This window comes from Aquarana catesbeiana, linkage group LG09, assembly GCF_042186555.1.
Source record: "Aquarana catesbeiana isolate 2022-GZ linkage group LG09, ASM4218655v1, whole genome shotgun sequence".
NCBI lineage: Eukaryota > Metazoa > Chordata > Amphibia > Anura > Ranidae > Aquarana > Aquarana catesbeiana.
Genome location: NC_133332.1, coordinates 292,854,473 through 292,998,651, shown reverse-complemented (window position 1 = coordinate 292,998,651; position 144,179 = coordinate 292,854,473). Strand labels below are relative to the sequence as shown.

At 44.6% G+C, this 144,179-nt stretch overlaps 1 protein-coding gene across 2 annotated transcripts; it reads right to left on the bottom strand.

The window, feature by feature from the left end:
* Nucleotides 1–23,866: 23,866 nt before the first annotated feature.
* Nucleotides 23,867–136,490, bottom strand: CERCAM (cerebral endothelial cell adhesion molecule). Of its 2 annotated transcripts, none has more exons than XM_073600444.1 (12): nt 136,311–136,490; nt 50,729–50,839; nt 50,499–50,616; nt 49,178–49,312; nt 46,740–46,944; nt 45,988–46,107; nt 45,031–45,107; nt 42,381–42,487; nt 40,102–40,234; nt 35,438–35,565; nt 33,406–33,609; nt 23,867–25,428 (listed from the first exon to the last, which is right to left on the bottom strand). In XM_073600444.1, exons 2-12 carry the CDS (start codon nt 50,734–50,736, stop codon nt 25,191–25,193), a joined length of 1,473 nt encoding a protein of 490 aa, XP_073456545.1. In that variant the 5' UTR covers nt 50,737–50,839; nt 136,311–136,490; the 3' UTR covers nt 23,867–25,190. The 2 variants fall into 2 exon arrangements, with proteins under 2 accessions (XP_073456545.1, XP_073456544.1); XM_073600443.1 differs by lacking the exon at nt 136,311–136,490 and adding an exon at nt 58,646–59,080.
* Between the last annotated feature and the right edge of the window lie 7,689 nt (nt 136,491–144,179).

Below are 144,179 nucleotides of genomic sequence, written 5' to 3'. Positions count from 1 at the left end.
GCTTCTAACTTTCCGCTTGTTCAATAAAGCTTTGACAAAAAAAAAGGTCAGCTGATTGGTTACCATGCAGAGCTGCACCAGGTTTTGCACTCTCCAGTTTTAGTAAATAAACCCCAATGGTGCACAGCTGGGAGTGATAGTTGAAGTGAGAAGGTGCAATGGTTCATAATACAACGTCTGGGGTGTCTATGACATTTGGCTTCGACCATCATGATGTGGTGGAAGGCATGGGACCAGACATGTTGTTTGCTTCTAGATTTGTATCCTATCTGCTCCTCCACTGCATGGAAAGAGGAAGAAGGTTCAAGGTTGTATTCAAGAAGTTGTTTGATGTTAAAGCCCAACTCAAAAAATAAATAAATTGCGCAGTAGGCAACCACCACCCCCACCCCACCCTGCACTCTAATGCTTTATTGCTTGTAAACTCTAGGGGCAGAGAAAGAGGGACCTAGCCCTAACCCCTCTGCGTCATCACGTACATAACAGGCCTATCAGTCCTACGTTGTATGTGAGGGGGTAAAAATGTGACCGTGGCTGGGAAAGCTTTAGAGAGGTAGAGAGGGTCTGTGAGGGATCGGTTGCATAGATGAAGGCCGTCCAAAGCAAGGAATAAATTATTAAGCCTTATTCCTCTACTCCTAGGCAACCCCCCCCCACACACACACACACAAATACTGCAAGGGTAATTTATACTTGTTTCTGGAATTAGGCTTTAAGCAATATTCTGATATTTACTCAGGTCAGAGATTTATGAATACAGAATCTCATATTTGTTTTTTCATTTTGCAGCCCTTGGACATGGAAACAAACTGTCGACTTCCTCAATCAGAGATAGATGTAAAGGCATTGGAGATTCCAGGAAAGAAAATATACATTCCTGGATTCTTAAACATCGACTGGTCCTGAGGACGCCTGTCAACATATAATGTGTAGTGTGTGTGGTGTGTAGTGTGTTGTGTGTAGTGTGTGTTTTGTGTGTATTCTTTAGTGTTTAGTGTTTAGTTGACAGTGTGTGCCAGCAGGGTGCCAGCTACCAAGCCACCCACATCAGTGTACCAGCCAGCAAGCCACCCATATCAGGGTGTCAGCCAGCAAGCCCACCCACAGCAGGGTGCCAGCCAAAAAGCCCACCCACATCATGGTCCCAACCAGCAAGCCACCCACAGCACGATGCCAACCAGCAAGCCCACCAACAGCAGGGTGCTATCAGCCTATGTTACGCTATGGGGACGGAGCAGCCAGGCAGCCGGGGAACACAGGTCCTAATTTGTGTGCATTGAGGGTCACTCACCCACTCCTGCACACCTGTCAAATTAGGGCTGTGTTTGTCCAGCCGCTGCGTCCCCTTAAAGGGGTGGATGGACATGATGATGACGATTCCTCATATTTGGACAATAGTTCTTGATGCGACAAAATACCTGGATTTGACCTATATACCGATATATTCATGAGAAATTTGGAGAGGACAGTTCATCTGTAAAGACATTGATATCATCTTCAGAAGATCCAGATGAACAAAGATTCAAAATCAAACAAAAAAAACTGCCCTGTACAGAGGAGCCACCCACAGCAGAGTGCCAACCAGCAAGCCCACCAACAGCATGGTGCTGTCAGCCTATGTTACGCTATGGGAACGGAGCAGCCGGGCAGCCGGGGAACACAGGTCCTAATTTGTGTGCATTCAGGGCCACTCACCCACTCCTGCACACCTGTCAAATTAGGGCTGTGTTTGTCCAGCCGCTGCGTCCCCTTAAAGGGGTAGATGGACATGATGATGAAGATTCCTCATATTTGGACAATAGCTCTTGATGTGACATACTACCTGTATTGGACGTATATACCGATATATTCATGAGAAATTTGGAGAGGACAGTTCATCTGTAAAGACATTGATATCATCTTCAGAAGATCCAGATGAAGAAAGATTCCTCATTTTTGGACTTTACTTCTTGATATTCATCAAACAAGCAGTTTTAAACTGAAAACCGTGATGTCCGCCCACAGATGTATTATCCAGGGAGCAATCCGATCGCCTTCGGGGGTCAGGAAGGAATTTTTTCCCTGTTGGAGCAAATTACACCATGCTTCATGAGGGTTTTTTTCGCCTTCCTCTACATCAACTGTGGGGTCTGGATAATCATACAAAAAAAACCCCCAAAAAAACAAAAAAAAACTGCACTGTACAGAGGAGCCTTGACGAGGCAGTGCAGCTTCCACATACATTTGCAAATGTGTGCAATGTCACTGCCTGTATGGGGGATGCACGGAGCGCCTGTACCCACCGCCTTCACCGGCTTCCCCATATGCAAATGTATGCAACTAAGACCTCTGTTTTTAATGCCAAGTGTTAGATTGTGCCTTTTTGATTTATTTGCAGGTTAGCTGGTAAGTGTGCTGGGAAATCTTTTGTTTTTTTGCTGTGCAAAGCCCTTCCATGTGCACCTTACTTCAAAAGCTAGTTAAAAACTGCTGTAGCTGCCCTGCTTTGTACACTGTTTTTAGATACAACTTTAATAAAAACTACATTTGTAAAACAAAAACTGGGTTAGTTGTCCGGTTTTGTATACTGTTTTTAAATAAAGCTTTAATAAAAACTACAATTTATAAAAAAAACTCTGGTAGTTGTCCTGTTTTGTATACTGTTTTTACACAAAACTTTAATAAAAACTGCAATTATAAAAAAAAAATCGTGGGGTAGTTGTCTTGTATTGTATACTGTTTTTGGATGAAACTTTAATACAAACTACAATTATATATATATAAAAAAAAAAGGGGGAGCGTGGTCTGGACATGGCATGAGTAGAGACACGTTTGAGCGAAGCTCCCGACCTTCTCCTATCTCACCCAGCTAGTATAGCTCCTTTGGCTGCATAATGCTCTCTTCTAAGAAACATACATCAAAGATATATATATATAATATTTTTATATATATATTTAGTAGCTGAGCTGCCCAACCTGAGCTGGTCTTCTAAATGGTGGGGGGGGGGTGGGGGTGCAGCTGGACATATCTATTTTAGATATAATATACACATAGTAACTGAGCTAGTCTGATAACGGGGGTGCTGCTGGACACAGCTATAATATATATATATGTACAGTAGCTGAACCGCCAACCCTGAGCTGGTCTGATAAGGGGGGGGGTGACACCATGATTTTACGCACCAGGTGACACCAAACCTAGTGATGCCACTGGGCTTGTCTCAGCTCAGTGAATGCAAACAAGAAGAAGGATCATTTTAGTTGCCGCACATTCAACAAAATCTATAGGTAGCGATGGTCAGAGCAGCCTCAGACCAGACTCCATCCAGGCCATGCCCCCCCAACTCTATTCGCCTGCCCGCGGGGCTGTGTCATAGAAGTCCTCCAAGGCTGAGTCCAGTGGACAGGGTGAAACATGTCAGGGTGGGCAAGGCCTGGATGGAGTCTGAGCTGAGGCGGTTGTTACCATCACTACCTATGGGTTTTGTTGGATGTGTAGGAATGATCCTTCTCCTTGTTTGCATATTTCAGAGGAAATTCAGATATTCACGCATTTATTTCCTTGGTGAGTCAGTCTATTTCTTGGCCTATTCCTCTTTGTTTCGGCCTCCCATCTTTTTTCTTTCGCAGTTAGCACTTCATGAGCACTTCATTGAGGGTCACAGATCATCCCCATCTAATCTATTCTGATTTTCATGGCAGTTTCCGTTGGCTTTCGTTCTTTATTTTTCGACCTTAGTATCCTCCTTTTATCTTTATAATCCTCTTGGTACTACCAGCTCCTCCTGAGCCCTCAGGAGTGGAACGGACCACAGAGTAAAGAGTAATGACCTTCTTCTATTTGCTTGGTGTCCATCCTCTGAGGAAAAGGCTTCTACAACAGCGGCCTGCTATGCAGTGTATTGAAACATCTCCTTTTAGCAGGCCTACATTTACAGCCATGTCTCCTCCTTCTTTCTACGGCTCCCCTCTAGAGGATTCAGTCACACAAATCTTCCCAAATTTAGGCTTTGTCTGCTGTGCTGCCTGCCTCTTTAGAGCTATGCTAGTGCTCTGGGAATTTATTTTCTTGTCATCTGTTTGATGTCTATTGACAACAGAAAAATTGTATATGTATAATATCGATACAATGCATTAAGACTGTCTTTACAAGAATGACAACTACCCAAGTTTTTTTTTTTTTTTTTTTCCAAATATGAGCTTTATTCAACTGCAACGGAGGGAGAGGTCCCAATATAACAGACATTTAGACAATACAGTATATTGTCACCGTCATCCCCAACTTCAGCCTGGACAAGGTCTAACTCATCGGGGTGAGCTTCACCGGATGGGATGGGATGGGACGGGACGGGGCAGGACAGGCGAACGGACAGTGTTGGTGCTATAGAAAGCAAAACTATTATAATGGAAGCCCCCCCATAGACCTGCATGTCCTCACTTTGTACAACGCTATGGACTGTGCAGGTGCTATAGGGGGCGTGCCTAATCATTAGAAAGAACACGACTGCCCAATTACTGTGTGACCTCCCCCCCCCCCCCTTTGTACAGCGCTGTGGTCTATGCAGGTGCTATAGAGGTCAGTAATAACCAGAAGCAATGATATTCTAATGAAATCTATTCACTGCTTCATTCTCCTGCATTCACAGAGGAGATCTTTCTCCTCTGTGTGCCAGTTTATGAAGCGGTGTAGATCGCTTCTCCTCTACAAATGCTTCGAACAGTGGAGAACGGCCCCTGATACTGGAATCTCGTGAGACTATATGAGATTACAGCACCACAAATTCACTGAAACACTGAGATGTCAGTTTATTAAGCAGTGATAAATTACACATTTGTATAGACATAAATATGACAGGGGGACATGGTTACAGTGTTGGGGGTCTGAACGAGGTATAAGGAAGTTAAAAATCTTCCTTTTTCCTCCTCAGATCCCCGGGATTCCCTCTTCACTCCCCGATTCTCCACCTCTGGGCTGGTGAATCGGGGAGTGTGAATTCTGACACAGATCTCCAGTGAAGCGCTGACATCGCAGCTTCATAAACTGGCCGTTACTGTGTCAGTCAATGAGGATTCTCAGTGTGCGGAGATCATCGGTGGGGGAACATGTTCAAACACTTTTCCCCCCGATTATCTCTGTTTCATAAACTGTTTATGGACTGTGTGATCACCGCTGATCACTGCTTCATAAACGGACACCTTTATATGAGAAGTAGAGGCGATAGACCAGCTATTGTCTTCAACAAAGATGGCGCCGGGAGAACAATGACATCACTTCCTTTGACTCTAAGTGTAAACAAGGAAGTGAAGGGAGAGGTATGGAGGCGGGGCTGTAAGCGGACATCCAATCATGACTCAGCAAGGAGGAGGGAACTCTTCATCCAGGACCAGAGGGAGTGTAGGGTGCGGGGCTAACACTTCTCACCTAATTGCTGAGGAACTACTAGTTCCAGCATTACCACATGTCCCATCCGGGGCCAGGAGGGGGAGGAGTCCCCGGATGTTGTGTCCTGGAGGGGATTTCTCTATTATATGACCTGAGAGAGTCCTCCAATAGCATGCTACAGAACCCCTCCCCCACCATCTCTACACAACCCCTCCCCCACCTCTCTACACAACCCCTCTACAGAACTATAGAACCCCTCCCCAACCTCTATACATTGCAGCTATAGGAGGGGGAGGGGTGTCGGTCAGGTGGAGATGTCACACAGGGGGGGTCAGATCACGTGACCAGAGCGGGGCGAAACGGGCTGACACAGGGGGTTAGATCATGTGACCGAAAGGGGCTGACAGGGGGGATCAGATCACATGATCAGGGCGGAACGGACTGACACAGGGAGGGTCAGATCACGTGACCGGAGCAGGCTGACACGGGGGGGTTAGATCACGTGACCGGAATGGGCTGACAGGCGGGGTCAGATCACATGACCAGAGCGGGGCAGAACGGGCTGACACAGGGAGTCAGATCACGTGACCGAAGCAGAGTAGGCTGACACAGGGGGGGTCAGATCATGTGACCGGAGCGGAGTGGGCTGACACGGGGGGGGGTCAGATCACATGACCAGAGCGGGGCAGAACGGGCTGACACAGGGAGTCAGATCATGTGACCGGAGCGGAGTGGGCTGACACAGGGGGGTCAGATCATGTGACCGGAGCGGAGTGGGCTCACACGGGGGGGGGGGGGGTCGGATCACATGACCAGAGCGGGGTGGAACAGGCTGACACAGGAGGAGGGGGGTCAGATCTCATGACCGGAGTGGGGCGGATCGGGCTGACACAGGGGGGTCAGATCATGTGACCGGAACGGGCTGACAGGGGGGGGTCAGATCACATGACCAGAGTGAGGTGCAACGGGCTGACACAGGGGGGTCAGATCACGTGACCGGAGCGGGCTGACACAGGGGGTATCGGATAACATGAAAAGAGCGGGCGGAACGGGCTGACACAGGAGGAGGGGGGTCAGATCACATGACCGGAGTGGGCTGACATGGGGGGGTCGGATCACATGACCAGAGCGGGGCGGAACGGGCTGACACAGGAGGGGGGGTCAGATCACATGACCCGATCGGTCTGACATGGAGGGGGGTAGGATTACATGACCAGAGCGGGGCAGGACGGGCTGATACGGGGGGGGGTCAGATCACGTGACTGGAACGAGCTGACAGGGGGAGTCAGATCACATGACTGGAGTGGAGCAGGCTGACAGAGGAGGGTCAGATCACATGACCAGAGCGGGGCAGAACGGGCTGACACGGGGGGGTCATATCACGTGACCAAAGTGGAGTGGGCTGACACGGGGGGGGGGTCAAATCACGTGACCAGAGCGGGGCGGTACGGGCTGACACAGCGGGGGTCAGATCACATGACCAGAGCGGGGGTGGGGCAGAACAGGCTGACACGGGGGGGGTCAGATCACGTGACCAGAATGGAGCGGGCTGACACAAGGGGGGGTCAGATCACGTGACCGGAGCAGAGCGGGTTGACACAGCCGCAGAGGGTCGCACAGTGTAGCACAGGGTCGCACATGGCTGCAAAGGGTTGCACAGTTGCACACAGGGCCGCAGAGGATCGCACATGGCTGCACAGGATCGCACAGTGTCGCACATGGCTGCACAGGGTTACACAGTGTCGCACAGGGTCGCACAGTGTCGCACATGGCTGCACAGGGTTACACAGTTTCGCACAGGACTACAGAGGGTCGCACAGGTTTGCACATGGTTGCACACAGTCGCACAGGACCACAGAGGGTCACACAGTGTAGCACAGAGTCGCCTCCCCACACTTGATATAAACCTCTAATTGCCGTACTGCTGTGCTCCAGTGGTGGGCATTGCACAGCAGTCATGGGTATAAATCACGTGGTGAGGAGGAAGATCGCATATGTCGCCTCCTTACCACCTGTCAGCACACACTGGGACCGCCATCTACCAATCACCTGACCATCATCTACCAATCACCTGTCCTCCATCTACCAATCACCTGACCATCTTCTACCAATCACCTGACCATCTTCTACCAATCACCTGACCATCGTCTACCAATCACCTGACCATCGTCTACAATCACCTGACTGCCATCTACACCAATCATCTGACTGCCATCTACCAATCGCCTGACTGCCATCTACCAATCGCCTGACTGCCATCTACCAATCGCCTGACTACCATCTACCAATCGCCTGACTGCCATCTACCAATCACCTGACTACCATCTACCAATCACCTGACCGCCATCTATCAATCACCTGACCGCCATCTACCAATCACCTGTCCGCCATCTACCAATCACCTGTCCACCACCTGTGACCCATCCCCCCCACAGCAGCAGGCAGGAGAGGGAGAACCCGGGAGCGTTGTGGGTGAGGAGGGGGGGCAGGAGACAGCACAGGGACCGAAGAAGAGTGGGGGGATCGGAGAGGAGTGGGTGGGGGTCGGAGAGGAGTGAGGGGGTCGGATAGAGGAACTCATGCCCTCCGTGTTCCTCCTGCAGCCCCTGAACAAGGGAATTGTTTCCTCTATATGCTGCCCCTCCTGTTCAGGTGTAGAGGGGGGCCACAGGGGACCCCTGGAGCATTGGGGCAGGGTCACAATTGCGCCCCCTGTAGTTACACTCCTGCTTCTTTGTATTCTGACACAGAGTCACTATGGCCTGTGAGTAGGAACTGCTGTGTCACACATTTTATAGAGCCCTGCCTTCTGATCTATAGAGGTGCTGAGAGGAGGCAGAGTCAGTGTAGGAATCACTGCTTGTGGGCTGCAAGGTACCATGGGATATGTAGTCCTTAGAAGTGAGGAGTAGCTGAGAAGCAAGCGAGTCCAGGAAGTTGTGGAAAGAAATTGTTAGCAGACAGGCAACACTCACACCATGACATTAGATACTTAATGTATGCCGGCCCATTACTCACCTTTATCTGGCCCTTGGGTAGGCTTGTGCAATTCGTTTCGTAACGAATCGAAATTCGGACGAATTTTGCATCTTTCGGACATTGGGATGCATCCAAATAAAAAAATAGCGAATTTCAACTAATACGAAAGAAATTATAGAGGATATAACAAATGAATTTGACATGATTCGGTAATTCGTTAAAGGTCTAATGAAACAAAAGGTCAACTCAAAGTAAATCTTACAGTCCAGTCAGCTGATTAATTTTGTGCTGGAGGTTGGATTACTGGCAAAGTGTATTCCTGAGAACTGAGTGAAAAGGGTGTTTTATTGTATTTGAGCAGAGGAGAAGAGATATTGTCATTGTGAGTGTTAATAGATTCAATAAACAAACGACTTCCCAAGCTACGAATCATTATCACAAATCAAAATACATACATAAATATCAAATTTCAAATAATACAAAAGAAATTATAGCGGATATGAATGAATTCGACATGATTCGTAATTTGTTAAAGATCTAATGAAACAAAAGGTCAACTCAAAGTAAATCTTATGCCCCGTACACACGGTCAGACATTGATCGGACATTCCGACAACAAAATCCATGGATTTTTTCCGACAGATGTTAGCTCAAACTTGTCTTGCATACACACGATCGCACGTTGTCAGAAAATCTGATCGTTCTGAACGCAGTGATGTAAAACACGTACGTCGGGACTATAAACGGGGCAGTAGCCAATAGCTTTCCTCTCTTAATTTATTCTGAGCATGCGTGGCACTTTGTGCGTTGGATTTGTGTATGGATTTTGTTGTCGGCAAATTTTATAGCCTGCTCTCCAACTTTGTGTGTAGGAAATTCCGATGGAAAGTGTGTGATGGAGCCTACACATGGTCGGAATTTCCGACTACAAGGTCCTATCACACATTTTCCGTCTGAAAATCCGACCGTGTGTACGGGGCATTACAGTTCAATCAGCTGATTAATTTTGTGCTGGAGGTTGGATTACTATCAAAGTGCATTCCTGAGAACTGAGCGAGAAGGGTGTTGTATTGTATTTGAGCAGAGGAGAAGAGATATTGTGTGTGTTAAAAGATTCAATAAACAAACAACTTTCCAAGCTACGAATCATTATCACGAATATATATACATACATAAATATCGAATTTCAATGAATACAAACAAAATTATAGCACATATAACGAATGGATTCGACATGATTCGAGATTCAGTATAACGACACTCTACAGAAATAACAAATTATCTGAAAACGTATTAACGTAACATAGCGAATATAACAGAACGATATTATGTATTTTACGAATGACAACGAACCGAAACAAAACAAAATTTTCTGTTGTACACAAGTCTACCAGATTCCCTTGAAGACAGTGCTGTGCTTAAAGTGATTGTAAAGGCAGAAGAATTCTATGCATTCAGATAAAAAGCCTTCTGTGTGCAGCAGCCCCCCTCAGCCCCCCTAATACTTACCTGAGCCCCATCTAGATCCAGCAATGTTGCATGAGAGACTCGGCCATCCGGGACTCACCCTCCTGATTGGCTGAGACACAGCAGAGGCGCCATTGGCTCCCGCTGCTGTCAATCAAAATCAGTTAGCCAATCAGGAGAGAGAGGGGGCAGGGCCGAACCACAGCTCTGTGTCTGAATGAACACACGGAGCTGCGGCTTGGCTCAGGTGCCCCCATAGCAAGCTGCTTACTGTGGGGGCACTTGGCAGGAGGGAGGGGCCAGGGGCTCCGAAGAGGGACCTGAGAAGAAGAGGATCTGGGCTGCTTTGTGCAGCCAGGTGGGCTGGCAGGACCTGAAGAGGTGGTGCTGGCATCAGCGACAACAAAGGAAGTAGAAGGAAAAAAGTTACTTGCTGTGTCACTCCACATGTGCTACTGTCAAGGGACTTTGAGTTCCTGCCTGTAAAGGGCTGCTGCTGAACTGACACAGAGACTGTCTACTTCCCCCAGGAGTGTACCAGCAGAGGAGGAGCCGAGAAAGGCCAAGGGTGTGCAGGAGGAAAGTGAAGAGGAGTCTGTATATAACTGTATATAGGAAGTTGTCCCTGAAAATTGCTGAAGTCAAGTGGGCATCCCATAACCTCCCATCCCTATCCAAGTTATTAACCCCCTAATAAATAACAAAAAAATAAAACAAAGCTACGGACTGTTTTCTGACTCGGTGTGTCTGGGAGGATTTGGTGTGCCTGGCTGTGAAGGAGTGGAGGATCCCTTTAATCTGCAGCTCCTATGTGGGGTGTGCTACACTTGTATTTGCATAATTGGGCTCTTGGATTTCGGGGGCCCATGGGGCATGATTAAAAACACTGCGGGTCGATTTACTGCATATAGGGGGCCTCAAATGTAGTCCCAACATGATCCCCCCCCAAATGTTATACTAAAGAAAGTTGCCTGAGACCGCAAACATGTTATAGGAATTTTTGGAGACATGCTTTAACAGATAGTCATAGACTGGAGACTGCTAAAGATCACTGCTATTACAGTCCCTTTACAGATCAATACTTCCCAAAGTGGAGTTCCACCCACTTTTACAACTCTTCAGCATCCCTCACTAAACTGTGCACTGTAAACAAATTGGATATTTTTAAATTTTTTTCTCAGCACTTACTGTATATCTGCTGTATTCATTTTTCACTTCCTCCTCCCTGGCCGCGGCCCATCGCATCATTTCCTGTTTGCAATGCCTTCTGGGAAGGGGCGGCAACTTCCTCTGACACTGCCGTTGCTATGGAAACCTGACCTGAAACCTATTACACTGCTTGTGCTGCACTGAGCATGTGCGAGATCTGCAAGGATGAGATCCAGGAAGAAATACAGTCTGGCTTCAGATGCCCACACTTAAGATGGCCACGGCCTGCTGTAAGATTATAAAATAACAAACTACTGCTATAAACTAACAAAACAGACCTTAGTTTACAGACTAACTTTACTAGAATAAATTAAGCTTGTGTATTATCGGGGTATTTTTATTTAAAAAGTATAATTTTGGCCGGAACACCACTTTAACTGCTTTACTTCTACAACCCCTAAAAGTATTTGGGCCATATTTGTTGCAGCAGGATCCATTTAACCACTTCAGCCCTGGAAGGTTTTACCCCCTTAATGACCAGGCCAATTTTTGCGATACTGCACTGCGTTATTTTAACTGACAATTGCACGGTCATGCGATGCTGTACCCAAATAAACTTGATGTCCTTTTTTCCCTACAAATTAAGCTTTCTTTTGGTGGCATTTGATCACCTCTGCTTTTTTTTTTTTTTTCGCTATAAACAAAAAAAAAGAGTGACAATTTAGAAAAAAAAAAAAGCAGTATTCTTTTACTTTCTGCTATAAAACATACCCAATAAATAATTGAAAAAAATCAAATGTCTTCATCAATTTAGGCCAAAATGGATTCTGCTACATATTTTTGGTAAAAAAAAATCCCAATAAGCGTATATTCATTGGTTTGTGCAAACAATGGGATATCTTTATGGATTTTTTTTTTTTTTTTTTTTTTTACTAGTAATGGAGGCGATCAGCAATTTTTAGCGGGACTGTGACATTGCAGCGAACACACCGGACACTTAACCGACCAGTGACACTAATGCAGTGATCAGTGCTAAAAATATGCACTGTCACTGTACTAATGACACTGGCTGGGAAGGGGTTAACATCAGGGGCAATCAAAGGGTTAAGTGTGTCCCTAGGGGGTGCTTGCTAACTGTTGGGGGGGTTGCTCTGACTGGGTGAAGACAGAGATCGGTGTTTCTGCTTAGCAGGAACACAAGATCTCCATCTTCTCCCGTGTCAAAATGGCGAGCTGCCTTGTTTACATCGCAGTTCTGCCTCTCCACGATCGCGAGTGGCCAGCAGATATCGGGTACCCATGGTAAGATCACTCGAGCGTTCACCCCCCCCCTCCTCCTTTCCCCGCTGCTGGGCATTTTAGAAAACGCAGCGCGCTCCGCATATGCGCAGTAGGAAAGGCTTCACTGCTGTTTTCCCTTACCACGAATGGAGGCGGCAGCACCCGAGAGCCGATGGAAACATCAGCTGCAGTGCCGACGTCGCTGGATTCCAGGACAGGTAAGTGTCCTAATATTAAAAGTATTTGTAGCTGATGACCTTTAATTTCTTGCTTTTCTTGCTGGGGGGGGGGGGCAGAACTCCACTTTCACCAAGAATAATTGTGACATCTAGTGGCAGAAAAGAAATGGAACATCTCTGGATTGAAGGCAATTATTGAAGCAAAAGCTTCACTTTCCTGATCTGTATGCTTGTTCTGAATCAGTGGCTCAGAAAGTACTGAAGTCACTGGATAAATATGACAGCCTGAGAACTCAACTAGCATCTAAAGCATGGATGCTCAACCTGTGGCCTTCCAGCTGTTGTGGAACTACAAGTCCCATGAGGCATTGCAGGGTTGATGGTTACAAGCATGACTTCCAAAGGCTGAGGCATGATGGGACTTGTAGTTCATTAACAGCTGGAGGGCCACAGGTTGAGCACCCATGATCTAAAGTGACACTAAAATGATATCCAAAAAACATCCATACACATCCACTACCATCTTCCTTGTAACGTCCTCCATGAGCTCCCAAACCTCCCCTTCCCCATTTCCATTTGTTTGGAGCAAGTAGTACACATTAGTTGCAGTCATGTGCACTGCTCTATGCACACTACAAATCCCATCATCCATAGTCCATCTTGGGAGTAAGCAAGAGAGGGTGGCCACATTCCTACAGTACACGCAGTGGGACCATGGAGAATAGACATGTGCGATTCGGATCGTAATGAATAGATTTTCGTACGAATTTGTTAGTATTCGTACATTCGGATCAATTCGAACATACGAATGGCTGAAAGAACCAAAAATACGAAAATTACGAATAAGCAAAATAACGAACACGAAAAATTAGAATTTACCAGCGGACAAACTTACGAAAATACAAAACTCCGAAACCGTAAGAAAAAAGGAAATGACATCTATAATGAATGATTTACATTTCGTATTTTCAATCCTTTGTCTGTTCGTAATTTCGTATGTTCGTATTTTCATTTGTGTGTTTGTAATTTCATTTCTTCGTGTTCTCGAATCGTTCTTTTGAATGGACAGTATATTCTTATGTATTCTTAAATTGTACGCTCTAAGGCCACGTACACACGAACGGACTTTTGGACAACCAAAGTCCGACGGCCATTCCGGCGGACTTTCGTCAGACTTTTGACGGACTTCAGACGGACTTGCCTACACACGATCACACCAAAGTCCGACGGATTTGTACGTGATGACATACGACCGGACTAAAATAAGGAAGTTGATAGCCAGTAGCCAATATTTGCCCTAGCGTGGGTTTTCGTCCGTCGGACTAGCATACAGACGAGCGGATTTTTCGACCGGACTCGAGTCCGTCGGAAAAATTTGAAGCATGTTTCAAATATAAAGTCCGTCAGATTTTGGACTGGAAAAGTGCGCTGAAGGTCCGATGAAGCCCACAAATGATCGGATTGTCTGCCGGACCAGTCCGGTCGAAAAATCTGCTCGTGTGTACGCTGCATAAGGAGCAGGGCCCTCTGATTCCTACTGTATTAATGTGTATTGTATTTGTACTGTCTACCCTCAAGTTTTAAAGCGCTAAGTAAACTGTTGGCGCTATATAAATCCTGTATTATAATAATAATATTAATTAGTGAGTGATGTATCTTACTTAATATCTTTAGCCAATCAGCTTATCCCTTTTGTGTGTGAGTCGCACTGCATTCCTGAATCTTTTTAGATTCAGTTGAGTAGGAGGAGACGGAGTCAGGTCTGGTGACTGAGGGAGTGGACTGAAATAAGTACAGGATTTATTAGAAAAGCAAGCATAGGATTATTATTCCCTACGAAAGTACAAATCAACGAAAAAGGCAATCTCACAAAAGTAACAATTACTAAATTACAAGTAGTGTACCGAATAAACGAAAATGATTAACAAAATTACGAATTTCGAATCAAAGAAAATTAGACGGAATTACGAATCATTTCGTATCAAATAAAGTATAACTGTTACGAAAATACGAACGAGTCCGAATATAAAAAACTCACGTCTTACGAAATTACGTATCATTACCAATCAATGGAAACGTAAAGAAACGAAACAAAACAAATTTTTGGGTTGTGCACAGGTCTAATGGAGAACAAACACAACCACCCACTAACAGGACATCAGATCACAGAAGCAAAAAAAAAAAAAATTGAATATGGAGATCTGGAGGCTGAGAACAACAGAAGGGACTTTTCTGAGTTAGGAATACATACTTATAGTAAAGTGTGAATATTACTGCGCTAAACCCAAGTAATAGAAGTGACAAGCAGCTACATAAAAAATGTGACAAACATAAATAGGATCTGGGTGGTGAATACTGCAGTGCTAACAAATGCACACAAATAAAACACAAATAAATGAATGAGAAGAATGATGAATAAAAATGATGAAAGAAATCAGATATACAACGTGTCCAATAAATGTAAAAAACTATACAGTTTATAAAAGTGATCACAAAAATAAAAAGCTGGGCAATGTGGAGAGTGATAAGCCAAAAAACCCTACGCGTTTCGACCAGTGGACAGTGTTTGATTCTTCATCACCCCGTGTTGGAATATCAGTTTTTGTTGGACTATATCTATATACTTTTTTGCACTGTTTTGATTCACATATCTTCCAGTGCTTATTGGTGTTGGGTTACTCGCCCATATAGTTTTTTACATTTATTGGACACATTGTATATCTGATTTGTTTCATAATTTTTATTCATCATTCTTCTCATTCATTTATTTGTGTTTATTTGTGTGCATTTGTTAGCGCTGCAGTATTCACCTCCCAGGAATACATACTTGAATAGAATTTTTATTTTTTAAACCATAGTTTAACATCACTTTATAGTTAGCAATGGCAATGATACACTTCTCACAGGCTTCCTTTAGATGGACACAGTGCTATTGAAGCATTATTACCATTCATCATTGTCAAGAATCGCGCTTCTCACACCCGGCGTGTCTGCCTCTCTGCATGGCCTCCCAATTAGTGAACCTCTCTCGTTTGCAGTTGCCATCTCTGTGGACAAATATTGCTCCATAGCCAAAATATTTGATCTCTTTTTAATTAACACATAATTAATGTAAAAGCCTAATTAACAGTTGTCACAGCAGGGCTCTTTATGGGCAGTGGAGTTCCCAAGGAGCCTGCCACTCCGTTCTTTCCTCTCCCATCATTATTGTTATAATTGAAGCCAGCAGATGGTACATTCAGGGCTGCTGGGTCACTATGTACATGGCTTTAAAATGTTTGGCTCTAGGTGCACAACTCTTAAAGTGTTTGTTACCCTAAAAAAAAAAAAAGCATGTTATATAGCACAGTGCTTGTGCTGTGTAATTTGGCCCCTTGTATCACCTGAAATACCTGGCTGATCCTGCCTGGTTCTACTCTCCCCCTGTAAACTGACCACGGTGTACCATGGCTGCTGAGCCCTGACACCGTGGTCAGTTTACGTGATTCCGTCCTGTCTCTCCTCTGTCCTCTCCCCCCCCCTCCCTGCCTGTCAGCTCCTCTGTCAGTGCCCTCCCCCTACCCTCCTGTTGCTGAAGTTACATTAAAAGTTTGATACCATCCTCTGTGTTTAATAATCCTGTGTACCCGTGTCTGTGTTTTATAAAAATAAGCTGTTCTTTACCTGTTTTCAGGGTGCCTCTCGGTGCTCCCATGACCGGCCACCTCTCTCCTCTCCTCCCGACTGACGTCAGCGGGGGATTCTCGGCCCCGCCCGCTGCAGCTGTCAGACAGGGAAAGCAGAAAGGCGGCGGGTCACGTGAGCGCCGAGAGGTGCTCTGAAAATGGGTAAAGCACAGCTCATTTTTATAAAACGCAGACACAGGGGCACACAGGATTATTAAACACAGAGGATGGTATAAATTGCATACAGTGGCTTAACAACCACTTTAAAGAATCACCTGTGTAATAATCCCTGAGCCCTGGTTCACACTGAATGCGACTTTTAAATCGAATTCGTGTGCAACTTGCCTGACATCTGTGCGACTTCATGCACAGATGTCTATGCAAGTCACTCCTGAAATAGCCAAAAATAGTGCAGGAAACCTTTTTATCAAATTAATGTGGCACCACAAAGTCAAAGTTGCACTGATTTGAACAGTTCCATTGCCGACAATAGAGTGCGACTTGTCATGCAATTTGCAACTGTCAAATCGCATGACAAGTCGCACCGGTGTGAATGGGGGCTAAGTCATGATGTATTAAAGAAGAATTCCAGGTATAGATATTTTATACATAGTTATATTGGCCCAGGTTGGATCACATGACTATGTATATACCATACCTGGCCGATGCGCCTGGAAGCCAGAAATCACTGAAGTTGACACCGCTACTTCAGTGATCTCCACTTGCTTCCGAGTCCCGAGCCCGAGTTCAGCATGGGCACCTTTCAGAGAATGCTTTGCATTTTCTCACTGAATGCAAAGCAGTCTCTGAATGGACGAAGTGGAGAGTGTGACATCACTGCCCGGCCTCTCCACCACATCCAATCAGAGAGGACTTTGCATTCATTCAGGAAGCAAGTGGAGATCATGGAAGTATTGGTGTCTACTTCAGTAATTCCCAGCTTCCAGAGGCATCAGCCAGGTATGGTGTATACTGGAGCTGCACAATTAATCGTTAAGAATCAAGATTGCGGTTCTTTCCCCCTCGCGATCTTAAAGCGGAGTTCCGCCGGCGTAAAAAAAAAATGAAAAAAGTCAGCAGCTACAGTATTATATATGGACACTTACCTGTCCAGTGAGTACACAATGTCGGCACTCCAGCCGATCTTCGGATCGGCTCACAGGTGCTGCCACCGCCATTCCTGGTAAGGCAACCAGGCAGTGAAGGCTTTCAGCTTCACTCCTGGTTCCTTACTGCGCATCCGCGAGTCACGCTGCGCGTTCTGATTGGTCCCTGCTGTCTTCTGGGACCTGTGTGTCTCCTAGAAGACAGCAGGGGAAAGGGGGGTTTGCCGGACATTGCACAATGTGTGGCAATTTTCCCCGGAAGTGGGAGCAAATACCTGGATCCGAACAGCGGAAGTTCCATTTCTGGATGGAACTCTGCTTTAACAAAGCATTTTCCTGATTCTATGCAGAGTTCTCTGCTTAAGCCGACAGCTGTCAAAAAAATAAATAAATAAAATAACAGGCAGTCTGCCAAGTTTCACAACATTGCTGAGCTAGCTATAAATATTTGTTCTTTAGATCAAAGGAATGAACTTCGGTCTGTAAATGGGGGCTTAACCACCTAAAAGAATGAACTTCGGTCTGTAAATGAGAGCCTAACCACCTAAAGTCTAAACCTTTTTCTGACACTTGTTGGTTTCAAGTTAAAATCATTATTTTTTGCTAGAAAACTACTTGGAACCCCCAAACATTATATATATTTTTTAGCAGAGACCCTAGAAAATAAAATGGTGGTTGTTGCAATATTTTATGTCACTCTGTATTTGCGCAGCAGTCTTTCAAATGCTATTTTTGGGGAAAAAAATACACTTTAATGAATTGAAAAAAAACAGTAAAGTTAGCCCGAATTTTTTGGATAATGTGAAAGATGATGTTTCGCCGCGAGAAATGTGATCTTTAACTGCTTCCGGACCAGCCGCCGCAGTTTTACTGCAGCAGGCTGGCTCCCCTGTACGAAATCACGGTACTGTACGTGATCTCGCGAGGCCTGGATAGCAGGCGCGCGCACCTGCTGCACAGAGGGGGTGCCGATGCTCGTGGCCGATGGTCGTGATGACCGCCGGCCACGAACGATCGTGACCAGGAGACACAGAACAGGGACGAGTGTGTGTAAACACTTCCCTGTTCTGTTCTGACAGGAGTGACAGATCGTATGTTCCTATTAGCTAGGAACCACGATCTGTCACTTCCTGTAGTTAGTCCCTCCCCCTTCAGTTAGAATCACCTCCCAGGGAACACAGTTAACCCCTTCACTGCTAGTGACATTTTTACAGTAATCAATGCATTTTTAATCGCACTGATCGATGTATTAATGCCAATGGTTCCAAAAATGTGTCAAAATTGTCCGATGTGTCCGCCACAATGTCACAGTCACGATAAAAATCGCAGATCGCCGCCATTACTAGTAAAAAAAAAAAATAATAATAAAAATGCTATAAATCTATCCCATATTTTGTAGACGCTATAACTTTTGCGCAAAACAATCAATATACGCTTATCGCGATTTTTTTTTACCAAAAATATGTAGAACAACACATATCGGCCTAAACTGAGGAAAAAAAGTTTTTTTTTATATATATTTTTGGGGGATATTTATTATAGCAAAACTTAAAAAAAATGCGTTTTTTTCAAAATTGTCGCTCTTTTTTTGTTTATAGCGCAAAAAATAAAAACTGCAGAGGCGATCAAATAAAAAAAAAAAAAAAGGACATCAATTTTGTTTGGGTACAACGTCGCACGACCGCGCAATTGTCAGTTAAAGCGACGCAGTGCCGAATCGCAAAAAGTGCTCTGGTCAGGAAGGGGGGAAATTCTTCCAGGGGCTGAAACGGTTAATCTAAGCAAAAAAAAATTGTGATTCTCATTTTTCCCAGAACCATGCAGCTCAAGTGTATAAATAGTTACGTGATCCAAGCCGGACCAATATGACCATGTATAAAAATATCCATACCAGGAATTACTATTACAACAGACAGATCCAACTGAACGCGTTGTCTGTTCAATGCGGCCAAATCACCATACTATGGCATTCTAATACAATCACATTCAGAGCCACACAAATGGCCATCAGAACAGATAACATTGAGAATGATCTAAAAGTATGATATTTCAAAAACTGACACAACCATAATTAAATGAAAAACTTAAAACCACAAAAAAAAAAATAGTTGAGTAAATAAATAATAATTATGCATACCGCTATCCCAACTATGGGTGAGCTCGCTCTCCGTTAATGGATTGCTATATCTATGATCCAAAGCTGGGGACCACACTTTACACAGTGGAAAGTGAACCCATGGCTACAGTTCTGTAATTCTGTAGACCTACCGGTATATACTCACCACTTCCCAGACTACAGAGGGATATGTGCTTTAAAGCATAGCTAAACCCATTCACCAAAATCTCCAAACCTTAAAGAGGAGTTCCACCCAGGGGGGCCGTCAAAAAAAAAAAAAATTAAAAGTCAGCAGCTACAAATACTGCAGCTGCTGACTTTTAATTGGATACTTACCCGTCCCTGGGTCCAGCGATGCGGGGGATCGAAGCCCCACTCGTCCCCCCCCTCCGCTCGTCGGCGCCGGCATTTCAACTGTGGGCGCCGGGCTGTGGCTTCACAGCCTGGCACCCACTGCGCATGCGCGAGCCGCGCCGCGCGCCGTGTTTGGCCGCTCAATCACCTGGGACCTGTAATGGGTCCCAGATGATTGACAGGAGGGAGGGAGCAGAGCGGAGCCCTTCCTGTGCCTGGGGGGAAGTGATGTCACCAGCCCAGGCAAAGGAAGAGGCAGACTATGAGGGACCACCTAGCAACAGGCATTTAGAGGTAAGTGAAAAAAAAAAAAATATCCAAATGTTTTTTTGTTTTTTTTTTTTAGAATTTTTACAGGTATTTTTGTTTTTTGGGTGGAACCCCACTTTAACAGGTTTCTGTAATTTCTTTATTTGCGGTCAGTGTTTTCAAATCTGGAGCTTTCGTTAAAATCAACCCTGATGGTCATGCCATGAAGGCCATTGTTCAGTGTGACAACTGTCTCCTGCATGGTGGCCCCATTATATGCCCCCCTGGTACAATCTACAAGCATCTGTGCCCAGCCACATTGTGTAGCCATAACCAACCATCGGGGCAATGCATATAGACAGGAAGTGGTTGAAAAAGTCTACAGGAGATCAGCAGCACGGAGATGCAAACAGGATGAAAAAAAATGGTGAAAAAACAGCATTTTAGGAAAAAAAAAAAAACACATGGCAATTGTTTATGATACACAGTACTTTTACAAACTAATATCATCCAGGCAGGGTTATTTCGACTTTAAGGGCCGGCTCACACTGGTGTGATGTCAGAGATCAGATGCGATTCCCACCGCACTGCAGTGAAAATCACATGCGATCTCTGTGCGATGCGATTTCAGCCATAAAAGATCGCATGGCTGAATTTGCATCAAACTCGCACAGTACCCCCTTTTTTTTTGTCCGCAGCAGAATCAGATCGCATGGGTGTTCTCCAATTCCTGTCCGAGTTTGCAGATCGCACTGCGATATGCAAACTGATTTGGGGGTGTCATTAACTTTTAGCAGTTCGCAGAGGTCAGTATGAACTGCCGCCGGTAAACATGCGATGCAGAAACCCGCAGTGGATTCGCAGGGTTCCCGCATCGCCACAGTGTGAACCGGCCCTAAAGAGTAACTCCACTTTTGTTGAGAAAAACATTCCCCTCCGGGTGATCTGTGTACAATACAAGGATTTTAACAAACTTTGTTGCAGATTCCTACCTTTTGTTATTCTGAAGAAATCCCTGTTAGTTCCTCTGTGCTGAGTCTAATTGGAGTGGTTTCAGCTGGTGCGGAATCAGGCCTCTAATGAGGAAAGCTGCAGGGCCTGCATCCCTTTAGACGTGATTTCGTATTGGTAGTATCTCACCAAAAATGACATTTTTGTTGCAAGAGATGCCAAAAATCTGACTTGTAGCTTAGTGCAGACTTCTGGGAAAATCAGTGAGCCAATCACACAAGCAGGAAATTGTTTCTTGGGGGCGTTCTGTCCACATTCTGTGGACAGAACGCCTCCAGGCAGCCATATTGCATTTACAGAAATTTACAGACTGAAAAGGAAAGATAATTGTTAATAACATTCAATTACAATATGACTTGTGTCGCGATTGTATATGCTAGATTTTTTTTTTTTTATTTGACATTTTTTTTCCATGAAGGTGGAGTTACCCTTTAACTCCCGCACATCTACAAAAAACTGAAATCTCATCTTTAGGTGGAGTGACCCTTTAGTCCAACCCTTTTCACAGCATAAAAAGCAAAAGTTCACAATGGGAGTTGATGTAAAATGTTCTTTATTAGTCTAATACAAAACCTGAGATGTTACAGTTATACCAGTGATATATATATATATACACACACTAATCCAGACTGCAATAATCTGCCTTGGGTCAGACACACACTAAATACAACAGAACATCCACCTTCACATCCCAAACGTCTTCCTCCAATGCCGCAAGTTGAGAGTGTTCCCTGGCCGTCCTCACACACACAATGTAGGGATATTGGTCCCGCATTGTATATGATGACGCCAAGTATCTGACTTTGACTTGGTATCAGGGTTGCCAACCGCCAGTAAATTTACTGACAGTTTATAAAAATCAGTGATTTTATTACAACTGCCAGTAAATATCAGGGGCTGATAATTTCACGTGGAGTTGACTTTTTAGGTGTAAATAGAGAAAATTACCTTGTTATATGTATTGTCAGTGTTTCTAAAATCATGTTTATACTGTTCAAATATTCACTGTGTTAGATTCCAATAGGAGTTCTGTAGTTTCTCAGGTTGCCAGTAAAAAAAAAAAAAAAAAAAAAAAGTGCTCCGTCAGTAAATTTTCCATGTTTTGTCAGTAAAAAAAATGCTGCGGGAGGTTGGCAACCCTGCTTGGTATCAGCTTATTGTACAGCAGAGCTCTGACTGGCAGAAGGAGGGGCTGGACTGGCAGCCAAAGCACAATATATAGAATTAACTTATAAGGTTTTACCCCTGTACATACATGTATAATTACAAACAAGTGTAAAAAAAAGACCCCAAGAATAAATCCATAAAGTTAACACCAATTACAAACATATTTGAAAAAAAATGAAAAAAGACTTTGAATATATAACGGCTGGGTTTTTGGTTGCCAAGAGTAGCAAAAGGCACTTTCCTTTCCTGGCTTTCTATAAGTCAAGCATGCCTCGGCTATGTTATTTAAAGCTGAACTCCAGACAGGTATACTGGGGCATCATTTAATAGAGAAATAAAAGATAATTACATTGATGTTCACATTCACATAGCAAATGTAACGGCGGAGACTAATCTTAACATAGGAGGCAGGGGGAATGAAGAGCCGGGCCATTCTCCTCTCCGTTCTCCTCGGGCTGAAAAGGAAGTATGTCCTGAGACACAATTGGGAGTTCTAAGACTCCCTGGCCAATTGGGTCTCAAGAGCTGCTTCCTGATTGGCCGGGAGGAGAATTCATTCACTATTGTCACACAAGTGGGTGGGCTCGGGGCACAGTGCTCTGCACCCCGAGCCCACCCTTTTTTGAAGCCAATGAGAGCCTCAGGCTCTAATCATGTGTTTCGAAAAAAAAACAAAACCCTAATTGAATACCATGCGTCCGGTGCCCTGCATGTATGGATGGGCCATCACTGGTCAGCACTAGTCATAAGCCCCATACACACTATCAGATTTTCTTCTGATTTTTTTCTTCAGATTAAGCCCCCTTTCACACGATCGGACCGTTCAGGTCCGCCTGTCAGTTTTGACGGCGGACCTGAACGGGCGATCCATGTTAGCCTATGGAGCGTCGGATGTCAGCGGAGACATGTCTGCTGACATCGGACCCCGTCCGATTCGCTAAAAGCAGACGGATGGCTCTACGTCCAGGTCCGTCGCTGGCGGATCGGATCGGGTGAGATCTGACGAAAACTGACATGCTGTCCGTTTTCGCCCGATCCCTCCATAGGCGGCAGCGGCGCCTGACAAGCCCCTCCCCGCTCAGTGAGCAGAGAGGGACCTGTCATCCGCCGGCTCAGCGGAGATCAACGGACTCATCTCTCGCTGAGCCGGCGGACCGAGGCGGGCTCCGTAGAAACGGAGTCCGCCTCGTGTGAAAGGGGCCTTACCAAAACCATGTAGTGCAAGGGCCTGCCTGATTGCATACAAATTGAAACTCCTAAGGTTTGACCTCATATTATATGGTTTTGGTAAATCTGAAGGAAAAAAATCAGCAGAAAATCTGATAGTGTGTATGGGGCTAAACAGGCACTGCCACACTGAACATGTTCCGCTCCTCTACCAACAGAAGCTGCTTAGAAAGCTGGGCAGAGCAGAGTGATGGCATCATGTAGCGGGCAGGACCTTGCTGTTCTGTCTGACAGGGGTGCCCACTTCACAAAATTAGCTAAACGGAAATTCAATTTTTTTGTCGGCGGGTAAGACCGTTTACATACATAAATTTGAATTGTGTATTCAGCTATCAGGCTAGACCAGTGGTTCTCAACTCCAGTCCTCGGGACCCACTAACAGGCCAGGTTTGCAAGATAACTGAAGTACATCACAGGTGATATCATTTTCCGCTCAGTGATTGCAGTATTCTAGTCTGCATCTCCCCAAGGTAATACTTAAATTCTGGCCTGGGCTAGAGTTCAGCTTTAAAACATGCCTACAAGGTATTGCATCTTCGGAACCCCCCCCCCCCCCCCCCCAACTACTAAGCTGAGTAAAGTCCAAAAATATTCTAACACAAAGCCCCAAAGATTCCCATAATCCACAGCAAGTCACCGACCCACTAAAGAGCTATATATTGCACTACATAGACAATAATGCTACAATAGGCATTGTAAACGCTTATCCATTGTTTTAAATATACCAAAATAGACTTTTTGTATCTTTGCATGTAATAAAAAAGGAGGTCTGTATCTCTAAAAAAATGTCTTAATTACAATATTATTATTATTATTACGACTTCTGTAAAAATATATAAAGATAGGTTTTCCGTTCTGTCCACAGCAATCAGTAAAGATCAGGCTGGAAGCTGGAAAGTGGGGGCAGCAACATTAAAGGATAAGTGTACTTGTCATACCAACCTTGCTATACAGGTTGGTAGTAGACTTTGACAGGGTACTGGGTAGAAGAGGCCATACCAACCTATTCAAGCATCCACAGATCAAGGGTGCACAGACACCCCTCCAACCCGTCCCAGCTGGGAGCAGCTTCCTCCTCTGCCCACGTGCCACAAAATACGATTCCTGTCTTTGAAAAGCCACCTGTCACTTGGTGGCACAATAGACTTCATGGCCTGATTGGAGACTATTCACCTATGCACAGAAGAAGAAACTACCCAGCTGGAAGACATGGGGGTTTGGCAGCAGTGTGGACATTTATAAAGCTAACAATTCCCCTATAAATGGACTTGTCACACCAGAGTTATGAAGTATGAAGTGAATGTTTCACTCAATACAGCTTAAACTCCTAAGAGTCAAGGTGGTGAGAAGATGCAATTCTTCCAGCCACCAATCCCCAAGACCCGTATGAACAAGGATCTGGACTCTAAACTGTAGTGTTTCAAATACATTCAATTCTCTCCTACACATTACTTGAAACAGCAACAATAATCTTTATATATATATATATATATATATATATATATATATATATATATATATAATTTTTTTAGGCTTAAGAATGACCATAATTTTTTGGTTGATCCTCAGTCTAAGGAGATGTTCTCCCATATTCAGAATAAGTTACCACATCTGCCTAAATCCTAAGTAAGTCGAACATTTTCTGGACAAAATCAAATAAGAGAAAAATGTAATGGCTCCTGATAAGTTCATATTTCTTTGTAATGTTTAATGTATCCAGTACTGTTGGACCGCAGCAAGGATGGACCAACAGGGCAAATCCCTCTGAGAGCAGAAAAGTCACATCAACAACAGTGAAAGTTTCTTTCCACTCTGCTGACTTCTTTTCCAATGGACCTACCAAGCACCAGTGAAAATTGTTCAGCCAGTATCCTAAGATCACAGCTCGTCTCGTGACGGGGACTGCATCCCGCTATGTACATTTCTCCTTATATCCTTCAAAGTCTTCTGTGATCCGCTCCAATCAGTCCGCACGCTGTCATCATCCCAGAGGGTGGAGGTCTCGGTGTCACTCTGCCAGTTGGGTTCTCCGGTGTAATGGATTGGAAAGACGAGGAGCGGCTGGACTGAGAACACTCTCAAGTTTCGGTTGGAAAAATAGCTTTTGTATTCCTCACTGGGGGGAAAAAGTCAGAAAAAAAAAGTCAGCGGTAAATACAATATTAATGGAGGTATTTAGCAGCTAAAATATTACCCAAAGTAACAATTTCTTTCTGCTGTATGGCTGACCACACACCTCGGTTACACCTCTTGGCCCCATTTCATGTCTGCCAGAAGGCACCAAAATAAGTGCACAATAGGATGAAAATCTCTACCTGTGCAATGAATGAGAATCATATATATGCAAAATAGTGTTACGCTTTTCCAACAAAATTATATATAAAAATATACAGCACAGTGAGGGAAGAAAGTATTTGATAACAACAAAAATATCCAGAAAAACGCATTTCAAAAAAGTTATAAATTGATTTGCATTTTCTTTTACAGAGTTTTATTGAGATTGTACAATTAAAAAAACAAACAAAAAAAAGAGGTAAAAGTGGTACATAAATGAAATGGATACATGAAGTATCAATACATCTTTTACGAATATTACTCCCCAAATGAAAAGTAAGAACGTCAAATGGTCTGATAGTGTGAAATGACAGGTAAAGCTATTTGTAAACACAAATTGAGCATCTGTAACAGAAGGTAGTTTGTTCACATAAGTTGCTTATAAGGACAACATCTAGGCAAATCGGATCAATATCGGGGAGCCCATATCCTAATGCTTCTAAAACTTGTATGAAAAAAAAAAAAAAATTTTAAAAAAGGGAAAAAAAGGGGGAATAATCAGCCACGGCCTGCGCTGTTCATCCAGGGCCTACGGGAGCTCAACAAAAAGGGAGAGACAAGCAACAAGAGACTAAAAAGAAAAGAAATAGAGAAATGGAGAAGGGAGGGAATCAGACACCCCAGGGGCTTTAAAGTGGTTGTAAACCCACGAACAAAACAAAAAAAAAAAAAACTAAACAAACCTGCAAGACAAAAGGCATAATGAGCTAGTATGCATTGCATACTAGCTCATTATGTATTATTTACCTTAGATCAAAGCCCCCGCAGCGGTCCTCGTTCACCGCTCCGGCCAACGACATCGCTCCCGGAGTTACTTCCGGGTATCGCAAGCACCGGCGCTGTGATTGGCCGGAGCCGTGATGACTTCACTCCCGCGCATACCACGGGAGCCATCGGTGACGGCACAGTCTAACTTCAGTGCACATGTGCCGATGACGTCGGCACATGCAGATACAGGAGCTATCTCCTAAACCGTGCAGGTTTAAGAGATATCCAGGGTAGCTACAGGAAAGCCTTATTATAGGCTTACCTGTAGCAAAAAGTGTGTTGTAAAGGGTTTACAACCACTTTAAGCTGTATCATATGGAACATTCACAGTTCTAGGAATCGGGAGGTAATTTCAGAAGGTGGGAAGTGGTCTATCCACGGTTGCCAAGTCAGTTGAAATCTGTCTTTAAGGATCGCTGTCAACCTTTCATTAATGAGCATGCCGCAAACCCGATTTTTAACCTCTTCGAAGCTCAGAAGTCCATGACCATACTATAGTTTGCTTGTTCACCATAAAAATGTAGGCAATTAGGGTTCGTTCCCGGCGGGTAACATCTGCTATAGGTTTATGTAAAAGTGCTTCCTACGGGTCTCTTCATATATTTACATGAAGGACCGTATCAACCAGTGTATATACACTAATCCATAACCTCTGGACTTTAGGACAGGTCCACCATATGTGTTTCATATAGCCCAAATCTGGGCAACCTCTGAAGCAGCTGAACGGGTATGATGGTAGACATTTTGCGATCCTAACTGGGGTAAGGTACCAAGGGGACATAACTGTGAAGGAATTTTCAAGAGCCAGGACATTGCGAGAAGATTTAAAAAGGGCCTCCCACATTTTACATCAGTCTCCAGGCTGTGAAGCAGGACCAAGGTCATTTTCCCATTTGTCACAGTACAGGGCGGTTTGTGATCCAGTATTATTCAGTGCAGAGGAATACAGCAGAGAGATTTTATTTGCATTTTAATGAGTTAAATAAGTATTTCATCCTCTATCAATTAGCAGGATTTCTGGCTCCCAGGTGTCTTCTATACAGGTAACGAGCTGAGATTAGAAGCACTCTCTTAAAGGAAGTTCACCTAATCTCAGCTTGTTACCTGTATAAATGACACCTGTCCAAAGAAGCAATCAATCAGATTCCATTATCTCCACCATGGCCAAGACCAAAGAGCTGTTCAAAGATGTAAGGGACAAGATTGTAGACCTACACAAGGCTAGAATGAGCTACAAGACCATCACCAAGCAGATTGGTGAGAGGGTGACAACAGTTGGTGCGATTATTCACAAATGCAACCAACACAAAATAACTGTCAATCTCCCTCGGTCTGGGGCTCCATGCAAGATCTCACCTCGTGGAGTTTCAATGATCATGAGAGAAATCATCCCACACGTACACGGGAGAATCTTGTCAATGATCTCAAGGCAGCTGGGATCATAGTCACCAAAAAAAAAATTGGTAACACACTACGCCGTGAAGGACTGAAATCCTGCATCATCCCCTGCTCAAGAAAACACATGTACAGGCCCGTCTGAAGTTTGCTAATGAACGTCTGAATGATTCAGAGGAGAACTGGGTGAAAGTGTTGTGGTCAGATGAGACCAAAATTGAGCTCTTTGACATCAACTCAACTCGCTGTGTTTGGAGGAGGAATGCTGCCTATGACTCCAAGAACACCATTCCCACCATCAAACATGGAGGTGGAAACATTATGCTTGGAGGGTGTTTTTCTTCTAAGGGGACTGGGCAACTTTACCACATCAAAGGGACGATGGACCGAGCCATGTACTGTCAAATCTTGGGTGAGGACCTCCTTCCCTCAGCCAAGGCATTGAAAATAGGTCGTGGATGGATATTCCAGCATGACAATGACCAAAAACACATGGCCAAGGCAACAAAGGAGTGGCTCAAGAAGAAGAACATTAAGGTCCTGGAGTGGCCTAGCCAGTCTCCAGACCTTAATCCCATAGAAAATATGTGGAGGGAGCTGAAGGTTCAAGTTACCAAACGTCAGCCTCGAAACCTTAATGATTTGGAGAGGATCTGCAAAGAGGAGTGGGATGTGTGCAAACCTGGTGGCCAACTACAATAAACATCTGACCTCTGTGATTGCCAATAAGGGTTTTGCCACAAAGTACTAAGTCATGTTTTGCGAAGGGGTCAAATACTTATTTCACTCATTAAAATGCAAATCAATTTATAACTTTTTTGAAATGCGTTTTTCTGGATATTTTTGTTATTCTGTCTCTCACTGTTAAAATAAACCTACCATTAAAATAATAGACTGATCATTTCTTTGTCGGTGGGCAAACACACAAAATCAGCAGGGGAGTATGAATCTTATTCCTTTAGCACAGCTTGACATTTATGTTTTATGCTTGGGTCCCCTTTATAGTTACTTGTAAATTCCCCCAGCTCTACCTGCTGTTAACAATTTTTTAAACTGTTAAATTTCATGTGCCCATCTGATCAGGGTATTGCTGGGGTGGTCGATTTGTACATTTGTTGATGCGACCCTTATCTTCCTGTTACTTCATCATATGTTTTATGTCATTTACTTGGGTTGTAAACCGTGCCCTCTTTGAAAAAAAGGAATTACAAAAAAAAAAAAAAATCAGCAGGGGATCAAAAACTTTTTCTCTCACTGTATATCATAAAGAACAATCAAATCCAATCTATATATATCTATATATATATATATATATATATATATATCTATCTCTATAGATAGATATATATATATATATATATATAGATAGATCTATATATATATATAGATATATATATAGATATATATATATCTATATATATATATATATATATATATATCATACATATATATACTGTAGAAAAATTCACCAACAATTATACAAAAGTGGCTTACATAAATGTATAAAAAGCAGTGTTCTTTAAAAAAAAACGAATTACATTTTTTTGCATCAACTAAATAAATGTATAGAAAAGTTCATTGTAAACATGAATTTTGCTCAAGTCCATCCACCAATGTAAATCTTAATAGGTGTGCTCGCACCTTAATCAGTGGATACATTAAAGTGTTACTAAATCCACAACAATGAAATCAGTTTGTATATGCAGTAAGGAAAGTTTGTTATACTCACTGTGGAACCTAAGGGGTTAATGCTCTGCATTGTGTAAAAAGGCTGTATGATCCTGGCTTCTCTGATCCACCCCTCTTTCCACTGTCCCCAAATAATTTCCTGACAATACAGAGCTAGGGGACAGGCTGCACATGCTCAGTTTGGTGTGTATTGCTAGAGAGTTTTTGTTTTCTCTTGGGAGAGTGCATGTGATCAGCACAAGGCCAATCAGCACTTTCCAAATAGAGAATGGGGGGGGCATGCATCCTGATAGGACAGTGAGTGCAGAATGAAAACTCCTCCTACAAGCTTTAACCAGGCACTTATAGAAGTCACGAGATTGCCATATACTGCTGATGAGAAAAGGTATTTAGCCGTTTATATTTACTAAAATAATTGCATTTCCATGTTCTGTGTACTGTGGGAGACCAGATATAGTGAATGCAGGGTCCTGGGTTTAGTAACACTTTAAAGAGGTCTAATATGGTTATAAAATAAGGTATCTGTATTTCCTTCTCAGGAAAGCTTTAAGGCAGAATGGCACTCTTTTCTCCAAACTCACACCATGGAATCATAGCTTATATTCCAGCAGTACACTACATTAATACATTTCTTAAAAAATCACATACGCCATCCTCCACCCGCCACCGCACCTTTCCATGCTACGCCCACTTTTCTTCTACTGCCCCACCCTGCTTGCTTCAGACCCTCTCCTATTGGCTAGGTGAACTATCAGCTCACTAAAAGTTTTTGAAAAGATTCACATTGGTGGTTGGACTTGGGCAAAATTCATGTTTACACGGAAATTTTCTATCACAATACAATTATTTAGTTGATGCAATATTTGTTTTATTTATAAATTTACGTGGATGTGCCTCTCTGTATTTAGTAATTGTTGGTGAATTTTCCTACACTATAGAGTCTACTGTATATGGATTAGATTTGATTGTTATTTATGAGAAAAAAAAAAAAAAAAAAAATATATATATATACATACATACATACACACACACACACACACACACTCTATCTCACAAAAGTGAGTACATCCCTCACATTTTTGTAAATAGTTCTTTGCCATGAGGTGCCATGTTGAACTTCCAGTGACCAGTATGAGAGAGTGAGAGCGATAACACCAAATTTAACACACCTGCTCCCCATTCACACCTGAGACCTTGTAACACTAATGAGTCACATGACACCGGGGAAGGAAATTGGCTAATTGGGCACAATTTGGACATTTTCACTTAGGGGTGTACTCACCTTTGTTGCCAGCGGTTTAGACATTAATGGCTGTGTGTTGAGTTATTTTGAGGGGACAGCAAATTTACACTGTTATACAAGCTGTACACTCACTACTTTACATTGTAGTAAAGTGTCATTTCTTCACCGTTGTCACATTTAAAGATAGAATAAAATATTTACAAAAATGTGAGGGGTGTACTCACTTTTGTGAGATACTGTATATATTTATATCTTTATTTTGTGTTTGTGATACAACAGGGATGAGAGCAGTTTTTCCTTAGGTAGGAAGTCCATTGAAAAGGGAGCAGCACTGGGATTTTTTATTGTATTGTAATAAATGTGATTCACCTTAACTTTTCAGTGCTGCCTCATACAGCCCCCACCACCTTGCATATCATAACTCCAAGCCAAGTGGAGGGGAGGGCTCAAATTCCGCAGAAGTATATGGTAGGCCCCGGAGGCTCCTGTATACATAAAGGAGGCTCATAAGGAGATTAAGGATAATTGCTTTCAGGTTCATTCACATGGACAGCAGGCTCTACCGCCCCTCTGAAAAGTGATCCAGGGTGGTGGATTAGAGTCAGTTTACAGGCTCTAAACTACATTTTTCTTTTTTCAATCCCAATGGGGACTTTACATTAAACAACAGCGCTGCAACCACCATAGCTGTCTTTGGCATGCAATTGCAGCATCACCCCAATTACTTCAATGGCCGAGTTTGACAGGCAGGGTCATCTGTCAAACTTGGCATGTCGAATTAAAATTACCGAACTGTAAGGCAAAGCATTGAGGCCGTAGCAATATAAACAGACCTGAGTGCCCACCATGTCCACTTCAATAAGTCCATACTATACTCCGGTTACTATCAACATACCAAGTTCTTCATTACTCTGGCTAATTAAACCCCTATAAAGGGAGGGAGATTTAATAAAACTGGAGAGTGCAAAATCTGGCGTACAGAAACCAATCAGCTTCCAGGTATTATTGTCAACGCTTAAAGGGGTTGTAAAGGCAGAAGCTTTTTTATCTTAATGCATTCTATGCATCAAGATAAAAAAAAAAACCTTCTGTGTGTAGCAGCCCCCCTAATACTTACGTGAGCTTCATCTCTGTCCAGCGATGTCCACGATTCCCTTGGCCATCCGGGACTCTACTCCTGATTGACTGAGACACAGCTACGGCGCCATTGGCTCCCATGGCTGTCAATCAACGTCAGTTAGCCAATCAGAGAATAGAGGGAGCAGGGCTGAATGGCAGCGCCATGTCTGAATGGACACACGGAGCTTCAGCTCGGCTCAGGTGCCCCCATAGCAAGCTGCTTTCTGTGGGGGCACTCGACAGGAGGGAGGGGCTAAGAGCAGTGAGGAGGGACTCAAGAAGAGGAGGATCCAGGCTGCTCTGTGCAAAACCAATTGCACAGAGCAGGTAACTATAACATGTTTGTTATTTAAAAAGAAAAACAAGACTTTAAATCACTTTAATGTGTTACTAAACCCAGGACCCAGTCTTGTAACTTCTATCAGTGTCCAGCCAATCACTGGTTAAAGCTTGTAGGAGAAGTTTTCTGATTGTCCTATGAGACTGCAAGACCCCCCACCTTCTGTCTGGACAGTGCTGATTGGCCCTGTGCTGATCACATGGACCCTCCCAAGAAAAAAAACCTCTTTAGCAATACACACAAAACTGAGCATGTGCAGCCTGACTCCATAAACTCATGTTATCAGTAATTATTAGGGGACAGTGAAAGGAGGGGTGGATCAGAGAAGGCAGGGATCAAACTGCCTTTTTACACAATAAATAAGATTAATAGATTCCTTAGGTTCCACAGTGAGTATAACAAGCATGCTTTACTGCATATACAGACTGTAGTGGGTTTAGTAACACTTTAATGGAACAAGCTTAAAATATAAGCTGATTGGCTACTGTGCACAGCTGCACCGGATTCTGAGTGCTCCAGTTTTAAGAAATCTCCTCCTAAAATTTCTTGCTAGTACTTGAGAAGGTGGGCTTTGTTGTTCTAATGCTGGCAACACACCTTCCAACTCTTGTCTTACAATGTAGTCCTCTAATGTTTTAGTTGTTAGATATTTTCAGCAATGTCACCACCAAATGTTTTTCTTACCCCGCACAACAAAAAAAGTGATTTTACAATACTGCTGACTACCGCACAATACATGCAATCACACGGCACATGTGTTATACATTTCACGGTTAATCCTTTCCAGCTCATCCATGTTCTTAATCAACTGCATCTTATGCAATCTGGTGCTTGCCAAGATTTCTGTACAGTTTAAAGGCAAACTTTGCTTCTGAGAATTCCAGATACCTGATTATCCTCAGCTTTAACCCTTTCGGAGTTCAGCATGCAGCAAGTAAAGTCAGAATTCTTCATACGAAAACTAATTTGAAGTCAATGACTCAAAAAAGTTGATGACAGAGGGGCAGGCATGACAGCCAGGGAATCTGCATTTTCAGAAGGAGGTCAGCAATGGCAGACCATGGAGTTCTTTATGTACAGGTTTCCTATAAACTTGATATCCTGTAAACTCTGAATGCAAAGCGTATAGCCAGCATCAGCTTGATGAAAAAAAAAATCTATAAGATCTATGAAGTTTGGTGACGTACAGCCACCAGGCTACCTACTTTGTGTGTGTGTCTGCCATGATAGGCAGGAATTCATCCACTGGGAGCATCTTAGATAACGGCTCAGCGTTCAGCAACTTCTGTGCCCCCTGCAGGGAGATCATATAACAGAGAGTCCAGTACGAGTAATCTGCCACTACCAAGTTCCGCACATTCTCCACCGCCTTCTCAGGATCTGTAGTGACTTGTTTTCTTCCAATGTATCTGTTAGGAGATGAATGGTTAGCTGGCGTCTTACCAGAAAGTAACACGAGCAAAAGGAATACTGACAGCCTTAGTAGTAGTATGGCAGGGAATATGAACTCATGGTATCCAATCAGCAGGCAGTGATCTGACAACAGTAAATACTGATTGGTTACTACAGGATGCTGCATATTGCATACCAAAAGTGAACAAAGCTGGCCATAGGTGGGTAGAATATTGAACAAAAATTCAATAATTGTTCTATTTTCTAATGGTTAGTGTGCTCAATTTGACTATTGATATCCAATTTTTTATGGAAAAAATGAAGAAAAAAAAAAAAAGGTCATGTTGGAAAATTTTGTTAGAATGAACGTTTTTCTAACCATAGAAAAATAGTTGTACGCAGCACTACAAAACATAGTATTTAAAAATAACAATAAAAGTCCATAGTGTTTAGAATAAAGTCCTTATTCAGGGAAAGAAAACTGGAATCACCCACAGTGTAGACAGAGACACAAATTAGGCGAGCACGGACTTATCCTCCACCAAACATCAACACACCAGGCCTCTTACCAAAAAGAATGGACCACTTAATTACAGGTGGTCAAGCAAGCATGATACCATTTCATGAAGATCATAGATGGTTGGGTCTTGTAGTCCCACCAGATAAATATTCAAAGGTGCATGCATAAGAAACAAAAGAAGGAACTCCTCATGGTGTAGTATTATAAACCAGAGTCACATTTATTTAAGAAATATCCAAGGTACTCACATTTGAGCGAATAAAAACAGGCATGTTCAAAAAGCAGCAGTCTGTGTAAGCAGCGTTTGTTTCCAACCACAAAGATGGCCGCGGCCGACATGTTGCAGCGTCGTGAGGTCAGAGCTCCACCCTACGTGGCGCTGTGTCCAATCTACGGTTGTCAGGGGCGCCCCTGACGACGTTCGATTGGACGAAACGCCACGTAGGACTTTATTCCAAACACTATGGGCTTTTATTGTTATTTTTAAATACTATGTTTTGTAGCGCTGCGTACAACTGTTTTTCTATGCTTTTTATTGTCACCATACAATTTATGCTAGCTGCTTCATTTCTATTATTGGCGCAGTGATTAATCTTGAATTTATTGTCTGTTTTTCTAACCATGAATAGTAAAGTTGATTAAAAAAAAAAAAATGTTCAAAGCATAAGCCTGTCAAAATTTTAACCCGGATCAAGCAAAAAAACGATACTTTAAAGAGGTTCTAAACCCTGGAAAAAAACTCCTAAAAAAAAAAAACCCTGCAAGACAAAGGCAAAATGAGCTAGTATGCATCGCATACTAGCTCATTATGAAATACTTACCTTAAAACAAAGCTGCTGCAGCAGTCCCCGCACACTGCTGTCACAGCCGACATCTTTCTTGGAGCTTCTTCCGGGTTCATGGGCTCAGGCGCTGTGATTGTCCAGAGGCATGATGTTGACACTCCCACGCATGCGTGCGGGAGCCGCCGTTCACGGCACAGGCTCGGAAGGAACGGCACCCGTGGGCCGTTCCTTCAGAGCGCATGCCCCAGTGATGTCACTGGCTGCATGCACTGGAAATATCTCCTAAACTGTACAGGTTTAGGAGATATTTTCACTGACTATAGGTAAGCCTTATTATAGGTAAAAGTTTGCAGAGGAAGTTTGCTTCCTCTTTAATGAAACACTGAAAACAAAAACATACAGATGATAGGTGGAAAATGTTTGATACAGTGATGGGTGATTAAATTGCACTACTAAATGATCATGTACATTTTAGGTAATTTTTCTGACCATCTATGGCCAGCTTTAACGTGTATATTTTTGTGGTAAGTGACACCTTACATCAAGTCCCAGTCCAGCTGGGCTGTGCGAACTTCACTCAAAAGACGGATCATCTTTCGCTTGAAAAACGATTCAAAACGCACATCATCTTCAAACACCAGGGTCACTTCCAGCTGTTTATCTACAATCTAATATAAAAAACAAAGTCAGATTTAACAAAAAAAGAAAAAAAGAAAAAAAAAAAAGGGAGTTAAAACAATTTCCATCCATATGACTACAGTAAAGTGTACTTATAACTAACATCCCTCGGTATAACCTTCCTCGTCCTGGTACACACCTCAGTTTAAGTCTTCCCCCGACTGATCCTGCCACTGCTTGTTGGTGGTCCAGCAGTGTTTATGGCCTGTTTTCTGGGGGTGACCTAAAAGTTTCTACAAATGTGGGTGTCAGAGGCCATTCATCACAATGGCTTTCTGCATATATGTGGTTGTTGATTATAAGTACATATGCAGGGGTAAAATGTAGTGATTTCCATACCAATCAATTAATTAGAAAACAGCTTTCATTAGTAACTTACAGGAGAATGACAGGTGACCATGGACATTTTTTTTTTTCGGAGGACTTGCTTTAAACTTTAAAGGTACGCTAGCCTGGAGATCAGCGCTGGCAGTTTCTGGCTCACAATCCTTCTAGTAGTTCTGACCCCAACACCAACCCTCCCTATATATCTAATCTTATTGATAACCCTCCCTACAACTTTAACTTTCCCAATAAATCTAACACTAACCTTCCCTGAATCAAACAATAACCCTTCCTGTGACCCTCACACTAACCTTCTGTATAATCACCAACCTGATTTCCCCCCCCCCAATTACACTAACCCCAACACTAATCCTCCCTATAAATCTAATGCCAATGATAACCCTGCCTATAACTAACTCTCTAACAAATCTAACCCTACTATTAACCTTCCCTGTAACTCAAACAATAACCCTTCCTGTGACCCTCACACTAACCTTCTATATAATCCCCAACCTGAAAAGTAATGGCCCGTACACATGATCTAAAAATTGGACGACAGATCATCCGTCTTTTTTCGCTTACTAGTCGCAAGTAGGATTTGAATAGGTTACTAAAGAAACAAAAATTCTCGTATGACAGAAAAAAAAAAAATCGAGAGTGATGTAATGTGTTGCAGTGTATTAGTACTGTATTTTCGGACGACAACTGTACTGACTAAATGAAAATCGTACGATCTGGTATCGTACAAGGAACATTTTCGAGTTTGTCCGATTGAATAATAATCGGATGAACTGTCATGATCGGCTCTTGAAAGCTCTATACTAACGATCCGATTATCATATGATCACGTTGAAAGCGGTATTTTTCAGCGTTGTACATGTCTTTTCAATAAAGGAATACCATTTTTTGCATGTCCTCCTGAGTGCCGACCATCCCTTTCCTAACCCTCCCTATAAGTCTGACCCTAACACTATTCCAAATATCAACCTACCTGTAACTCTATTGCTATCTGTGACCTTTACACTTACTTTACACTTACCCTCCCTATAACCCGCAACCCAACAACTAACCCCCCCTATAAATCTAACCCCAACACTAACATAGGTTCACATAGGTTGGACTTGATGGACTTGTGTCTTTTTTCAACCTCACCTACTACGCAACTATGTAACTAACCTTCCTGGTAACCCTAATACTAACCCTCCCTATAAAACTAACCCCAACACTAACCTTCCTGGTAACCCTAATACTAACCCTCCCTATAAAACTAACCCCAACACTAACCTTCCTGGTAACCCTAATACTAACCCTCCCTATAAAACTAACCCCAACACTAACCTTCCTGGTAACCCTAATACTAACCCTTTCTGGGACCCTCACACTAACCCTCCCTATAAATCTGCCCCCCCAAATTAACCTTCCCTATATTTCCAAACCTGAAAATTAACTAATCTAACCCCTTACTTGCATACTTACCTCTTCTGGAACCCGATGTGCCAACGTTCCTGCCCAAAAACCATTGCTGGAGTCTTGTGCTTTGCAGGCTGTATAAGTCCAGGGTATGTGTACATCCTCCATGCTCCATACACTCTCACTGCAGGTAGGTGCCTACTAGGAGAGGAAGGTGGATCTGTGCCAAGCTGAACAGTATTCCCTGCTTATTCCAAACCCCTCCTGTACCATCTACATCTTGAAGTAGGCATGCACTCCTAGTGAGAGTATGTAGAGCACCAGAGGATGTAAATACTGCATAGGGGCCTTACAAGCTGAGCAGTTTCTAACATGCTTAGTAAACAGATCTACTGTCATATTTTGCATTTTTTTCAGCGCCACATCTGTCTATTTCAAGAATGGAATGTCTTCATAACCTATACTTTACAGAACACAACTTACAAACCTTTTTTACTGCAGCTGACCGAAACCTCTTTTTTTATTGCATCTATGTACTTTGAAGCAAGCTGGTCATAAAACACATAGAGGTTGCTACTACTGACTGCTTTCTGGAAAAATGTACTGCCTGGCTGTCTCTGGCTTCAATATCTTCAGGAGCAACTGATGTATGCAGATCAGGAAAGGCATAAGACTTTGTTTGTTCCAGTGACTCAAAGTGTTGAAGCCAGATTGTGCGACAGCCAGGCAACTAGTATTTTCAGAAGGAAAGGTCCACATTGGCAGCCGTTGTGTCTCCCATAAGATACATTTAAAAGTGAAGTATGGCCAACTTCTCTTGTGGGTCACAGGAGTGCACTTACTGTTGCACTCTTATGACCCAGAATCGGCTGACAGTGGACTAAAGCCTGCTGTCAGCTGACGTCACAGAGCCACTCCGGACTCTGAAAGTATCCTAACCATATTGTCGGGATCTACCCAGCTGCCTGATTGGCATCTGGCTCCAGCTCTGAACGTGTGGCTGATGGCCAAAGCCAGCTGTTCCAGCCCCCCTCTCCAGCACATCACTCCGGTGAGTGCTGGAGGGGCAGAGTGGAGAGCGCTGACTAACAGTCACTGCTCTTCTCTTCAAGAAAATCGAGAATTATGTGATCAGAGATCATGTGATCTCTCAGTTCTAAGGCTTAGAGACAGCAGGACACAGCTGCAGCATCACATCGCTGCCTCAGAATGGCAGTGAGTATGTATGTTTTATTTATTTTTTAATCCTATACATCTCCTTTAAATCTTATCTGCAGGCAAGCAGATCATGACACAGTTAAATTATTATTACAGGTACAAGCGGTCCCCGGGTTACAAACAAGACAAGGTCTGTAGGTTTGTTCTTAAGTTGAATCTGTTTTGTAATTTGGAACAGGTAAATTTTTTAAGTGTAGCTCCAGCCAAAAAAACTATTTTTAAGCTTTTTTGGATAGCATAGGGAAGGGTTATCACCCCTGTAACGTTTGTTTTGCTGTCTTTGCCCCTGTTCAGAAGATTTCACCTCACTTTCTGTCCCAATGACAATTGAATTTTGAAAAATTTGGGTTGTTGTGGAAACAAGGATTGGTGATAAATCAGTGGAAACACCTTTTTCCCATAATAACTCTTACAGGAGAGAATTTGCCTTCCTATGGGTAGATTTCCTCTCACTTCCTGTTGTCTCCCTCTGTTTGTAAGTAGGAGTCGTTTGTAAGTCGGATGTTTGTAACTAGGGGACCGCCTGTGCTTATATAGCACTGTTGATTTACACAACGCTTTACATATACATTGTACATTCACATCAGTCCCTACCCTCAAGGAGCTTACAATCTAAAGTCCCTAACTCACATTCATACATACAGTACACACACTAGGGCCAATTTAGAGAGGATCCAATTGACCTACCAGCATGTCTTTGGAGTGTGGGAGGAAACCAGAGTACCCGGAGGAAACCCACGCAGGCACAGGGAGAAAATGCAAACTCCAGGCAGGTAGTGCTGTGGTTGGGATTCAAACCGATTAGCCTAGTGTTGCTAGGCAGAAGTGCTAACCACTTAGCCACTGTGCTGCCCTAAATACTAGTGAACCATCTAATCTGCCAGGAGATTTGTAATTCTGTTCAGCCAGCTTGTGATCTAGACACCAGTAGATGACAGAGCAAGTCACGGACGCAGTTTAGCTGTATAGCTTAGTCTAGGACATATTCCCAGCCCTCTGACTGGGCAATGAAGAAGCAGCGGGTCACTGGTGAGTTTTCCCAGTGATCTTCCCTTCTCTAGGCATATAACAGAGTAAAAGTGACAGCACTGAGCAATGATTGCCTTCTAGTACCGCCTATCAGTCTAATCCTACCAGGCAGGGGATTACAGGAAGTTGATACAAACATAATTTCAAATGCTCCAACTATTTTCATTTACTATACAGCACATGCAATGCTTTTTTTTTCCCATCTGGGTTTAAAGTTTAGAATTTAAAAAAACAAAAACTGTGCATTGTAGCACGGGGTGCGTTGTAAGCTAGTGTTCTAGCGTCACATATGCATTAATGAAGCCAACATTACAAGGAAAAAACGTTTGTGTCTTATTGGTCCCTATCCGGCTTAAGGTTATAAGATGACCACTTCTGTGGATGATGGAGAAGAAAATGTGTGGCCAATAATTATCCAGAGAAAAGCTCTCTCTCTATACCTCTACTGATACTAATGGTGAATCCTGCCCTGGCTACAATACGACATGAACTCCATTATATACGTATATGGATTTGTTTAAAAAGAATAAAACAGCAAACTTTACCTCTTGCCAGATCTTGTAATGGCTCAGAAAACAGCCCACCTCCCCTTTGGTAAGAGTCCGACCAGAAAATGGATCATAAAATCCCGGCAGTAGATTTACTCCCATACGTTTGATGTGACTGCTGTTAAAAGCACTGGAGGAATTTGAGAAACAGAAATTGAATACTACAATGGGACGGTAATAGACACTTTCAATGACAGGGTACTTCCAGACACAATTACCGTATTATCGGCGTATAACACGCACATTCATTTTAAGAGAGAAGTTTCAGGAAAAAAACAAATTTTACATAAGGAACTTTGAAGCAAAATAAGTGTCAGTGCCCATCTGCAGCCTCACCATTGCCATCAAAGCAGCAGCCTCACCATTGCCATCAATGCAGCAGCCTCACCATTGCCTTCAATGCAGCAGCCTCACCATTGCCTTCAATGCAGCAGCCTCACCATTGCCTTCAATGCAGCAGCCTCGCCATTGCAATCAATGCAGCAGCCTCACCATTGCCTTCAATGCAGCAGCCTCACCATTGCCTTCAATGCAGCAGCCTCACCATTGCATCAATGCAGCAGCCTCGCCATTGCAATCAATGCAGCAGCCTCGCCATTGCCATCAAAGTAGAAGCCTCACCATTGCCTTCAATGCAGCAGCCTCACCATTGCCATCAATGCAGCAGCCTCACCATTGCCATCAATGCAGCAGCCTCACCATTGTCTTCAATACAGCAGCCTCACCATTGCCTTCAATACAGCAGCCTCACCATTGCCTTCAATGCAGCAGTCTCACCATTGCCTTCAATGCAGCAGCCTCACTATTGCCATTAGTGCAGCCTGATCAATGCCCATCTGCAGCCTAGAGGGGACAGGAAGGGGGCGGGACAAGCACCAACAGATTACATACAGTGAGAATCTCCTATGATGGACAGAACAGTGGTCCAATGGCGGCCCAGGAGACGGGACTTTCTATTACAGAGGCCGCCAAGTAAATGGGAGATTCTCACTGTATGTAATCTGACGGCGCTCGTCCCGCCCCCTCCCTGTCCCCTCCGAGGCAGCTAAAATTGAAGTATTGGTGTATAACATGCACACGCTATTTGCATCCGATTTTCATGGTAAAAAAGTGAGTGTTATACGCCAATAATTACAGTATATATAATACAAAATACTGACACACAAACTGGGAGATGTATAAAATTTTGAGGCTAAAAAATAAAAAGGTACAACCTCTACTACAGCCATATAGTAGAAATCTTTCCCCAGGATCTGCTTGGATGCCCTCTAGTCTTTACTCATCAGTCCCGCGGTCTTAAAGGTGCACGCCAATCCAACATTAAAGCAGACCTGTCATAAATCTAGGCAACCCTGAGTATATGAGTAAAAATGCATAAGCAGAGGCCCCTTACATCAGTCCGTAGATCCACAGATGCATGCAGCTGATGATATAATATGCAAATCTCAACTTTTCCTTTAAAAGCTGAACTTGGCAACACCCAGAACAGAACAGAAACAGAACAGAATAGACAGAATAGAAATACACATATTCATTCATTTATATAATATGTGAATACACATATTCATTCTAGCTGTTAATTCAGCTGTCTGCCTGATGTTAAGCTTTTAGACCCCTTTCACACTGGAGCGTTTTGCAGGCGCTATAGCATTAAAAATAGCGCCTGCAAACCGCCCTAAAACAGCTGCTCCATTCACTCCAGTGTGAAAGGCCGAGGGCTTTCACACTAGAGCGGTGCGCTGGCAGGGCATCAGAAAAAGTCCTGCCAGCAGCTTCTTTGGAGCGGTGAACTCACCGCTCCTCCACCGCTGCTCCCCACTGAAATCAATGGGGCATCGCTGCGATACTGCTGGCAAAACACCGCTCCGGCGGCATTTTGCGGGCAGATTTTAACCCCTTTTCGCCCGCCAGCGGGGGGGGGGGAGGGGGGGAGGATTGGGATGTGTTAAAACCGCCCTGCTAGTGGCCTGAAAATAGCACCGCTTTACCGCTGACGCCCTAGGCGGCACAGTGTGAAAGGGCTCTTAATGTTAATGTTGCACATAGTGGAACTCATAATTTTGTGATCTTCAAGAGGAATTTCAACTTATTCCATGCTGATTTCAAACAGTGCAGAAATGCCAAAATGACAATGAAGTTAAACACTTACTTCTAAGTAAGAGAAGCTTTACCAAGACGCAAGATCACTACACACCTGACATCTTCTCATTACAGCCCGGCATGGTTCTACCCCAGGGACAGGGAGGACAAGATCAAAAACAAATTAAAATGCTCACCTTCCATCAACAGCGTCTATTACACGGCAGGATATCTCCTGTTCATATAGAGAGCGCAGCATTCTTTCCCGACGCTCAGGACGACGGAGCAGATTAATCAGAAACACCTGAAGGGACAAAAAGGCTTGGGTGTTAGTCCAGATAGAAAGTGATGGGAAAACTCTCAAAAAGAGACAAAGAAAAAAAACTGCATAGCACTGCGACATCATGCAAAAAAAACAAAAACGCATAGGTGCCAATGTGTGGGGGTGCCATTATGAACTAATGGCACCCCCACGCATCTGGTAAAGAACAGAGCGTTTCTGTGCTGGAAGGGAACGTGAACAATTAAGAATGTGTTCCCGACCCGTACATATAGGAACCTAGCCTTAAAGTGGATGTAAACCCTCACATATACCCAGTGAAGTGAACAGCCTCAGATGATACACAGAGATGAAACAAATCTCCTTATTTAACTTATACATGCATATCTGCTGTCTTCATCTGTATATATACTTTAGATGTGCTCTTTGTGTTACAGATTTTTCTCCTTCTGTTTAACACTGCAGTGAAGCCTGGGCATACAGCCAAGACAGCTAATTGGAGGAAAGGCACACACCCCCCTCTCCTCATTGGCAAAGGAAGAAAGGAATGTGCAGATCTCTGCTCTTAGACAGCAAGCTGACTGCTAATCTATTTATAGCAACCTCCCTGACACACACTTCAGGCTCCCTTCTTGGAGGACTTGTCAAAAATTATCAGGCTGATAACAGAACAGAGCAGGAGACAGCTACAGGACTAAGTGCTTTGAGGAGAGAAAAGAAAACACAAAAGATATATGTGCCCAGCTCAAATTTCATGAATCGTGTTTACATCCAATTCAATATACAGTATAGTAGCTAGTGTGCTGCTGGACTAAAAAAGATCGCTGTAGTGTAGCTAGTCAGATAAATGTGTATTCCAACATACAGAAGCAAGGATCTATATTTCAAAACAGAATAGGTTATTCTCACACTGTGAGATTGTTAACTGATACATACAGGAATTAAAACTCCATCTCTAAGCTAATATTTTGCCCCCTTCAACCTATTCTCAATTTGCTCAAAACCCTTCAAACACTGTTTTATGGATCCACCATTAAATATCCCTAGCTAGCACCTCTTCTGGCTGCAGAGAGTGCTAAAAATCCAGCGCCAAAGTCTGTGTCTGCCAGTGTATGATCCCCTTGGGGTAATGTCATCATGCCACTTCTATCTACTGAACCCTGAGAGGACCCTGCCACTGGACAACCAATGAAATGTAGCAAGAAACATGAATTGAAGCTCCTTTTGCCCCTCTGACCCTGAGGCTGGGTTCACACCTATAAGAATTGGATGCAGGTTTCCCCAATTCGCATAGCAGGAGAATGTGACCGGCTCTCTTCAGAGCTGGTTCCCATATCTCCGGGGCAGTTGTGGAGCGCACTGCACAGAAACCCTGTGCGTCTTTGGCTCTGTTTCAGGGGTGAATTCAGGCACTGATTCGGCCCTGAACCGGAGAATGGGGACGCACAGTGTTCCTGTGCGATCCTCAGCCGGTTCCAGTGTGAAGCGAGCCTTACTGGGATAATAAAAAGTAGCCATTGTTGCCAAACAAGCTGCTGATAAGACCCCTGCAGACAATCGCACTGGAAGAAATACCATTAAAGGTCCAGTTAACATCTAGACCATATACATTGTTTCTATCACAAGCCCTGATGAAGGAGGAGTTTTTGGGCCCTCAAAAGGTTTTGGACTCTTTTGATTGTCCCCTCTTACTAAAACCGAGTCATATCTGGACCTTTTAGCAGTGTTATGAAGCTTCAATTCCCATTTTTTCTATATTACACCACAAGCCAAGGATTCTGTGGAAATCCCCTGGGCTGTAGAAGCCACCTGCCTGGAAAGAAGGTCACAGACGACATCAACATCTTTACAATAAGACTGAATAGCAATAGAAATATGATAAGCTCACAGGTCCAGCGCCATCCTTCCACTTTCCTTAATTAGCCAATGGAAAGTGTCCATGTCAACCAGGCTGTGATGTGTGTATCAGAAGAAAGGTCCAACCTCTCTGCAGTGGGAAAAATAGAGACTCAGGACCCATTGGGGGAGATTTTGTAAAACTAGAGAGTGCAAAATCTGGTGCAGCTCTGCACAGAAACTAATCAGCTTCTATTTATTTTTGTCAAAGCTTAATTGAACAAGCCGAAGTTAGAAGCTGATTGGCTACCGTGCAGAGCTGCACCAGAGTCTGAGTGCATCAGTTTTAATAGATCAGCCCCAGTGTTTCAGCTGACCATGGATTTGGTTAAAGCGGAACTAAAGGTATCACTTACTTACCATTCCAAATGGTCCCTTGTCAGCATCTTTTACTGTGTGCCAGTTTTTCGCCATCTTCATTGGCCAGCGAGGCATGACGTCACTCCTGTGCATGTGCAGAAGCTAGTCCTTCCAGCACACAAGGATCTGTAAGCTAAGCTGAGTATGTGCAGCTTTGTTTACAGTCCAGGGATCGCAGTGAGCAGGCACGACAGTGTATATTATTGCAGAGGAGGCATTGTAATAAAAAGCCTGCCTTCTCACAGTATGGAACAGCGGAACTTTAGTACTGTTTTAAGCAAAAGCAGAGAATTCTTTGCACTTTATATTACCTCATCAAACCCCATTTTGTCAGGATACTTTGGTAGAGGAGACACATATTGAGAAGAAATAAATGGATATCCTTCCACTGCAAGAAAGAAGAGAGGGAGTTATAGTTACAATATGGTTCCAGCATGCCCCCCCCTGTCTTAAAAGTGTATCTATAGCAAAAAGTGTTGTTTTTTTAATTGCTGTTTTTGTCTCTGCTAGGATAATTTACCCTCTCTATTGGTCCAGGTAACCTTCATCAGAAAAGGATGGGAAATCCAACTGTTGTCAGAAGAACGGGAATAGAGAGGAAATCTAATGGGGACACTTGTTCTGCTAACAATTAATAGGGAATGTCATATTACTTAAGAGAGATTTTCTCTTACTTCTTGTTGTGTTTCTAGGACAGGAAGTACTTTACTTTTACTTTAGTATTACTAAACCCAGGAGCCTGCATTCACTATATCTGGTCTCCCACAGTACACATAACATGGACATGCAATTATTTTAGTAAATATAAACTGCTAAGTATATAGCAGTCTTGTGACTTCTATCAGTGTCCAGACGAGCACTGATTTAAGCTTGTAGGAGGAGTTTTCTGACTGTCCTATGAGACTACATGACAGTGCTGATGGCCCCTTGCTGATCACATGCACCCTCCCAAGAAAAAAAAAAAAAAAAACCTCTTTAGCAATACACACCATACTGAGCATGTGCAGCCTGACTCCAAAGACTCTTGCCTCTTACACACGATCGGAATTTCCGACAACAAATGTTTGATGGGAGCTTGTTGTCGGAAATTCCGACCGTGTGTAGGCTCCATCGGACATTTTTTGTCGGAATTTCCGACAACAAAATTTGAATTTCCAACAACAAAATATATATATATCTATAGATATATATCTATAGATATATATATATAAAATAAATTTTTCTGCGTGGTTTAGATACACTTCAATGTCTTCCAGGTTATGGCTCACCCATGGATTCCAGTATCAGGTGGGCGAAATTCAGCTTGTCATCTTCAATTTCCTGATGCGGTAAAGCTGGGATGTTGACATAACCATAGCGGTGGTGGTTACATATGTAGCCCTGTACTCCTAAAAAAAACACAATGGTTAAGGTCTTTTAAAGAAAAACTGTACAGAAAGAAACATCTAGGACATCAGTGCTTCACTCATTCATGGGTATCTGGCAGTCATGCTGGTCCAATGGCTTCAACATTGAGTCAGAGGAAAAAGCATGCAGTTCCAAACTTCATGCTTGTTTGAGGGTCAAACTCTCACAAGGTTTTGAAAACAGGAACAGACAAGCAACTTGAATTTTCAGCTGCTGAATTATCATGCTGTTCCAATGGCTTTGATACTTTTTAGATCACTGACCAGAACAATATGGAGATCAAGACTCTGACTTTCTGTTTCAACAGTTTTTATTGTTTTAGGAAAACAAGTAAAGAAGATCATTTAATGGAGCAGCGAACAAGCCTTGCCTGCTCCAAGCATGTAACAGAGGAAACATATAAATGCAAGGAACACTCTGACTTTCTAATCTGCTTGCTTGTCCAATGTCAGTGACTCAAAAATTTTGAAGCTTCAGACAGCCAGGCAGTTGGCAATTGCAGAAAAGGCAGACGCTATATTTCTAGATAATCGAATTCTCAAATTTTCTAGAGAACAAGAGTGAGGTGGAACAAAAATAGTCAGCACATGACTTCACACACAAAAGTACATACTTGAAGCCAGGTTGGAAAAGGCGAACACAATGATGTCATCATAGGACCAGGTGTAATTAGGATGGGGAGGATAGAAGGCAAGTTTGTTGGTCTCTTCTTTACGAAGGTCCAGGAGGAAAGTAGAATGGACCATGGGCACTGGGAAACAGCCAGTTCTTTGCCGGTTTTTGGTTGGGAAGTAATCTGGTGTCCGGCGATAAAATCCCTTAAAACAAAATGCAGAATTTATACATCAGCTTAAAGGTAGCGAAACCAAGTCCAAAAATACGATCTGACTCCAGCAAAAACATTTTTTTTAGTTTTTAATAAAAAGAGGAAGGCAGTACAACCTCTGCCAGGTTATTACTGCTGCCTAGAGCTCTGTTGGGAAGATTGCTCTCACTTCCTGTCCCACAACGCCGTCACCAGCACAGCAAATGAGAAGAAATCTCCAACAGGGACCCATGCAGCAAGGAATAAAAACTTGACAAAAGGTTCTACATTTTTTAAAACTAAATAGAAAAAGATAATGGACTAAATTAACAATTTGAATTGAAAAATAATATTCCATTTGGAACCCACTTTCCACAGTTCAAATCCTTAATGAATGAGACCAAAGCCTAACCCATTAGACACAAGGTTGCTCATAAAGAACTTCTATTTTTGATGGTCATGCTACAATGCCAGATATTACCAGCAGATGGTGCAGTATGCATAATGTGTAACTACAACTAAATATGCTGGCAAAACCAAGAAGAGCATGGGGATCCCTTAAAGGAAACCTTTAGTGAGAAATATATTGGTAGACATTTCTGGTTTGTGAAATTTCACATTGCCTGGCTGTCGCTAGTTTCAATACTTCCTGAGTCACTAGAACAGAACTTATGATTGGCATGCTTAGTCAAAGGTAGTAAATTAAAAGGTACCAAGGTAATGGGGTCAACAGGACAGTCAGGAACTGAGAAATATTACTATTTTTTTTTTATTACGTGACAACACTCACTGTACAACATCTAATAAGGAGCAGTGTTGTCACTGTAGTGATGGCGTACCTTGGCACCCCAGATGTTTTGGAACTACATTTCCCATGATGCTCATGCACTCTGCAGTTTAGTGGAGCATCATGGGAAAAAGGTTTAACCCCCGTCAACAGCTGGGAAATGTAGTTGAGCATCATGGGAAATGTAGTGCCAAAACATCTGGGTTAGCCAAGGTTTGCCATCACTGCCCTAGGACAAAACTACAGAACAACTCCCCCTCTTCTTCATGGGAAGGAGGGGTTCTTTAGTTCACAGAACAAGTTGTGAATCATAACTGATAACAGTGTAGGACACTCAGAGAGCATAGAAAAGCTGGCCGAACATCGATCCATTTACAGGCAGGCTGGTTGCACAGAAGGTCGCTCTACCAATCGACTTCTGTACAACCACCCTGTCGGATTTTTCCCGATTGATCGGTGCTGCCGGCTACAGTCAGCAGCACTGATCAGTGTATTCTGATGGCGGGGAAGTCTCCCCGCTTTCAGAATAACTCAGCAGGAGGATTCCCTCATCCACACAGTGTGTGTGGATGGGGGAATCGAGTCATTTTTTATTTCGTTCAGCCCACCGGTTGAATAAAGAAAATGACTAATGTATGGGCTGCCTAAGTTACCAGCTTACTACATTTCTGCCAGATCAATAGGTATTTGTTATTAAAACAGATAACAAAATACTTTCAACAATATATTTAACCCCTTCATGCCCACCTCCAGCGCCACCTTTAAATAGTTTGCACACCCGGGGGGGGGGGGGGTTTGCAAGCTGGTTCCGTCACTTACCGATCTGTAGCCAGGACCGAGAACTATCTGAGACAGCTTGGTGTTTGAGCTGAGTGTGCGCAGGAAATGCACTCTCAGCACAAGAACAACAGCCCCCCAGCGATGCCTATATGCGGCGCATGAGCATTAAAGGCCACACATGTGTCAGGTGGTCGTAAAAATGAGGTCAACAGACCAAAAGGGGCGCAAATAGGAGAAATTCATTGTTAAGGTTATACATAACTTTGGGTCTCATGCACACTGAGTGTTTAGCCCTGATGCATGAGGCTCCAGCATTTAGGTGCAGGTGGAAGGTACAGGCGCACCATCCAGCCCCGCTGTCGGCAAACAGCAAGCAGTTTGTGTTCCTGGCATTGGTCCCTGAACTAATACTGCAATAAACACAAGTATGGCTCTGTACACCGTCTAGCCGAAGCAGCTGTCAGCCTCTCGGAGTCTGCCAGGCTTTGGTTTAGCGGGGCTGGTTGGAGCGCCTGTACCTTTAACCCAAATCAAATGTCAGAGCCTCGTCTACCAGGGCTAAACGCCCAACGTGCATGCAGCCGTAACTGGAAACCCCCTTTGTAGGAATTCAGCAGTTATTGTTTTACTACTTTCTATATGCCTCAACATCAGGTGTTACTGTTGGTACCTGTCATACCTGGGGTGTTATTTCGCACCAAAAGTTAGAGAACCCTGTCTGGGAGTCCAACATGGGGGCGACCAGGGTTTTATTCTCCGCCATAAGGAGCTGGATTGTTTGGTCGTTGGTCAGCACGTTATCTGCATCTGTAAACTGTAAAACAAATATCAATATGTATGTATCCAGACATTCTTTAAGCTTACCTCTGCCATATGTATATATCAAATTTAAAAGGTTAACGTTCCCTTTTAACCACTTGACCTCTGGAAGATTTACCCCCCCCACCTTCATGACCAGGCCACTTTTTGCGATATGGAACTTTTACTGACAATTGCACAGTCATGCAACACTGTAAACAAATAAAATTAATTTCATTATGTTTTCCACAAATAGAGCTTTCTTTTGGTGGTATTTGATCACCTATGCCTTTTTTATTTTTTGCGCTATAAACAAAAAAAAAAGCGTCAATAATAAAAAAAAAAAAGCTTTATTTTTTACTTTCTGCTATAAAACATCTTCAATAAAAAATATAGAAGATCAAACTTCTTCAAAAATTTAGGCCAATCTGTATTCTGCTACGTTTTTGGTAAACAAAAACCCAATAAGCGTATATTGATTGGCTTACGCAAACGTTATAGCGTTTATAAACTATGAGATATATACTGAAATTTGTATTTATCTATTTTTTATACTAGTAATGGCAGAGATTAACGACTTATAGCGGGACTGTGATATTGCGGCGGAGGATTGGACATCTAACACTTTTGACACTAATACAGTAATCAGTGCTAAAAATATGCACTGTTACTGAACTGACACTTGCTGGGAATGAGTTAAACATCAGGGGCGATCAAAGGGTTAACTGTGTGCCTAGCCAGTATTTGTGTTTTGTATGTGTGCTTCTTCTAGGGGAAGAGATGGATCTGAGTCCCTGCTTTGCAGTAACACTGAATCCATCCCTTCCCCCCCTATCAGAATGGAATTCTGCCTTGTCCACATAGACAGAGCTCCTTTCTGAGTCTCTGCCTGATGATCAGCGGGTGCCAGCGGACATCGAGTGCCCGGCACCCACATATCGGCTTCTGCTGTGGATAATCACAGCAGAAGCAGCCCGCCGGCGGCATGCACACACCCCCCGGCAGGCGGAAGTGCGGGATCATGTATATATACGTGATCCATTGCACAGCTGGCGTCCTGTAGCAGTAAAACTACAATAGGGCAGTCAGCAAGTGGTTAATTTGCTTTGAATGTATAGGCCGGAGTATGGCACACACTCATTGGTGTCCCTAGAAATCCCTTTCATATCATCACCCTCTTTCCGGGATCAGCCCAGTCTTACCAGGATGAAGTTGGCTTTGCTCTCCCTTGCGTAGTTTAAGGCCTTCTGACGCAGCTTCATAACGTGCTCATAGCGCTCTGCAGGCCAGTGCTTAGGGGTTGTCTCCTGAGCATACCACCTGCCAGGACAAAATACTACAATCAGCATAGAGATTCATTGTACAGGAAAGCGTCAGTCCTTCCTTCCAGGTGACAGGCGGAGAGGACAGGCAAGAGCAACAGACATGTCACCTGGGCATCCGCTGCGCCGTCCACTCCACGGAGTGATAGAATGGCCGCACCGCCTCCACCCAGTTCTGCAGAACATCGATGGTTGTGTCTTCATTGTGGTCACTGGCACACCTGAGGAACGACAGAACACAACAGTGAGACTTCACAAAACAAAAACAGGCTCACTTCCTGTTCCTTACTTCCTGTTCCTGTAATAACAGTGTCACCGGAACACATGAAGGGAATTTTCTCTCACTGGGACACAGTGGAAATATAAAGGCTTTTAGGGCTCATGCACATAGGCGTATATGGCTGTACAATGAAAAACACAGCTATATTTTGGCCCCTGGGAGCCACAAGTGTAGCCTACAGCTGCCTGTACAAGGGTAAACAGGAACGTAGGCCCTGGATACAGCCTGTCTGGGCCCAGGGCATACATTCATACACTGTGGTTATGCTAGGACTGGTGTATATACCCCTGTACAGCCATATCCTGTAATTCATTTGTACAGGTGGCCATATGATACATCTGGTGTCAAAACACAACTGTATTTTATGGTGTAAGGCCGTATACGCCCATGTGTATATGCATGTGAGGGGAGGTTAGAACCTCCATTAGCTTTATGTTGCTGTAGGAGTCCAGTCTGGAGAATTCCCCTCACTTCCTGTCTGAGAGAAAACATTGTCACCTGTAGGGCTGGGGAAAAAATTGATTTAAAAATCGATTTAAATCTTGAATTGAGTTGAAGGGTCAAACTGATTCAAAATTTAAGCAAATTGATTTTTTTTTTTTCACCGCGCCGGTCCTGAGGAGCTGCGGGCAGGAGTTTTTAGGCAAGGCCGCAGCTTCGGCCTAGTCCACGAGGCCGGACGCCGCAGACTAGGCCGAAGCCGCGGACTCACCTAAAGACTCCTGCGTGCAGCTCCCCAGGACCGGCGCGGTGTCAGCGCCAGTCCTGGAGAGCTGCAGGCAGGAGTTTTTAGGTGAGGCCGCGGCTTCGGCCTAGTCCGCGAGGCCGGACGCCGTGGACTAGGCCGAAGCCGCGGCCTCGCCTAAAAACTCCTGCCCGTAGCTCCTCAGGACCGGCGCGGTGAAAAAAAAAAATCTAAAAAAATCGATTTGCTTATATCACAGACATCAAAAAAACAGAAAAATTCTAATATTCCCCCTGTTCTGTCAGAATAGTGAAGCGGTCAGATTAGGTAAAGGAAGTAACGTTCCATCAGCTGCGCATGCATTCCACCGCTCCCAGGTTTGCTCATCTGACAGAACACCTGTAGTCAGATGAAGGCAGCAGCGGACATCTTACTACACCCAGCTATGTCTTGAATTTCACAGTCATTTTAGCAATAAAGTGAGCGTATAGAAATAAATATAGTGTGTTGACATTTGTGATGCTGTTTGGATGTTACATTTTGAAAGAAGCTGGATGCCAGCAATAGGAAGGTGGCGGAGGCCATGTTGGTACACCCCGCACTGCTCAGCGCTAAACCTTTAGGCTTTCAAAATTAAACATCCAAACAGCATCACAGATGTCAATATACAGTTGTGCTCATAAGTTTACATACCCTGGCAGAATTTATAAATTTTTGGCCATTTTTCAGAGAATATGAATGATAACACAAAAACATTTCTTTCACTCATGGTTAGTGTTTTACTGAAGCCATTTATTATCAATCAACGGTGTTTTACTCTGTTTAAATCATAATGACAAAAGAAACTACCTAAATAATCCTGATGAAAAGTTTACATACCCTGGTGATTTTGGCCTGATAACATGCACACAAGTTGACACAAAGGGGTTTGAATGGCTATTAAAGGTAACCATCCTCACCTGTGATCTGTTTGCTTGTAATTAGTGTGTGTGTATAAAAGCTCAATGAGTTTCTGGACTCCTGACAGACCCTTGCATCTTTCATCCAGTGCTGCACTGACGTTTCTAGATTCTGAGTCATGGGGAAAGCAAAAGAATTGTCAAAGGATCTCCGGGAAAAGGTAGTTGAACCGTATAAAACAGGAAAAGGATATAAAAATATATCCAGGAAATTGAGAATGCCAATCAGCAGTGTTCAAACTCTAATCAAGAAGTGGAAAATGAGGGGTTCTGTTGAAACCAAACCACTGTCAGGTAGACCAACTAAAATTTCACCCACAACTGCCAAGACAATTGTTTGGGATGCAAAGAAAAACCCACAAATAACTTCGGGTGAAATACAGGGCTCTCTGAAAACATGTGGTGTGGCTGTTTCAAGATGCATAAGGAGGCACTTGAAGAAAGATGGACTGCATGGTCGAGTCGCCAGAAGAAAGCCATTACTACGCAAATGCCACAAAGTATCCCGATTATAATACACCAAACAGCATAGAGACAAGCCTCAAACCTTCTGGCACAAAGTCATTTGGAGTGATGAGACTGAAATTGAGCTTTTTGGCCACAGCTATAAATGTTACATTTGGAGAGGAGTCAACAAGGCCTATGATGAAAGGTACACCATTCCTACTGTGAAACACGGAGGTGGATAGCTGATGTTTTGGGGATGTGTGAGCTACAAAGGCACAGGAAATTTGGTCAAAATTGATGGCAAGATGAATGCAGTATGTTATCAAAAAATACTGGCCATCTCAGTCTCCTGACCTCAATATCATTGAGCCACTCTGGGGAGATCTCAATCGTCCAGTTCATGCAAGACAGCCCAAGAATTTACAGGAACTGGAGGCTTTTTGCCAAGAGGAATGGGCAGCTTTACCATCTGAGAAGATAAAGAGCCTCATCCACAAATACCACAAAAGACTTCAAGCTGTCATTGATGTTAAAGGGGGCAATACACGATATTAAGAACTGGGGTATGTAAACTTTTGATCAGGGTCATTTGGGTAGTTTTCTGTTGTGATTATGATTTAAACATAGTAAACACAGTTGATTGATAATAAATGGCTTCAGCCAAAAACTAACCATGAGTGAAAGAAAAGTTTTGTATATCATTCATATTCTCTGAAAAATGACCAAGAAATCATAAATTCTGCCAGGGTATGTAAACTTATGAGCACAACTAATATATATATATATATACTCACTTTATTGCTAAAATTATTCAGAAATTCAAGACGTAGCTGGGTGTAGTAAGATGTCCGCTGCCTTCTTCTGACTACAGGTCTTCTGTCAGATGAGCAAACCTGGTAGCAGTGGAACGCATGCGCAGCTGATGGAACGTCACTTCCATTACATAATCTGATGGGTTCGCTAATCTGATAGAACACGCCTAAAAATACAGGTTTTGGCAAGAGACCAACTTTTAAATCTAATCCTTCCAGTGTACAATGCTTTCATCAATATTGGTAAAATAAAAAAATATATAAAAATAAAACGCTAAGGGTCCATTCACACAGATGCAGTGGGATGTGTTTTTGCCCAAAATCCAAGTTATCCTATGTACAGCGAGCTGCATTTTTCCATACCACAAACAAATGGAAACGCCTGGAAATACACTGCGACTCAGTCACTCAGCCCACATAAAAGCTCAAAGCAGAAAGAGACCTCAAAGGAAATCTAAGCAAACACTTAGGAAAAACGCACTGCAAACGCATGTAAATGTGTGTAAAAACAAGTGTCAAATGCAAGTCAACGTCAATGCATCTGTAAATACGTGCAGTTTCTGGTGTGAACGGGTCCTAAAAGACGGCACGCACCTCCTACAGTGTACATGGTATGTATAGAGCATTCTTCTCTGTCATCTTATTAGCCTCCCTGACACACTGAGCCTCAGAGCAATTCCAAGTCCCACGACCTGTCTATACTTGCTGTCTATGTCCCTGTGTGCCATACCTGACCAGAAGGCAAGTTTGTCAGTGTCTGCCATATACAGGCTGTGGTGAAATTATCCTGTGTGGGGAATGGTGAAGGGGGGTGACATTCGATTTTGAGGTTCGCTGGAAGATCGCTCTCAGCAGAAAAGAAAGAATTTATATCACTTCTCATACATGACCTGCAATGTGTCGGGTACAAGTGCTGCTTTGGATACCGCTACAATTATTGGGAGATCACACATTACACAGATGACTATTCTGTCCTCAGCCACCATTAGGGCTTATTCACAGATGTGGTTGGAGAGGGTGTTTAAAATAGGTGGCTAAGCCACAATTTTACTGCCCCCTCTTATAGGCAGATTCTGGCCACCCACAGACATCCATAGGAAAATGTGTCCTGTGGGTCAGCTTCAAGTGTAATCATGACTGTTACCCTGATGTGTTATGTGGACTGGTGAGGATGGATCACTACCTCCCACCAAAAGACCACTGAAGCTTCTCATCTACCCCCCCCAAATTTTTCATCCCACCAGAAGACCATTGACAGCTTCTCATCTATTCCCCCCCCCCCAATTATTCATCCACCAAAAGAACACTGACAGCTTCTCATCTATCCCCCCAAATTATTCATCCCAGCAGAAGACCACTGACAGCTTCTCATCTATTCACCCCCCCCCAAATTATTCATCCCACCAGAAGACCACTGAAGCTTCTCATCTATTCCCCCCCCCCCAATTATCCATCCCACCAGAAGACCATTGACAGCTTCTCATCTATTCCCCCCCCCCCCAATTATTCATCCACCAAAAGACCACTGACAGCTTCTCATCTATCCCCCCAAATTATTCATCCCAGCAGAAGACCACTGACAGCTTCTCATCTATTCACCCCCCCCCCAAATTATTCATCCCACCAGAAGACCACTGAAGCTTCTCATCTATTCCCCCCCCCCCCCCCAATTATCCATCCCACCAGAAGACCATTGACAGCTTCTCATCTATTCCCCCCCCCCAATTATCCATCCCACCAGAAGACCACTGAAGCTTCTCATCTATTCCCCCCCCCCCCCCAATTATCCATCCCACCAGAAGACCATTGACAGCTTCTCATCTATCCCCCCCCCCCCAATTATTCATCCACCAAAAGACCACTGACAGCTTCTCATCTATTCACCCCCCCCCCACACACACATTATTCATCCCACCAGAAGACCACTGAAGCTTCTCATCTATTCACCCCCCAATTATCCATCCCACCAGAAGACCATTGACAGCTTCTCATCTATTCCCCCCCCCCCCCAATTATCCATCCCACCAGAAGACCACTGAAGCTTCTCATCTATTTCCCCCCCCCCCCAATTATTCATCCACCAAAAGACCACTGACAGCTTCTCATCTATTCACCCCCCCACACACACATTATTCATCCCACCAGTAGACCACTGAAGCTTCTCATCTATTCACCCCCCCCCCCCCAATTATCCATCCCACCAGAAGACCATTGACAGCTTCTCATCTATTCCCCGTCCCCCCCCAATTATCCATCCCACCAGAAGACCACTGAAGCTTCTCATCTACCCCCCCCCCCAATTATTCATCCACCAAAAGTCCACTGACAGCTTCTCATCTATTCCCCTCCAATTATTTATCCACCAGAAGATCACTGACAGTTTCTCATCTATTCCCCCCCCCAATTATTCATCCACCAAAAGACCACTGACAGCTTCTCATCTATTCACCCCCCCCCCCCACACACATTATTCATCCCACCAGTAGACCACTGAAGCTTCTCATCTATTTACCCCCCCCCCCAATTATCCATCCCACCAGAAGACCATTGACAGCTTCTCATCTATTCCCCCCCCCCCCCCCAATTATCCATCCCACCAGAAGACCACTGAAGCTTCTCATCTATTCCCCCCCCCCCCCCAATTATTCATCCACCAAAAGACCACTGACAGCTTCTCATCTATTCACCCCCCCACACACACATTATTCATCCCACCAGTAGACCACTGAAGCTTCTCATCTATTCACCCCCCCCCCCCAATTATCCATCCCACCAGAAGACCATTGACAGCTTCTCATCTATTCCCCCCCCCCCAATTATCCATCCCACCAGAAGACCACTGAAGCTTCTCATCTACCCCCCCCCCCCAATTATTCATCCACCAAAAGTCCACTGACAGCTTCTCATCTATTCCCCTCCAATTATTTATCCACCAGAAGATCACTGACAGTTTCTCATCTATTCCCCCCCCCCCCAATTATTCATCCACCAAAAGACCACTGACAGCTTCTCATCTATTCACCCCCCCCCCACACACACATTATTCATCCCACCAGAAGACCACTGAAGCTTCTCATCTATTCACCCCCCCAATTATCCATCCCACCAGAAGACCATTGACAGCTTCTCATCTATTCCCCCCCCCCCAATTATCCATCCCACCAGAAGACCACTGAAGCTTCTCATCTATTCCCCCCCCCCCCCCAATTATTCATCCACCAAAAGACCACTGACAGCTTCTCATCTATTCACCCCCCCACACACACATTATTCATCCCACCAGTAGACCACTGAAGCTTCTCATCTATTCACCCCCCCCCAATTATCCATCCCACCAGAAGACCACTGAAGCTTCTCATCTATTCCCCCCCCCCCCCAATTATTCATCCACCAAAAGACCACTGACAGCTTCTCATCTATTCACCCCCCCCACACACACATTATTCATCCCACCAGTAGACCACTGAAGCTTCTCATCTATTCACCCCCCCCCCCCAATTATCCATCCCACCAGAAGACCACTGAAGCTTCTCATCTATTCCCCCCCCCCAATTATTCATCCACCAAAAGACCACTGAAGCTTCTCATCTATTCACCCCCCCCCCAATTATCCATCCCACCAGAAGACCATTGACAGCTTCTCATCTATTCCCCCCCCCCCCCAATTATCCATCCCACCAGAAGACCACTGAAGCTTCTCATCTACCCCCCCCCCCCAATTATTCATCCACCAAAAGTCCACTGACAGCTTCTCATCTATTCCCCTCCAATTATTTATCCACCAGAAGATCTATCCCACTATCCCCCCCCCCCCCCCCAATTATTCATCCACCAAAAGACCACTGACAGCTTCTCATCTATTCACCCCCCCCCACACACATTATTCATCCCACCAGAAGACCACTGAAGCTTCTCATCTATTCACCCCCCCAATTATCCATCCCACCAGAAGACCATTGACAGCTTCTCATCTATTCCCCCCCCCCCAATTATCCATCCCACCAGAAGACCACTGAAGCTTCTCATCTATTCCCCCCCCCCCAATTATTCATCCACCAAAAGACCACTGACAGCTTCTCATCTATTCACCCCCCCCACACACACATTATTCATCCCACCAGTAGACCACTGAAGCTTCTCATCTATCCCCCCCCCAATTATCCATCCCACCAGAAGACCACTGAAGCTTCTCATCTACCCCCCCCCCCCCAATTATTCATCCACCAAAAGTCCACTGACAGCTCCTCATCTATTCCCCTCCAATTATTTATCCACCAGAAGATCACTGACAGCTTCTCATCTATTCACCCCCCCCCCCCCACACACATTATTCATCCCACCAGTAGACCACTGAAGCTTCTCATCTATTCACCCCCCCCCCCCAATTATCCATCCCACCAGAAGACCACTGAAGCTTCTCATCTATTCCCCCCCCCCCCAATTATCCATCCCACCAGAAGACCATTGACAGCTTCTCATCTATTCCCCCCCCCCCCCAATTATCCATCCCACCAGAAGACCACTGAAGCTTCTCATCTACCCCCCCCCCCCCAATTATTCATCCGCCAAAAGTCCACTGACAGCTTCTCATCTATTCCCCTCCAATTATTTATCCACCAGAAGATCACTGACAGTTTCTCATCTATTCTCCCCCCCCCCCCCAGGTGTACCTTATAACCCCTCCCTCACTTCCTACAACCTTCAACTTATGACCCCTCCCCCACTTTATATCTCCCCCCAGGGTACAACCAATCCCCCCACAGCATGCAGCATCCCCCACAGGGTAGAACTTTTCTCCCCACTTGATAAAGCCCCCCCCCCCCCCTATGCACACAGCCCCTCACCATATAGAGATCCTCTCCTTGGGGTAGTCCAGTCTCTCTAGCGCCCCCAGGCTGTAGGGCAGAGCATGCGCCGCATTCCGGGCGAGGAGGGCGATGACCAGGGAGGGATGGGAAGGATCGGCGGCCAGCAGCGGGCCGGGAAGGAGGAGAAGAAGAAGCAGGAGAGCGGAGGAGGCCATCCGTGTACACCGGGAGGGACGTGTCAGAGGAGGGAGGAGGAGGGACGTGTGATCGGGAGGAGGGGAGAGCACAGCCCCGTCCATCCATCCATCCACCCTGGGAGGGGAGAGCACAGCCCCGTCCATCCATCCATCCACCCTGGGAGGGGAGAGCACAGCCCCGTCCATCCATCCATCCACCCTGGGAGGGGAGAGCACAGCCCCGTCCATCCATCCATCCACCCTGGGAGGGGAGAGCACAGCCCCGTCCATCCATCCATCCCCCTGTATTGGCCTCTAGGGGAGGCTGACTGCTGCACAGGCTCTTTGTCATGTGGACCTCTGTAGGTCGGAGGACTCTGGGCTGTGATCACATGGGATGGAGGAGAATGCCAGCTACACACATTGGCTGAACTCCTCCAAAATAAAGTCACTCCAAAGGCAGATCTCCTTGGGGAGAACCCCTCTGTCTGTGGGGGTGTCCCCCCTCCCCCTCCTCTGTTTATCATGGTGATGACTTCTCCCCAAAATATATGCAGAAATCCTCCAATGGGGACACGTGTCCCGGTGACAACAGTTTAAAGTGACGGTTCATCTTTACATCACCTTTCCTCCAAAAAGAAAGTCCTATCCATCAACCACTAAGGGTCATTTTTTTGCTATTTATCACTGCACTACTTTACCACTTCAGCCCCAGAAGATTTACCCCCCCCCTTCGCGATCAGGCCATTTTTTGCAATACGGCCCTGCATGACTTTAACCACTTGCCTACCGGGCACTTACACCCCCCCTCCTGCCCAGGCCATTTTTCAGCGCTGTCACACTTTGATTGACAATTGCGCGGTCATGCAACACTGTACTCAGATGACATTTTTATCATTTTCGTCACACAAATAGAGCTTTCTTTTAGTGGTATTTATTCACTGCTGAGTTTTTTATTTTTTACTAAAAAAAAAAAAAGACCAAAAAAAATTTGAAAAACATTTTTTTTTTACTTAGTCTGTCAGTAAATTTTGTAATTAAGTAATTTTTCTCCTTCACTGATGTGCGCTGATGAGGCGGCACTGATGGGCACTGATGAGGTGGCAATGATAGGCTGAACTGGTGGGCATTGATGAGATGGCACTTATAGGCACTGACAGGTCACACTGATGGGTACTAATAGGTTTCACTGATAGGCTGCACTGCTGGGCACTGATAAGCAGCACTGATAGGTGGCACAGATAGGCGGTACTGATGGGCATTGATGGGTGGCACTAATGGGCATTGATGGACAGCAGTGATGGGCAGCACTGATAGCCAGCATAGACTGGCATCACTAATGGGCACTGATTGGTGGCACTTGTGGCCAGTGGTGGGCACTCATTGCTGGCACTGATTTGTGGCACTGGTGTCACTATTGTAATCAGGGCACTGATGATCAGTGCCCTGATTACATGTGTAGATGTCTCCTGTGAGGAGATGCCGCTGATCAGCTCTCCTCACCACACACACTGTCAGTGTGAGGCGAGGAACGCCGATTACCGGCATCTCCGTGTTTACATGTGACCGGCTGTGATTGGACACAGCCGATCACATGGTTAAAGAGCCACGGACGCGGCTCTTTACAGAGATCGGGGTCATGCCGTTTCCTAGCAACACGGTGCGGCCGCGATCGGCATCCTGCAGGCGCGCGAGAGTGGCCATTCTGGGACCCCGTCATATGACGGCGTCCCGAAACGAGAGCCGCACCACCCCGCCGTCATTTGACGGCGGGCGGCAACTAGTTAACTGACAATCGCGCGGTCCTGCAACGCTGCACCCAAATAAATTGTATGTCCTGTTCCCCCACAAATAGAGTTTTCTTTTGGTGGTAATTGATCACCTCTGCGGCTTTTAGTTTTTGCGCTATAAACAAAAAAGTTGCGTCAATTTTGAAAAAAAATATATATATTTTACATTCTGCTATAAAACATTCCCAATAAAAAAAAAATGTAAAAAAATCAAATTTCTTCATCAATTTAGGCCATTATGTATTCTGCTACATATTTTTGGTAAAAATCCCACTAAGCGTATATTGATTGGTTTGCGCAAAAGTTATAGCTACAAACTATGGGATAGATTTATGGACTTTTTATTTATTTTTATTTATTTTACTTGTAATCGTGGCGATCAGCGATTTTTAGTGGGACTGCGACATTGCGGCAGACAAATTGGACACCTGACCGACACTTTTGACACTTTACTGGGGACCATCAACACCAATACAGAGATCAGTGCTAAAAAAATATGCACTGTCACTGTATAAATGACACTGGCAGGGAAGGCGTTAACATCAGGGGCGATCAAAGGGTTAAATGTTTTCCCTGGAAGTGTATTCTAACTGTGTGGGGAATGGTTTAACTGGAGGAAGACAGAAATCTGTGTATGTTTAGCAGAAACACAAGATCTCTGTCTTCCTTACTAGCAGAATGGCGATCTGCCTTGTTTACATGGGCAGACCGCCGTTCTGCCTTTCTCAGAACGATCGCCGGGTATTCCCGCCTGACCCGCTGATTGGCTCTTGCTGGGTCCAATCACAGCAGGAGCAGGGCTCCGGTAGCGCATGCACACGCTCCAGAGCCAAAGAACAAAATCACATACAGGTACGTGATTTTGCGTTTAAGGACCCCCCCCCCCCACCACAGTATATGTACGTGGGGCGGTCCTTAAGCGGTTAACTTGCAATTGCGCGGTCATGTGACGCTGTACCCAAATGAAATTGATATAATTTTTCATCATGTAGATAGAACTTTCTTTTGGTGATATTTGATCACTGCTGGGTTTTTTATTTTTTGCACAACAAACAAAAAAGTCCAAACATTTTGAAAAAAGAAACAATATTTTTTACTTTTTGCTATAAAATATCCAATAAACTTTCAAATAAATAAATACATTTTAATACAAATCTAATTTCTTCTTAAATGTTACAAAATCTGATTGAAAAAAGTCCATCCAGTTCTACCAATAATGTTGGCCAAAATGTATTCTTCTACATGGTTTTGATTAACCACTTCAGCCCTGGGAAGTTTTACCCCTTTCATGACCAGGCCATTTTTACGATACGGCACTGCGTTGCTTTAACTGACAATTGCGCGGTCATGCGATGCTGTACACAAATAAAATTGATGTCCTTTTTTTCCCACAAATAGAGCTTTTGTTTGGAGGTATTTGATCACCTCTGCGGTTTTCATTTTTTGCGCTATAAACAAAACAATGACTGACAATTTTGAAAAAAACCCCAATATTTTTGACTTTTTGCTATAAAACATCAAAAAAATAAAAAAATCTAGGGGCGTGGCTTAGCAATGGCCGAGTGAGGAAGCATTTCTGGAGAACTCCTGGCTAGACCCCTCTCTGACCTGCAATCCGACGGTAAATACAAGGTATGATATCGTCCAAAAGGTACAGGACACGCTCATCAACCGGTGGCTCCAGACATCCTACCCTCCAGAGCGGTATCAAGCGCTATTTCAGGGACTCTCAGCCGACCTCCCCAGGCGCCATATCAGCAGCTCCACGTGTGAACCCTAGGACAGAGGAGGCCGCGCTGAACCCATCAACTGATCCCGCTACCTTTACAGTCCGGGAGTTGTCTCCAACGACATCAGCGGAACCCCGAGAGGAAATGGCTGGTTCATCCCAAGGCCTAGGTGGCATCCCGGAGTATATTAAAAGCCCTCCCCACTAAAGCTGACATTGAGGCCTTGCCCTCGCGGTCGGACATGGAGTCCCTAATCCTGCGTGTGGAAGAGGCACACGCGCGGGACATTCAGGAGCTGAAAACGGGGATTCAAGACCTTACAGAAAGAGCTGACAAAAGTGACCTGACAATTTCATCACTTACACAGCGGGTCACAGCCTTGGAACGCTCGCAGGAGACAAAGGCCTCTCAGGCTACCGACATGCAGTTACACATAGAAGATTTGGAGGACCGCAGCCGCCGCAACAACTTGCGGCTGCGGGGTATTCCAGAAGCAACAGGGTCGGAAGATCTGGCGGCCTCGGTTACAGCAATCTTCCACAAGGTCCTGGGGACCCCCCCACCGCAATTAGAGTTAGACCGGGTACACAGAACTCTAGGACCCAGATCAACGGACCCCGACAGGCCAAGAGACGTACTCTGCAGGATCCATAGATACATGCAGAAAGAACTGATCCTCCGCAAAGCATGGGAACAGGGCGAGGTAGAGTTTGATGGAGCCATAATTAAAATACTGCCTGACCTATCGAGAGCCACACTGCAACGGAGAGCACTACTGAGACCGGCGCTAGAACTGGCAAGACAACAGGGATGTACATACCGCTGGGGATACCCCTTGGCGGTAACATTCCGAAATGGTACATCCTCGTTTACCCTGCGCTCACCTACGAAACTGCCAGCCTTCTTCGAATACCTGGATGTAGAACCGATTCTAGTTCCGGACTGGCTAGCCTTCATCCCCAGGATGTCGAATCGATCGGGACCCAACATCCACAGAAACCATCAACCTCCACGCCAACAGAGATCCCGTAGGAGAGCCCGTACAGTGTCGGCGGGAGATTCCCGGGAAGTGTAACCTTGCAGCGCATCCACGGATCAGGCACTGGTATACGTTTATTTTCATTTTTATATGTTTTTTCTTTACTGTTCTTTCTTTTTTGACTTCTCCCTGCCCCTGCCCAGATGTCAGTAGCTCACACGCCAATACCAGCCATCCTTGGAACATATAGAACACCCGGAACTGCCTCGATGGTGTTGTTTGGTATACACAGTGACGCGGACTCACCCCCCCTTCTCGTGCGCATTGCAGTCCCTGTTCCACCTGCCGGTGAATGCGGCGCAACGCCACCAGAACATGGTCTTGTTCCCCTTGTGGAGCACCTTGCTCGTTATATAAATACAGGGACGATCAGATGAGGAGATGATATGGGACATACAGACACTTCCAAAACGGAGCACCTCTCGTCCCCCAGATAGTTGTCCTGGTGTTGGAGAATAACACAGCGGAAGCAGAGCACACAACATTACACCAGGGTCTGTAAACAGGCGGTTATATGCACCGATTACTAATCGTGAGGGGTCCTAGACATTCTTCATGGAAAGTACTGGTGGGGGATGGGGGGAGGAGGGATTTTATATTATTCCACTGGCGTTCGGGAGGCCTAGATACAACGCTGCACACATATGCGGGAGGGATATGGGTGTCTTAATCATGGAGGCTTGGATGGGAGGCATGCCCCTGACGTCTGTGACAAAGGTGCAGGTGAAGAGGGAGGGACATTCACAGATAGATGAGTGACATCGAGATAGAAGGGAGTCCCTGTGGTTTCCCTGCAGGTCTTAAACCAAGATGGGGGCCCCTCCCATCCCTTCCCCATCTTTTTCTCCCTACGGAAGGGGTGGCATCATCACAGTTAGCAAGAAACAGTGGGCTTAAAAGTTTAGAAATATGGTTAATGCAGGTGTAGGGCTGAAGAAGTTACTGTTATGCTTGTACCTTTACCTGATCTGTGCACCGAGGATCATAGATATTAGATTTATGCACCTAATGCTTAGCTAAACGTTTGTTACATTTCATTTCGTTCAAAACAAATTAGTACCATGTATACTTACCTTATTTGCTTAACTTGCCTTAGAATAACGGACACTAAACCCGTCTTAACATTTTTTTTCTTTTTTTTGATTCAACTATGGACACAGACAGGGATAGAGAGGGGTGGCAGGTAAACTTCTCTTTGGTTATTGCTATACACAACCCCGAATAGGACAGCGTTCAGTTACCAGATTAGCTCTGGGGAGCGTTACAGCACTATTGTGCACCTCTAATAGTAAAGTTACTTGTACTGGATTAGTACATCTAAGATTCTAATCTCTTCTTAGCTTCAACTTCCTTTTCTATATCTCAACTTTTTCCCCCCTATCTTTCCCCTTGTCTCTTTACCCTACCCAACCCCCCCCCTCTACTAAATCAAGGAAACATGGAGGCGGTGAACATACTATCCTTAAACACAAAGGGCTTAAATGTGCCGGAGAAAAGGCGTATGCTGCTACAGGATTTAAAACGTAATAGAGCAGACCTAGCACTACTCCAAGAGACACATTTTAAAAGCGATAAGCTCCCGATACTGAGAAACAGGTGTTTCCCAGTGGCATATCACTCCACTAATGGGGCCACCAAGACCCGTGGAGTGTCCATACTATTTGCCAGCAAAGTACCCTGGAAATGTACGGACACATTATCAGACCCAGAGGGAAGATACTTGTTTCTCAGAGGCGAAATCGGAGGGGTTCAGGTAACCCTCGCAAACATCTACGCCCCTAACAGTCATCAAGATAGCTTTAATCACTAAGACCCTAGCAACCCTGATGGAATTTTCTAGAGGCCACCTAATTGTAGGAGGCAATTTCAATGTACCCCTGATCCCCTCAGAAGATACTTCTTCAGGACCTCTTCTATCATTCCTCCGTTAGGAAACGAATCTCCAGAGCATTACACAAGCCCAACTAATAGACGTATGGCGACTCCTTCACCCAACCGAGCGAGACTACACTTTTTATTCAAATCCCTACAAACAATACTCCAGGATTGACTATTTTTACTCCCACATGCCCAACTGCATGCCCTCAGAGACACAAAGATTGGATCCATCACGTGGTCTGATCACGCCCCTGTCCTACTGACCTATGCCTTGACAGATAACCCTACTGACAGACAGAGGACTTGGAGACTGAACGAAAGCCTCATGCATGACGAGGAGGTACTTACGGATGTAAGGAAGGAACTAGATTTCTATTTTAAAACTAACTACACCCCTAATAGTGACCCTGGCATTGTTTGGGAAGCACATAAAGAGGTAATTCGCGGAGTCCTAATAAAGCACGGGGCACGTATCAAACGATTAAGATCTGCTCAATTGACAACACTCCTGCAAGACTTACACCTGGCAGAGGCAAGACACAAACACGCACAGACCCCGGCGGGGGAAGCAGAAGTCACGTTGATACGCACTAGAATCAATGACATAATGCAATACCGAGCAAAGGCCGCGTTGCAAATCTGTAGACGTATGACATATGAATCCGGTAACAAATGTGGCAAACTGCTAGCCAAATCACTGCGTGAACAAGTGTTAGCGAACTATATCCCCCACATAATGTCGTCTTCTGGCCAGAAGACAACATTACCTCAGGCGATAGCAACTGAATTCAGGGAATTTTATTCCTCCCTCTACAACCTAAAACAGCAACCGGCCTCACAAGCCCAAGTAGAAGATTACATAGTTAAATCAAATATGCCCAAATTAACAGCTGAGTCTGCTGAACTATTAGAAGAACCTATTACCCTGGAAGAAATACAGAAAGCAATCGCTTCCATGAAATTAGGGAAAGCCCCGGGCCCGGGTGGCTTTACAACCCTATATTACAAAATCTTGTTACCGTCCCTGGGCGAACCCATGCATAAATTCTTTAACTCACTGGACCCTAGCACTCACTTCCCCAGAGAAACTCTAACGGCACATATAGCACTGATTCCCAAAGAGGGGAAAGATATGACGCAATGCGGGAGCTACAGGGCGATCTCGCTTCTTAACATTGATTTTAAAGTCTTCACGAAAGTACTTTCAACCAGACTCCAAACATATCTTCCATCCCTGATTCACCTAGATCAAGTGGGTTTTGTCCCTTCTAGAGAAGCCAGGGATAATACGATCAAAGCTCTCAACGTCTTGCATGTAACTAATCAAAGTAAGATCCCCTGCATATTTCTAAGTACGGACGCGGAGAAGGCCTTTGACAGGGTGAGTTGGCAGTTCATGACATCAGTTCTAAGACATGTCGGCCTGGGGACTAGGATGCTAGACTGGATCTCCTCAGTCTACACCAGTCCCTCAGCACGAGTGAGAGTAAATGGGATCCTGTCTGCCCCTTTTGAGATCAAAAATGGGACTCGCCAGGGGTGCCCATTATCACCGCTCCTATTCGCCCTGTCACTGGAACCCTTCCTGCGCACAATTCGAGCCCACCCAGATATCAAGGGAGTAAAAATAGGAGAGACGCAACAGAAAATAGCTGCTTACGCAGATGATATGTTGTTCACTCTCACAAACCCAACAATATCTCTCCCCAATCTGCTCCACGAATTTAAAACATACGGGCACATATCTAACCTGAAAATAAATTTTAATAAATCGGAAGCCATGAGTGTTGGGCTTTCTCCAAAACTCCTTAACACTCTGCGGGAAAATTTTAAATTCAAATGGACCAACACGGCACTGAAGTACCTTGGAACTCACATCCCTCCTAAATTATCACAAGTATTTGCCCTGAACTTCCCCCCATTAATGTCCACGATTAGATCACTACTTAAAACTTGGAGCACGGGGTTACACTCATGGTTTGGTAGGTGTAACATCCTTAAGATGTGCATACTGCCAAAATTCCTATACCTCATGCAAGCCCTCCCGATCCAAATACCAGCCCGCTACTTTGACCAGACAAATGCTCTATTACTAGACTTTATATGGGCACACAAGAAACCTAGGATTAACAGACGTCAGCTCACATTACCCAAACTGTACGGGGGACTGGCAGTGCCAGACCTTCGCAAATACCAACAAGCAACTCATTTGACCAGACTTATTGACTGGAACCGACATGACACCACCAAATTATGGACCCAATTAGAGCAAGCCCAAAGCACAATACCTTTAGACAGGGCCCCCTGGTGCCATGACTTATTGCCTAGGGATATGAAGAACCACCCCCTGATAGGAGTAACCTCACGAATCTGTTCATCCCTATTTGCTAAAATGCATCTTACATCCCTCAACTCCCCGCTACGACCGATTCTGGGTACCCCAGAATTTAGTCCAGGATGCTCTGATCCAGTGTTTCGTGCATTACGTAAGACAGGGTATTCACAGGCATCACACTTTATAACAAATGGACAATGGCCCTCTATAGGGGAGCTAATGAGTGCAGAGGGACCGTTCCAACTAAACCTGTGGAGAGCCTTACAGCTTAACCACTTTTTTAAGACGTTACCACCTCCTGGTAACTTCGTCAGGGCCTTGACTACATATGAGTCACATTGCTCAGGAGAAGGAGCTCTACCTCACGCATTGTCAGCCACTTATTTACTACTGATTACACCACTAGGGAACTACCAAATGCCCACCCTCAAGACATGGGAAAGAGATATGCAGTGTAAACTCTCACCACGGCAAAAACAAAACATAATCTATTTCACATTCAAATCTTCCATCTGCACAAAGATGCAAGAAACTAACTATAAGTTAGTAACCAGATGGTACAATACCCCAGACAAACTGCAGAGACTTTTCCCATCCTCTACAGGTACCTGCTGGAGAAGCGGGGAGGAAAGGGGTACGATTCTTCATATATTCTGGACCTGCAAGCGGTTGGAGCGGTACTGGAAGTCCATACAGCAGACGATACAGAAATTTACCGAACGCCCCATTGTGGCGGACCCCAGCTTCTTCTTATTACATGCATCTACCATGTCCAGAAAGAAATATAAAAAATCACTGCTACGGCACCTTCTGGATGCAGCCAAAGCATGTATCCCTCTGCTGTGGAAGTCCACTAGTCCCCCAACTGTGAGTATGTGGTTAAAAAAAGTAGAAGACATCAGGACGATGGAGGATCTTATCCTCACGGCCCGTAACCAAACTGAACAGTACTCTAAAACCTGGTCGCAATGGCTTATATTTATATTCTCCACTGAGGGACAAAGACTGCTTACAAATCATTAAAAGGATTATGACAGTGTAAGCCTAAAAGCAACAGACACCCTCCTGACATATATGTACCGAGTAGTAGAGGGGAGTCGCCTCCCGGTCTCCCCCCTTCCCTGTTCCCCCCCTTCCCCCCCTCCCCCTGACCCTTGTTCCACACTTCTGCTCCCCCATTTTTCATACTAATACTTCCCTGTCCTCTTTTTTCTATATTTCCTTCATCTATTTCTTATCCACTTTTGCTAATTTAGAAAAAGGAAAATGGTCAGTAGGAAAGAGGCAAACAGATAAATTTGAGTTTCAATGCAGGACTGAATCTATCACACAGATTATACAAACATGTACATGAGCCTGTAATAGGAAACTATGTTGTCATGCCCTCAGTCGTGTTGATGTAAGAGGCTGCGCCCTCAAATATGATGTATATCTATGATGACATCGTGGGCCTGTAACCTTTCCTGCTTTTGAATAAAACTTATATTTGAAAAAAAAAAAAAAAAAATCTAATTTCTTCATCAGTTTAGGCCAATATGTATTCTGTTATAAATTTTTGGTAAAAAAATCCAAATAAACATATATTGATTGGTTTACGCAAAAGATATAGCGTCTACAAACTATGGGATATATTTAGGGACTTTTTTCTTTTTTATTATTGTTTTTACTAGTAATGGCGGTGATCAACGATTTTTAGCGGAACTGTGACATTGTGGCAGACAAATTGGACACTAAGTGACACTTCTTCGGGACCAGGGACACTAATACAGTGATCAGTGCTAAAGAAATGCACTGTCACTGTATAAATGAAGGGGCGGGGATGGGATTGACACCAGGGGTGATCAAAGGGACAGGTGTGTCCCTGGGAGGTGCTTACTAACTGTATGGGGGACAGATACTGGAGAAAAAGAGATATCTGTGTTTCAGCTTAGCTAAAACACAAGATCTCTCTTTTGCTCCCTGACAGATCAGCGGACTGTCTTGTTTACATAGGCAGACCGCTTCTCTGTCTCTCCACTCAACGATCGGCGGATCACGGCGGCCGTCACGGCCGCTGGACCCGCTGATTGGCTCCCGCTGTGTCCAATCAGGTACGTGATTTTGCATAGCCGGGCCGCCCTGCCATAGTATATATGCGGTGGGTGGCCCAGAAAAAAAAAATTCCAAAAAGTGTATATTATACAAAACAAAAAGTGTAGCGCTAATGAATGCAAAACATATGTAAAAATATATATAATCCAAACCCAGTGACAGGAAATCAGCATTTAAAACAAAGTCCAAGTGAAAAGTAAATCAATAAAAGTCCCATGAAAAACTTTATGTGAAAATCTTGATAGTGGACAAATGTAAACTTGAAGTGAAGAAACACCACCACCAACAGCATGGAGGCTTACCGGAATGTTTGCACCCGAAAGAACATACGTTCGATGGGTCAAACAAGCTTGTATAGTGGAACAAACACTGCAAGTATGGAATCCTCTGGGGGCTGTAACAGGAACACACGGCCGTCCCTGGACTGGTGTATCTCATAAGGATGGTGACCCGGTACGTATGGATGGCAGATGGATAAAAAAAGGGGGGGAACAAGGAAGGCCACATAGTTTAATTCCGTAAAATACACAATAAAAAATTTTGCTGAAAATTGGAAAAACTCACATTTGAGTAGATAAAACAGCGCTTTTGGTAAGTAAAATGAGGGCAATGGAGTCCTATCCGACGCGTTTCGTCTCCTTAGACATCGTCTGGGGACAAGAAACCCAGAGAGCCAGCACAGCTACAGATGCGACCCTTGCCGATTCCAGGGGGGTCACTCGCCCCCCCCCTTGCCCCTACCTGCGGATGCCCATGCCTACAATTATGGTATATATACTGGATTTTTTTTAAAATACTACTAATGGTGGCAATAAGCAACTAATAATAGGACTCTTATAGTGCAGTGGTGAATCTGACTCTAACTGATGCTGGGGGGGAACTGGCTAAGGGCTGATTCACACCACAAAAACGCACTCCAGATCTGTTCCAGATGCGTTTTTGGCGTGTTCCGTTGTATTTTTGATGTGTTTCCGGATGCATTTCAGATGCTTTTTTTCCCTTTTTCTTTTTTCTTTTTTTTTCACTGTACTGGGGTCCGGTGTGTTTTTGATTCGTTCCAGTGCATTCCGGTGTGCTTTTGATGCGTTTTACTGCATTCCAGTACATTCCAGTGCAGGAAAAATCCAGCAAGTTCTACTTTTTTCTGGAACTGGAAAGCCCTGGAAATGACTGGTGTGAACTAGCCATTGGAAACCATATAACCTATAAAAGCTGAATTTTAACTACTGGTCAATCTGGGATAATGACACAAAGTCAAAATAGCGGCACTAAATGTTTGTGCACAAGGAGTATTAAATCCCTAAAGTGACATGTGACTCACAATCAGGCATGTACTGGCCATGGGGACTACAGGGAGTTTCCCGGTGGGCCGATGGCTCAGTGGGCTGGTTTCAGTGACAGCCTGTCAAAGTAATGGCTTTCTTGGTTCAGCCTCATCTTCACGCAGTGATGTGAGAAAGATGAGAAAAATACAGAGGAGAATAAGTGAAATAATAAAAGAGGTTAGTGAGGACTCCTTAAGGATGTTATGCTACTTATTTTTTTTGCACAATTGGTATAGTTTATATACTGTTTTTGTGCTTGTTTGCACAATTAAAGTGGGCCAGTCTGGATGAATTCCAGGGCCAAATTTTTATCCCAGTCCAGCCCTGCTCACAATTTACAAATGAGAATATAACTGACATGTGCTAAAATATAATAAATGCTAAAGCACTAAATTGACAAATAGCACTAAACACCCTGTGACAAGTGAAGTGATATGATGTAGCTAGTGAAGCTACAAAAAATTTTTTTTTCCAAAATATAAAAAATAAAGTCCATAAAATATTGAAGAGGATCTATAGTCGATGTGAAGATCTCTTAATCCATTCACACCAATGTGTCTGTGATTCCACTCCCCTAAAGAAACGCACTCACCGAATTCCAATACCTACATTCTCATGTCAGGCTAAAGCGCATTTAAACCACATGGATAGGGTTTTAGAGCAAGCATCCAAACTCCAGCCATGCGTCTCATCCCATGAGTAAGTCCTTGTGACGAAACATGTCAGGGGCGTGGCTGTAGTTGAAGCCACCCTGGAAGCCAAGGGTGGGACCTTCAGCAGGAGGTCTGTGAAAGAGTCGCTTCAGCTTCAGGAGTCTCCAAAGAGACTGAGTGAGTAACTTCAACCACTACATCCCCATTTCTGATAGAGGAGGACTAGCAAGGTGCAATACCCTGTTTGCTTACTACCAAGGGACAGTTTAGTGACACTTAAAGCCAGTAAAGCCACCCCACACCACCTGGAGACAAATCTATCCAGTTTGTTGTATCTGGATGCTGGAGATCCACATGCGGCATTCCCCACCTTGTCTAGACACCACCAGCTAAGATAGCCTGCCTTCTAATTGTCCTTGCATTGGAAGTGAATTGCTGGAAAGGCTGGAAGATAACATTCTGCCCAGGACAGAATCCTTAACTTTAACTTCTCTTGCCATGGCAAAACGTCTGGGACCTCCCTGATGGCTGAGGTTTGCCACTACCGTGCAATTGTCTGACTGAATACTGATTGGAAGACCCTCAAATCGAGATGTCCAGTTTAGTAGAGACAACCAAATCACTCCAGAATGTCAGTAAAGCCTCATACACGAAATTACTTTATACAAACTTTCCCATGGATTTCAGTACAAAGGGCGTTGGCCTTTCATTTTTTAAGCATACACACGGCAGGACTTTTTAGGCAACAAACATGAATGTAGTGACGTTTCAACGTACTGACGACACTTCAAAAGAGGACGTTCAATTCTCCGGCGCCACCCTTTGGTCAACTTCTGTATTGTTGTCTGATCTTTTGCATTGGTTCTGAGCATGCGTGTTTGTACTTTGTACTAAAGTCCGATGGATTTGTGTACACATGATCGGACTTGCCGACGTCGGACTTTTGTTGCCGCCAAGTTTGTCTGTTCACACAGCCAACATTTGTCCGATGAAAACCGAAAAAGTTTGTGCGATGGAGCGTACACACAGTCGGATGTTGCCTTGAAACAGCTAATTTGCATGTTTGTTGTCAAAAATTCCGATCGTGTGTATGGGCCTTAAGAATTCGGTATTCTTCCAGTGACCAAGACCCCTGCATTGACAGGATGGCTAGGACTCCTGATCATTCAAGAAATCAGAAAGTTGGATTTTCTCAACTCCATAGGAGGAGGTGACAAGGGAGCTAGAGAGAAGTAGATCTTGGTAGGGGCGAAAAGGACGGTGTCCGTGATTATATTGAGATTAACTAGGTGATGGAGCTGAGGGCAGAGTTGTGGATGGCTTTGTAGGTTGTTGTTCGTATTTTAAATTGTGTTTGTTGGGTGAGCGGAAGCCATGGGGGATTGGCAGAGAGGGCTGGCATAAACTGAGTATTTAGTAAGGTGGATGAGTCTTGCAGCAGCACTCATGATGGGCTGAAGTGGGTAAAGCCTGTGTAGGCCAACAAGGAGAGATTTGGTCAAGGTGAGAGGTAACCAGGGAGTGAATTAGAAGCTTTGTAGTGTTGTTGGTTAAGAAGAGGCATATTTTGAAGTTGTTACAGAGGATAAGGTGGACAGTGGCCAAAAGGATAGGTCAGAGTTCAGGATTACACCCAGCATCGGGGAATGAGGGGAGGGGGAATATTATGAGCTCAGTTTTGGGAAGATTGAGTCTGCGGAAGTGGTGGGACATACATACTGATTTTTCAGTTAGTAAATTAGTGATGCGCAAGGAAACTGATCGGGTGAGCTGAGGGGTAGAAAGATAGATTTGGGATCATCAACATTAAAATGGTATTGGAAGCATAGGAGTAGCAGTAGTAGATTGAGAAGAGAAAAGGTCAGGACAGAACCTTGGGGAACCCCTACAGAAACAAGAATAGGAGAGGAGGAGGAGGTAGAGTTGTAGTTGACACTGAAAGTGCGGTGAGATAGGTAGAAGAACCAGCGAAGAGCAGAGATCTAAAGGCCAAGGGAGTGGAGTTTTTTTGAGGAAGAGGTGGTCAGCTGTATCAATGGCAGCAGAGAAGTCTAAGCCCCGGTTAGCACAGGGGCGACTTGTCAGGCGACTTAGCCGCCTGACAAGTCGCGTCCCATTCTGTGCTATGGAACCGTTCTAATAGGAGCGACTCAAGTCGCTCCGACTTAGAAAAAGGTTCCTGTACTACTTTTGGGGCGACTTCAGGCGACTTCTATACGAAGTCGTTTTGCAAGTCGCCGCTGAAGACGTGTGCAGGCCGCCTCACAGAGTCGTGTTGCCCCTGTGTGAACCGGCAGTCAAAGTATGAGTATTTAGTAGTAACTATTTGTTTTAGCATTTAAGTTATTGGTGAGTTTTAGGAAAGTAGATTCTGTAAAGTGTTGCAGAAAAATCTAGACCAAAAGGGGTCTAGAAGGTTGCTATCAGTAAGGTGGTAGCTCAGGCGGTGTTCTAGGTGTCCCATTCAGACTGCAAAAAAACAAAAACAAAACATAAGCAGTGCAATGCTCTGAAATGCACATCACACTACCCTCTGCCTGAGTCGAGACTGCCCTAGCCTGCACAGTAAAACGCTGCAAACATGCAATACATATAGTTGCAAGGCTATTGTGGCACAGCCCAATTCACTTCAGTGGGATGCATTGGATGATGGTACTGCCTGCCAGACATGAAAGGGGTATAATTAAATGTGTACAACCCCCTCCAGCCACTCTGTTAACCAGTTGCCGTCCACCCACAGTCATATGACGACAGGGCGGTATGGCTCTCGTATAGAAGAGCCAGGAGCAGTGAGTTACCGATCTGTGTAGTGTCAGTGTCTGCACCAACAACACAAAAATAAAATAATAAAGAGAACCTGTCACATCGCTCCCCCCCCATTGCAGCTGTCACCCAAAAGTCACCACATCAGTGTCCATAAAGTGCACCTGTCACCGTCAGAGACTGCCATCAGCGGTGCACCTGTCACCCATCAGTGACCATCGCCTCTCACTCATCAGTCACCCTTCAGTGACCGCAATCAGTGACCCATCCATGACCCTCATCTGTCACCTATTAGTCCCATAAAGTGCACCTGTCACACACCACTCCTACAGTGCCCCTGCCCATTGAAATCAATATGCGGTGCTGGCAAAGCACCGCTGCGGTGGCGCTTTTAACCCTTTTTCAGCTGCTAGCGGGGGTTAAAAGCACCATGCTAGCAGCCGAAAAGCATCGCTAAAACGACGGTAAAGCGCCACTAAAAATAGCGGTGCTTTACCGCCAACGCTTTTGGCGACTCAGTGTCGATGATTCGCACCATAGCTTGTAGACGCTATAACTTTCACAAAGACCAAATAATATACACTAATTAGGGTTATTTTTACCGAAGATATGTAGCCGTATAAATTTTGGCCAAAATTTATGAAGAAAAATTACTAATTTGCAAAATTTTATGATAGAAACAAAGAAAAAGGATTTTTTTTACAAAATTTTCAGTCTTTTTTTATTTATAGCACAAAAAAATAAAAAACCCACTAGTGATTAAATACTACCAAAGGAAAGCTCTATATGTGCGAAAAAAAGGACGCAAATTTCATTTAGGTACAGTGTTGCATGACTGAGTAATTGTCATTCAAAATATGAGAGCGCTGAAAGCTGAAAATTGGTCTGGGCAGGAAGGGGGTGAAAGTGCCCTGTAGGCTAGTGGTTAAGGGGGGCAGCCAGGGGCATTCAAATGGAGTAGCTCATCTGCCTATGTTTACTACCGCACTTGACCATGGGTGTGACCAAGCCCCTACTGAAAACTCATATTGCATTTTTTATGTGACATCTGTCATTTTCATTCAATTTATTATATTAAAGCATCAAGAGTTCTACATTCCTGCACATGACGAGCCCTGTCGTAACTCTAATGTACTCTGACCATAGGTATACAACTGTTATTTTCTAGTCTCAGCTCAAGCTGACAATTTTGCAATCCTGTTTTTGAGGCAGGGCTATCGTCTTGGTTTGAGGGGAGCAGGGGTTGGTGGATAAAAGCATGGCTCAATTGCCTATTTTTAGCAATTCCCCCCCCCCCCCCCCCCAGGCCAGAACTGTGAACAAGCCCTTACTGAAATGCTAACATTGTGTGTTTCTAATGCAGCGTACACTCGACCGGACTTTCTGGGAAACTAGGTCCGACGGTCTTTCCGGCGGACTTCCGACTGACTTTCTGAACGGACAGACTTGCCTACACACGACCGGACTTTCCGGAAGACTAGGTCCGCCGGTCTTCCCGACGGACTTTCGACGGAGTTACGGCGGACTTTCTAAATGAAAGGACTTCCCCACACACGGACAAGTCCGTTCATTTTCAACGTGACTCTGATACGACGGGACTAGAAAAGGAAGTCAATCTCGCCGCTTTTATCAGCGAGAATGACACCTTGCAAGCCCCGTCGTGCTGCATCCCAGGCCCTTAAGTTTGGTATGGATTTTAAGGGGAACCCCCTACGCCGAAAAAACGGCATGGGGTCCCCCCTAAAATCCATACCAGACCCCTATCCGAGCACGCAGCCCGGCCAGTCAAGAAAGGGGGTGGGGACAAGCGAGCGCCCCCCCCCTGAACCGTACCAGGCTGCATTCCCTCAACATGGGGGGGTGGTGCTTTGGGGGAGGGTGGCGCCCTGCGGCCCCCCCCCTCCCCCAAAGCACCTTGTCCCCATGTTGATGAGGACAAGGGCCTCTTCCCGACAACCCTGGCCGTTGGTTGTCGGGGTCTGCAGGCGGGGGGCTTATAGGAATCCGGGAGCCCCCTTTAATAAGGGGGCCCCCAGATCCCGGCCCCCCAAACTATGTGAATGAGTATGGGGTACGTCGTACCCCTACCCATTCACCTAGGGAAAAAGTGTCAATAAAAAAACACACTACACAGGTTTTTAAAGTAATTTATTAGACAGCTCCGGGGGTCTTCTTCCGACTTCGGGGGTCTCTCCGGCCTCTTCTCCCGGCGTCCGGTTCTTCTCCGCTCTCTCCAGCCTCTTTTCCCGGTGTCCGGTTCTTCTGTCAGCTCCTCCGCTATCTTCTTCCGCTCTTTTGCTAGCGGTGGTCCGGACTTCTGTGTCGCCTTCTTCCCTCTTCTCTTCTTCCGATGTTGACACGATGCTCTCTCTGGCTGTAATGCTGTCTGAGCGCTCCGCTATGACTTATATAGGCGGTGATCCCGCCCCCTTATGACGTCACAGTTCCTGGGCATGCTGGGACTGTGACGGCATAAGGGGGTGGGGTCACCGCGTATATAAGTCATAGCGGAGCACTCAGACAGCATTACAGCGGGAGAGAGCGTTGTGTCAACATCGGAAGAAGAGAAGAGGGAAGAAGGGGACGTAGAAGTCTGGACCACCGCTAGCAAAAGAGCGGAAGAAGATAGCGGAGGAGCCGGCAGAAGAACCGGACACAGGGAGAAGAGGCCAGAGAGACCCCCGAAGTCGGAAGAAGACCCCCGGAGCTGTCTAATAAATTACTTTAAAAACCCGTGTAGTGTTTTTTTATTGACACTTTTTCCCTAGGTGAATGGGTAGGGGCACAATGTACCCCATACTCATTCACATAGGGTAGGGGGCTGGGATCTGGGGGCCCCTTTATTAAAGGGGGCTCCCGGATTCCGATAAGCCCCCCACCCGCATACCCCGACAACCAACGGCCAGGGTTGTCGGGAAGAGGCCCTTGTCCTCATCAACATGGGGACAAGGTGCTTTGGGGGAGGAGGGGCCGCAGGCCCCCCCCTCCCCCAAAACACCCACCCCCCATGTTCAGGGCATCCGGCCTGGTACGGTTCAGGGGGGTGCTCGCTCGTCCCCACCCCCTTTCCTGACCGGCCGGGCTGCGTGCTCAGATAGGGGTCCAGTATGGATTTTGGGGGGGACCCCACGCCGGCGTAGGGGGTTCCCCTTAAAACCCATACCAGACCTAAGGGACATCGTCGCCTTGCGCTCGTCACAATAGGAAAATTTGTTTTTCCTATTGCAGCGAGCGCGAGACGTAGTACCCTGCCCTTGCGTCGTATCTGGTCCGTTGGATCAGCATATAGACGAATGGGCTTTCCGTTAGGAACTGAGTCCAGCGGAGTTACGACTTAAAGATTTGAAGCAAGTTTCAAATCTAAAGTCCGTCCGCCCGTGTGTACGCGGCATTATAGTAAAATTGGTCATTTTCAATCTATTGTATTTAAAAAGCAACATTACCACATTCCTGCACATGCCGAGCATTGTCATTTTGCAAGTGCATGGGGCTGACAATGTGTTGGTGCCTCTACTGCATCTCTGTGACTTCACGTCCATCCTGGTTATGATTTGAAGGATTGTCTCCCTTAGGCCCCTTTCACTTGTGCGGACCGTTCAGATCCGCCTGTCAGTTTTTTCAGGCGGATCTGAAAGGGTGCTCCATGCACCTCTATGGAGCGTCGGATGTCAACGGTGACATGTCCGCTGACATCCAATCCACCCCGATCCAATCCGCTCTGCAAAATCCAGACGGATGCAAACTCTATTTTCCATCCGCCTGGCAGATCGGATCAGATGAAAACGGACAGGCGGTCCGTAATCATCCGATCTCCCATAGAGGAGAGCGGAGCTCTGACAGGTCCGTCCCTGCACAGAGTGCAGAGGCGGACTTGTCATCCGCCGGCTCAGCGGGGATCAACGGAGCGATCCCCGCTGAGCAAGCGGAGTAAAAACGTATCCGTAGGTCTGAAAGGGGCCTTATAGGGGTTTATTGCCCTTATGCTATTGCTGCAAACTCCTAGTCAATGCACATGCTGTAACCATACCCCTGTTTCATTGTATAGTTCCAGTTATGCTGAAACACATATAAGGGCATATCTCCTGTGGTCTATTCGTTCAGTAAAGATAACTACTCTCCTCCATTCTAATGCCGTGCACACACGATTGGACATTCCGAGAACGAAATCCTGGATTTGGCTCATTGACGGATGTTGGCTTAAACTTGCCTTGCATACACACGGTCGCACAAATGTCGGAAATTCCGAACGTCAAGAACGCGGTGACGTACAACATGTACGGCGAGCCGAGAAAAATGAAGTTCAATAGCCAGTGCGGCTCTTCTGCTTGACTCCGAGCATGTGTGGAATTTTGTGCGTTGGAATTGTGTACACATGATCGGAATTTCCAACAACAGATTTTGTTGTTGGAAAATTTGAGAACCAGCTCTCAAATTTTTGTTGTCGGAAATTCCGATTCCGATGGAGCCTACACACGGTTGGAATTTCCGACAACAAACTCACATCGAACATTTGTTGTCGGAAATTCCGACCGTGTGTACAGGGCATAAGGGTAACTGATTTGTTGGCCTATAATGCACTCTTGGTAGGTATGGTGACTAACCCTAGTTAATGCCACTGTTTGCTCACCTGGTGGATGCCCCAGAAAATTTTTCCTTGTTAATAGGCACTCAGTCCTCAGTCACACCCAGGCCTACTAAATTGGTGGGTGCTGGATCCTTGTCATCTTGCAATTGCATGGGGCTGACAATACATAGGTGCCTCCACTGCATCTTTGTGGCCTCACGGCTATCCGGGTTGTTACTCAAAAGAGCATTGGCTCCCCTACAGGATGTTATTGTGCTTGTGTTATTACCGTAGGCTCCTAGTCATTGCGCACACTACCCGGAGACCCCACAACCCTGTTTCATTGCATAGTTTTAGTTTTACTTAGACACAGTTGAGGCATGTCCACAAGACCTATTTGTTCTGTAGGGCCCAATTCTACAGTAGCCAACTACTCTAATTCTTTCTATGGCAACAGATTTGTCGGCCTATCGTGCACTTTTGGCAGGTATGGTGGCTATCCCTAGTTAATTTGCTCACCCAGGGCAATCCCCAGTAAAATTTACCTTGTAGGTAATAAGCCCTTTGTCCCCTTCAGTCAAATCCAGGCCTTGAAAGTGCATGGGGCTGACAATGTGTAGGTGTCTCTAATACATCTCTATGGCCTCATAGTCATACTGGTTATTACTCAAAGCAACACTGTCTCCCCTACAGGGGGTTATTGCACTTGTGCCATTGCCATTGCCATGAGCTCCCAGTCAATGTGCACACTGCCTGGGGACCCAACACCCCAATTTCATCATATATTTACAGTTTTACTAAGGCACAGTGGAAGGCATATCTCCTATGGCTCATTTGTGCTTCAAGCCAAATCTCTACTGTAGCGGACTGCTCCTTTCAAAGGGCAATCAATTTGTCAGCTTATAGTGCACTTTTGGTAAGTATGGTGGCTAACCCTAGTCAGTTCAACTGTTTGCTCACCCAAGGGACGTCCCAGCAAAAATTTCCTTGCAGTTAATAGGCCCTCTGTCCCTCTCAGTCACATCCAGGCCTACTAAATTGGAGAGTGCTAGACCCCTTTCATCTTGCCCAATGGCTAACAATGCAAAGTTGCCTCTACTGCATATCTGTGCCCTTAAGAGCCCTTTCATACTAGGGCGGGCGGCGGCGGTAAAGCGCCGCTATTGTAAGCTGTGTTTTACCGTCGGTATGCGGCCGCTAGCGGGGCGGTTTTACCCCCTGCTAGCAGCCGAGAAATGGTTAAAAACCACCTCAAAGCGCCTCCGCTGAGGCGCTTTGCCGGCGGTATAGCCGCGCCGTCCCATTGATTTCGAAGATGCTGCTAGCAGGACTTTTTTTACCGTCCTGCCAGCGCATCGTTCCAGTGTGAAAGCCCTCGGGGCTTTCACACTGGAATGAAAGCAGCGGCACTTTCGGGTCGGTTTGCAGGCGCAATTATTAGCGCAATAGCGTCTGCAAACCGCCCCAGTGTGAAAGGGCTCTAATAGTTTGCTCCTAGTCAATGCGCACACTGCCCGGCGACCCCACGCGGCTATTTCACTGTATAGTTCCAGGTCTACTGAGATGCAGGGGGGCATGTTCCCTATGACCATTTTGTTTTTGCTTTGTGGGGCTCAGGTCTACTTTAGCTAACTGCCCTACCCCTTTGTAAGAGCAAATTATTTGGTAGCCTATAATGTACTTTTGGTAGGTATGGTAGCTATTGCTCGCCAATTTGGCTGCTTTCTCACCCAGTGAATGCCAAATTTTGAATGTAGTTAATTGCCCCTTTGTCCTTCACAGTCACATGCAGATTTACTAAATTACAGATTGCTGGACTTCATTCTGCATACCATCATGCTGTTACATAGTTACATAATTGGTGAGGTTGAATAAAGACACCAGTGCATTCAGTTCAACCTGTGTGTATTTCAATACCCATTTCCATATCCCTGTATACACTGTTCATTAAGATGCCCATCTAAGAGTTTTTTTAAACAAGTGACACTTCCCACTGAAACCACAGATTGTGGAAGGGAGTTCCACATCCTTACCAGTCTGACAGTAAAGAACCCCCTACCCAGCTTAAAGTGGTTGTGAAGGCAGAAGTTTTTTTATCTTAATGCATTCTATGCTTTAAGATAAAAAACCTTCTGTATGTAGCAGCCACCCCAGTACCCCCTAATTCTTACCTGAGGTTCATTTAGATCCAGCGATGTTGCAGGAGTGTCTCGGCTGCCCAGGACTCTACTCCTCATTGGCTGAGACAGCAGCGCGGTGCCATTGTCAATCCAAGTCAGTCAGCTAATGAGGAGAGAATAGGGGGCAGGGCCGGGCCGCGGCTCTGTGTCTGAATTGGATACAGGGAGCTGTGGCTCGGCTTGGGTTCCCCCATAGCAACCTGCTTGCTGTGGGGGCACTGAACAAGAGGGGGGGACCAGGAGCACCGAAGAGCGACCCAAGAAGGGGAGGATCTGGGCTGCTCTGTGCAAAACCACTGCACAGAGGTAAGTATGACATGTTTGTTTATTTTAACTAAAAAAAAAAAAAAATGAGACTTTTGTATCACTTTAAGATGAAACCACTTGTTTCTTTATTCTTTTATTGCATGGCCGTGTGTCTTCTTAAGCTCCCTGAGGTTAAATAGTTTCCTCCCTATGCTAGAATCACCATTGAGTTATGTGTATATTGCTATCATACAGTATCTCCTCTCAAGCGTCTCTTCTCTAGGGAGAATAAGTTTAATGTTTGTAGTTGTTCCTCATAACTGAGGTCCTCCAATTCTCTTCTCAGCTTTGTTGCCCTTCTCTGGGCTCTCTCCAGTTCTAGCACATCTTTCCTGAGGACTGGAGACTAGAACTGGACAACATACTCAAGTTGTGGCCAAACCAGCGTTTTGTAAAGTGGTAGAATCATAGTTTTATCTCTTGAGTAAGGCTTTCTTTCCACTAGTGCGATTTGTCATGCAACTTTGGCCACATAAAGTCGCATGACAAGTCACAGTCCATTGATTTCATTGGTACCCGTTCCCATCTATGCAACTTTGAAAATCAACAACATTGAAAAGGTTCCTGCACTACTTTGATGAGACTTTTGATGTGACTTTGATCCAGAGAGTGTAAAGTTGGATCAGAGCTGCACTCAAAGTCGCATTAAAGTTGCACTCTAAATCGCAAAACTTTGGGGTTGCAATAGTGGATACGTAGACTAAATATCCTTTTTAATTCACACTAATATTCTGCTAGCTTTGCTTTTTGCTGTTTGGCATTGCGTGCCATATCTGAGCCTGTGTTTTTTTAGGACCCCCAGATCCTTTTCCATCTTGGATTCCCCCAAAAGTTCTCTCCTAGAATTACTTTACATGTTTTAACATTAAAACTCATTTGCCATATAGTTGCCCAACCCTTTATTTTATTGAGGTCTTCTTGTAAAGTTTCTTTATCCTGCTGTGAAGTTATTGCCCTGCTTAGATTTGTATTGTCAGCAAACACTGAGATTAAACTATCTGTTCCAGGACAGAACCTTGGGGCACCCCACTTACCACTCCAGACCATTCTGTGTACACAATATTTATCATCACCCTTTGGACACACCGCTGTAACCAGTTTTCTATCCAGGTACGTACATACCCTTTGCCAATAGCCCTCAATTTGTAAATTAACGTTTTTATGTTGAACTGTATTGAATGCTTTTGCAAAATCCAGATACACCATGTCCACAACCCTTTCTATATCCAGATAATAGCTCACTTCCTCAGAGAATGTTAATAGGTTGTTCTTGCTTTCATAAATCCATGCTGATTACTACTGAGGATACTGTTTTCATCAGAAAATTCTTGGATATGGTCCCTTATCATTCCCCCAATAGTTTACATACTATCGATGTTAGACTGACTGGCATCTAGTTTCCAGGTATATATATTTTTTAAATCTTGGTACCACGTTGGCTTTTCACCAATCAGCTGGTGCCATTCTGGTCATTAAGCTGTCCATAAAAATTAGGAATAATGGTCTGGCTATTACCTGGCTAAGTTCTTTGAGGACCCTTGAGTGTAAACCATCTGGTACTGGTGATTTATTTGCGTTAAGCTTTGGAAGTCTTTTTTGGACACCAGCTTCCTATAGCCACAAAGGTACATTCAGTGGAGTGTTACTTTTGATAGTCTTGATTACTATATCCCTCCTTTTCCTTTGTAAAAACTGAGAAGAAGAATACATTTGGCATAGTTGCCTTCTTGTAATTTGTAACCAACTTCCCCTGATCATTCTTTATGGGCCCAGCATGCTCTGACCCAGCTTTCTTACTATTAATATATTCAAAAATATTTTGGGATTTTTTTCAATCTCCTCTGCTATGTACTGTATCTCTTAAAGCTGAGTTCCAACTACAATCTCATTTTTTTTTTTTTTTTTAGAACCTTTCACAAGCGTTTACAATGTTATTATAACACTCACGTCTCCTATTAAAATTGTCCTCCGATGTCCGGTTTCATCTTTTAAAGCGGGGGTCCACCTATCTATCGTTTTTTTTTTTTTTTGAGTTCATTCACAAACTTTTCTTCTCAGCATTACATACTCACATATTGTGTGTAATATGTCCGCCTGTGTCAGATTTCGTTGGAAAGAATAACTTATATTATTCACTGCAGGCGGTTTCCATCTTCATTGTGGGCATTTGAAGCCCACAAGCATTTATTTCCTGGATGTGGTGAATGCTGTGCTCCCAGCATTCACCGCTCATTCCCGCACATGCTCAGTGGCATCCTGGGAAGCCTGAGACTAGCTCCCAGGAGTCTGGGAGAGGCTAGAAACATGCCTACTCCCACGGGAGGAGAACCAGGAAGTGCAAAGAAGAATATAAAAATAAAAGGTAATTACGGCGATTTATTTTTTTTTAAACGGCGTGTCAGCATCTAGGCAAGGAAGAGAATACATACAGATATTGTTCAAAATTTGGGTGGAACCCCGCTTTAAAAAAACTTTGATGACTGTGCTCTGGCCGTTGTCATTTTGCTTGTGGGCATGTGAAGCCCACAAGCATTTAGTTCCGGGATACTGTGTGCCCCGTTCTTGCGCATGCGCAGTAATGCGCCGTATCGGCGCTGTAAAATATACAGGTTGCCATAACAATGGGGGCGGCGGCGGCGGAAGTGCACGCCCCGTTGTTATGGCAACCTAGCCCTCTGCGCTGCCCACTGACTCCTGGGAAATGATGACATACATCTCCCAGGAGCAGTAGGCGGAGGCGCCGAGGGAAGTGATGTCAGGAGCCCAGGCACTGAAGGTGGCAGATTACGAGGGACCCCCTAGCAACAGGCATTTAGAGGTGAGTAAAAAAAAAAAAATTCCAAATGTTTTTTTTTATTTTTTTTATGCACATTAATTAATTTTTTTTTGAGTGGAACTCAACTATAAGTTCTATTTTTGCTGCCCTGATCGCACTCTTACATTTTTTGTTGCATTCCTTGTAGTGTTGGAATGCCGGCAATAACCCCTCAGCCAGTTTTGCCTGGAGTTGTGCTTAAAAGATGGCCTGCGTAAATGAGGGTGTGGTTGGGTGTCTTTTTCCTAAATATTTTAGGCTAAAATTAGTCTTTCTATCTGGATTTAGCAAGCTAGGAGTAAATCTAATGTAAGTGTAGCGCTCACCCCCGAAGGAGCCACTGGTGATTGGGTTCCCCATTCCTGCACAGCCAACCAGACAAGTAATCTCCACACTTTTTCCAGACACAAAGAACTGTCTTTGAGATTGGTTTTTATGTTTTATTAGGGGTAATAACTTGGGTGGGGAGTAGGAATTTTGGGATGCCCAACTTGATAGCAAAAAAAAACAGGGACAACTTCCTTCCTATATACAACTATGATTTGTCTCCACTTCATCTCTATATTCAACTCCAGATTGATCTCATTCCCGACTGCTGACAGATAGAAAAGCAAAAGCCCCTTAAAGTGGTTGTAAAGACTTAAGGTTTTCTATGCCTTGAGGTGAAAAACCTTCTGTGCTGCAGCTCATCCCCAGACCCCCTCCCTTTTTCTTACCTAAGCCCGATCCGATCCAACGATGTACACGAGCACAGTGGCTCCAGCCGCTGTTGCTCTCCTCACTGGACAGATTGCTAGCAGCAGGAGTCATTGGCTCCCGCTGTTGTCAACCAAAAGCTGTGATATGGGAGCGGGAGGTGGGGCAGAATCCCGCTGTCTGTGTCAATAGACGCAGCAGCGGGGCTCGAGAGCGAGCTCACACGGGTGCCCCATGAAAACTGTCTTTCCACCAAAGAGGAAGGGCCCGGAGTGCCAGTGGGGGACCCCAGAAGAAGCCATTGCACAGAGCAGGTAAGTATAGGCATTTTTTTTTTTTAATCAAACGATTACAACGCCTTTTAGTTACTAGGAACTCTCTGTCAATTTGAAAAGTAGCACAAAATGTTGTAGGTTGAATACAGGGGTAAATCCAACTCCACCGTAGACACTGATCCCAGTTTTACTGACTGCAGGAACTACCAGCCCATCTGGCTGCTTCTTCACTAACCCACCTGGCTGCTACTGAAGATCTCCCAGGGCAAGGTAAAGGAAGGTTTTAAGTCCAATGCTGTCTTCCAGAAAGGCTTGCTATATGTGACAGTCTTTCCCTTTGCAAGTTTCTGACAATGCTGAGATACCCACACTGTCCTGGCAGGGGTTCCCCTCAAGAGTCACCGACAGTCTCCTCAGCACTCTACTATCCACCCAACTCCCTGCCAGCATGACTCATTCATATTTAAGGGCTGGCTTAGCCACTATGCCAGGTCCACCGCTTGGGAATTCACCAAACTCCCCTAAGTATGCAGACCAACCCTCCTGGCCTCCGCCCTCTAGTTTCTAGAAAGTTCTCCAACCTTCCAGAACCAGGGAAGGCACCAGAGACGTGCCTGTATGAGCCATGCAGCCCCGAACTGTAGTAATCTTTTGACCCAGATTCAAGGACTCATTTTACCATGAGCCAAAAACATGAATTTGCCTGCACTCATACTAGTATCACACTACGGGGTGGTGCTACATAAGTTGTTAGTTCATGAAAATGACACAAATTAATAAATATAATAAATAAAATTATGATAACGTCAGCATTCACCTGTAATTACAGTAAACTTACTGTAACCTGCCCTCTGTCACTGGATTCAGATAGTGATACTGGGAGGAGTCTTGCAGAGCTAGAACGTTATTGCCTTCCACTCTGCATCTCCCACAGGAAACTACAGTTCCCATGATTCATTCAGCAGTGGACAGTGGCATAGGCAAGACATGGGCAGGGCATAGGTGTCATGAATCTGCAGTAATACTTTCATGCCCTGTCTGCTTACCTCTGGTCTGTGTATCAGCCTTAGGGCCTGCACTCTCACACCTGCATGGTTAGGTATTCTTCCCTCAGCGTGACTCCACCCTAGCCTCTACAGGATACACTATTAAACACCATGCTCGCCAAGCCTGCCTTGCCCAAACAATATTGTGTGTTTGGCTTCCTGTGTGCTTCTTGCCGTGTGCGCTACGTCTGATTCTGTTTACCATCCTTGGCTTGTTCTTGACTATCCTTGCCTGCTTCATACCCCGACCTTTGGCGTGTTCTTTGACTATCCCTGTCTCTCGTTGCCCTGATCTTTTGGCTTATCTCCTGACTATCCCTTGTTGTCCCGGTCTGCTGCTTCCTCTCTATCCTCCAGTAGCCTACCATGACCATGAGCTGGGAGACCCTGGGGGCCGTGACCTGGAATCAGTTACAGTGAAGTCCATCCCCACCTTTAGGGGCCTTGGTGAACACCTGCTGGCTCTTAGACTCTGCGCCCTGGGGAATCTCATGCTCTAGCTCCCATTGTGATCTGTGTTAGTGCTCCAGTGGACCTGCTTTCCTGAACCACCCAAAGCTTCATCCGCAGCAGTCAGCCGTAGGGCCCACTACCTTAGCAGTGCACTCCTGACCCAAACGGTGTGCATTTGTCATCTGGTGATCTGACAATAGGCGGACTGAATGTGAGAAACGTGGGCGGAGTCTTGGTGTGTCTTCTAAGTTTATTGACACACTAATGCCGCGTACACACGATCGAAATTTCAGCCCACAAAAGACCGATGAGAGTTTTTCGTTGGAAAATGCGACCGTGTGTATCGGACTTTTGCTGGCCGAATTACAGCATGCTCTCAATTTTTCGGTCAGAAAAAGCTCCTATCCGAAAATGCGATCGTTTGTGGCAATTCCGACGCGCAAAATTCCTACGCATGCTCTGAAACAATTTGACGCATGCTCAGAAGCATTGAACGTCATTTTCTCGGCTCGTCGCAGTGTTGTACATCACCGTGTTCTTGACGGTCGTAGGTTCAGCGAACTTTTGCATGACCGTGTGTATGCAAGGCAAACTTGAGCGGAATCCCGTCGGAAAAGCCGTCATATCTTTTTCCAACGAGAAGTCCGATCGTGTGTACACGACACTAGGCTTTGTAAGGAAAGGAAGCAACACCAACGGAATAATGCAAAAGGTGACAACGGAAATATTTGGAAAATGAGGAAGCTGTGTTGTCTCCACAATAAAGGAAGCTGACAAGCTGGAGGGGGAGCAAGAAAATTTCTCTATTTACTTGCATTTATATGACAAACAAAGACAGACATATTTTACATCCTATAAAAAAGGAGAAACACTATCTCAGGGAACCAAGCCTCACCACGGACTAGCGGTGTTCTAACTGCGACTGGTAGGCTATCCTTAATATCGTACAAGCTATGCCAGGCATAGGCACCTTAAAATGTGAGTTCTGAGTAGAATTATTGAATTATAGTATATATATATATATATATATATATATATATATATACAGTGGGAACGGAATTATTCAGACTCCCTTAAATTTTTCACTCTTTGTTATATTGCAGCCATTTGCTAAAATCATTTAAGTTCATTTTTTTCCTCATTAATGTACACACAGGGCCCCATATTGACAGAAAAACACAGAATTGTTGACATTTTTGCAGATTTATTAAAAAAGAAAAGCTGAAATATCACATGGTCCTAAGTATTCAGATCCTTTGCTGTGACACTCATATATTTAGCTCAGGTGCTGTCCATTTCTTCTGATCATCCTTGAGATGGTTCTACACCTTCATTTGAGTCCAGCTGTGTAAGATTATACTGATTGGACTTGATTAGGAAAGCCACACACCTGTCTATATAAGACCTTACAGCTCACAGTGCATGTCAGAGCAAATGAGAATCATGAGGTCAAAAGGAACTGCCTGAAGAGCTCAGAGACAGAATTGTGGTAAGGCACAGATCTGGCCCAGGTTACAAAAAATTTCTGCTACACTTAAGGTTCCTAAGAGCACAGTGGCCTCCATATTTCTTAAATGGAAGACGTTTGGGATGACTAGAACCCTTCCTAGAGCTGGCCGTCCGGCTAAACTGAGCTATCGGGGGAGAAGAGCCTTGGTGAGAGAGGTAAAGAAGAACCCAAGGATCACTGTGGCTGAGCTCCAGAGATGCATTCGGGAGATAGGAGAAAGTTGTAGAAAGTCAACCATCACTGCAGCCCTCCAACAGTCGGGGCTTTATGGCAGAGTGGCCCAACGGAAGCCTCTCCTCAGTGCAAGACACATGAAAGCCCGCATGAAGTTTGCTAAAAAAAAACACCTGAAGGACTCCAAGATGGTGAGAAATAAGATTCTAAGGTCTGACGAGACCAAGATAGAACTTTTTGGCCTTAATTCTAATGCCGCGTACACACGGTCGGACTTTTCGTCTACAAAAGTCCGACGGACGCCGACGGACCAAAGCCAGCTGCCAATCCGATCGTGTGTGGGCTTCCCCGGACTTCCTGCGGACTTTTCCAGCCGCAAATCTGACGGACTTTAGATTTGAAACATGCTTCAAATCTTTACGTCGTAACTACGCCGAACCCAGAAATCCGCTCGTCTGTATGCTAGTCCGACGGACAAAAAAACGACGCATGCTCATAAGCAAAAAATAATCACAAGCACTCGGTCTAGTAAAACTAGTGTTCGTATTGTAGGTAGCACATTCCTCACGCTGCAAATTCTGTGATCGTTGAATGCAGCGCATTAACGTCTTCTTTAATAATGCTATAAGAACGAAGATGTTTTGCTGTTCCTATTCACACAGAGTTCTCCCAAACAGATTTCTGGATTCTTTTTCTCTTTGATCTCATGAATGATATAGTATTATTTTTAAAAAGAATGTCTCCATACTAATAATAATTTTTACACTTGTTTTTTTGGGGGGAGTCATCTTTTATTTTAGATTTTATCCAGATTTTTATTTTATGATTGTTGTCGAAATTATTTTATCTTTATCTACCTTTTTCTTTTTTTGGGGGGGTTTGTAACGTTACCACAAAGAACCATTTTTTTTTTTTTTAGTTTTGTAGTTCTTAAATTGAACACAAATACATTTTTCTTTCATTTTTGTTTGTTTTTAATTTTGTTTGTTTTAAGTTACCACAAAGAACCATTTTTTTGTTTATTGTGATTTTTTCTTTTGTATATAAAGTAACACAAAGAACCTTTTTTGGTTATGTATCATGTTTTTTTTTTTTTTTTAAGTTACCACTAGAACATTATTTTTTTGTGTGTGTGTGTTTTTGCAACCTCAAGGAGATTGTTGTCCCTTGTTAATTTGACATTGTGTCTAAATCAATTATGTTAATTAAAACACATAAAGTCTTTTCATAAACTCAAATATCCATTTATTTATGGTCAAAAGAAAATAAAGAGGAAGTCAACGCTGGAAAAAGTCTGTGGACAAGAAAATTGGGATCTTGAGGAGTCAATATAAGAGGGAGCACAATCTGGTCCAGGAATCCCAGAGATCAACAGCAGCAGCAGATGATATAGATGTCCCCAGACTGTGGTACTACAACAGCCTGTGTCTTCTGTCAGACCAGACTGAACCCAGGTCATCACTTTCTTCTCTTCCCTGCAGCCTTTCCTCCACGCTGCCCTGCACTCTTCCCTGCAGCCTTCTTTGGAGGCTGTGGCTCTGGTGTTTGAGTTGTGGCAGGAGGAGGAGGAGGAGGAGGAGGGGGGGCTGCCTCATGTATTTGTGTATTGGCAGTTAGCTCGCCGTTCAGCCCCTTGTGGATCATTTCTGCCAAAAGTTTTTCGCAAATGAGGCGTTGGCCCCACTGCATTTGAAGCAGCCTACTGGCTAAGTAGCACCCATAGGCCTCTTCAGCTTCGGGGGGGCTCCTCATAAAATTTGTGGCCTCTCGCATGAGGCGCAGGGATGCCTCCTGTGTCACCGTCCCCTTCCTGGCCCTTTTTGAATGAAGACGGAGGGGAGGCACTTGAGATTGTGTCAGGCTCCTACTTGGCCCAGCCACCTCCTGCCTGACACTGGGTCTGGCCTCCTCCAGGATGACACTGGGTCCGACCTCCTCCAGGATGACACTGGGTCCGGCCTCCTCCAGGATGACACTGGGTCCGGCCTCCTCCAGGATGACACTGGGTCCAGCCTCCTCCAGGATGACACTGGGTCCGGCCTCCTCCAGGCTGTCCCTGGGCCCGGCCTCCTCCTGCCTGCCACTTTCCCCACGTTCCTCCTGGCTGCCCTCATCCTGTGTAAAAAAAAGGGACATAGTTTTAGTTTTTTTTTTTTGGGTTCATCGTTGACACACAATTTGCTTCTCATGACTTGCAAATTCAATGTGAATACATCTCATAATAAAAGAGTCTAGAAATCAGACACCATCATTTTTTAAAGCAGGTGACAAACATATTTGGCCACTACTGTCAATTGATATGTATACATCATTTTTAGGATCCAATTATTTTTATCAATTATTACATCTAGTTAACATCATTAATATTAGGACAGTAAATATTTTTAAAATTAATTTACCTGACTCCAGATGGTCAAATCCGGTTCTTCCAGGACGGAAGACCCAGCTTGGTCCTCATCAGCCTCTGCTGGGGTGGAGGGAAGGGTGCATGGAAGAGTGCATGGAAGGGTGAAGGGAAGGGTGGAGGGAAGGGTTGAAAGTGATGCCCTTGCTTCAGTTTGGTCATCAAGAAAACGTAGTTTATTGTAGTACCACAGCCTGGGTACATATACATCATCTGCTGATGCTCCTGATCTCATGGAATCCTGGATCTTGTTATGCTCCCTCTTATACATGTTCCTCAAGATCCCAATTTTCTTTAACAACATCTCCATCGTTGCTTCCGGGATGGACGTCTGGACAAATGTCAGAAGTCTCTCCAGCGTTGACTTCCTTACATGTTTCAGATAATATTGAGGGTGTTTGACCTCCCACAAATTCCTCATCTCTCTGTATTTATCAATAAAAGCTGACAAAAATTTAGGCTCTTTAAATTTGGCATTCATAATGTCTGTAAAAGATAAAGACACAAGACAAAAAACACTTATGTTTCTGCTAAACCCTCATCATCTTATCCCAACATAGGCCTCATCAATCTGTCAAGCTATATAGGCTGCTTGCTACAAAGTTTTGACCAAATTTCAAATTTAAAAATTACCTTCGTTTTCTAGCATCCCGGTCCACTATCAACTACGCACAGAACGTACGTACGACACAATACGTAAGAACGTTTTAGACACTGCACATGCATAATACTCCGCCTGCTTGGCCCGCCCCTGACGTTCTTTTTCTTTACGCATATTCCCCGCCCTTGACTCTACGCAAAGAACGTACATACGACACATGCGCAATACCTCTCTTTATACACTGCGCATGTGTGAAACTCCGCCTGCGTCGCCTGCCCCTGACGTTCTACTTTAACGAATATTCTCTGCCCATTCTTTCTACGGTGCGTAGTGGGATGAATAATGGCGGGGACACATCAGGTGTGTACTACCTCAGGTAGCGACGAAAGCCCGGAGGCCGGAACGTCACGATCTGGGAAGCCGAGATTTAAGGCCTCCAATATGTCCTTTAAAGAGATGGTGGAAATGGTGGCAATTCTGAGAAAAAATTACTATGATGGGAAGTATGGACCGTAGGCCTAATTTTAGAAAAGTCAAAATAATGGCAAAGGTGGTGAAGACATTACATCTTTCTTTTGGGGTACGGCGCTCGAAAGATCAGATTCGGAAAAGATGGTCCGACCTCAAACTCCGGGAGCCGGATCAGTACAGACGGATCCGTAAAGTGCTGAAAAAAAGTAAAGTACTTGTCGTGTGTTCATATTCTGTTTATTACCTTGTATACTGCTCCATGTGCTTTTCTTTACTGTACGAGTTTATATAGTTTGAAACGATCTTTTAATAAACCTTGTTACATATATACAGACCTAGATCTTTTATTAATGTATCTATCTATCTATCTATCTATCTATCTATCTATCTATCTATCTATCTATCTATCTATCTCTCTCTCTATATATATCTATAATATATATATATATATATCTATATATCTATATATAATATAGATATATAGATATATATATCTATATATCTATAATATATATAGATATATATATCTATATATATATATAGAGAGATATATATCTAGAGATATATATCTATCTCTCTATATATAGAGATATACATCTAGAGATATATCTATCTATCTATAGATATATATACACATACATCTATATATATTTAAATATATATATTTATATATATATTGATATTTATAAATAGAGAGATCTCTCTCTCTCTCTCTCTCTCTCTCTCTATATATATATATATATATATATATATATATATATAGAGAGAGAGAGAGAGAGAGAGAGAGAGAGAGAGATCTAGATATGTCTTTATAAAATTAAAAATGTATTAAACTAGGAACTCTACACAAACAGACAATTTGTACACCACTTCACTACAATGTTTTAAGATTACTATGTACTAAAATATCTGTGTGCTAAGTATATTAATTTTTTGGTTCACATAGGGGAAAAAAGACTCAGCCAAGATGAACCCAGTCCCCCCCCCAACCGAAACAACAAAATTGGGAAATCAGCCCAAGCCCCACTGAGGATGTGGAGGAAGGAGAGGTGGGCGACATGGGCACCCCACCAGGTGAGTGTCTGACACACCAGCTTACGGTAATCTATGTATGGCTGCATATTTTTTGATGAAAATTTGAAACTCTATTTTAGGTGATCTGGTTGTGCTTGACTCAAGCAACAGCGCCACCCCGAGGATGTTTCGGAAGTATGCGACATGGGCACCCCACCAGGTCAGTGTCTGAGACACCAGCTTATGGTAAGGTAATCTATGTATGGCTGCATATTTCTAAACACATCTTTTTTTCATTCAATTTTAGGTCTGAGTGAACATTTTACCACAGACAGTGCCCAACGACTAATTGGTCAGGAAATGGCCTGGAATGGGGAGATTGATCAAATGCGGAATCGGCTGGATCGTATGCAGCAGGAAATGAAGAACATGATCGATGTTTTGGGTAGAATCTAAATGCCCTTTTTCAACCCAAAAAACATCGATCATGTTCTTCATTTCCTTGTTTGCTGACCCCATTCTGGGCCTTCTCTTTTTTCTCTGCTAAAAATTATATGTCTGTTTAAATAAAAAAAAAAAAAATCCAAAAAAAAAAAAATAGAGGCCTGTTTTTAAAAAAACAAAAATAAAATAGAGGCCAAAAAAAATTTTTTTTTTAAAAAATAGAGGCCTGTTATTAAAAAACGAAAAAAAAAAAAATTCTCAAAAAATAGAGGCCTGTTTTCAAAAAAAAAAAAATAAGGGCCTGTTTTCCAAAAAAAAATTAAAAAAGGCCTGTTTTTAAAAAACAAACAAAAAAAAACATATATAGTTAAAAAAAATTAATGACCTAATTATATTGTTCCAAATTTGTAAATATATAGATTTCTTTTGACTATCAACATTTTTTACAAATGCATAACTGAATGTACACAGAATATTAAAACATCTGTTTAGTAATTAACTAAATGTGTGGTTTGTTATTTCAATGCTCAGTATCAGTTTGTTTAAATTTAAAATAGTTGTTTACAGTGACAATGGTGCTTATTTAGTCAAGGAAAATACACTTGGCACTACAAGTGCTCTACGATAACCTAGGAGAAAGCCAAAAAGAAAGGCAAGCAATAAATATAATTCAAGATTTGATCAAGATTTTTTATTTTGAGAAATTAAATATCCTGGGGCATTGCAATGCCCCCCCTACCCATAAAATAATTGACATATTGATCTCGAACTTGACGGGCACTTTGGGGGGCCAAGCCAGTACGGACAGTATCCAGGCCCGTCAGATTGTCACTAATAAGTCCGGCCTCAGGCCCAACTGGCACAATATAATTTGTGGAATGTTTGTTCAAAAAAGTTGTGCAGGATGCAGCACGCTAAAATGATGTAATTCAGTTTGTATTCCGCCAGGTTTATGGATGTCTGAAACAGGCGGAACCGGCTGGCCAGAATCCCAAAAGCATTCTCAACAACTCTTCTCGCTCTGGCCAGCCGGAAATTAAAAACCCTCCTCCCCGGGGTGAGGGACCTTTGGGGGAATGGCCTCATGAGGTGCTTGCTCAGAGGGAAGGGTTCATCTGCTATGAAGACAAAGGGGAGTCCTTCTATGTTATCCGCATCAGGTGGCAATCCCAGGCCACCACTCTGGAGACGCTGGCAGAACTCCGTCTGGGCAAATACTCCTCCATCCGACATCCGGCCATTCTTCCCCATGTCCACATACAGAAATTCATATTGTGCCGACACCACCGCCATTAAGACAATACTATGGAACCCCTTATAATTAAAATAATATGACCCCGAATGGGGTGGTGGCACAATGTGGACATGTTTCCCATATAGCCCCTCCACAATTGGGAAAGTCCCAACGGGTGGCAAAATGGGATGCCACAGTCTGCCATTCCTGTGGCGTTGAAGGAAACTGGGGAATCAAACAAGAAAACAAAACTCAGTCATTTTGAAAAGAACATTGCAAGAACATTATACACTTAAAACATTATTGCCCAGCATCAGTATAACAATAAATAATTGAAATCTTCTTGAATAAATAATATGGAAAGGCACACTTATCAGATTGCTCACCTCCTCTGATGGCACATTGTTACATTTTAGGGGGTGGTGAAATTAGAAATTAAAAGTTTAAGGACACGCAGGGTTTTATTGACTAAAGGCTACAAGACTGTGCAGTTTGAAAAGTGCAGTTGTTGCACTCTGCAAGTGCAGTTGCTCCACAGCTTAGTAAATGAGGTAAGGTAAAGGCTTCATGTTGCAAGGAGTACCCAATCACATGCAAGGGCAATTAATCCAAACACTTTGTGGCTTGCACATGATCGGATGATGGAAATCAGCAGAGCTTGTGCTCATTTACTAAAGCCCTGGAGCAAATGCACTTGCAGAGTGCAAATGCATTTTGCAAAGTGCAACATATATTTGCTTTGTAAAATTCAACACCACAGAACATTATAGCAAATTATTAGGGGGGGAGGGGTTTTGAAATCTAGTTAATGATACACACACTATTTGGATTGAGTTTAGGGAGGGGGGGTTGAAATCTAGTTAATGACACACACACTATTTGGATGGAGTTTAGGGGGGGAGGGGTTTTGAAATCTAGTTAATGACACACACACTATTTGGATGGAGTTGGGGGGGGTTGAAATCTAGTTAATGACACACACACTATTTGGATGGAGTTGGGGGGGGGGGGGGTTGAAATCTAGTTAATGACACACACACTATTTGGATGGAGTTTAGGGGGGGGGGGGATTGGAAATTGAGTTAATGACACACACACTATTTGGATGGAGTTTAGGGGGGGGTGTTGGAAATCTAGTTAATGGGGGTTTGAAATCTAGTTAATGACACACACACTATTTGGATGGAGTTTAGGGGGGGGGGTTGGAAATCTAGTTAATGACACACACACTATTTGGATTGAGTTTAGGGGGGGGGGGGGGTTGGAAATTGAGTTAATGACACACACACTATTTGGATGGAGTTTAGGGGGGGGGGTTGGAAATCTAGTTAATGGGGGTTTGAAATCTAGTTAATGACACACACACTATTTGGATGGAGTTTAGGGGGGGGGGGGGGGTTGGAAATCTAGTTAATGACACACACACTATTTGGATGGAGTTTAGGGGGGGTGTTGGAAATCTAGTTAATGGGGGTTTGAAATCTAGTTAATGACACACACACTATTTGGATGGAGTTTGGGGGGGGGGGGGGGGGTTTGGAAATCTAGTTAATGACACACACACTATTTGGATTGAGTTTAGGGGGGGGGGGAATCTAGTTAATGACACACACACTATTTGGATGGAGTTTAGGGGGGGAGGGGTTTGGAAATCTAGTTAATGACACACACACTATTTGGATTGAGTTTGGGGGGGGGGTTGAAATCTAGTTATTGACACACACACTATTTGGATGGAGTTTAGGGGAAACAAAATACAATGCAGCTGACTAAATACATTCAAACTGAGTAGACTAGGTGGATATGTGCCCAGCATTGCATGCTGGGGAGGATAGTGAAGGCAAATATACATGCAGAACAAAAAAGAACAGGAAAAAATTACAGCATGCATGAGGAGAAAAAGGGGACATTCACACTATATTGCAATGATGGTAAGTAGTGTTTGAGTTAAGAAGTACATTACATTATCAAACATTAAATAAAATAACATGTGATGCTAATAAAGGATAAAATTCTTACCTTAATATATTCATTCTGCATGACCTGAATGATGGCAGAACAGGTCTCTGGGATAATGATCCCCAGAGCCTGGGGGGAGATGCCTGTCGAGAACTTAAGGTCCTGCAGGCTTCTCCCTGTGGCCAAATACCGCAAGGTAGCGACCAGCCTCTGCTCCGGAGTGATGGCTTGCCTCATGCAGGTATCCTGCCTGCTGATATAAGGGGTAAGCAAAGCCAACAAACAGTCAAAAACGGGGTCCGTCATCTAGAGAAAGTTCCTGAAATCCTCAGGATTATTCTCACGGATCTCACGGAGCAATGGCATGTGACAGAACTGGTCACGCTGGAGCAACCAATTCTTGGTCCATGAACTCCTCCTCGCCCTGTTCATGGACTGGTCTTGGGCTGAAGAATGAACTACAGCAGCAAGCACATACAATGCACGAGCTCTACGACGAGTACGTACAGGTAACATGGCTTCAAAACGGTCGGCTGGTCAGAACGCACTTAAAAGAACGCACTGAAGAACAGCAAGGCCTGTGAAGAGCGACCTGAAAATCAGCAACGAGCGCACAATAAAACAAAGATTTCTCAATGCCAACTGACCAAACGCACTGAAAAGCAGATACAAACCTCACAAGCACAGACTGAACAACAGTTAAAACGAACTGAAAAATACGAGTCTCACAAGCGCGAATCGTCTCTCACCAAACTTCTACTAACACGAGATAAACACGAGATTAGCAGAAGGAGCCCAAAGGGTGTCGTACGGGCTATTGAACTTCCGTTTTATAGTCTCGTCGGACTTGGTGTACGTCACCGCGTACTAGGCTGTCGGACTTTTGTGTGATCGTATGTAGGCAAGTCCGTTTGTTAGAAAGTCCGCCGCAAGTCCGCCAAAAGTCCGTCGAAAGTCTGTCGGACGGGCTGTCGGACTTTTGTAGCCGAAAAGTCCAACCGTGTGTACGCGGCATAAGCGGTATGTGTGGAGAAAACCAGGCACTGCTCATCACCCATCCAATACAGTCCCAACAGTGAAGCATGGTGGTGGCAGCATCATACTGTGGGGGTGTTTTTCAGCTGCAGGGACAGGACAACTGGTTGCAATCGAGGGAAAGATGAATGCGGCCAAGTACAGCGATATCCTGGACGAAAACCTTCTCCAGAGTGCTCAGGACCTCAGACTGGGCCGAAGGTTTACCTTCCAACAAGACAATGACCCTAAGCACACAGCTAAAATAACGAAGAAGTGGCTTCACAACAACTCCGTGACTGTTCTTGAATGGCCCAGCCAGAGCCCTGACTTAAACCCAATTGAGCATCTCTGGAGAGACCTAAAAATGGCTGTCCACCAATGTTTACCATTCAACCTGACAGAACTGTAGAGGATCTGCAAGGAGGAATGGCAGAGGATCCCCAAATCCAGGTGTGAAAAACTTGTTGCATCTTTCCCAAAAAGACTCATGGCTGTATTAGATCAAAAGTGTGCTTCTACTAAATACTGAGCAAAGGGTCTAAATACTTAGGACCATGTGATATTTTAGTTTTTCTTTTTTAATAAATCTGCAAAAATGTCAACAATTCTGTGTTTTTCTGTCAATATGGGGTGCTGTGTGTACAATAATGAGGAGAAAAATGAACTTAAATGATTTTAGCAAATGGCTGCAATATAACAAAGAGTGAAAAATGTAAGGGGGTCTGAATACTTTCCGTCCCCACTGTATATAAATAGAGACTATCACTTTAAGAATTTGTAATGCATTTTCCTGCTTCTTTTTAGACACAGCGTTTTCAGTCCATGATGACCTTCACCACCAGATAAGAAGCAATAGTTTACTCCCTTTTTGCTCCAAGAAATAGACTGTCTTATCTAGCTGGTCTGATCCAATACAGTTATGGCGGTGCCCACATTTTCTTTCACTATCTATTGATCACATGATGTAACCACCTACTGTTCCCTTGCTGTTAAGAAGATATGCATACCTCCCAACTTTTTGAGATGGGAATGAGGGACAACTATCAGCAAAAGCATGCAGGCATAGGACACCCCCCTGCCACGCCCCCTTAAAGAAGAATTATAAAAAAATAATTATTAGTTAAACCCACAAGTGATTTTTTTAACACTTCTATTCCTTTATATTGGCTTTTGAAATGTACAAATGCAACAATTTAAAAACTGGATGAAAGGTTTAGCACTGGGAAACACTTTTTGATAGATGAATAGTGCATTTTTTATACATGTATATGCATCAGACCAAAATGAGGGACAAATGAGGAGGAAAGTGGGACAGAGGGACTTTGTTCCAAATCCGGGACAGTCCCTCGAAATCAGGGACAGTTGGGAGCTATGGATATGAATGCTCCTGGGAGATGTGTGTCATTGTTTCCCAGGCGTCAGTGGGCATCGCAAAAGGATAGCATTGAGTTCTTTTAAAACTGGAAATGACGTGATCAAAAGGCAGATCACACTGTCAGTGCTACGCCCAGCTTACAATGCCCATGCGTGAGATCGGGAGGTGCATGCTGGGTAGTCAGCATGCACCTCATCCCAGAAAAGAGAGTCCTAGTGGGCTTCACATGCCCACAATCAAGATGGAATCGCTCATGAAAACGAAAATAAGGTAAGTAAATTATAAAAAAAAGGTACTGGGAACGGGGTTGAAATATATACATGCGTTAATGTATATTATCGCATACAAGCAGAGGGGATACCAGGAAAGAAAAAAAAAATATGTGGGCGGAACTCCGTTTTAAGGATGTTTCAACTCAAAATCGAAGCAAACAATCACCTGTCCCCGAGGCAGAGGGATTTAGTATATTATGGAAAAAAATCCTGCGAGCCACAATTATCCAGTGCCTTAATGGAAATTCAACCAAACAGCTACCCGGCTGCAGGCGCAGATCACGTATTCATGACCGTGCGATAAATGATATATGAAAGTATAGTATATCCCCTGCTCAGTGATGGCACTTATTCTAGGAAGATGATTGGCTCTATAATATGGCAATCCTTGCTGCAGGACACACAAAGCTTTACGCACAGACTCATCTTTATGGATAGTCAGCATGATTTCCTCCATTCTCTATAGAAGCATGGGCAAAAATACAACCCTAAGCTCCCCAGCAGTGCGTCTGCAGGAGGTAAGTCCCAAGTAAGAGCAGGCGCTTTATGCCAGTTGGTTGTTAGAGAAATCAGATTAAAGACTGCTGGATGGTTTGTAAGAGGGACATACCCCCCTGAGGAAAGAAAAAGATCCTGGACGGCCGCACACCATAGAAGGCATCTTTATTGATATGAAGAAATAAAATCCAAATGCAGTCACCTCATGTACAGGGAGGAACAGGAAAAAAAGCTAACGCGTTTCACGCCCTATCATGGCGCTTATTCATAGCTGCCCCCCACTGTCTCTTCTACAGACTGGAGCGTTCAGCATATATTCCCATATATACTTTGCCATGGATGCACCCTATATTAAATGTTTATTTGTAATATATAGGTTTTATATTTATTGTTTAGAAAGCATATGAAGCATTAGTTTATGAATCTGTAAAATTTTAAAAAATCTAAACAAAATTTACAATTTAAATTCCCTTTAAGGCCCTGGTGGCCCAAGGGTCGCATGCTGCCTTTTTTTAAATGATCTGCAGGTATTGGACTTCAGCAGTCTGTAGTGGGAAGATTGATTAGGATAATGGCATTGATCTCTACTAGTCTCATGTAACATGTTCCCAGTTTCCTATTGTCTTCTGCAGCATATTGCAACCCAAAAAATGTAGCATGTCCACACTCTCTGTCCCTCATTTTATCTATTAGGTCTGCAGGCTCTGATAGTCCTCTCAAGCATTACATATATTAAACATTATGTGCGGCCCTTTGATGATGTCCGAAGCCTCAGTTATGGCCCCTATAGCTCATAAGTGGACAACTGCTGCTTTAAGAAAAGCAATGATGTGGCAGGGCTGCAGTACTTCATTACAACCTGGAGGTGGCACAATGTGCCCTTGCTTGGAGCTGTACAGAGGGACTACTGTTCTTTATAACTCAGATGAACTTGGTTAATATTTTTTTATGCTCCAATCTGATCAGCGGGGGATCTGTGAACAGATCCTCTGCTGAAGTGGAGCAGAACAGGACAGCTGTCAGTTTTGTGATATTTGTGCATGTTCAGTTTTTTTTTTGTTTGCATTTTGCAACCATACCTTTGCAAACCTTTATTTATGGGCTGAAAGAAAATAAACTTCTATGCGTTTACATCGGGCCACCAATCTGTCACGCAGTACTTTTCATTTTTTGTCTGAACCTGGACAGACTCGGATGTAAACCTGCGGATAGACTTACATGGAGCTTCCAAGGAGATTCGCTTAAAAAAACGACCAAAAAAGTATACTTTAGAGCTAAACCATTAAATTCTATTTTCTATTTCAAGATAAATTTTAGTGATTCATTCATATGGGTGGGCGCAGGTGACCGCCAGAGAGAATCTGCGAATCTTGTTGGCTGAGAAACTAGCTGCATGCACACGGTAGTGTATGAACAGCCCCAGCCCACAGCAGTGAGGCCAGATTTGTACCCTGTAAGGCTGGTGCCTCCGCTGTTCACATATAAGCCCTTATCAGAGCAGTTACTTGTGATTACCTCCTCTGTGCCTGGACGCAAACAATTTGGGGATGATTTACTAAAACTAGAGAGTGCAAAATCTGGTGCAACTCTGCCTAGAAACCAATCCGCTTCCACGTTTTTTTTTTTGGTCAAAGCTTAAAGTTGAGTTCCACCCAAAAATGGGAACTACTGCTTATCTGATTCCTCTCCCTCTCCAATGCCACATTTGGCACCCTTTGGGGGGAAGAGGGGAGCGGATACCTGTTTTTTACAGGTACCCTGTCCCCACTTTCAGGAGACCGCGCTGAAGTACGCCAGCAGTTTGTTCCCCCTCCTTCCGCTTCTGCCGGGCCAGTAAGAGAGCGCAGTGGGGACTTGGCCGTGAAGCCGAAAGGCTACACTGCCAGGTTCCCTTATCAGCAAAGGCGGCGGCAGCACCCGACCAGCCGATGTAAACATCGGCTGCGGTGCCGACATCACTGGACTCCAGGACAGGTAAGTTCCCTAATGTTAAAAGCCAGCAGCTACAGTATATGTAGCTGCTGACTCTTAAATTTAAAGGGGCGGGCGGAACTCTGCTTTAATTAAACAAGCTGAAGTTAGAAGCTGACTGGCTACCAGACATGGCTGCACCAGATTTTGCATGCTCCAGTTTTAGTAAATTAACCTCTTTGTGTCCAGGCATGGCGGTCATGGTTGCATACAGGCTGGACTCAGATAATGGTCTAGATTGTATGCAGCCCTAGCATAGAGTACTGCTGAATCCAGATGTGGAATTCAGCCACACATGAATGCTTCAGTCTAGGTGCACATAACCACCCGTGGAAGTCAAGCCTTGTGTCCATCTTTGTGATCATGTCTCATGAAACATGGTTACATTCCTCCACCTTCAAACCAGAACGCAACTAAGCAGCTACTGTCAGGCATTCAGGAGGCGATCTGGCCTCCTGGATGTCTGTATTTATTTGGCGGGACTAATGCACTGCAGCCACGAACCAAGCCTTTGGCTCATGGTTGCAGTGTGCCCTGTTAACTTGAATGGTCAAGTTTGACAGACAATGCTGCTTATCACCTTGCCATTGCAGCTATATTCTGGACTTTTGGTGGGCGGCTGGAGGGTGGTCAACTCTCTGTTTTTACCACCCCCAGGCCTCCCATGTGAAAGAGGCCTAGCTCAAAACTCTCAACTATGGGACATATATAGTAATGCATACACTGAAATCAGGTGACGGGGAGGCAGCCCTGGTCTCCTTAAAAGTACACCAAGACACCAGAAGCCCAACATTACTCAAGGCAGCTGATAAGCCCTAGTGTGTGTCTGCACCAAACCTAACAAATCAACAATGGCAACCACTCAGATCAATATAAAACCAGTGGGTTTACTGGGGGAAATGTGTACATAGGCAAGGAAATATACAGAGCAATCTGAAAATTCCCCAGCACACTTTGTAGCTGGCCAGCAAAAATATAACTAAACATTTTCAACCACTCCAGTTAAAAACAGTGGTGTTGTATGTATTGAATGTATTGCATTCATTTTCCAATTGGTGGGCACAGGTCACGCTGCAATGATTGGCACAGGTCACGCTGCAATGATGGGCATAGGTCACGCTGCAATGGTGGGCACAGGTCACGCTGCAATGGTGGGAACAGGTGAGGCTGCAATGGTGGGCACTGTTCACACTGCAATGGTGGGCACAGATCACGCTGCAATGATGGGCACAGGTCATGCTGCAATGGTGGGCACGGGTGAGGCTGCAATGGTGGGCACAGGTCACACTGCAATGATGGGCATAGGTCATGCTGCAATGAAGGGCATAGGTGAGGCTGTGTTGGTGGGCACAGGTCACGCTGCAATGATGGGCACAGGTCATGCTGCATTGTTGGGAACATGTCGCGCTGCATTGATGGGCACAGGTGAGGCTGTGCTGGTGAGCACTGGTGAGGCTGCACTGATGGGCACTGATAAAGTTGTTGTTAATATTTATTTTTGTAACTTAATTCTGCATAAAACATTTAAGTGTCATCTCATGAGATAATTTATGAGGGCGTGTTTAGGGGTGGAATTAGGGGCAGTGCAGGGTAGGGATTGAGTGGGGCAACTGGTGGAGAGTAACCCTTAAGGCCTGGCTAGTAGCTCAGGACTTGAAATTTTGAGTCCTGCAATATAGTGTATGTTTTCCATCACTGTGAGATTGGTGGGCATGGGTCGGATCTACTTTATCTACTTTACTTTGTTGCTACCCTGTTTCCCCCAAAATAAGACCTAGCGTGATTGTCAGTGATGGCTGCAATATAAGCCCTACCCCCCAAATAAGCCCTACCCTGTTTCCCCGAAAATAAGCCCTACCCTGAAAATAAGACCTACAAGGACTTTAACTAGGGCTTATTTGGGGGGTAGGGCTTATATTGCAGCCATCACCGACAATCACGCTAGGTCTCATTTTCGGGGAAACAGGGTAATATGACCAGTCTGGTCATATTAGAAACTTTGTAGCAGAACATATATACGTATAACAGCTATAAATCTCAGGGCTTGTTTTCACTGTTGATATGAAGCTGGATACAGAGTTGCTGCTCTAGCTGACTTCAAAACTTATCTATAGAGCTACAAATCAGTGGTGTGCCATGATAGCTGGATAACAATAGATCTGTTAGTAGAACACTAGACCCAAACCAGGAGGGAGAAGACTGTCAATTCAAATCTTAGAGACAGCTCTCTGTCAGAAGGGCAGGGCCATCTTTAATATTGATTGGACCCTGGGCAAAAAAATTCTTGGCCCCCCCATGCAGTTTCGCTCTCCACCTGCTCTGAGACATAAAATAAATAGCAGCTAGACTCATAATCCGTTTAATGAATCAGATCAGGCAGCGATTGTGACTGGTTGCCAGAGGTTACAGTGTATCATTACTGCTCACTGACTGGTTGCTAGAGGTTACAGCACACATTACGGCTCACTGATTAGTTGCTAGAGGTTACAGAAAATGATTTCTACTTGTTGATTGGTTGCTTTTTTTTTACCGACTACCAATATAAAGAGGAGTTTCAACACTGGCCACCAAAGTAATAGGGGTTTACACTGACCACTAATGTAATAGGGGTTTACACTGACCGCTTATGTAAAAGAAGAATTCACAGTAACCACCAATGTAAGGAGGGATTTACACTGACCACCAATGTAAGGGGAACCCTCACACTGGCCACTATTGTGAATGAACGGATTCTACACCAAGCACCAATGTAATGAGAAGATTTACACTGACCCATGTAGACATTTAGCCTGCATTCACATTTGTGTGTTGGGAACGCATGCAAAATCGCTTTCCTGACACCACAGAAACGTTCTGCCCTTTAGCAGATACACAGCAGTGCCATTAATTGTTAATGACACCCTCAAGCATCTGCTGACATGTGCCTTGCCACTGTGTGATTTTGAAAAGGGGTCTGGGACTTTATTGCACATAGAGTAGCCCATTGAAATGAATGGGCTGCCCTACATGTGACCTGCATCTTTACCCACCCTGTCAGTACACCTTTGCATCCTAAAACCCATGCTAACCTCTGCACCCCAAACCTCCCCCATCTTCTCCACTCCAAACCTCCACTTCTTTAACTCTACCTGCTTCCTCTGCTCATCTTTGCACCCACCTTTCTTACCTCCATACATCTCCTCCTTGCTCACCTGTGCACCCCAAACTGTAATTCCTTTCCTGCCTACCTCTGCACACACTACTCTCCCCTCCACTAATTTGCTTACCTTTGCAGAACAGACTGATGGTAGGCTTAATGACCACAGTTTTAGGCAGGACTTTCAAGCATGCCCCTTTATCTCTCCAGTGGACAGCATTCAGTATAGGTGATGATGGATATGACCGCGGGGGGGGGCACGATATACATATGAATACTGCCTTACATATCAATGGCAGTATTTATATGTAAACAGAGGGTCTGCAGGTGAGTCATCTGAACACAACAATAGGGCAGAGCTGGACAGCATTAGTAACAGAGCTTCACACTGAGATATCAGGACACAGCATGGGACTAAAACCTCAAGGAACGAGGGGATTTAAACTTGGGATAGTTGGCATGTATGAGGCAGCTGCTTTGGGCCCCACAACAATGACAGGGCCCAGGGCAGCTGCCCCTTTTGCCTTGGCTTAAAGATGGCCCTGCAGACGGGGTGTCTTTGAGGGTCCCAGGGACAGTGTAAAGACTGTGAGATGGATGAGAGTGCCAAAAATATGATGTCTAGTAAATCCTTATTGCACATAAAGAGGTCACAAGAAAAGGCTGACGCATTTCAGGCCCTCAATGCTCTCCCTTCATCAGGGAACATGGTGCTTATTCAGGTCGCCAGTTGGGCAGCCTGACTGGCGACATGAAGGATGATCATTAGATAATAGGATAGCTACTAAAGGTGGAAATTCTGTATCTAGCTTCAAATGCTGTAAAAAATTAATCCCTCAGCGACTGAGCTACAAATCACTTTGAATTTCAGTGGCACAGACCTTTCATTGATTGCAATTTATTTTATCCTGACAACAAAAATGCTAATAGAGAGAAATACTATAGCTGCTGCAAATCACCGATTCAATACTGCTAGTGTGACATGGACCTAAGAGAGCGCTGGCCCCACGCACATAGCCTGCTACTCAATTTAGAGTTTTTTTTTCTTTTTTTTTTATGGAGCTCCGCAGTGCAATGTTCTCAGGTCCTAGCAAACAAAAAAATGTGAACCATGAAATCACAGCACAGCGCTGCTAAAACGACGGTAAAGCGCCGCTAAAACTAGCAGCGCTTTACCGTCAACGCCCGCCCGCTCTAGTGTTAAAGCAGCTTTACGGAGAATCAAAAGAACCATACCCTTTTCTTTGCTCATAATTCTTCCCTGTGCAGCAAGTTTTAGGAGATCACATTTAAAATTCTGACAAGCTGGTACAGGACTCTGTCAGTACTAGTGTCAAAAGTTACATACAGTTAGTCAGGTTGAAAAAAGACACAAGTCTATCTGGTTCAACCAAAAAATAAATAAATAAATAAAATAAAAAATATCATACAATCCCATATACCCAATCCTATACCCACAGTTGATCCAGAGGAAGGCGAAAAAACCCGCCAGAAAAGCAGGATCCAATTTGCTACAGTAGGGGAAAAAAAATCCTTCCTGATTCCAGAGAGGCAATCGAATTTTCCCTGGATCAACTTTACCTTTAAATGTTAGTACCCAGTAATATTATGTACAATATTCCCAGGACATAGCCGTTATGCTGGAGATGTGGTACCCAGACTGGCACACTACTCCACATTTCCTGGGACTGCCTGAAGCTGGCCTCATTCTGGCAACAGGTCCTGCAGATCGTTTACAATCTTACAGAAGTTTACCTTTATGACAATCCGGCAGCAGTGCTTCTAAACTTGACCCCGATGTCCAGTAAGCGATACCGTAAATCCAGAGCTGAAAGATCTTCTGAATGCAGCTAGGGCATGCATCCCTAGCATGTGGAAACAGCAATCTCCACCTATGGTGTCACAGTGGTTTGCCAGGGTGAAGGATATTCAGCAGATGGAACAACTGACAGCTGCCCTTAGGTACAGGACGGAGGAACACAACACACGCTGGCTATACTGGGACATGTTCCGGTGCTTGGATGAATACTTGACATATGCTTAAGCAGCTTCCTTCATGAGATTTTGACGCATTGTGCCGTCAACCCCCCCCCCAAGCTCTTCAGCCTTCCTCCTCTCTTACTTCTTTCCTACTTTTACCTCTCCTCCTTCCTTCCTTCCTAGACACCTATGGTGTCGTCCTTTTTATCTACTACAGAGAAAAAAATCTCTCAGTATGCGTCGATCATTAGGTGCTGTTACTGTGAGGATGGGGCTGAGAGCCATATTTCGTGCATCGTCCACATTTTGCTCCCTACCCCACAGTGGTTCTGTACCTACTCTTTAGTGTTTTTCCTTTTTTTTCTCCCGGTATATTCATGTCAAATAAATCTATCTCTTGGTCTTCCACCACACTACACCCTATAAAACAGGATGTATTTGTTGTAGAAGCTACTGCCCACAGTTTACTGATACCTTATATTGTTGTCAGGGCCACCAGCCCTGCTGTACTGGGCCCGGGCCTGAAGGGGGGCCCGGAGGCAGAGAGGGGACTCGCAAATTATAGGTATGGATATACTATGCCTGCGCTCTGCAGCTGTTTTAAAAATCACTACCCTGAGCCCCATGCCTTAGTGTGTGCGGTACGGGGCGGGGGTAATGCAGAAAGAGAACTTTTTAACCACTTTCCAAAGTGTTCTGCAGCCGCATGTCCAGATGATTACATTAAAGTCCCGGCAGGTCCCAGCGTATTGATATAGAGGAAATCGGATCTTTATTGTAATCGTCTGGATATGCAGGTGCAGATTACACCCGAAAGTGGTTATACAGTAGTTCTCTTTCTGCTCCTCGGCCCTGGCTGCCTAACTCAGTGCCCAGGATGAAGGATAAGGAACAGAGGTTTTAGAGGTGCTCAGCTTCTGGGCGGTCCCTGGGCTCCCAGCGCCAGAGGATTTACCCACCTCCCACTCAGTGCAAGCACTGTACAAGGACCGCAGAGAGAAGAAGCCGGCAGGACCAGGTGCTTGGAAAGTCGGGGGCTGGGGGGGGTTATGCCTAGTTGCCAACATTGTGAAAAAATGTATAGGGACACTTTTTTGTATGTAGGCGGAGTCGTATTCTAATTAGGGGGCAGAGCATTCATTTGTAGGCGTGACTTGCGGGAGGGGGGAGAAAAATGCTTTGCGCCATGACAAAAAATGGTTGTGGTTTAAACTAAATATTGGGTGTGGCTCAAAGGGGGTGTGATTTGAGTCTGAGATGAACGAGGGAGAGAGAGAGAAAGAAAGAAATAGGGAGGGAAGGAGAGAGAAGGAAGGAAAGAAAGAGGGATGGAGGGACAGCATGCCCAGATCCTACACCACAATAGAAATATGTGTATTCCAGAAAGTTTAACAATCGGAAAATAAAGATACTCCAAACACCTGGTGTTAGTGCTTCAATCATCACGGCACCATGGTTGTTATGGTGTCAGGATGATTGAAGTGCATTATTTCTATTATCTGTTAGGTCTCCCTAACAGGGTCCCTCCTTACATCAGGTGTCGCCAGCGGAGTCCTCAGCCGAGTCCCTCCTTACATCAGGTCTCCCCAGTGGAGTTCCTCCTTACATCAGGTGTCCCCAGTAACGTTCCTCCTTACATCAGGTGTCCCCAGCAGAGTCCCTCCTTACATCAGGTGTCCCCCAGCGGAGTCCCTTCTTACATCAGGTGTCCCCCAGCGGAGTCCCTTCTTACATCAGGTGTCCCCCAGCGGAGTCCCTTCTTACATCAGGTGTCCCCCAGCGGAGTCCCTTCTTACATCAGGTGTCCCCCAGCGGAGTCCTTCCTTACATCAGGTGTCCCCAGCAGAGTCCCTCCTTACATCAGGTGTCCCCAGCAGAGTCCCTCCTTACATCAGGTGTCTCCAGCAGAGTCCCTCCTTACATCAGGTGTTCCCAGTGGAGTCCCTCCTTACATCAGGTGTCCCCAGCAGAGTCCCTCCTTACATCAGGTGTCCCCAACGGAGTCCCTCCTTACATCAGGTTCCCCCAGTGGAGTCCCTTCTTACATCAGGTGCCCCCGGTGGAGTCCCTCCTTAGATCAGGTGTTCCTAATAGAGTCCCTCCTTACATCAGGTGGCTCCAAGCGGAGTCTTCAGCGGAGTCCTTCCTTACATCAGGTGTCCCCAGTGGAGTTCCTCCTTACATGAGGTTTCCCCAGTGGAGTTCCTCCTTACATGAGGTGTCTCCACCGGAGTCCCTCCTTACATCAGGTGTTCCCAGCGGAGTCCCTCCATACATCAGATGTCCCCAGCGGAGTCCCTCCTTACATCAGGTGTTCTCAGCAGAGTCCCTCCTTACATCAGGTGTCCCCAACGGAGTCCCTCCTTACATCAGGCGTCCCAAGCGGAGTCCCTTCTTACATCAGGGGTCCCCACTGGAGTCCCTCCTTACTTCAGGTGTCCCCAGGGGAGTCCCTCCTTACATCAGGTGTCCCCAGCAGAGTCCCTTCTTACACCAGGCATTCCCATCAGAGTCCCTCCTTACATCAGGTGTCCCCAGCAGAGTCCCTCTTTACATCGGGTGTCTCCAGCAGAGTCCCTCCTTACATCATGTGTTCCCAATGGAGTGCCTCCTTACATCAGGTGCCCCGGCGGGGTCCCTCCTTAGATCAGGTGTCCCTAACGGAGTCCCTCCTTACATCAGGTGTCCCAAGCCGAGTCCTCAGTGGAGTCCTTCCTTACATCAGGTGTTCCCAGTGGAGTCCCTCCTTATATCAGGTGTCCCCGGTAGAGTCCCTCCTTACATCAGGTGTCCCCAGGGGAGTCCCTCCTTACACCAGGCATTCCCATGAGAGTCCCTCCTTACATCAGGTGTCCCCAGCAGAGTCCCTCTTTACATCGGGTGTCTCCAGCAGAGTCCCTCCTTACATCAGGAGTCCCCAACGGAGTGCCTCCTTACATCAGTTGCCCCCGGCGGGGTCCCTCCTTAGATAAGGTGTCCCTAACGGAGTCCCTCCTTACATCAGGTGTCCCAAGCCGAGTCCTCAGTGGAGTCCCCTCCTTACATCAGGTGTCCCAAGCCGAGTCCTCAGTGGAGTCCCTCCTTACATCAGGTGTCCCCAGTGGAGTCCCTCCTTACATCAGGTGTCCCCAGTGGAGTCCCTCCTTACATCAGGTGTCCCCAGGGGAGTCCTTCCTTACATCAGATTTTCCCAGCAGAGTCCCTCCTTACATCAGGTGTCTCTAGCAGAGTCCCTCCTTACATCAGGTGCCCCCGGTGGAGTCCCTACTTAGATCAGGTGTCCCAAGCGGAGTCCCTCCTTACATCAGGTGTTCCAAGCGGAGTCCCTCCATACATCAGGTGTCCCCAGCGGAGTCCCTCCTTACATCAGGTATCTCCAACAGAGTTCCTCCTTACATCAGGTGTCCCCAGCAGAGTCCCTCCTTACATCAGGTGTCCCCAGCAGAGTCCCTCCTTACATCAGGTGTCTCCAGCGGAGTCCCTTCTTACATCAGGTATCTCCAACAGAGTTCCTCCTTACATCAGGTGTCCCCAGCAGAGTCCCTCCTTACATCAGGTGTCCCCAGCAGAGTCCCTCCTTACATCAGGTGTCCCTAACGGAGTCTCTCTCTTCATCGGGTGTCCCCAGTGGAGTCTCTCCTTACATCAGGTGTCCCCAACGGAGTCCCTCCTTCCATCAGTTGTCCCCAGCAGAGTCCCTCTTTACATCAGGTGTCCCCAGTAGAGTCCCTCCTTCCATCAGTTGTCCCCAGCAGAGTCCCTCCTTACATCAGTTGTCCCCAGCAGAGTCCCTCCTTACATAATGTGTCCCCAGCGGAGTCACTCCTTACATCAGATGTCTCCAGAGTCCCTCCTTACATCAGGTGTCCCCAGCAGAGTCCCTCCTTACATCAGGTGTCCCCAGCAGAGTCCCTCCTTACATCAGGTGTCCCCAGCGGAGTCCCTCCTTACATCAGGTATCTCCAACAGAGTTCCTCCTTACATCAGGTGTCCCCAGCAGAGTCCCTCCTTACATCAGGTGTCCCCAGCAGAGTCCCTCCTTACATCAGGTGTCCCTAACGGAGTCTCTCTCTTCATCGGGTGTCCCCAGTGGAGTCTCTCCTTACATCAGGTGTCCCCAACGGAGTCCCTCCTTCCATCAGGTGTCCCCAGTAGAGTCCCTCCTTCCATCAGTTGTGCCCAGCAGAGTCCCTCCTTACATCAGGTGTCCCCAGCAGAGTTCCTCCTTACATCAGGTGTCCCCAGCAGAGTCCCTCCTTACATCAGATGTCCCTAACGGAGTCTCTCCCTTCATCGGGTGTCCCCAGTGGAGTCTCTCCTTACATCAGGAGTCCCCAATGGAGTCCCTCCTTCCATCAGTTGTCCCCAGCAGAGTCCCTCTATACATAATGTGTCCCCAGTGGAGTCCCTCCTTACATCAGATGTCTCCAGAGTCTCTCCTTACATCAGGTGTCCCCACCAGAGTCCCTCCTTACATCAGGTGTCCCCAGCAGAGTCCCTCCTTACATCAGGTGTCCCCAGCAGAGTCCCTCCTTACATCAGGTGTCCCCAGCAGAGTCCCTTCTTACATCAGGTGTCCTCAGCAGAGTCCCTCCTTACATCAGGTGTCCCCAGCGGAGTCCCTCCTTACATCAGGTGTCCCCAGCAGAGTCCCACCTTACACCAGGCATTCCCAGCAGAGTCCCTCCTTACATCAGGTATCCCTAATGGAGTCTCTCCCTTCATCGGGTGTCCCCAGTGGAGTTCTTCATTACATCAGGTGTCCCCAGTGGAGGCCCTCCTTACATCAGGTGTCCCCAGTGGAGGCCTTCCTTACATCAGGTGTCCCCAGTGGAGGACCTCCTTACATCAGGTGTCCCCAGTGGAGGCCCTCCTTACATCAGGTGTCCCCAGGGGAGTCCCTCCTTACATGAGGTGTCCCCAGCAGAGTCCCTCCTTACATCAGGTGTCCCTAACGGAGTCTCTCCCTTCATCGGGTGTCCCCAGTGGAGTCTCTCCTTACATCAGGTGTCCCCAACGGAGTCCCTCCTTCCATCAGTTGTCCCCAGCGGAGTCCCTCCTTACATCAGGTGTCCCCAGCAGAGTCCCTCCTTATATCAGGTGTCCCCAGCAGAGTCCCTCCTTACATCAGGTGTCCCCAGCGGAGTCCCTCCTTACATCGGGTGTCCCCAGCAGAGTCCCTCCTTACATCAGGTGTCCCCAGCAGAGTCCCTCTTTACATCAGGTGTCCCCAGCAGAGTCCCTCCTTACATCAGGTGTCCCCAGCAGAGTCCCTCCTTACATCAGGTGTCCCCAGCAGAGTCCCACCTTACACCAGGCATTCCCAGCAGAGTCCCTCCTTACATCAGCTATCCCTAATGGAGTCTCTCCCTTCATCGGGTGTCCCCAGCGGAGTTCTTCATTACATCAGGTGTCCCCAGTGGAGGCCCTCCTTACATCAGGTGTCCCAAGCAGAGTCCTCAGCGGAGTTCCTCTGTACATCGGGTGACCTCAGTTGAGTCCCTCCTTACATCAGGTGCCCCCAGCGGAATCCCTCCTTACAACAGGTGCCCCCAGCGGAGTCACTCCTTACAACAGGTGTCCCTAACAGAGTTCCTACTTACATCAGGTGTCCCAAGCAGAGTCCTCAGCAGAGTCCCTCCTTACATCAGGTCCCCAGTGGAGTTCCGCCTTACATCAGGTGTCCCCAGCGGAGTCCTTCCTTACATCAGGTGTCTCCAGTGGAGTCCCTCCTTATATCAGGTGTCCCCAGCAGAGTCTCTCCTTATATCAGGTGTCCCCAATGGAGTCCCTCTTTACATCAGGTGTCCCCAGCAGAGTCCTCAGCGGAGTCCCTCCTTACATCAGGTCCCCAGTGGAGTTCCGCCTTACATCAGGTCTCCCCAACGGGGTCCCTCCTTACATCAGGTGTCCCCAGTGGAGTCCCTCCTTACATCAGGTGTCCCCAGGGGAGTCCCTCCTTACATCAGGTGTCCCCAGCAGAGTCCCACATTACACCAGGCATTCCCAGCAGAGTCCCTCCTTACATCAGGTGTCCCTAACGTAGCCTCTCCCTTCATCGAGTGTCCCCAGCGGAGTCCCTCCTTACATCAGGTGTCCCCAGTGGAGGCCCTCCTTACATCAGGGGTTCCCAGTAGAGTTCCTCCTTACATCAGGTGTCCCCAGTGGAGGCTCTCCTTACATCAGGTGTACCCAGTGGAGTTCCTTCTTACATCAGGTGTGCCCAGAGGAGTCCCTCCTTACATCAGGTGTCCCCAGCGGAGTCCCTCGTTACATCAGGTGTCTCCAGCGGAGTCCCTCGTTACAACGGCCGCGCCCCGGTAGTGACGCCACTGGTGATTTGGTCTCCGCGCCATTTACAGGAGACCAGCTCGTGGAGGCCGAAGGGAAGGACCCTGCTCTCGATAGCTGGTCTTCTGTAAAATAAGGAGACAATTCACCAGTTCCGGCCACAAACCTCTAGCGGTGGCGAAAAATCTGGAAAATGCAGACTTCCCGGGATACGGTAAGACTGGGACAAAAGTCTAAATGCCAGGAATGTCTTGGGAAATACAGGACAGTTGGCAACTATGGGTTATGGGGGAGACTATGCCCCCGCTCTGAGCATTAGACTGCATACTGCCCTCCCACATATCTAAAAGATGTTGTATATTTACTGTGCCTGGGGTGAAATTATTTTCCCTGCTGTAGCACTAACTGTGTGGTTGAAGTCACACATCTCAGGTGCATTATTGCTGTGGATTAGTGCATGCTTGTGTTTTCCTCTTTAGTGTGATCCACAATTATTTATTAATGGGAGATCCACAGTGTATCACTTTTCAGAGGGTGTTAGCCAGAGGGTGGGGAAGTAATATATTGCCTCCTCACCACCTTATTTAATCCCTATAAACCTGCACCACCTCACAGCAGCCACATTTATTGTACACAGTTGCAAAGCGGCCCCCTTCAACGGTACAGGTCGTTTTTGGTCATCAAATGTGACTTGTGGGGATAACTTTTGTATACCCCCATTTTCTGGCTTTGCCTGTTACCCCCTCCTGACCCCTGGACTCTGTATGTTACATACTCCAGGCCCCTGAACTTTGCATGTGACCCACTCCTGACCTCTGCACTATGCACATTAAACACTCCTGACCCCTGCACCCTGCACTATGCACGTTACCCATTCCTGATCTCTGCACCATGCACGTTACCCACTCCTGACTCCTGCACTATGCACGTTACCCATTCCTGATCTCTGCACTATGCACGTTACCCACTCCTGACTCCAGCACTAGACATGTGCACAACCAAAAAAATTCGTTTATTTTCGTTTTCGTTTCATTAGTTTATTATTTTTTTCGTTTTTCGGGTCATTCGTTATGATCGCGATTCGTAAATTCGTTCATTCGTAAATTCGTAAATGCGTTCATTCGTACATTCGTTCATTCGTAATTCGAACATTCGTTCATTCGTACATTCGTTCATTCGTACATTCGTACATTTTTACATTTGTACATTCGTAAATTCATACATTCGTAAAATCGTACATTTGTAAATTAGAAAATTCGGAAATTTGTAAATTCGAAGTTTGAAAATCCAAAAACCCGAAAATTCAAAAATCTGAAATAGTAACTAACTATTAAATTATAAGTATTGTATTTTCCTTTCAAACTTGACTGTCAGTGAACGTAACAAATACAAATTTAACCGAAGTTACGAATTATCCAAAACGAATGCTGCATCTAAACAAATGGAACGGAACAAATTAATAATAAATAATAATAATAAAACGTTGTTATTATTATTATTGTTATTTATTATTATTAATTCATTACGTTCCATTCCGTTTTTTCGGATCATTCATAACTTCGGATAAATTTGTACGTGTTACGTTCACTAACAGCCAAATTTAAAAGGAAATTACAATACCTATAAATTAAAAGTTACTAGTAATTACTAATAGTTAAGTTATTATTAGTTAACTATTATTTCAGATTTCCGAATTTTCGAATTTACAAATTTACGAATTCACTAATTTACTAATGTACGAATGCACGAATGTACGAATGTAAATTGCGAATGTACGAATGTTCGAATGCCCGAATTTACGAATGTCCAATTTTATCGAATTTACGAATATTCGGAAAAAATTCGTTAAACGGGTTTTCGTTATTTCGGATATTCCCGAATTAACGAATTTGTCGAAATTCGTTAAAAAACGAATTTGGAACGAAACGAATTGCACATGCCTATCCAGCACTATGCACGTTACCCATTCCTGATCTCTGCACTATGCAGTTACCCACTCCTGACCCCTGCATTATGTATGTTACCCATTCCTGACCTCTGCACTATGCACGTTACCCACTCCTGACCCCTGCGCCCTGCATTATGCACGTTACCCATTCCTGATCTCTGCACTATGCATGTTACCCACTCCTGACCCCTGCGCCTTGCACTATGCACGTTACCCATTCCTGACCTCTGCACTATGCACGTTACCCACTCCTGACCCCTGCGCCTTGCACTATGCACGTTACCCATTCCTGACCTCTGCACTATGCACGTTACCCACTCCAGACCCCTGCACTATGCACGTTGCCCACTCCTGATCCCTGCACTATGCACGTTACCCACTCCTGACCCCTGCACCCTGCACTTTACCCACTCCTGACCCCTGCACTATGCACGTTACCCACTCCTGTCCCCTGAACTCTGTATGTTACATGCTCCAGACAACTGCATTCTATGCATTACCCACTCCTGACCCCTGAACTATGCATGAGCACTCTGTAAGGTATTCACTCCTGACCACTGAACTATGTATATTACCCATTCCTGACCCCTGAACCATGTGCAGACTGTACAATACATACTTCTTAAACCTGCACTCTGTTCATTACATCTTCTTGACACCTGCATTTTGTAAATGACATACATACACCTGATCTGCATTCTGCATGTGAAAGGGTTTGTAAAGGTAAATTAAAAAAACAAAAACAAAAAACATGTCTATACTTACCTACTCTGTGCAATGGAATCGCACAGAGCGGCCAGAAACCTCCTCTTTTCAGATCCCCCACTGGCGCTCCTGGCCCCTCGTCTCTGTCCAGTGCCCCCATTAGAAGCCGCTTCCCATGGGGGCACTCGTGTATGCTTGCACCTCGAATCCCTCTGCTGCGCCCATTGACACAGACAGCAGGACTTGGCCCCGCCCCTCACTCCGTTGTCACTGGCTTTGATTGGCAGCACTGGGAGTCAATGTCCCCCCATGCCCCAGCAAAGCCAGCAAGATCCAGAAGTGAGGGGAGAAACGATCTGAGGACATGCACGGCGCTGGATCGAAAGGGGTCTCAGGTAAGTAAATGGGGCTGAGGGGGCGATGCTGACACCTAAACATTTTTTACCCTAATGCAAGCAATGCATTAGGGTAAAAAATGTTTAGGCTTTACAACCTTTTAAAATACATTTTATCACTGTGATCTTTACAGGTTTTTAACCCTACTGTCCAATTTTGCCACACCCACATTTCTACATTGCACAGAGTCTATACTGCCACCTCCTTCTCCACTGGCTGCCCATGGGCTAAAGAGAGGGGTGCTAGGCCCTGCCCCTGTCATGTGGGGGGGGGGGCGCCCTGCCATGTTTTCTAACAGCGGCCCTTATTGCTGTACTTGAACCTTGTCCATACCTCCCAACATTTAGAGATGGGAATGAGGGACACCTACTAGCAAACGTATGTAGGCATAGGACACGCCCCCTGCCACACCCCCTTAAAGGAGAATTAACCAAAAAAAAAAGCTGAATTAAATCCACAAAGGCTTTTTTTTACCACTACTATTCCTTTATATTGGCTTTTAAAATTTACAAATGCAGCAATTTATAATTTGGATGAAAGGTTTAGCACTGGGAAACACTTTTTGAAAGATAAAAAGTGCATTTTATATACAACTATATAGATCAGAACAAAATGAGGGACAAATGAGAGGTAAAGAGGGACAGCGGGACATTGCTCCAAATCAGGGACAGTCCCTCGAAATCAGGGACAGTTGGGAGCTATGCCTCGTGTGTTATTTTGTTGGGCTACTGAACCTCCTGTGTTATTTAATTGACATCCGTTGATTCTTTTATATGGTTGTATTATTGTCTATCAATGGATTTCATTGACTATGGTATGTCATGCAATACTTTTATGTTCAACCGCATACCTTAAATCGGTGTTCCAGCCGCGATTTTGTAGCTGCTGACTTTTAATAAGGACACTTACCTGTCCAGGGAGCCCACGATGTTGCCCCCCCCCCCCCCCCCCCCGAGGCCGATCCATCCATCGGATCGGGTGCTTTGCGGCTTCACTGCCCATTTCCTACTGCGCATGCACGAGTCGCGCGATGCTTTGTAAATGGTCCTGTTGTTTTCTGGGACACACACATGTCCCAGAAGACAACAGGGCAGCTCGCTGAAGAGGAGGAAGTGCCGCGGAATAGGAAGAGGCAGATTAGGAAGACTGCCTAGCAACAAGGGTTTCTGGTAAGTAAAAAATTTTTTTTCAAATGTTTTTTTATATATTTTTTTGAGACTGTTAATGTAATTTTTTATTTTAGGGTGGACCTCTGCTTTAAATAAAGAATAAATAAAAAAAAAGAAAAAGAATGATATCTTTAATATAGGTGTCATAATGAAAGCCATCACTTGGGGATAAAGAGGTGATCTCATCAATGTTATGCTTCTCCTTTACTATCAAGTCTAAAGGGGGGGGACATGGCTCTCTGGGCTCAGAAGAAATGGGTTGAATGATACAGGCCACCAATCAACCCGAAAGGCTAAGGATATCTTGAGCTGAAAAAAAAATGTATCGCATGGGATAGCTCCAAATTAAAGGCATCAATATTAATATTGCATCAAAAGCTGTTGTTTTTTTTTTATTTTACCTTTTAATGGACTATTCATTTTTTTTAACTGAAGTTATGCTTTAAGTGAAAAATAAAAGATAAAACCAAAGCTGGGATTTTTGTTTTTACCAGCATGGTGAACAAGCTGACCTCACACCTGGTTTTAAAATAAAGCTGTTGAGTGTCACAGAAGAAATTGCTTCCATGTTTGGCATGCCCTCAGCCTTTGTTATTTGAAAAAAGTCAATCCTGGTATGATTTGTTTTATTGTAAGTCTTTTGTTCAGCAATGTAGCTAAATTAGATCCATCTGCTTTTAAAATGAAGTTAGCATATCGGCCACCAGGGGGAGTCAATACCACAGGCTCTGATACGCTCAACAACTGCATAATGCCAGAATTCTTTATTTTATACATGAAAACAATAATGCAATTACATTCTGTAATCCCGAAATGTGGATTTAATATTCCCAAATCCGAATTTGGTCAGTTTTGTCTACATTTTTTTTGGGAGCTGGCCATGCATGCTCCAATCTGACTGTACCATTTGTGTTTTTTATTTATTAGCACCAAAGGAACATGAAGGTAAACTTACACAATTTGCTAAATTTGTATGTGGTCATGTAGGCCCTCACACTACATAGCTGTTGGTAGATTTAAAGGAGATTGTACAAGGATTGTATGGTGTAAAGCTAGCCATACACTTAGATTGCTCTTGTTTAGCCCTGTGGGCTGAATGAGAGCAATGAATTGAGTGGATGAAGCAATCTGCTCATCCAGTGATCATATTCAAGCAGCCGTGACACCCACAGCTGCCTGAATAAAAAAAAAGTAACTGCATGTAAAAGGATGTGGAGCGGAGCAGCCATGACAATTTCCACCTCATCCAATGAGAGAATGCCTTGCATTCATAAAATAAATGTACAAGGTGTTCTGTGAATGGCAGCAGTGCCAAGTGAGCGACCCCCAGTGGTCAGTATGCAGAGGGGCAGCAGTACCCAGAAGATTGCGCTAATCACTGTTGTAGCAGTGACTACTACACTGATTGTCAAATTCCACAGGAGTCCTTCGGTTATGAAATTGGCATACTTACACTGTGCCAAGCTGGACCAATGTAAGTATGCAATTAAGATCATACATGGAGTTCACAACTCCATTCACAACTCTGCCCCGAGCTACATCACCAATCTTGTCTCCAAATATCACCCAAATCGTCCTCTCCGCTCTTCTCAAGACCTCCTACTCTCAAGCTCTCTCGTCTCCTCCTCCCATGCTCATCTCCAGGATTTCTCCAGAGCCTCTCCCATCCAATGGAACTCGCTACCTCCACCTGTCCAGCTATTCCCTACTCTTGCTACCTTCAGGCGATCCCTGAGAACTCATCTCTTCAGGAAAGCCTATCTCTTCTCCAACTAATCTTCTACCACTTCCATCAACTCATTCCCCACAGTTACAACCTTTTGTACCACCTGCCCCACCCTATTAGATTGTAAGCTCTTCTGAGCAGGGCCCTCTTAATCCTCTTGTATTTTATTGTATTATAACTGTATTGTCTCCTTTTTTATATAGTAAAGTGCTGCGTAAACTGTTGGCGCTATATAAATTCTGTATAATAATAATGATAATGGAGTTAATTTTAAATATGTGTATCTGCACTTATGGTTTTCTGTTAGGCCCCGTGAAAAGTCCAACAAATACCTGCTGATCCTGCCAGTGAAGTCCACCTAATGCAGCTTCTTGATGGTGTGGCAACAATGCTACACTGCTCCTCCTCCTCTCATCCAGGTCGTGCCCGATTGCACTACAATGGAATAAGAAGTTTTTGAAGGGGGCGTGGCTATCAACATTATCACGGCTGATTCACTGCCTATAAATCAGCACGTGGACACATCTAGCTCTGCCCACTGCTTTCTGGATTGGCAGCACAGTCTCTACTGGTGAAACCCTCCCACTGTGAGCTGCAGCGTCCGGGAGGGGGAGCACGTGAGACACTAATGAAGGAGGATTTGGCTCACTCGGCTTTGTTTACTTTATAAAGCTTCTGCATAGTAAATGGATTTAGCTCACATTTAGACTGTCATACAGGAGACTTTAGTTGTACTTTATGGGCCAAGCAACATGTTTGCTTGATAGCCTGCTCCCTTCTAAAACTAATTCTTTTCTTCCCCTTGATTTTCTACAGTCACTTCTAATGTGGTAGACCCCCCCAAAAAAAGCTAAGTTCCATACCATCCGAGTGGGAGCATGCAAAGGGCTAAGGAATCCCTCCCAACAACCATGGGACAGTGAATGCTTGGTGACCAGACACTCAAACACACAGCATGGTAACATGTGGAGGAAAGGAGAGAGTCACAGGTTTCCCCATTCACAGATGTAATGGGGTGCAGAGATAAATAGAATGGCGGGGGAGTACAGGGAAGGTAAGTATCAAAGCAGAGGTGGTGGGATATCATGTAAGGTTAGGGTTATGTTAGATTTAAACAGGTCCACACAGACTGATGGTTCTTTGGGTAGCAGTAGTCCTGAGTGCTACTTCTTCTTCTGCCTGTTTGAGTGCTGCTATCAAAAATATATTCTAATATTATTAATGGTACTTATATAGCGCTGTAAATTTACACAGCGCTTTACATATACATTGTACATTCACATCAGTCCCTACCAGGGCTGGACTGGGACAGAAATTTGGCCCTGGACTTCATCCAGACCGGCGCACTTTAATTGTGCAAACAAGCACAAAAACAGTATATAAACTATACGCAATTGTGCAAAAAAACATAAGTAGCATAACATAAGGAGTCCTCACTAACCTCTTTTATTATTTCACTTATTCTCCTCTGTATTTTTCTCATCTTTCTCACATCACTGCGTGAAGTTGAGGGTAAACCAAGAAAGCCATTACTTTGACAGGCTTTCACTGAAACCGGCCCACTGAGCCATCGGCCCACCGGGAAACTCCCTGTAGTCCCGATGGCCAGTACATGCCTGGTCCCTACCCTCAAGGAGCTTACAATCTAAGGTCCCTAACTCACATTCATATACTAGGGCCAATTTAGACAGAAGCCAATTAACCTACCAGCATGTCTTTGGAGTGTGGGAGGAAACCGGAGTACCCAGAGAAAACCCATGCATTAACAGGGAGAACATGCAAACTTCAGGCAGGCAGAGTCGTGGTTGGGATTTGAATCAGCGACCCTCTTTTTACTGCTAGGTGAGAGTGCTACCCACTACACCACTGTGCCGCCCATATATATTATTATTATACAGGATTTATATAGTGCCAACAGTTTGTGCAGCGCAGACAATACACTTACAATGCAAATCAAAACAGGAGGGATCATAGGGCCCTGCTCATTAGAGCTTACAATCTAGAAGGGAGGGTGAAAATGTAAAAACTGTGGGGGATGAGCTGATGGAGAAAATGAAAATATAGTTGTTAGGTGTGAGTAGGGTAGTCTTCTCTGAAGAGGAATGTTTTAAGGGATTGTCTAAAAGCTAATAGAGTAGGAGAAAATGGGATAGATTGGGGTAAGGCATTCCATAGGATTGGAGTGAAAAAGTCCTGGAGGCGAGCATGAGAGGAGGTGATGAGGGAGCTAGAGAGCAGGAGGTCTTGAGAGGAACGAAGAGAACGAGTAGGTTGGTATTTAGAGATGTAGCTGGGGGCTAAATTGTTGATGGCTTTGTAAGTAGTTGTTAGTATTTTGAATTTAATTTGTTGGGTGAGCGGAAGCCAGTGGAGGGATTGGCAGAGAGGAGTAGCAGACACTGAGCGATTGGTAAGGTGGATGAGTCTGGCAGCAGCATTCATGATGGACTGAAGAGGTGATAGACTATGTAGAGGTAATCCAATGAGAAGGGAGTTGCAGTAGTCGAGGCGAGAGATGACCAGGGAGTGAATTAAGAGCTTTGTTGGTTAGAAAGGGGCGTATTTTGGAGATGTTGCGGAGGTTGAGACGGCAAGATTTGGACAGTGATTGGACGTGGTGCTTAACCGCTTGCCGACCAGTGCGCGCTGATTTACGTTGGCAGAATGGCACTGGCAGGCAAAAGGGCATACAGGTACGTCCCCTTTAAGACGCAGTGTCACGAGCGCGCCCCGCCGCGGTCTCCGTGACCGCAGTTTCCGCGGACTCGATGTCCGCCGGGTGCCTGCGATCATGTCACAGAGAGGGGGAACGGGGAGATGCTGTTGTAAACAAAGCATTTCCCTGTTCTGCCTAGTGACAGGACAGTGATCACAGCTCTCTCTCATTGAGAGCTGTGATCACTGTCCTGTCTGTTGAAGTCCAGCCCCCTCACAGTTAGAATCACTCTCTAGAACACACTTAACCCCTTTGCTGCCCCCTAGTGGTTAACCCCTTCACTGACAGTAATCAATGCATTTTAATAGCATTGATCGCTGTATAAATGACAATGGTCCCAAAATAGTGTAAAAAATGTCCGATGTGTCCGCCATAATGTTGCAGTCCCGATAAAAATCGCAGATCGCTGCCATTACTAATAAAAAAAATTATGAAAATGCTACAAATCTATCCCCTGTTTTGTAGACGCTATAACTTTTGCGCAAACCAATCAATATGCGCTTATTGCGATTTTTTTTACCAAAAATATGTAGAAGAATACATATCAGCCTAAACTGAAGAAAAAAATAGTTTTCTTATATATTTTTGGGAGATATTTATTATAGCAAAAAGTAAAAAATAATGCGTTTTTTTTTTTTTTAAATTGTAGCTATTCTTTTGTTTATATTGCAAAAAATAAAAACCGCAGAGGCAATCAAATACCACCAAAAGAAAGCTCTATTTGTGGGAAAAAAGGATGTCAATTTTGTTTGGGTACAACGTCGCACGACCGTGCAATTGTCAGTTAAATCGACGCAGTGCCGAATCGCAAAAAGTGCTCTGGTCAGGAAGGGGGTAAATTCTTCCGGGGCTGAAGTGGCTAAAGGAGAGTTCAGAGTCCAGGACTACACCTAGAACCTTGGCATGTGGGGATGGGCTTATAGTTGTGCCATCGATTTTGACAGAGCGATCAGGGGAAGGGACATATGGAGGAGGAAAAATTATAAGTTCGGTTTTGGATAGATTGAGTTTGAGGAAGTGCTGTGACATCCAGACTGATATATCTGATAGTAAATTAGTGATATGCGAGGAGACGGAGGGAGTGAGCTGAGGGGTAGAGAAATAGATTTGGGTGTCGTCAGTGTAGAGATGGTATTGGAAGCCATGGGAGGCTATCAGCTGACCCAGGGAGGAGGTGTAGATTGAAAATAGGAGATGTCCCAGAACAGAACCTTGGGGGACTCCAACAGAGAAAGGAAGAGGAGAGGAGGAAGTTGAGTTGTAAGGAATGCTAAAGGTGCGGTTGGAAAAGTAGGAAGAGAACCAGTGAAGAGTACAGTCATGGAGACCAAAACTGAAACGAGTATTTATGCTAGCTGTGGGCGCGCAGCGTGGCAATCACAGACGCACTGTGTCTCTGGGACACGGCGCATCCCCAATCTCTGTAAGGAGCCGATGACGAGGCTTTTTAACCATGTGATCAGCTTTGTGTCCAATCACAGCTGATCACATGTAAACAAGGAAATGTTGGTTATTGGTTTTCCTCTCCTCACGTTGACAGCGTGTGAAGAAAGGAGAGCTGATCAGCTGCATTTTCTCACAGGGGAGACCTGCACAGATAATCAGGACACTTATCATCAGTGCAGCCCCCACAGTGCCCATCAGTGATGCCAGTCAGTGCCCATCAGTGATGCCTACCAGTGCTGCCTTTCAGTGCCTGCTCATCAGTGCCGCCAATTAGTGCTCATTACTGCCCGTAAATGCCACCTATCAGTGCCCATCAGTGCTGCATATTAGTGCCGCCTCATCAGCGTACATCAGTGAAGGAGGAAAATTTGATATTTACAAAATTTACAGCAACTAAGAAAAACTTTTTTTTCTTATAAATTTTCGGTCTTTTTTCATTTTTTAGCAAAAAAGTTGTGATTAAATACCACCAAAAGTAAGCTGTATTTGTGTGAAAAAAAATTCACACTGGTTTCTTATACCTCTTGGAGAGGATATTAGCTAGATTATTCTTACTAGGTTTTTTTTTTTTGCCTCCTAGCATACTGTAAATAACGAATAAGGTACTCTCTGGTTGCTGGATCCAAAATGTATTTCTAATTAAGCATTATGAATACCTTTCAGGGGAGGGTAATACCATCATTACATTAGGAAAGGACAATGGTGAGAAGATTTCACCCCTGGAGTATCCGACAGGTACAAAAATCCAACCTGTAATACTGTGCCTTGAAAAAGTATTCATACCTCTTGAAATTTTCCACATTTTGTCATGTTACAAACAAAAACGTAAATATATGTTATTGGGATTTTATGTGATAGACCAACACAAAGTGGCACATAATTGTGAAGTGGAAGGAAATGATAAATGGTTTTCAAAAGTTTTTACAAAAATTTACAAATAAATATCTGAAAAGTGTGGCGTGCATTTGTATTCAGCCCCCTTTACTCTGATACCCCTAACTAAAATCTAGTGGAACCAATTGCCTTCAGAAGTCACCTAATTAGTAAATAGAGTCCACCGGTCTGTAATCTCAGTATAAATACAGCTGCTCTGTGAAGCCCTCAGAGGTTTTTTAGAGAACCTTAGTGAACAAACAGCATCATGAAGGCCAAGGAACACACCAGACAGGTCAGGGATAAAGTTGTGGAGAAGTTTAAAGCAGGGTTAGGTCATAAAAAAATATCCCAAGTCTTTGAACATCTCACGGAGCACTGTTCCATCCATCAACCGTAAATGGAAAGCGTATGGCAAACCTACCAAGACATGACCGTCCACCTAAACTGACAGGCCAGGCAAGGAAAGCATTAATCAGAGAAGCAGCCAAGAGGCCCATGGTAACTCTGGAGGAGCTGCAGAGATCCACAGCTCAGGTGGGAGAATCTGTCCACAGGACAACTATTATGCCGCGTACACACGGTCGGACTTTTCGTCTACAAAAGTTCGACGGACGCCGACGGACCAAATCCGGCGGACAATTCGATCGTGTGTGGGCTTCCCCGGACTTTCAGCGGACTTTTCCAGCCGCAAATCTGACGGACTTTAGATTTGAAACATGCTTTAAAACTTTACGTCGTAACTCCGCCGGACCCAGAAATCCGCTCGTCTGTATGTTAGTCCGACGGACAAAAACCCACGCTAGGGCAGCTATTGGCTACTGGCTATCAACTTCCTTATTTTAGTCCGGTGTACGTCATCACGTACGAATCCGTAGGACTTTTGTGTGATCGTATGTAGGCAAGTCCGTTCGATAGAAAGTCCGCCAAAAGTCCGTCAAATGTCTGCTGGACGGGCTGTCGGACTTTTGTAGCCGAAAAGTCAGACCGTGTGTACGCGGCATTAGTCGTGCACTCCACAAATCTGGTCTTTATGGAAGAGTGGCAAGAAAAAGCCATTGTTCAAAGAAAGCCATAAGAAATCAAACCCATCCTGTGGTGCAGTGGTAATAATTCCCCAGTCAAGTGCAAATAGAAAAATTGCGCAACAACAGTTCACAACAAACCCAGTGGGAAGACTGCCCAACCGGGAACACTCACAGTTTCCAGCAATGTGAAGAGAGTAGTTTTCAGCCGGACTGATAGCATCTGATAAGAGGGCAGAGTGCGCCCTGGACATCTCGTGCCCAAGCGGGAAGATGTCCAGAGGAGTTGTGAACCCTACGCTTTCCCTCCTCATCACATCGGGAACCTTTCCCTACTGCTAGAATTGTCCCTAACAGATGGGGTACCTTCCCCTATGCTACCCACTTGCATAAAGCACACCAGGCTTGACATGGCGTGGCAGCATCCAACTGGATAGCTTCCCCAGTGGCCCAGGAAACCATAGAGGAACTGTGTTCCTCTTGGCTTCCTCTCCAGCAGGGACAGGTGACACATGCTCTTACAAAACTGTGAAGCTGGGAAATAGAATCACGGCCCCAGCAACTGCACTTACCCTACAAACTTCACCTGAACCAGTAAGCACATGTGAACTGTATATAACCAAATCAAACTTGAATATGAGTAAAAAATGACTACCTGCTTGCTATGAACATGAGCCCACTTAATGTCACCTAAAGTCTAGGCAGGTTTAATTGTATGGTTACGAGGAACTTTGTGGACGTTTTACATTATTAGAGACTTCAAGGAGTCTATCACTTTCATTCAGAGTGACGCCTTCTAGTGGAAATGTAATAAGAAAAGATATGTAAGATACTGTAAAACTGTACAAAGTAAGTAAGCCCATATATGCAAGTCATTTTATTTTCATTGAACCAATGGGAGGCCTCCTCACAGTCAGAATATTCAGTGCTGCCGGCTATAGCTTACGGTGCTGATCCAGGACCCAAAAAATTGCCGGGGACAGTTGTACATAAGTTGATCGGTAGAACGACTTCTGTATGTAGCGGGCACCTACTTTTAGGTAGGTGACCTTTCTTGTTAGCTTTCTATATTAGGTAAATTTGGACGGGCTGATGCTGTTTGCGGCAGGCCTGTATTGTTTGATTCCTCTATTTGAGTGACAGGTGTTTATGTGTTGGTCTCAGCCAATCATTAATTTGCTTGGTAATCCCAGGACTCATATAAAAGGGGGGTCACATGGTGCCCGAGAGGTCGAGTCCAGTCCAGCTCTGAGGAGCGGGAGAGCCAGCCTGGTTCCCGGAGGGGGAGTCGGAGGGTTTCCCCTCCGGGGAACCAATGGAGCTTCACGCTAGCGAGAAGGGTGGAGATCTGTTCCTCATGGAGGAACAGATGACATCTTGCCGCGTGTAGTCGTGGATGTCATAGGCCACCCCTGCGGGGAGGGGAACGGGCCACAAAGAGATAAAGGGAACTGAGAAACATTGCGGATGAAGTAGCAACAAAGCGGAAGGAACTGGGTGATTGATCGTTTATGAGTGGCACATGGACTACCAATCACGTGAGTGAAGGCCCAAGGGAAAGGTACTGCCAGAGACTGAGGGTTGTTGGTGCACAAGTCAGTGAGATGGGCAGTAATGGCCTATGACTTTGAGTTCAGCATTGCTCCGGGATTCCAATCAGTCAAGCGGGAGGAGTTATTCAGATTTGCTCTCCTTTAGCTAAACCTGGAAGTACCATGTCGGTGGGAAGTAATGGTAAAAAGGTAACGGTGAGGGTACAAGCACACATGTAGAGATATGGATCGAAAGTCCTTCTCCCATCCCAGTTTATGTTGATGAATAAAGCATTAAGAAAAAAGCACTAAGGACTGTGACTTTTAAATCTATGGGCTGCGAGGGTTGAGCAGTAAACGTGAATTACGGATATAACAAATATTCAGCCGCTCCTTCGGGAGTAAGCGCTACATGTGGGGCCGTCATCCGGGATATCTGTTTCACGTTTGCCGCTGAACATCTCGCATAGCAACGAAAACCTTCATTTCAGTGATTGTTGCCAAGATAGCCTGCAATATAACAGTACCTGCCGCCAGGGGTCGCTGGGGAGGACTTTGAAAATATACAGCTACAGTTCCTCGCGCGCTGAACCAACAAGTGGGGGGTGAAGCCACGCCCTAGAAGAAAAAGTTTCAGTGTCTCAGTGTGCCACGCGCCAGAGCAAGATGGCGGAAAGTGTTGAGGACATGTTTGCTGTGCAGCTGCTGTCTGATGTGCAGGACCAGATTCTGGTTGACACCGGTGTTCGGTTGGAGCTAAGCAGAAGATTGGCGCTGGGAGTGATTGACGGAGTAGAGAAACTCTGTATGCTATGTCCTGGATGTCGGAGGCCTACGGTTGGAGTCGTCGCCTGGGCTCAGTGCGGACATTGCGTGATCCAGTTGACAAGATTGGGACCCATCTAACAGGAGGTCAAATACTATTTTGTCAAAGAGAAAACGGGACTTTGTCTGCTGCGGGAATGGGTGATACGGAAGGCTGGAGAGGGTCGTTTGTCGCCTGCAGCAGCAATGGAGGAGCTCCCGTCTGATTCGGCTGAATCAGAGCCATCAGACCAGGTAGGATCTACTGACAAAGTCTGTGACTTGGTTGGGGATTCAGGGACTGTTGAAGTTGTTGCCCAGTCTTCGGAGGGAACCCCTGAGGAGCCAGTTAACAGTGAGCCCTTTGATTTACTTGTCCGGAAGGAGCCTAAACCACAGGAGGGGGATCCCTTGGGTGAGCCGGACAGGTTAAGCGAAGATCGGGTTGTAGATTGGGGATCACCGCAGATCTTACAGAAATATGGATCAATGAGCGATCTATTTGAATGTCATCCCCTGAAGAGTTTGATTCAAAGTGAGGAGGAATGTTTTATTGAGAGTTCGACTTCAGTGGAGGCTTCCACAGGAGTGTCTGGTTCAGTTAAAGTTTCAACACCTCCATTTAAAGTGACAAGTACCATTGTTCCTAGCAGGCCAGATACATTTCAGAAATGGGTCAGTAAAGCTACTGACGCGTGTGTCCTGCCTGGCCGAGGAAAGGCTAAAGACTTGCCTAGACTCTCTAGATTTCAGAGAGAGGTGCAGGGAAAGGTTGCGCAAGAATGGGGTTTTGATTTTCCATATGTCCCGGAACAAGTTATGGACATTGTGGAAAGTTCCCGGGAATCATGGGAGGATGAACTTGTGTGGGACTACCTTCATGTTCCCAAGCCAGAAAGGACACCTGACAGTGAGGTTTGGGTTCGGTTCAAAGACAGTCATCGAGAGTGGAAACTTGGAAGAGCGATCCACAAAGACAGAGTGTTAAAAGCTGGACAAAACACCCGCAGTTACTCTATCTAGGTGAGAGGACCGGGAGATAGTTGCAAGAGGTTGCCTGACAATATTATTTGTAGAAGGATTGTATTTACAAGTATGTGTCTTTTACCCAGATTGGCTGCAGGATGGCAGATGGGTTAGGGTGGGTTTTCCCCAATTGAACTGTTAAGCAGGAGACTCGCATTCATGGTGCCTAACAAGGACAAAGTTAAGGACACTAAGGTGTGCTGTCTCTGCTTGAATCCCTTTGTAGCACAAGTACTTCTTCAAGGACTCTTGTTTGAGAGCCAAACAGAAAGTTTATGTTGCCAACGGGCAAACGGATTTGTCTGCCGAGCATGTCTATTGGGATGCGCTTTGCAGGAGTACTGTTGGACTCCTTTTGAGGGAGCGATTATCTCAATGGGGACAAACGTGCCATAAAGAACTGTATATTGTTTAAATTACCCGGTAGAGGATTATAACCCCCTCTGCGGGGTAATGCTTGTGTAGTAGTTAGAAATCATTGTGTGGATTTTTTCTTTAGGTATATTGGAATATGTGACGGCTGTCCATTCCATAGAAGAAGGACTGTAGTAATCAGAGTATTCCTCCCACGGGAGCAGTGCTTTGGTTCCACTTGTATTGAGTGTTAAATGTAGGGATCTCCTATTTCCTATTGAATGTTAATATTGTATACTGTGACAGGTATGTTAACCCTGTTTAATGTTTATTCCCTATTTTCCCGTTCCTTTTGATGTAATGAGATGCTCTTTTTTCCTTGAAATTTTAAAGAGTCACTTTGAAATTTATCCCTTATGTAGCAATTACTCTCGGTGGAGCTGCTGGTTTAAAGAGGGCTGTTACCTTCACTTCCGCCACCTCTGTTTCACCGGCACCAGGTATAGGGTCCCATTAAGTTTACCTCCGGACGATGTATGCACCAAACACTTGAGTATCTTTTCCAATGCTTTATTGAACAAGGAATAAAGGAAGTAGCAGGAAAGAGGCAGAAGGAAAATTGCAGGGAAGCTCAAATACCTTTTCTTGGTATTCCTTAATCAAATGGTTGTAGTTAAGTGTACTCCCCTTGTGGGATTCAATCTTTGCCCGCCTGGATGGGCCTCTCTCACTTGCCTAGCAGCCAGTACGCAGCACAAACAAAAGTCTCTGCCACAGACTTGTTTGGAATAAAACCCGTACGATCCTCTGCCACAGGATGTATTGGTTTGTGATGAACATCAGACACAGCACTTGAACCTTTAAGCCAACCCAGCAGTACTATGCACTAAGATTGCTTCAGGATACGTCCTCCAACTGAGTCACCAGGCCCCTCTCCAGACCAGCACTCTGCATGATCCTTCCATGACGGGTCCTCCCCTGGGATCTTCTCAGTTGTCAGACAGGCTTCTGGGCCCAACCAAACGCTGCAACGACGTGGGCCTCCGGAACGGAGGACCACGAGGTGGTATTTCTAATGCATACCTGGTGGCCAGGAGGGCCAGCAGGTGGATGAAAATGAACCCCTAAACATGGCGTCTGTCCCATAAATACCCTCTCCCAGAATGCAACTCGGAGGACCACCTCCACCGAGTTGTCTCCAGGACAGAGGAGCACTCATACGCTTCGACACGCTGCCTTTCCAACACTGGCCCATGGTGACAACGGCACCCACGGGCACAGCGTGAAACTACCCGCAACTCAGCCAAGCTGGAACAGAGGCAAACCTACCTTCACCTAACAAGTAACCCACTAGATTTACCTATCAGCAGTAGATTAAAAATCTACCAGCGCTACACTTACAACAAGGGACAGTTGTGATTCAAGTGGGGGGTGTATGTAGCGGGCACCTAGTTTTAGGTAGGTGACCTTTCTTGTTAGCTTTCTATATTAGGTAAATTTGGATGGGCTGATGCTGTTTGCGGCAGGCCTGTATTGTTCGATTCCTCTATTTGAGTGACAGGTAGTTTGTGTTGGTCTCGGCCAATCATTAATTTGCTTGGTAATTCTGGGACTCTCATATAAAAAGGGGGGTCACGTGGTGCCCGGGAGGTCGAGTCCAGTCCAGCTATGAGGAGCGAGAGAGCCAGCCTGGTTCCCAGAGGGGGAGTTGGAGGGTTTCCCCTCCGGGGAGCCAACGGAGCTTCACCTTAGCGAGAAGGGTGGAGATCCGGTCCTCATGGAGGAACAGATGACATCTTGCCTCGTGTAGTCATGGATGTCGTAGGCCACCCCTGCGGGGAGGGGAACGGGCCACAAAGAGATAAAGGGAACTGAGAAACATTGCGAATGAAGTAGCAACAAAGCGGAAGGAAACTGGGCGATTGATCGTTTATGAGTGGCACATGGACTATCGATCACGTGAGTGAAGGCCCAAGGGAAAGGTACTGCCAGAGACTGAGGGTTGTTGGTGCACAAGTCAGTGAGATGGGCAGTGATGGCCTATGACTTTGAGTTCAGCATTGCCCCGGGATTCCAATCAGTCAAGCGGGGGAGTTATTCAGATTTGCTCTCCTTTAGCTAAACCTGGAAGTACCATGTTGGTGGGAAGTAGTGGTAAAAAGGTAGCGGTGAAGCTGCAAGCACACATGTAGAGATATGAATCATTCTTTTAGCCTGAGTTCACACTATAATGGGCTGCGGATCGCACAGGAGCGCTGTGCGTCCCTGTTCCCCGTTTCAGGGACGAATCAGGGCCGATTCTATGCCTGAATTCGGCCCTGAAACGGAGCCAAAGACACACAGCGTTTTTGTGCAGTGCGCTCTGCAGCCGCCCCGGAGATATGTGAACCGGCTCCAAAGGGAGCCAGTCACATTCTTCTGCTATGCGAATTAGATGCGGGGAAACGCACATCTAATTCGCATAGGAGTGAACCCGGGCTCAAAGTTGTCCTGATGAAGAAGTTATTCAGAGTGACTCTTTATCAACTCATTCTCTATCAAATCTACTTCCATTGTCCCTGATTGAAGAAATCATTGAGAAATGATTTCTTGATTGTCCGCAATTATACTCAGTTTCTCTTGTATGACTCATGGAAAAGTGACAATGTAACAGAAGAGCATCTCAAAGAAAGTCCTTCTCCCATCCCAGTTTATGTTGATGAATAAAGCATTAAGAAAAAGCACTAAGGACTGTGACTTTTAAATCTATGGGCTGCGAGGGTTGAGCAGTAAACGTGAATTATGGATATAAGAATATTCAGCCGCTCCTTCGGGGGTAAGCGCTACATGTACAACCACCTTGCCCATACATGGAACGAAATTCGTCCGGTGTCTGCTAAACTCCGATCTGTGTATGGCTTGCTTAAGAAGCATGGGGATGTCCTCTAGTACTTTTATAATCACAGCTTTTCCATCAAATTATATTGCTCACAGTGAGCTGATTGCACTAAAAACTGTTTAAAATCAGTTGTCTTGTTAAGGGGATGGAGTACATGACTTCCTAGCAGCTTTCATCAATACAAAAAACAGATTATAACTTGTAACCACAAGATGTGTCTTGGCTTCTAATGTTTATTTATAGCGAAGCTGACTTATACGGCTCCATGAACACTGGACGTTAAAATAACGTTATAAAAATGGCAGTAGCTTTGCAGTGAGTCTTTCAAAGTTTTTTAACGTTTTTGCAATAGAGTTTTTTAGCGTTTTTCCGCGTTAGCATTTTTTATTTTTGAAATTTTGAATTTTTTTTCAATGGATCAAAAATTTAAAAAATGCTAGTGAGCCACGTTTTTGAGCGTTTATCGACGTTTATCAGTGTTTATGATCGTTTGGCATTTTTTGTGGTCAGAAAAACAACTCCTGAATGCGATTTTATGGCGTTCAGAAAACTGCCCATAAACTCCACTGCTGATAAACATCCAAAAATGTCCATGCATGCATGGACACATAGGATAACAGAGGGGGGAGTTTATGGGCTGTTAAAAAAAACGCTCAAACTCCCAAAAACGGCATTTTATGAGCATCAGTGTGCATGGAGCCTAAACATGTTTTACCACCCACCATGACATACAAGCTGTGCAGCTTGACTCTGATCTCTCTCTAATCACACACAAAAAACTGATGTAAATGCATGCCAGTTTTAAGAGTTTTTTTTACACCCACCAATCAGATTCACACCTGCCTTGAAAGTTCTAATGTGATTGGTGATGCAGAAAGAGGCGTAGTTACAAAGTACATTCCTACTGCCCTCCTATTGGTCCTGTATAGAGAAGAAAGTGCATATTCTGCAGGGATTTCACAAAACTCATGTTGTGGTAGATCAAGTGAATTTTGTGATTTACAGCTTGTCCCCACCAGAAAGCATGGGATAACTGTTAATTGCATTGGCTTGCTTGACTGTATAATTACATAGGTTGCTTTTTTGAAAGGTTTTATTTAAATGAACTAGAATGCCAAAATGCAATCATTCACAGAAAATTCATTTTTAAACAAGCCCTCACTGACCTCTGTAGCTGCAGACACTGTAATTCATTCTCATCGTTCACACTAGAAGTACAGACGTCATTTTCTCAGCGGCTCACCCTGCTCCCTTTCCTTGTGCACCTGCTCTATCTTTACAGTAGAGATTGGAAGGCTATTGAGTGACAGCGTGGGGGTGTGAGCAGAGTATAAATTGGACTGCTAAGAGAATGACTTGATTGACTTTAATCCTTCTGCTGTGAACTTTGAGGATGAATTGCACCACAGTGGCTGCAGCTACAGAGGTTGTTTTGTGATCATGTATTGCTTGCTATGATTATGTAAATATTTGAATGCCGGCAGTTTGGCTACAGGCCTCAATGAAATGTACTAAACTTTTTCTATGCTGTAGGGCAGGGGTGTCCAAACTTTTTTCAAAGAGGGCCAGATTTGATGAAGTGAACATGCTCGAGGGCCAACCAATTTGTCTGACATTCTTTAAACCATTAAAATTCGGTCTAAGTGTGTTCGTCCGAGCACTAATACACTGCCCAACAAGGATTCTCTTGCCTTTGTGCTGTGTGTGGTGAGTAGATGAGCTTGGGCATGTTATTTGTATATACCGTATTTATCAGCTTATAACACGCACCTTAACTTTTAAAAGGAAGTTTCAGGAAAAAAATCTTAAATTTTAAATAAAGAACTGTGAAGCAAAATAAGGGTCAGTGCCCATCAATGCAGCCTAATCAGTGCCCATCTGCAGCCTCACAAGTGCCATGAATGCAGCACCCACTGTATTGCCATGAATGCAGCACCCACCCCATTGCCATGAATGCAGCACCCACTCCATTGCCATGAATGCAGCACCCACTCCATTGCAATGAATGCAGCACCCACTCCATTGCAATGAATGCAGCCCCCACCGTATTGCCATGAATGCAGCCCCCCACTGTATTGCCATGAATGCAGCACCCACCGTATTGCCATGAATGCAGCATCCACCGTATTACCATGAATGCAGCACCCACTCCATTGCCATGAATGCAGCCCCACCGTATTGCCATGAATGCAGCCCCCACCGTATTGCCATGAATACAGCACCCACTCCATTGCCATGAATTCAGCTCCCACTGTATTGCCATGAATGCAGCACCCACCGTATTGCCATGAATGCAGCACCCACCATATTGCCATGAATGCAGCACCCACCGTATTGCCACGAATGCAGCACCCACTCCATTGCCATGAATGCCGCACCCACTCCATTGCCATGAATGCAGCACCCACATTGACACGAATGCAGGCTCACCATTGCCGTCAGTGCAGACTGATTCATGTCCATCTGCAGCCTTGGAGGAGAGAGGGAGGGGGCGGGACGAGCGCCAACAGACATACAGGAGAAACTCCTGTTTTTATCGGCGGCCTCTTTAATTGAAAGTCCCGCCTCCTATGATGGTCAAAACAGTTGTCCAATGGCAGCGCAGGAGACTGGACTTGCTTTTACACAGGACGCCGTGTAAACAAGAAATACTCCTTCCAAGGCAGCCAGCATATCTATCTTTTCTGGCCCCCCGGCGCTCGGGGATTACATACATACCTGCTGTAGGGCAACCTTTCTCAACAAGGGTTCCGTGGATTGCTAGGGTTCCCCTAGACCAGTGGTTCTCAACTCCTGTCCTCAGGACCCACTAACAGGCCAGATTTTAAGTATTACCTTTGGGGAGATGCAGACTAGAATACTGCAATCACTGAGCAGCAAATTATATCACCTGTGATGTATTTGAGTTATCTTGCAAACCTGGCCTGTTAGTGGGTCCTGAGGACAGGAGTTGAGAACCACTGCCCTAGACTTTTTCAGGGATCCCTTGAGCAATGATGGTTTGATCGCCTTCCTATGCTGACCATAAATTTTAGGGAGATTTACCACTGATCCCTACTGTAAGGGGGCACTTTTTCCATTCACCATCAATGTAAGGTGTATTTCCCCCTTGACCTCCAATGCAAGGGGTATTTTTTCCCACTGACCCTGAATGTAAGGAGTCCCTTCTCAACTGACCATCAATGTAAGGAGACCCTTCTCTCACTGACCATCAATATAGGGGTCGTTCTTTGCATGACCACCAGTGTAGGAGGCCCTTCTCCACTGATCAACAATGTAAAGAGTCTCTTCATCCACTGACCATCAATGTAAGGGGCTGTTCTCCACCTGAACACCAATGTAGGGGACCCTTCTCCCTTTAAAAACAAATGTATTGGGGCACTCCTCCCATTGATAATCTATGTGGGGGCCCTTCTTTGCTTGACTACCGATATAGGGAGCCTTTCTTTCTCTGAACACAAATGTATGGGGGCCCTTATTCCACTGACCACTGATGTAGAGGGTCCTTTACCCTTTAGATTGTAAGCACCGTGAGCAGGGCCCTCCTATTCTTTCAGTATTGAATTTATTATAATCGTACTGTCTCCCTTTATATTGTAAAACGCTGTGCAAACTGTTGGCGCTATATAAATTTTGTATATTAATAATAAATAATGACTACAAATGTAAGAGAGCCCTTTTCCAACTGACCATCAATGTAGGGAGCCCTCTCTGTTTGACCACCTATGTAAGGAGCTGTTCTCCTTCTTACCGCCAATGTAGGGGGTCCTTATCCCTTTGAACATCAATATAAAGGAATTTTTACTTCACATTTCTTTTCTGCATAATCTTAATATTTTTTTATTTCATAATTATTTGATAACTAAAATAATGTTGCTGTAAATATAATCAATCCATCCAGGCATCAAATACCCTTGATTTGACACTTTCTTTACTTATTATTTAAATCCTTCTATAACTTTTACTGATCACTTTAATAAAGCCTAGGCTGTACATATATTTTTTTGCATGGGTTACCTGAGAACTGAAAGTTACTTTCAAGGGTTCCTTCATGGTAAAAGGTTGAGGAAGGTTGCTATAGGATGTCAGTGACCTGTCAGGAAGCACCATTACAACACAACCCAATGAGAAACATTCCTAAAGATTTCATTCAGTATTGCAGTTCTACACCGGCATTAACTGTTTTAACGAAGTTCATTAAACATTGTTGCCAGAGAATTTAATAAAACAAAGCTAAACTGAAGTATAATTACAAAAAAATTCCAAAAAATTTTACAGACACTTAATACCGACTATTTAATTTAATTTACATTAATTTAATTTTTAGTGGTTAAACTAGATGGACCTGTGTCTTTTTGAAACCAGACTAACTATAAAACTATGTAATTATTCACAATAATTATTCACACCATTAATGAATATTTACACAGTAGGTTAGGATAAGGCACTTTTAAATGTCATTCTTCAATAAATTAAAAATAAATATTAAAATATTGAAAAAGTAGAATATGGTGTGGTTCACAGATGCCAAGATTTAAGGGACAAATCTTGGGATTACTGTCATTGTACACATTTTCCCCAAAGTACTTAACCCTTCCCGTGCCAGGACAAATCTAACACTGTCATCTCTAACTCACCCATTTGTGTCCTTCCACGGACAGGCTCCTCTGGTCTGTGTCGCGCTCGCCTCTGCTGCAGCTGTGAACGCTAAGCCATTCTCTCCTTCTTTTTTTCCAGATGTATTTTCTATTACTGATTAGGAGCCAAACTGCCCACGTGTCCCCTAAGAGTCTAGTTTCAGCACTGAATCTGTGTAATCATCCCGCTTCCCTCTCACTGCCACCTCCGCACTATTAGGTATTTTATAGCCTATTGATCTGACGCCCCCCTCTTGCTGACGCTGGGTGTTATCGCTCTTGGTTGTTTTAATAGGACGTGTGTTGGAACAGTTCCCTACCTGTCAGAATTGTACATTGGTATTACAGCTGTCAGAGCAGCGGTGGAGTATTCTGGTGTAACAGTAGCTGCTAGAAAGCTTACTGTATCCTTATTAGGGAGGACTACACCTAAACCACAGTGCGGACCTGTCTATAGCCACAAGAGAAGACTTATAGTATATTTAAGGAGTCAGGTTATTCATTGGATATAATATAAAAATATAGTGTAGCGCTAAAGAACATGAAAATAATAATATAGTGAAACCATAACACAATATGTGATATGTGTAGCAATATTCACTGCAATGAATAAATAGAAAAAACAGAGAACAACTAAAAGTCCATAAATGTGTAATAATAATTCTTCACAAGGTGTTTTGAGGTGCACTATCGTGTTTTGTGCAGTTGTCTATGATATTTTATGAGTTGCTCTGAGTTAATTAGAAGTTGCTCCCGGACCCAGCATGCTGCTGGCTGGATTGACATATCTTGCTAATTGGTGAAATCACAGATGTAACTGCGCTAAGGATTCCAGGATCCCATATAATAATGGGCTAGTATAGATGACATGAAACATCAGGCCTCATGCACACTGGACGTTTTTGGACATTTTTACAGCAGCTGTTTTTGGCTTTAGACATTTTTTTTCTACAGTCAATAAACTCCCCATCACATTATCCTATGTGTCCATGCACACATAGGGGGTGATTTCCGAAAGCCGTGCGCCATCCGTAGAGGCGCACGGCGAGGCGCAACGTACATTTCCATATATACGAAATGGTGCGCCGGGAACAGAGCGCGAATCCCCATTCACTATAGCGATCTTGGCACATGGGAGAATGCAATCTGTGCGCCACTATGGACATGGCGCATGGCATCTCCAAATCAATACTGACAGAAGATAGAGGTGCCAATATTATGGGGTGATGTGAGGAAGTTTAATAACAATTGCCCAAGTAAGAAATATGCCCAAAACAGAATGAGAAAGTAACTTTTTCAGAGAAAGCCTGCTGTGCCTGCAAGTACGTTTAGAACTGTGTGAGATCAATGTAAGCAGTGCGCATGCGCAAGCGGCTGTTGTGCTTGTTCACATGCGTTTGTTCACTGCGTGGCCAAAATCTTAGTAAATGCTAAGCAACCATACATGAAATTGTGTGGGTTGAATAGGCGCACCTCTAAACTTGACACATTTTATTTTACGCTGGTTCACCTTTATGTATTTTTTTAAGGAGATTTGCACACAGGTCATCTTAGCATGTTACGTTGCCAACATGTGACATGCACCTTGTTAAAATGATGTAAAAAGACTCCCGCTCCTCTAGCTCCTCCTAAAGGGGCATTTAACCTTCCTCCTCTAATGCATATGATTTCCTTGGGCTAGCTTTTGCTTTTAAAGGGGAACTCCTCTCTCCATTCTCCAATGCTCTTGTCTCCCCTTTCTAACCCCTTGGATTTCCATGGGCTAACTTTTGCTTTTAAAGTGGAACTCCACACTCCATTCCACAATGCTCTTGTCTCCCCCTCTAACCCCTTGGATTTCCATGGGCTAACTTTTGCTTTTAAAGGGAAACTCCACACTCCACTCCATTCTCAAAAGGCTGTGAGCTGCCTTCACCAATCCAAACCACGTCCTTTTTCAGAGCATACAACAGGGCCAGCTAGGAAAGGGGCGAGGAGAGTGATCGCCCAAACCCCTCCTGAACCATACAAGGCCACATGCACTCAACATAGCTGGATGCCTTTGGGGCATGTTGGGCTCAGCCCAATACCAACCACAAAGCACCTTGTACCCACTAGTTTAAAGGGGTTTTCCACATTCCGTAAAGCCCCCTGTCTGCAGCCCCCCACAACCCCAGCCTAGGGTTGTGTGGAAGAGGCCCTTGTCCCCCTGAATATGGGAACAAGGTGGTTGACTTTCGGGGCGCCCGAGCCACCTATGCTGTGTGTTTGGCTAGGGGTTTGTTAGTGTGTGGGAGGGGCACAATATTTTTTTAGTTTGTGGTGGTCTTTTTCATGTGGGGGTTCCCATTTTAAGCCCTAACAGACCCAACTGGCCTTGAATGTATTGTGGGGGCAGGCTATTTTTTTTTTTTTGGGTTCAAATCTTACAGCTGTAATATAGATTTGTAAGTTTTCTCTAAAGCCATACATCTTTGAAGCAGCATTTTGGATACATGCCACAGATGCACCACTTTACAGGCAGAGTAAGCCCCTCCAAGTTACTAGCTTTTAAACAATTTTGCATTTTTAAAGGCACTTCTCCTTGTTTTTGGGGTTGTCCCTCAGGGTGGGGCCTGGGCCCCACTACCCATTTTAAGGCCGATAACTAGACTATAAGCCAGCCAAGTGGGGACTAGCAAAATTAACAAGTCAGTTCCCATAGACTGCAATGGTATTTGTTGTATAACTTTTGCCCATGCTGGGCTCTTTGTTTGGCCCCCTGGACTGGGGGTGTTTGTTCCATCTTTTTTTTGTGGGGGGGGGGGGATATTTTTCACTGAAATATTTTTGATGTTGTCAATCTGTGTTATTTGTAGGTTGTTAGTTTCACTTTGATTTACTGGTAATTGTCTGTGCTGCATTATTTTGCAAAATCTCCCTCAAGCTGTTGTGATTACTAAATGTTTAACTCCTTCAGAGACTGTCCATTTGTAGACGCAGTCCTTTTAACTCTTGTTAGTTTCCTCTGCAAAATTGTCAGACCTCAAAACCATATTCTGTTAGTGTCTCAAATTAACATACATGTGTTTTTTGCTTTCCTTGCTCTTTTCCAAGTTCTGTTTTGTTGACTAATAACATTTGTAGCAAATTTGTATGTTTTATGTGTTTTGTTAATAATTTGTTTTGCAGATGCATGCTCAATCCAAGTATCCAATGCATGGATTTTACTACACTCCCCCAACCCCCCTCCCCCCAAACAATAATTTTCATGCAACAGATTTTCTAGCTGCAGTTTAACTAGGCTGATTGGCATGGCAAAACAAAAAAAAGTGTGATTTGTCCAAAAGCGAATTTCCTGGTACCTTCATGGTAGCATATGCATGGATTGTGCTTATGCTGCCATGGATAGGCACTAGGAAAGGAAAATTACAGAGAGGTGAGTATTCAATTTTCCAATTTAGCGCAATGGTTCTCAGCCTCAGTCCTCAAGTACCCCCTGACAGGACATGTTTTGAGAATTTATCTTAGCTAAAATAGCTGCCCAAAATACCAAGCCATTGACTGTGATTTAAAGCACCTGTGCAAGATGAAGGAAAACCTGCAAACATGGCCTGTTGAGGATACTTGAGGACAGGGTTGAGAACCACTGATTTAGAGCACTGAGCTAAAATCTAGCTCAAGACAATCCTATTCTAATTGTGGGCATTTGAGGGAAACCAAGTGAGTGTTAGAACCTCTGCTTGTCTTTTTTAGGTTGGGCTTTGTGTCCCTTTTCTGAAAATTGGCTTCACTTCCTGTCACATAGCCAAACAGGAAGTAAGGGTAAAACCCTACCAATGTCTTTCCTTGGGGACACACAGGTCAATCTAATTAGTGTCCTCATTAGGCAAATTGCACTCTAGCACTTTGTTGTGTACACCCCAAATTATTAGGGATTTTGGGGTTTATTAAAGGCAAATCAACTCTGCAATACCAGTGTACTCGCTGTAATTCTGAGGGGAAACACTGGTGATTTTTTCATCCAATCATGTAGAAGCAAAGATGCTGTTTTTTTTATTTTCATTGCATATCCCCCTCAGATCTCCAGTAACTGCACTTCCAAGTGCATATGTAGTGAAAAGTGGATTTGCCTTTAGTAAATAAAGTCACCCTATCAGGGGTGCAGACATCCCCAAAAACTGACAAGACTTCTAATCCCTCTGCACTCTATCCCCAAGCAAAAATAAGAAAGGATTTCATCTAGTTTAACCTTGTAAAGACACATTACTACGTTCAACTGTGATGCATGTCAATGGCCTATTTAGACCTTGTTTAATAAAAAAACACCAGTTGCCTTTCACGATAAACATTTGTTAGTCCAGTCCTGGAAATCTGCATCTGCTTTACTATTAATTTCCATAAAAATTGGGTTCCTGCAACTAGATGCGCCAAATGCATCTAGATGCGCGACTGCTGTGTATGTGAGATGCACAACTGCTGTGTGTGCGGAGGTATGTACCCGTGGTGCATATCTGGTACCCGGAAGCAGGGGCCAGCACACACGAATGACATCACGCCCCTACAGGAAGTTGCTTGTACTGCTGCTAATTTCTTCCCACCACCATGCCCCGCTCACTGTTCTCTGAGGAAGAGATGATCCTTATTTGCAAATTAAGATCATTTTTTATTTATTTTTACATGGGGTGGTGTTTGTGTCTAATTCATTTGGCCGCTAAACACACACCTACTTCCTGTGTACAGATTCACTTCCGGGCCAATGTATATTGCTTCCTTCTTCAGTGTGTGTATATCTATATATATATCTATAGATGTAGGTTCTTGTGTTCACCAGCAGAGTGAAGTTGGGTAGATGCCACACTCCCAATTCTGGAGGCATAAAAATGGTCTAGCACAGGGGTCTTTAACCACCTCGATACAGGGTACTTTCACCCCCTTCCTGCCCAAGCCATTTTTCAGCTTTCAGCGCTGTCGCACTTTGAATGACAATTGCGCGGTCATGTTACACTGCACCCTAATGAATTTTTTATCATTTTTTCCCCACAAATAGAGGTTTCTTTTGGTGGTATTTGATCACCTCTGCGGTTTTTATTTATTGCGCTATAAACAAAAGAAGAGGGACACGTTTGAAAAAACACAATATTTTTTACTTTTTGCTATATTAAATATCCAATTTTTTTTTTTTTTTACTTTTTTCCTCAGTTTAGGCCAATACATATTCTTCTACATATTTTTGGTAAAAAAAAAAAAATCACAATAAGCGTATATTGATTGGTTTGTGCAAAAGTTATAGCGTCTACAAAATAGGGGATAGATTTATAGCATTTTTAGTATTTATTTTTTTTACTAGTCATGGCGGCGATCAGCGATTTTTATTGTGACTGCGATATTGAGGCGGACATATCGGACACTTTTGACACATTTTTGGGACCATTCACATTTATACAGCGATCCGTGCTATAAAAATGCATTGATTACTGTGTAAATGTGACTGGCAGGGAAGGGGTTAACAATAGGGGGTGATCCAGGGGTTAATGTGTGTCCTAGGAAGGTGATTCTAACTGTGGGGGGGAGGGGACTGACTGGGGAGGTGACCGATCGGTGTCCCTATGTCGGTCTCCTCTCTTCTCTGACAAGACGTGGATCTGTGTGTTTACACACACAGATCCACGGTCCTGCTCGGTTGCTGGGCAATCGCGGGTGCCTGGTGGACATCGCGGCCGCCGGGCACTCGCATCAGGTCCCCAGTGACACAGCGCGCGCCCTAGTGGCTCGGGAAGGTGGTTACGTCATATGACGTCCACCCAGAACGAGAGCTGCCTCGTCCCACCATCACATGACAGTGGGCAGGCAGCTAGTGGTTAAACTACGGCCCTCCAGTTGTTCAGGAACTACAATTCCCATCATTCCTAGTCATGTCTGTGAATGTCAGAGTTTTACAATGCCTCATGGGATGTGTAGTTCCGCAACAGCTGGAGAGCTGTAGTTTGAACATTCCTGATCACTCTAGCATGTCTTGAAAAAAGGTGTTTTTTCATGTGCCTTGAATAATGCCCAAGAAATATCATTTGGAAAATACAAGTGGGTCATGGCACATCTACATTCCAAATTTGACACTTAAGATAGTCATGCACTATGCAATCTGATTGGCCAATCTCTGTACAACGCGATATTTAGGCAACATAGGTAATAGGAAAATGCACTTGAACAATTAACTACAATTATAGGAAATCAAACAGGCTCTTGCACTAAATCTAATTTATATAAGATCTAACTGATTGCAGTGTATGGTCACATTTAAAGATCAAGATCTGAAAATATACATTTTTTGGGTTTAGAAACACTTCTCTGTTCTTTGTAATGCATTGAAAGATTTGGATAAAAAAAGAAAAAAAAAACAAATTTCAAAGATATATTAGAAGTGATAGGAATGAGATTAGCATCAAAAGGGTTAATTAACTGTGAACACCTACTAATTGGCTAACAAGACACATCCAATGAGATTAAATTAACCAACTGTATTGGGCGTGCGCTATTATTATTGAGAAAACTGCAGTTACCCTAGCAACAGTTGCAGTTTACATATGCGGGTATTTATTATCGCTATTTGCGCTTCAATGTGCGCCGGTTCGCAAGTTCAATTGATTGCAAAAATTTTTTTTTAAAAAACTTAAAAAAAAAAAACCTAAAAAACGCTAACATGTAAAAACGCGAAAAAAGCTCATAAACGCTATTGAAAAAACGTTGAAAAAGTCACTGCAAAGCTACTAGTGTTTTTATATGGTTATTTTAACGTCCAGTGTACATGAGGCCTTGGATAAGTGTATTTTCCATCACTAAAGGATCAGTCAACACAAATGATCAGTGTTTTTTTTTTGTTTTGTTTTGTTTACGAGATCCTTTTACCAAACCATTAAATTAAATGAAAATCTTTGCATATGATTATATATATATATATATATATATATATATATATATATATATATATATATATATATATATATATATATATACACTATATATGTATTTTATGCATGTTATTTTCCTGTAAAAGCCTTTGATGTGTAAACACTAGGGATGGGCAGAATGGACCCCTGTTCGGTTCGCACCAGAACTTTCGAAACACCGCAAAAGGTCGGACCCGAATAGCGAACCCCATTAAAGTCAATGGGACCTGAAGGTCAAAAATCAAAAGTGCCCATTTTAAAGGCTTATATGCAAGTCATTGGGCATACAATGGTTATAGGGGTCCGGGTCCTGCCCTGGGGGACATGTATCAATATATATCAATATAAAAAAAAGTTGGGGAAAATGTAATTTTTAAATGCGCAGATTTTTTTATTTTTAATGTGAAAGCATAAAAATGAAATTTTCCCTGCAAGCTGCCTTTATTTTGCTCAGCAACAGCTGGGGAGCCAGTGAGTACGATGAGGCCACAATGTAGTGCACTGGGAACAAGATTAGAGATTTTTTTGGATACATTCTGGTGTCACTTTGACTTTGGCTCAAAGTACTGGGTACGTAAAAATTGGTCTTTGGGTGTTGGTGGCGCCTTCCCACCGTAACCCTATAGAGGTACTCTTGATGAAAGCCAGAATTGGCTTTGCTGTAAAAAATTGCAATGATATGCACCTCTCAAACAGGTGCAGAAAAATTGGTCTTTGGGTGTTGGTGGCACCTTCCCACCATAACCCTATAGAGATATTCTTGATGAAAGCAAGAATTGGCCTTGCTGTAAAAAATTGCAATGATATGCACCTGTCAAACAGGTCACTCAGGAAGACAGCATCTGGAACTTCCTCCTCCCAGCCACGTACTACTCCCAAGGGTCCTGGGGTTGGAAAGCCATCGCTTACAGATTGACGCATGTCTTTCTCTTCTTCGAAGCCTATGAAAGTGCCAGAACACTCC

Bases quoted from the DNA above. Each gene is read 5' to 3' on its own strand.
- CERCAM (XM_073600443.1), bottom strand. From the start codon at position 59,076: ATGGACGGGGCTGTGCTCTCCCCTCCCAGGGTGGATGGATGGATGGAC. The intron at 50,840-58,645 runs GTGAGGGGCTGT...GTCGTTCCTCAG, and splicing joins AAGGAGAGGATCTCTATATG to GTGTGCCAGTGACCACAATG. The intron at 35,566-40,101 runs GTAAAGTTTGCT...TTTTTATATTAG, and splicing joins ATTACAAGATCTGGCAAGAG to ATTGTAGATAAACAGCTGGA.